Raw genomic sequence first — 142556 nt, 5'->3', positions numbered from 1 at the left:
TGCCCCACCATTGCACCTCATTCACTTCCTGCAGCATCTCCCATTAAATGCCAGTCCTAAGGAGCAGCTGCCCACTTCCTTGGTCCTGTTGGAGAGAAGTGTCTGCTAGCATTGTAGTTCTGCTCCTTCTATTTCAGCTATGTTGATTTACCAGCACCTTGTAGTCGATGCCATCGAAGGCTGGACAGAAGTTGAATACTCTGAGCATTTGACATATGGCCTTTGGCCAGCACCATGAGGAAGTCATCATTAAAGACTCCAGCTGTCTCCCTGCTGGGCCATGGTCCAAAGCCCAGTTGCAAAGCATCAGGGATACTGGCAGAACTCTTGCTGGCAGAGTATGGTTCTCAGTACTTCCTTCGTGATTTGACCTCATAATGTGGGTTGGAAACCAGTCAGTCAGTAGTAGGGGAGGTCTTCAGCACCGCTGGCTTTTTGAGGATGCCATTAACCATTTGCACTTTTCAATGGGGTTTGAAGCATCACTTCTTTGAAGGAGACATTAAACTCCATTAGTAGTGGGCGCAGTTGTTCTGCTTGGGCTTTCACCTATCAGGAGGGGCACATATCTATCTTGCAGGGGGTAACAAGTCTCTCTCAAGGCTTCTAGAGACCTTATTGTGCAAGATAGGACAGAACTCCATCAGGGTAGTGGAACGTCTAGTGCTCTCTGGCCTAGTGTCGAGTGTTCTGTCTCGGAGAGCTCACCACACATTCCGCTGATCTTATCTGTGAAGTGGGAGAGAGCTCTTCACAGCAGCTGGTGATTGGGTCTTGTGTTTGGATCACACAGCACTGACTGATTAGCCAGTTCACTGTGCAGAACCCTCCTGCAGGCCATGTTTCTGTGATGACAGAAGAGAAGTAGGTTTTCTTTGCCTCCCTTTATTAGAAGTGCATATTTCTGTAAGAAGTCTTTGTACTGTTGACAGATGGATTCAAAGAGTTTTTCACCACTTACATTCTATTCTTCTGTCCATGCCCTTTGTCTGATCCATGGGGATCTTGGGAACTGCAGGGAAAAGGGAGACAAGATCATGTTGCTGATGACTGTGGTCATCGGTGTGGCCCCATACTGCTTCGCTAGTTATTCAGCACATTGGCATTGTGATTGGTAGTTTGCTACTATACCATGTGTTTAAAAACTGGCCAGATTCAGTAGCCATTGTGGGCAAGCTCTCCAGTGAGAGCAGGGAGGAGACCAAGGTATTCACCTGGATAAGATCACACTCAGACCAAGATTGGCACCCCACATGCTCCTTCATTCACCAAGGTTGCCTCTGTCTTCTCAGGAGCTGCCTGCCCTGGCATGATGACCCTGAAATTTCAGACTTAGACCCACACTGTGATAGTGTGGGTCTATGTTCTCCTCTAGTGGCTGGTCCGCATAAGAAGTTAAGTCTGCTACAGCTACCGGCTAGGGGACATGCTCCGTTGGCTCATGAAGTAGAGCACCAAGCTTTTTACTGAAGAGTGCTGGGTTCAGTCCATCCTAACAGTGCCCGGTGGGTGGCTCATATGGGTGTTTGAACAGCTGTAGACCTGCCAATCCCACCCTGTGGTTACCTACTCTTTGCACTAGTGAGGATAAGGCAGATATTTGCAGCAGATTCAGGGCTGCCCAAGAAGAGAATCAATGGCTCATATCCCTCCCTAACACATGGTTTGGAGGGTGCAGAACTACCCCATCCATTCTGCACAGCCTCACATCTGCTTTTCAGCCTCTTCCCCGAGTCCTGAAGCCCCACTGGTTGGTCAGTAACCACACTGGGCTGGAACTGCTCTGGAGCCAAGAGAAAGCTGATGAGTGGACTCAAACAACAGAGCTGACACCATTTTAATCCTGGTCTGTCATTGATATCACGGCAGAGTCCTCCTGGCAAGCTAGGAGCTGCCGTAGCAGATCACACCTGTGCTCTGTCTAGCCAAGTTGCCTGTCTCTAACTGTACTCAGTATTAGATGAAGGTTTCAAACCTCCTAAAGGATGATTCTGCAATAACCTGCCGCTGGGGAAAGGTTTTGCTAACCTCAGGCAGTCAGTGGTATTCTTAATTGTTTGTATCAACTCCAAGAGGTATAAAGCCATCCTTCACTCCTGTAACCGACAGCGAGCTGCTGGGGGCCAGAGATCTGGAACATGTGCTGGCGCGTAGTGCAGACGCTGCGGCAGAGGATCTTCAATCCACAGCCTCTGATGCAGAGATAGGAGTTGTGCCTCCTGGACACCTTTCTTTTCCTTTCTCCTGCTGCAGAATCAGGGCATCTCTCAAACAAAGGGGGCAAACTGGTTCCCCAGTTCACAGCGTGTCTGTTTCAGTCTCCCTTTCCTCTCTGACAGGCTGAGAGTGAGACTAGAAGGAAGCAGTTCTAGTGGACCCACTCACAGCTTGCCCAATGTTCTTAAATCCTGACCTGAAGCCTCCCCATCTATTCTGGCCCTGGGATCCACACACAAGAACAGAATTCATGTGCAGCATGGAGCCCCCAACTGGATTTAGACAGGTCATGGCTTAATTCTGACATGCTAACCCCCTGCAGTTCCAGGGTCTCCATACAGGTCTGACAATGCATCTGATTTCTCACACGTAGCACTACTTATCTTCTGGCCTGCCCCTCCCCCCAAGCAGCACCTGACATTTATGCTGAATGCCATGGTGCTTTTCGTGTTCCGACAAACAGTCCAATGAAAATTTGGATGAGATTAGCCACCTCATCCAAATGTACCACTGGAGTGGGGCACGTGCCTACTGGGGATGCCTTCTCTTGTGCTCCCCAGCTCTCTCCATCACCAGTGCTCCTCCTCTAGCCTGACCTCTCTCTTTCTGGGCCCCCTCCAATAGCACATCTCCACTGCAACCCCATATCCCAGTTCCTCTGCGCAGCTCTCTCTCCACTCCACATGGCCTATCCCTCCTGCCAGCACTTTCCCCTCTTCCCATGCTAGCCCCACTCCACCACCATCCCAAATTCTTACTCCTCCACCCAACACTCCCCTCCCCACTCCACCAAACGTGCCCCTTCCTCCTGGCTGCCTTTCCAGTCCTCACATCCTCTCACCCTTGTTCCACCAGAACCTCGTTCCTCTCACACCACAGAAAAACAGTCCCCTCCAGTTGTTAGGAGCTGCTCCACACCTCCTCCTGTTCCATCCATCCCCTATCCACCTCCCTCATCACCATCAGCACCGAGATGGAAACTCAAAGGAGGTTAAATTCATCTTCACAAAGCATAAGCCCAAGCCTCCAGATGCCTTTTGGATATTGGGAAAAGATGTCCAGTATAGAATACCATCGCCACTAGCAGAGTCATCCGTTACAGCATGCTGGGGGATCCGGAGGTGGAGTATGACTAGATGATGGAGTGTGCCTCACCCTAAGGCCATGCTGAATGTTTGGAAGATGATGCATGTCCCAATTAGAAAGGACAGCACCCCAAGCATCTCTGTATTTTAACACCGCTCTCGGTGGAGGTACAGTAAATGCAGTTCAATATCCATGGCATGGCCGACAGCACCTCCAGCAGCTTTGCACTGTACTGAGCAGCAGAAAGGTGGCCCTCAGCCAGGTTACGTAACAATGTTTGCATTTAACTGACCCACAGTAACATTTAACAACAAAATGTTCGGTTTAAAGTTGCTTATTCAACCCAGCAGAGAAGAAATGAGAAACAACAGCTAATTAAAAATATTGATCCACAGCAATCAAAAGCTGTGCAGCTGGCCAGGAGTTAGATCCTCAGCAAACTTTGTTTTTCAAAGCTACCCAATCTCCATGCTTATTGAGTAAGGACAGAGCAGACTTCCTTGTAAATACCACGGCTGTGATTTGAGTGACAGTGCCAGACTCAGAAGTGCCCTGGTCCTCTGTGATTCCTTGCCAGTGTGTGTGTGTAGAGGGGAGGGGAGTATCCGTATTGTAAATATCCAGCCAGTATAGGGCAGTCACATGATTAATAAATGAACCACTGTATGGCACTTGCCTTACTGAAAAAAATAAACTCTGCAATTCTATGACATTTACTCTGTAAATATCCTGGCATACCATGGAACCTCGCCTATTTTTATATGTTGAACAGTCACCCGGGATGTCAAAAGTCCTGAAATAAGAGAAATAAATAAGAAATCCTGTCTTTCTAAACAAGATGCCCTATTTCAACCACAAGTTGCTAGGCTCGATACAGGATTTGCCAGGCAAAATTCCCTGGCCTGTGCAGGAGGTCAGACTAGACTGGAGGATCACAATGGCCCCTTCTGGCCTTTGAATCTGTGAAGAACTGAGCAACTCACAAAGGTAAGTCATCATCTGACTCCTACACAGACGGGCATGCACCAGTCAATTATTCAGCAAGAGCTCAACAGCTGTACAGGCTATTTTCTACAGAGGGTGAAATGAAACTGCCTATGTCTGGTCACAGCACCTGTGCTCTGCTTGGATAGAGGAGAAGCTGCTGACTCCTCATTTCTGGATGGGAACAAAAACATTCTGTCTTAATTAAGAGATAAACAAAGTGAAGAGCAGCTTGACAGCTCTGCGCCACTGACAGCGCTATGAATAGACTCAAACACCTGCCCATGAGGCAGGGAGCTGCTGCGCCCTTGTACCGTGTTACCCTGCACCTCTCGCCCTGTACAACCTACAAACTGCTATCCCATGAGCTGTGAAAGGAGCCAACAACTGAAACTAGAAACTCGGGTCAGTCCCTTTTGCTCCCAGCTCCACTGAAGTCTGCTGAAATCTTCCTTTGATCACGTGCACTGTGCAGCAGCCAGCAAAATTCATCAAGTTGGTGTAAGTGAGCTGTGAGTAGGCTCGTCCAGAGCAGTAGGATCAAGCAGAGACTAGGGTGACCAGATGTCCCAATTTTATAGGGACAGTCCCAATATTTGGGTCTTTGTCTTATATAGGTGCCTATTACCCCCCACTCCCTGTCCCGATTTTTCACACTTGCTATCTGATCACTCTAAGCAGGGACTCACAGGGGACACAGAATAACCATGGAGCGATGGCTGATGCTCCAGGCTGAAGATTGGGTTTGGACAAGCAACCCACTGTCTAGACCCCTCTATGAGCCATCTCCAAACTCAAGCCTCCAGCCCTGCGCTGGTAATCTTGTAGGCAGAGGCACACTCAGGAATGCTATCTGCTTGGGGTGCAAAGGCTCTGCCATGCTCTGTCTTTTACATGAGCTGAACTTCGTTTCAACATTCCCACGAGTTTCAGGCTGATTTTACACAGCCCAGATTGCTGCTCCCCATAACCACTCCCAAGCACAGCCAGGCAGCCTCCCTGAGCATCAGCTGATCTTTCTGAGCAAAGTGCTCTTGTGACTTCAGGGAGCTCAACCAGCCTTCGAGAATGATAACGGAAAGGCTGGTGACAGCACCGGGCCCTCTCACTTCTGCCCAGGCAGCCAGACATTGCAGATCCCTGGATTACCCATGTTGTAACTCAGGCATGTCTGTCTCTGAGTGCCACCCCAACCCCCTCTTGCAATCTCCCCCCTCCCCCCCCCAGTCACCAAGATCACAATATTACTGAGATCAAGGGTCCTACTAAAGATACAGATAATCCTTGGAGTGAAGCAGTCAGGCAAATTCAGTTCTCTTTGCAGACCTTATCTGGCTCCAGGAAGGATAAGCCTAAATCCTCCATTGTATCTCCCCCAATCCCCTTCACTCTCTCCAATCTCCAGCTCCAGGAGACAATCTGGTTTAGACTGAAATAAGATCAGTGGTTTGAGCACTGGCCTGCTAAATCCAGGGTTGAGAGTTCAATCCTTGAGAGGGCCATTAGGGATCTGGGGCAAAAATCTGTCTGGGGATTGGTCCTGCTTTGAGCAGGGGGTTGGACTAGATGACCTCTTGAGGTTCCTTCCAACCTTGATATTCTACGATTCTATGAACAACATTAGGGAAAGGCATGAGATAGGGACGGTGGTTGGGACAGGGAGGGGGAGGAGGGGAAGGGACAGAGTGGGGCCCCAGAGGGGAATGTGAGAGGGAAAGAGGCCTGTAAAATAAAAACATACATCTCAGGATGGAACTGGGAATATCCTTGCCCCACAACTCTGCTCCTACAATGCCAAACCTTCTGATGAAATGGCATCCACAGGCACTATCATGCTTGAATCTGGCCAAGTTCTAGGCCTTGAATTCTGAGTCCTCCCAGGAAATGCAGCACAATGAGGATCTCCTAACCAAGGGGAAGTTATAGGCACTCTGATCCCACCCGCTCCAGGCAGAATTTCATCCACCATGCTGCTCAACTACTCTGGCAGCAGCTCATACAGTCCAAGGTTCAGTCTAGCCCACAGGGACTTTCCATTTCTTCTCTTAGCTCCCACCACATCCAGCCTTGATGTGATTGACCAACTTCTGCTCCTTGGCATGCCCTGTGCTGAGACAGCTCAGCTCCCCCTCAAGCATGGAGCAGGCCCACAGCGGATGAGCAAATCCTGGTGGGTTGGGATTAACTAGATCGCATGCCTTTTCAAAGCCAGTGTTCAGAAGGGGTTAGCCATACCCCCATCGAACCCCTTTCCTTCAGCTATGAAAGGGCAGGTCGCCACCAATGCCAATCCCGTATGGGTTACAGGGGGCACTGCAGAGAGAGACCCTTCTCCCCTCCTCTGCCAGGAGTAAGGGAGAATTCGCACTCGGGATTCGGAATTGCAGCCTGGGACTCAGCTGCTGCTGAGCAGATAAGTGCCCTCTCCCTGTAAGAACGAGTTAAGTGAACAGCTGCCGGGGTGGTCTAGGTATGCATCCAGCCTGACGTGTCTACGATTCTCCATCCATAAGGATATTTGGAGGGTTGAGAACAATCGCAGGCCATATTTCCAGCCTCTGTAATCAAACAATTCTCTCTTTTCCCTCCCTCTCTCTCTCTCTCTCGGGAAGTGAGACATCTCCCCCCAAGTTCTAACAGAGGGCTGCTCTGGCTCATTTCATGTGCCATGCTCTTGTTGCCCATCACCATTGTCATGACAACTCGCTCTTTGATCTGGGCAAGGAACCAACCTGTGACTTGTGTTTATTTAAATGACTAGAAAGTGCCCCTGACATTTTGAATGTAAAAGAAGAGACTCCGAGAGAGAGAGAGAGAGAGATCCCTGGCTGGAACTCTGGAAGAACTGTCCTGTGAGCCCGATTTGCTCCTTCCTGGTGTAATTAAACAGGGCTACTTTCAAATGTTATTGTCCCGCGGAGCAGGTGGAGTCTCCCACGCCCTGGGAGTAAAGATTGCCTAGTGCCCTCAGAGCAGGTCATTGCCGTACGACTTGGAGAGGTCACCATGAGACCCGGTGAGGCTGCACCATCACATCTCATTGCCATGGCCGGACCCAAGAGCAAGACATCATGATGGGACAAAGGGCCTGAATGCCTGCAGCTCTCTGAAGTCACAGGTGCTCAGCACCTCTGAGGGTCAGGTCTAGATCTGCAAAGTTCTGGGAGGGATTCTGCCCTGGCGTGCCAGCAGCAAGAGAGGCAGTGTTGCCCAGTGGGTAGGGCACTGGAATGGGATTCAAGATACCCAGCTTCAATTTCTGGCTGCCTGCTGGGTGGCCTTGAGCAAGTAACTGCCCTTCCCCAGGACTCAGTTTCCCCACATATGAAGTGGAGATAACAATACTGCCCTCCATTGTACAGCGCTCTGAGATCTAAACACTGTTTAAAGCTATCTTTGTCACCCCTTTCCCAGGCTGTCTCTCTGGCAGCACAGCCCAGAATCTATTCTTCTGTGCCCCTCCTCCTGCCTGCATCTGAGTCAATCAACAGGATGCCAACTTCCCCTGGGCAAAGAGGAACTTCACAGAAGAAGGGTGACTACTGGTGCTGTAGGAAACTGCCCATTCCTGTACAGCAAGTGTTTGCTTCAGGAAAGCTTTGAGGGGGCTTGCAAATCCAGGCTAGCAGCAATGCGCCTTTCTTGCCATTTCTCCCAGCAAGCATAAAAACGTTGCAATAACATGTCAGCCCTGTGCAGGAAATTTCTCCTGGGTAAGTTGCTGATTTATATCGCAGGTAAATTTACCCTATTGATGTAACATCTCATCTCACCCACTCCAGGCTGTGGGTCTGAATGGCATTTCCCATGGCTGAACTCTACAGACTTTCTTCACATGGATGCTCTAATTCCCACTTACAAGCATGTCGTGAGAACCCTTAGCCACTGGTTTGGACCACAAAATACAGAATTAGCCAATGTGGGACAGTAGGCACATATGCCATCTTCATGTTATACATGCCTGCTGCAAAGGACACATGTGAAGACAGGCACAGCAACACACCCAGACTTGCATGCATGCATACACACACACACAGAGGAATAGGAGACACCCCTGACAGACAAGCCTATTGCATAAGCCTGCTGACACTAGTGTACACACACTACAATAATGACACATGCACTCTGACACTGGAACACTGGCACAAAGACACTGTGCCATACACACTGACATACGCAGAGGCATGGATGTGCACACACATGAATGCTGCCCTGCACTTTGCCCTAACCTTGGCCACACCCACCCCCGCAAATCAGTGAGCTGCCCTCAGACCGACTGACTGTACCTGGCACACACAGCAATGCTCTTCTCCAGGGCTTCATGTGGGGGGCTAGGAAGTGAACTGCTGGTGGGAATTAAGAGGGCAGCACTTGGCTTCAAGCTCATGGCTGGGAGGGAAGGGGCAGGGAGCTGGGCACTCTGTGCCAGGGTTGAGCTCCTATACGCACTGCAGGTTCAAGGGGGGGGAACAGCGAGCAGCTGCCAGGGCTATCTTAGGGCCCAGGCCTGCTCAGACTGACACCAATAGGCATTTTGCCATTGCCTCCAATGGGAGCAGGACTAGGCCTTTCCTGGCTCTATCTAGGTTCCTTCATAACCTATGAGGGAGTGGAGAAGGGTTCCCTCACTCCCTCCCCACACTGTACCTCAGCACATGTGCAGGGGCCCCTCTTCGGACTCACGGCCCCATCCAGCACCAGCACTGACAGCAGCATAAGGTCAGAGCCTTTATTTATTTTTTTAGAAAATCCAACACTGCTCCCTTAGGAGGAGAAGAAAACAACAGCTCAGGTTTACAGCTAATAAAGTCCAGCTCCTCTTTGGCCAAGCCTCCAAAGCCTCCCCTAGATGCAATTGCCTAGCAATCTGGTGCCCTCACAAACCACCAAGGGAGATCCTGCAAAAGCCACAAGGTAACTGATTGGAGCAAAAACTTCACTATCAGAGGACATAGTGCAAGTGGCAGCCAGATGCAAGGGAAAGGGATGGACAGGTGGACGGATACTTCTACAGATGCAGCCTTCAGCGCTTAGATGAGCCCATGCTGCAAAGTTTGGATCTCGATCTGAACTTTCCCACAGCTCAAGGGATTCAAATCTAGTTGGTCACATTGTGCAAGTAAGGGCCAGCTAGGAAGATGGATCGAGATTGGAGCCTGCCCATTGACTCAGGTCCATCTCTCCTCCTAAACTATCTGAGCAGGGGAGGAGAAGAGGATGTTAGCAATGACATGCAGTGAGGATGTACACTGCAGCGGTCAGAAGCTCTTCCAAACTGCCTGAATCTGTTGCATCTGCAAGAGCAGGCTGGCACTCACGCCAGAGGAGAGCGAGCCAGCACTCCCTACTTCCCAGCAAGCCAGAAACACCACCACCTTGCCCAATGTCATCCGCTGACCCCAGACAGTGTAGAGAATGACAACAATATGTAACAGGGGTTGGGGGGACAAGCCACATTCAGTGAAAGGTCTGGTTTCATGCTAGAGATGGACCAAAACCAGAACCTCCTCCAATCCCATAGACCAGTGATTCAAATTCATTAGAACCTACATCCAAATCAGCTCAGTTTGGAGCTTGGGTTTGCCAGATTGAGACCTTCCACCTTGCCCATTCTGGAGCTGGAACTAACCCAGAATCTTTTATATGCACCCAGGGCCGGCTCTAGAGTTTTTGCCGCCCCAAGCAGCGCACTGAATTGCCGCCCTGGGCTGGGGGGGCAGTCCGTGCGCCCTTAGGGCGGCAGGCGTGTCTAGAGGGCTCTGGGCTCCCCGCTGCGGGGAGCCCAGAGCCTTTTAAATCCCAGCCGCCGCCGAGAATCAGAAGGCTCCGGGCTGCCCGCCGCGGCAGGGAGCCCAGAGCCTTTTAACTCCCAGCCGCGGCTGGGAATCAGAAGGCTCCGGGCTGCCCGCCGCGGCGGGGAGCCCGGAGCCTTTTAACTCCCAGCCGCGGCTAGGATTTGCTCGGGCGGGGGCGGCGCTCTGGCGGTTGCGGGTCGGCGGCTCCGGTGGACCTCCCGCAGCCATGTCTGCGGGAGGTCCACCGGGGCCATCTGCCGCCCTCCCCAGGATGCCGCCCCAAGCGGGTGCTTGGCCCGCTGGTGCCTAGAGCCGGCCCTGTATGCACCCTACCTCTGAGATCACCAACTTTCCTGTCCACAAACCTAGGGGAGAACTAGGTTAACTGGAAACCAGTTCTAAGCCACACCTGGCTTGGGAGTCAGAAAATCAAAACCTCCTCCTCACCCCATCAGTCTTGGAGTTAAAGCACAGGAACCAGGTTCCATTCCCAGCTCTGCCACTGGGCTCCACTCACCACTAGAGCACCTCCTCCTGGCTGCTGTGGGGATTAGCTCCTTCCAGGTCCAATGCCCTCTTCTGCCACTCACACACACCACCTTCCTCTCTCTCTTTGTGGCCCAGGGTGATCTCTCTTCATGGCTCAGCCCTTCAGCCCAGTGACTATAGTCCTTTCCTTCCATGTCAGCAAAGCCCTATCGGACAACTGTCTCAGTCTTCTGCTCCATTGCCCAGTCTGTGCCACTTCCCCAGTGACTGGTAGGGAAACAGAGGCCTGCCCTCTACTCCACGTTCCAGCCCAGGGACTCTGTGTCTAGCAACTGTGCTCTGCTTGTTCCCAGACCCTATTCCTCTTTCCCTGGATTCCTTCCTACATCTTCTGGCTCTCTCCCCCGACTGTGTTTACCAACCCAAACTCCCCCCTCCCTTGTCCCAGGTAGCGGCTGCAGACTACTTCCTCTGCAGCCCCTTTCTGCTCCCAACTGCCTGGCTCTGTATCAGCCCTGCCTGTTCCTTCTCAGCTGGGCTTTAACTTCAATCAGCCTTTCTAACCCTGGCTCTCCCCCAGGTGCAGCATATCAGGGTAATTAACCTAATTTAACCTGCTCTGCCACCTCATCACCGTGGCTATCTGGGTGACTTTAGGCAAGTCACAACCTCTCTGTGGCTCAGTTTCCCACCTGTACAATAGAAATAATGGTCACGCCAGCCCAGATCTAGCCTGCACTGACATCAACAGCAAGACTCCCCTGGCTGTCTATAGGAGCAGGACAGGGCTACTCCTTGGGGGGGGAAGGGTGTGAGGCTAAATGAATTAATGTTGAGACGGTGTGTGGGAAGGCAACAGAGCCACACAAAGTATCATTAGCAGTGAGTTATTCTACCTGTGCTGCCTCACCCATCCCTAGAGAATATGAAGCTGTTCATTTACACTTAACCCCAAAGGAAATCCACATTCCCTGTCCATCTCTTTTCCTGAAGGCAAACTGGCAAAATATTTGCTGTCATCCTCTTCTTAACTCTCTCAGGAAGAATAACCCTGTTCTAGTATGTGCCCACACCAAGGGATTACATTGTGTAATGTCCTCTTGCCTGAAGGGTGGAGATGGGGCTTGTTAAATGATGCTGCGCTCCGTGTGCTAATGAAAAGGAATTTAATCAAAAATGACCTCCCACTGAAGAGGTGCAGAAGGAAGAGTATCAACAACACACCGATATTACAGCCTAAGACATGGCCTTTCACAGACAGGCTGTATCTGGGGCTAGGCGGGTGCTGAAACCTTAACAATAACCTTAATCACTGCTGGCTGGAGGTGCTTTGGTGAATGCCAGAGAGTAGATGGGGGTAGTTCACAGCTGCTCTAGTTCTAGTCTTCCCCAGCAGGAGCCACTGTAAAGGGTGGTTTAGGACCCTTGGCTATGGAGAACTCTCAGCCAATATTCCCATCCTCTCCCAGCAGGAGGCACTGTGGGGAGCCCTGAGCTATTCCAGTCCCAGCCTCTCCCAGCAGGAGGCACTGTAGAGAGCAGTGTTGAAAGCTCACAGCTCATCTATTCCTAGTCCCCATTAGTAACAACAATAAACCAAATGGGGACAAGGTACGTTTCAAACCAAGCTGCTAAATCCCCTTCCCCCGATTCCATGTCCCTGTTTTCCTAGGAAAGAGGGTGCCTGACGGTGCATCGGTGCCATTGTTCCTTTCCCTGTAAACCCACCTCCATCCTGCTCACGGGAGAACCCTAAAGCCGGTGTTTGTTTCATTAACATTCTCATCGAGCAGTTCATCACCCTGTGATTTCCTGGCGGGATCTGTTCAGAATTCTTAACATCATCCTCTGAGGTAATTTGTCTAAAGGCTTCAGACTTCCCCAGTGGATTCATATGTTGGATTAAAGTTTGCTTTTTCTAAAAGCCAAAATACACCGTTAGCTGCTATCAGCTGCCAGCGCTGGCCTGTCAGGGCTGCAGGGCTCGCGTCCCTGGAACTAACTGTAGCTGTAGCTGCTCCCTGCAGCCACTGTCCCAGTGCTGATATGTCAGTTAGCTGTGGGCTAGGCCCCTTGAAACCGAATCTCTCTGGTCCCCATCATTGGTCCCTCGGCATCTCTGCCAGCTCAGGACTGTAAATCTCTCTCTTCCCTGCCCCAGTCTCCAGGAAACCTCTGCCCTAGCGCTGGCCTGTCTGTGCAAATGCTCCTTCTTTAAGCTGCATCCCTTCATTTCTGCCACCCGCTCCCGCTCGGACCCTCAGATCTCCAATGAGAACATGGGACTGGCTCAGTGTATCTCTAGCCCCTCGGCTGGGACAGCTTCCTTGTCTGGTGGAGAAGGAATCAGATAATTTCCTGAGGGTGCTATTGGAGTGAGGTGGAGGGATCCAGAGCTCAGGGGTGAAACCATGACCCACATTCTACTTCTCTCTCGTTATTCCAGTCTGTCCCCATTTTAGCACTGCCCTGTCACGGAGCCAGCTCTGTGTGCAGTTCTGTGGTTCACAGCACCCTCTTGTGGCTCTTTCCATGCATCCACACGGTGACAGCATCCAAACTGGCCAGGGAATCGCTGTTTCTAGGGGAGGGGTGTGGTCTTAACGTTTGCCTGTGTTTGCAGTGACACGACATAGAGGTACACATGGCTGGGGAGGCCACATGGCATTTTATTTTGGGGGCTTATGGGCTCATTGTGGTTTGCCCTTAAGACAGGAGCACAAAGATGTGGGGGTACAAGGAGTTGTCCAACCCATCCTGTGCTCCCACCTAGTTCTGTTCCATCTCCTTGCCCAACTGCAGCAGCAATAAAAGAAAGTGAAGGCTTCATTTACACCATTCTTTCCTTAAGCCTAAAGCAGCAGCCGGGCAGGACCAGAGTTAATGGAAATACCAGGCCCTCTAGTTTCCAAGGGTGAGATCTCAGCTGGGGTGAGCCTGAGGGGGATGACAGGAGCCCAATCTGCATTCTCCCTATCTAGGCTCCTACAGTGTATCCATCACCATAACATCTGAGCACATCAGGAGGACCCTAGCAAAGCTGCTGTACAACAAAGGACCAAAAAGAAGCTGAGGCAGCTAGCACCAAGACAGAGGAAGGCAGGCCTGGTGGTTAAAGCACAGACCTGGAGCTCCGAAGATTTGGATTCAGCTGCTGACTGCCCCAGACACCCTGTGTGAACTGCTTTCTCTCTCGGTGCTTCAGTTCTCCATCCAGAAAACAGGCATGAGGATTCCTTTCTCCTCCCCACGCCAGCTGTCTTGTCTGGTTAGGTTAGATGTCATGCAGAGACTCTCATTCTGTGTTTGTAGAGCAGCTAGCACAATGGGGCCCCAGTTTCATTAGGAGCCTGTAGGTGCTAGAGTAATACACGTACTAAGTTCCCAGGGGGTGAAGGTGCAGGGACCGGGAATAAGGGAGTCTGATTTTATAGAGTGAAGACAAAGCTCCTGTCCAAGCTAACTAGGCACACCTGATCCCACTCTACCACCTGGGACAGGATTCGTAAGGCCTTTTGGCTCAGTCTGGGCCTGGATTCTAGGGAAAGAGACACAGTTCTCACCAGAGGCGGCTCTAGACATTTCGCCGCCCCAAGCACGGCGGCATGCCACGGGGGGCGCTCTGCTGGTCGCCGGTCCCGCGGCTCCGGTGGACCTCCCGCAGGCATGCCTGCGGAGGGTCCGCTGATCCCGCGGCTCCACTGAAACCGCAGGACCAGCGGACCCTCCGCAGGCACCCCTGCGGGAGGTCCACCGGAGCCGCGGGACCAGAGGACCCTCCGCAGGCATGCTGCTGAAGGCTGGCTGCCTGCCACCCTCCCGGGGACCAGCGGAGCACCCCCCGCGGCTTGCCGCCCCAAGCACGCACTTGGCGTGCTGGGCCCTGTAGCTGCCCCTGGTTCTCACTCCACCACAAGGGAATGACATGATGGGCATGGTTGTGCAGAGGTGTGAAAAGTGACCCATTTTCACCTTCCACGTGAAAACCGGTCGTGTCACAAGTGTTTGAAAATTGTCCACAGAGTGGATCCAGGGTGAAATGTGACCTTTCCTACCAGCAAATGCAGCTTTTCATAGAGAAATGCAACTGCAGGGAGGGGCCGGACTAGTCCTGAGTTTACATTAATTTGATGGAAATTGACAAGATATTAACCATTTGGGGTTGGAGACCTCTCCACTTGCCCTGAAAAATAAGGCTTCTGATCTGCAAGTGTGCAGTGGGGTCACCAGGAGGCATGTACACATCTCTACAACATCTCTGCTCACCACTTCTACTCTAATGGGTCTGTGCAGCCCCCCTGTGCTAAATGTCCACTATGGGAAGGGAGAGTGACCCTGACTAGCATGGCAACAATAAAAACAATAAACAAGTGAGATGAACTGCATCTTCTTATGTGAAGGAGCTGAAGTCGGGGTCATCGGGGCTGCAGCAGCAGGAAAGATGGCTCCGTCACCTCCAGGGGCCTGATATATTTTTCAAGTCCTATTAACCTCATTGTGTTATAGGCCAGATCCAACCCTGGCATAAAATTCCATTAGCTTCAATGGAGGGATTAATTTGGCTCACTGAGATACAACAGGAAGCAAAACTATGCAAGTCCTGTGAAAGAAGCACATCATCTGTGTCGCAGAGAAAGTGAATGGGCCATGTTAACAGATCATGTTTCCCCAGGGGGTTTTCTCAGAGATCGGTAACACAGGGGTACAGGTAAGTATCCTTTGCTGTGGCTTGGGGAAACTGTCAAGCTGCAGAGACACACACACTAACCATCTAACCTGCATACAATCTCCAGGATGCCCAGTTTCTGCAAGCAGGGGCATTACAGGCTTACTGTGACTACAGTGCTCGGGCATTAGCTAGTTCAGAGCAGTGGGATGGCAGTCCACACACCCCGTGTACCTTGGTTCTGCAAGCACAGTGATGTTACAGGATCCTTTGGGGGCTCCAGCTCCCAGAATGCTTAGTTTGTAAACATGCAGGGTGCAGATGGCCCATCCTGCATGGTAAGAGTCATTGGTATATAAGCAGTGGGAATGAAACTGCTATCACACCCACACCGGTCATTACAGGGAGGATATGGGCTAAAGCACTCACTGGTGGGCAGAGAAACCTTTCAGAGGTTCCTTTGTATCACAAAGCAGCTTCCCCTAGGCAGGGTTGGTGTCCAGGCTCACCTTTGAAGGCCATGTGGTCCCAGGTGAGGAGCTTGGATTAGGGGATTTCCCAGCTGAAGCTCAGGAGCTGAGGCAGAAGAGGGAATGGCATTTTAAGCAGCAAGCTTCTAAGAGAGGCAGAGGCCATGCAAAGCTGCTTCTTGTGGACAGAGCAGAGGTGAGGTTGCTGCAAGAGAGAGTTGCCTGGCTGCTGTTTATTTACTAGCTGTTTCCTTGGTCACAAACAGTTACACCAAGAATACCCGAGGGGTGAAATCCCAGCCCCAGTGAAGTCAACAGGTGTTTTGCCATAGACCTCAAGGGGGCCAACATTTCATCCCCTGACCCTAGGTCACCAATTCCTCCTCCAAACGGATCTGCAAAGCCCTGACACCTACTGCTGCTTGGAAAGGGGAACATCATGTAGAAAAATACATGAGCTCTGCTAACAGCATATGAGTTACCCACTGTAAACAAAAGGCAGATAGTTGGGTCTTGCCACAGCTTTGTGTCTTTAGAACATGCATCCCTGGTGCATCCAGTCATGATTAGAGAGCAGAGAGAGTTTCTTATTTTTGCACCTAAAGGAACAGGTGCTGTCAGACCCAAGCACACTGCTAATGTCACCAGAGGCTTTTCCAGCCCAAGTAAAATTCAAGCTGCCACTGTACCCAGTGGTTCGGGAACAGAATGCCTAGCAAAAGGCCATTCTCCAGGAAAGCATGATCTAGTAAAATGCATCCAGGAAAATTGCTCCTCAACCTCATGAGCCAAGTGCTAAAATACACACAAGGGTGATTCTGCCTATTAAGTAAGATGTTCATACAGGAAACAGCCTGTTCTTACAGCCTGGTAAGGTAGGGAATAGGTTTCTGCTATCCCCACCATCAGCTCCTGTTCAGGGCTATAGTGAGTCTGATCTACAGGGCTATGCTGAACCAGAAGACATTCCATTTGCAGACAGACAAGGCTTGGGCTGGATTCCCCCCTCCCCCATCAGGTTTGAGTCTCTTGAACATATGGACTCAACACTGGAAAAGTAGTATTTACATAACATAGTGTGTGTGTTATAAAAGCAGATACCAAAATACATTAATGAGCATCTGGTTTATGCTTCAGTTTCTCTCTTGCGGTTTAGAAGGACCAGCATTCCCATGAGATAAGGGGCATCCTCCTCACCAGCCCCATCAAAAAAAGGGAGAAGAAGTGAAGATCTCTGACTACATCAATGCTTATGCACCCCCACGTAGGCAATGCCAGGGCCCAAAAGTCCTCATTGACTCCCAGGTGCAAGGCACTGAGTTAATGGGGTCCCGATCTCTAAGGCCAGAAAGAGGCCAGCAGGCTCCCTGCAGGAGCTTGAAGGAAATGTTAGCACAAGCAGAGGTCAGTCTCGTGCTTTTACTGATCTGTGAGGTCTTGGATAAAGGCAGCAAGGAGAGAGAGAAACCTGAGTGAGAGCTACTGGAGTCACCTGACTGCTCTCTACTCAGTTCCCAGCCATCCAAGGCAGCAGCAGCACTTCTATGGGTTCGAGATAAGTCTCATATAAGGCAGTGGGAGCAATGCATTCCTGGAAATACCATCTCAACACCGTGCACAGAGCTAACATCTGTGGCCCTCACTCTTGCCCTTTGAATTTAGCTACTTCTTCCTCCTCCAGGGGGCTGTCTGAGCTGTCTGAGAAGAATTCCTCCTGGTTGTACTGCTTTACCCTGGACTCCAAGGCAGTGATGCGCTGTTTGAGCTTCAGCTGGGCAGCATTGTACTCAGTCAGGAGCCGGGCAAAACGGGTGTGCAGCGTGTTCAGGTGGGACTCCAGCCTCTCCAGCTTCTGCTCAGTGTCCTTCCCTTCCGAGCTCTCTGCAGCCGCAGACTCATCCAGAAGCCCTTCCTTGATCAGGATCTCCCGGCCACGCTCCTCCAGGACCCGCTTGGCATCAGGGTACTCGGTCACTGCTTCCATCAAGTCATCCTTCGACAGGCAGAAGAGATCGGAGTAGCCAAGGCTTCGGATGTTGGCCGTGCGCCGGTTGCCCATTTTGCTCCCTTTGATGTTGAGGATGCTGATCTCGCCAAAGCAGCTTCCTGACGTGAGTAAAGCGTACTGAGTCACGCCATCGTCTGCCACCACCGCCAGCTTTCCTTCCTTGATGATGTACATCTCCTTGCCAATGTCCCCCTTCCGGCAAATGTAATCTCCTGGGCTGAAAACCTGTGGTCGAAGCTTCAGCACTAGCTCCACCAGCAGACCAGCCTCACAGTCCTGGAAGATTCTCACTTTCTTCAAAGTCTCCAGGTGGACGTTGATGGCAATCTCCGCCCTCAGCTTGTCAGGGAGGTTCTTGAGGACCTCACGCTCATCCACAGCCTTCTTGTTGGTCCACAGGTAGTCGAACCACTTGATAACTTTGGCCTCCATGTGCTTGCTGACCTTGCGGAATTGCATGTAGTGCTTGATGGCATCTATCTTGGCCTGGAACTCTGCCCTGGTGGCATTCATGTTGGAGATCATGGAGCCCACATTCCCCACGATGGTGGCGAAGATCAGGACACCAATGAGGAAGTCGACAATGACAAAGAGGTACTCCTCATCGCGCTCCGGGGGCGGGGTCTCCCCAATGGTGGTCAGGGTCAGAGTGGACCAGTAGAGGCAGTAGACATATTCTCTGGCGAGATAGCCATACTCAGGGTCGGTGATATTGGGGTACACCCAGGTGTCTGTCCCAAACCCAATGGCCTTGGAGATGGCATAGTAAATACAGGCGTTCCAATGGATGATTATCAGGATGTAGAGAACCAGGTTGCTGATCCTGAAGATATTTGGGTAGCTGGTTCTGGTCTCGGTCCGGTCGAAGAACTCAAACATGCGGGAGAAGTGCAGCAGCCGGTTGAAGCGTAGTTCAGGCTGATGTAATCCCACTGCAAGGTAGGCCAGGTCTGTTGGCAAGATGGAGAGGACGTCCAGCTTGAATTGTAAGGTGGTGATGTAGTTATCCCGTAGCTTCTTCGGGTCCCTGACCAGCAGACCCTGTTCCAAAAAACCTACCAGAGAAACAAGGGGAAGAATTATCCTGGCTCAGGTATGTTTGTTCTCCTGGATTTGGGGTTGCATTCAACCAACATACACATATAGTAATTAAAATATTTCTAATTCCACCTGATCTGCTCAGTCTACAAGCCTTTGCCAGCCCTCGAGCGCTTCATCTGGAAAAAGCCACAAAAAGGTATTACTTAGGGATTTACTCTGATGACACAGAGATAGGAGGACATACTGATGTTTCTGCCCTGCATATAGTGAATTAGATCAGAGCTCTTCAGTGACAGAGAGAAATTGCAAAGCAGCCAGCTACGTTCTGGGAACATTAAATTCTACCATTTTTCCATTTAGATTACTCATTAACTTAACAGATACCAAACTAGAGACATAGACCTAAAGCTGTGCCCGAATACTAATGGCCATGTGGGTACTTTTGTACAATTATTCATAGGTGAAGTTAAAAGCTGTGGATGATGAATCTTTCATTTTGAAACTTAGTCTATTTTGCAGAGCTTTTAATGAGAGTCTTTCTCCAGAGGCCGTTTCCTGCCAGCTAACACCAAGGTATGGATTAAGCCAGTAGCTCTCAACCTTCCAGACTACTGTACCCCTTTCAGGAGTCAGATTTGCCTTGTGCATCCCCAACTTCATCTCACTTAAAAACAACTTGCTTACAAAAAAATCAGACATCAAAATACAAAAGCGTCACAGCACACTAGTACTGAACAATTGCTGACTGGTTTATTTTTACCATAGAATTATAAAATAAATCAATTGGAATATAAATATTGTACTTACATTTCAGTGTATAGAGCAGTATAAACAAGTCATTGTCTGTATGAAATTTTAGTTTGCACTGACTTTGCTAGTGCTTTGTATGTAGCTGGTTGTAAAACTAGGCAAATATCTAGATGAGTTGATGTACCCTTGGGGGTACGCAGAGGTCTTCCACGGGGTACATGTACCCCTTGTTGAGAACACTGGATTCAGCCACTCCTCCTAAAGGAGCCCCAGATCAGGCCAGCCCCTCACAGCTTATATCAAATCTCGGGTAATGACATTAAAACAAACCCTTCCCAGGCTAGGCTGCCTCTTCTGCTCACCTGTGCGCAGCCGAATGACAATATCGGCGACGTAGATACCGTCTGAGACATAGTCCAGCACCAGCCAGTGGATCCAGTAGTCCCTCTGGAGGTCACTGAAACAGGCTCTGAAGGAGAAGCACATGGCAGTAATTGGGGGGAGGGGTGTTATCAAGATACCGAAACCAACTCACCCCCATCACCTATACTGAACAAAGGTGGATACTGGGTTCCTACAGGCAGTGGTGTCCCAGTGGACGCCAGGGCTGATCTCCGACAGTTGCCAGCCGCTCCCTCGCTCCTCGGAAATTAAGTCCATCATGTCTGGGACATCTGCCCTCCACTAAGCTAAGCAGCAATGCTCTGGAAACTGCCTCCCACACGCAACAGCATAATGCTGCTCTACCCCCCCACACTCGGTTCTTACCAACCCAGCACATACAGCCAGCCTAGCTGGGAGTGGCTTTGCCTTTCCAGAGCCATGACAACAGAAAATGTGGGGTTTTGCCATTGATGCAACAAGATCAAGCACTTCCCCTCTGCCCCCTCATGGCCAGGGTTGGTCTGCCTAAGTTTCCCTCCTTGGACTCCTCAGATATATCCAAGACATTCACAAGTCCAACAGCTGCCTTTCTGGGGGTCTGGCTTGTTAGCATAAAGTTGAAAAATTAACCCAAGAAGACTTCCACCCCGGCCTTACTCCCAGCACAACCCCACCTCCCCACGGGACCGTCTCTTGCATCTCGTCCAGTGGCTCAGAGCAGTAAGGCCTGGCCTGCTTTCTTTGCCCACCTCCCCAAAAGGAAAGCAAAACTTCCAACCAGCACTTTCTACACAGCCACAACTCCCTCCCAGAGGGACCACTGCAGGAGACATTCTTCCTGCAACTTCACTCTGCAGTCACTGCCCCCCAGCTGTCTACTGGCCACTGCTTCCCCCCCACCACACCTCCAATTTAGACCCATGACCACCTCTCACATGATCTAATTCATCCTCTCTGCGCTAGGAGGCAAATCAGCTGCATCACAGGTGGGCCGAGCCCTCTCTCCCTTTGAATGGGCCAGCCACCCAGTGACAAGCAGCCTCAGAAACAAACAATGCAAGACATAAGCCAGTTTTCAGCTGGCCGATGCTGGTCTCAGAGATGGCATCTACGGTGGTGGAAGGGTTACAGAACAGAGTTGCCCTGGAATGCTCCCTACTCACCTTGCCACAAGTAAACACCAGTTGTAAAGGACGGGCACTGCAATGACAAGCAGCCAGTGGTAATACCAGTCTTCAGCAGGATCCACCACAAAGAGCTCCCATTTCTTCCTGAAAATAGAAACCAAGGCAACTAGGGCATCGGAGACTGAATGTGGTTAACAGCACAAGCAGCATCAATTACAGCTTGGTTTAATTATCATATCGAGCACTGAGCCCCTTTCATCTAAAAAGCACTAAGCACCTGCCAAGGTTGCTCAGTTAACCATCCCCCACCCAACACCCTTTTGCAGTAGGTAAAAAATGAGCTCAGTCAATTTACAGATGGGGAAACTGAGGCACAGAGCGGCTAACTGACTTGCCCAAAGTCATGCAGCAAGTCAGTGGCAGAATCAGGAATTTGATTTCCAAGCTGCTGTTGCCATCACTAGACAACATGCTCTCTCATATAGAATGTTGGGACAGTATGTGTCAGTATAATAGATGCAGCTCCGAGATAGTTTATAACTCTAGTATTGATTAGGGCAGAGTGAAATGCATGTCCATGCAGTTTAGGGGCATACAAGGCACCACACTAAGGAAGGAAGTGGGTTGCTGTGGCAGCTAGTACTATGGAATTGCCATTTCCGTTCTGCTGCATGCTGCCTGCAGTCTGCTCACTGAATCGCTTGGTCCAGCCTTTGAACTGTTCCCAAGCATTTGATCCTGCTTATCTAGGGACTGAGCAGTAAGATGTGTGTGCTGCAATTGCTAGATTTCACTGGAGGAGAGAGGGGACAGAAACTCTGCTTCCCAACTGATAGGCTTGTCTCTCTTTCACTCTGTGCCAAGAGGACAAAATTCCCTCCAGCCTTTGAGTTTACAAAAATCCCTCCCAGAAATAGAAAACAACTCATTTGCCAACAAATTTCACTGTTTTCCATGTGGCAATTGCCAGTTCTCTCACCCTCCAGTGCTGCTTCTGCCACCTTCAAAACCAGCATCTTCTGGCCTTTTGTTTATGCCTCTAGTTTTGCACAGCACAGGCATCATCAGCAGGAATGCACCGAGCTTTGGGAATAACGCATTTGGCAAAGCCTGGAGAGCAGGTTCTCACATGGTTTTGGTAGGGCCACAACAACGGTGATTGTTCAACATGGCTCTAAAAATGGTTCAAGTGTTTTCAGAGAAACAAACTGTCTTCTACTGTATCTGCACATCACATAGCTGATCTCACAGGCACCTAAGTCACCAGCTCCCAAACTGTGGGTCATGACCCCAAATGAGGTTGTGCCATCAGCAGGGTTGCACTGATCCCTAGTGTGGACATAGGTGCTGGAACTAGGGATGCTGCCACATCCCCTGGCTTGAAGTGGTTTCCATTATATACAGGGTTTACAGTTTGGTTCAATGGCTCTCAGCACCCCCACTGTACAAAATTGTTCCAGCACCCCTGAGTGTGGAGGATATCATTTTGCTTTGTACATCGCGTATGGCGCCTGCAGGGTCACGATGTATGGAGGATGCCATTTTGCTCTATGAACCCCTGGTAGTCATCATGGATCGGTCAGCCCCAACGGGAAATAATTGCTTGAGGATGCCAAAATGCTGTGTCACAACATCACATTAGTGACAATGTCATGACAGGTATTGGGTTGATCTCTGTCCCCAATCTCTGGCCAATGAGATATTTCTCCCTAGAAAATGATGGAAATGGGAAACCCTCACCCTTAGTCATCCCTGTGTGCACCAGGTGGCCAGGGAACCCATCCTGAATTTACAAATCCTCAAATGGAGTAATGGCCCCACATAACTACAGGCCGGCAAACATGTAACAACCACCATCTTTGCCATCCTGTCATATAACATTATGGTGACATTTTGTTGCACCACAACAAGCAGATGCAGACAGATTTTGCCTGCAAGCCAAACCTCAGCAAGGTGGCAGCCCCCTGTCCAGAGCTCATTCTGGTTGAAGAACCTCACTGTACCCCTTCAGAATATACTCCAATTCCATCTCTCTGTATTCGAGTTCTAAGCCTATTGCCTCTGATAATTAACAAGATACCCTTGACCTCGCAGGGCAGAACATTTTCTTCTCTGCCTATTAAAGTCTCAGATACAAGCCTCTGACATTTTTCTCCTGCAGAAAACAATCATTTCTCAGTGTTCTAATTACCATTTATAATGGAGGGGTCCAGACTAGTCAATGAGCTTTGCCCTTTAATTATAGAGAGGAAGAAAAGCCAGGTTACTGTTTTTCACCATGTGAGTGTGTGTAGAGCAGATGAAAGGACTGGATTTGAAAGAGCCTTTTAGAGAACTAGCCCTCAAAGTATGTTCTGGCAGAAGGCTTGGGCAAGGAACACACTTCCCTTCCTCTCCTGCAGATGATGAAACAAGACTTGCAAATACAGCATCAGCTGGGTGACTCACTCACTGTCAAAATCCCCCGGGGAGTTCCTCCTGGAAGGAGCTACTGCTGATGAGAGGTAGCTAGGCCTAATAGCTGCAGTTTGGGTTGGGGAGCTGGGAGACTAGAGATCATTTCAAACTTTGCCTCAGACTTCCAATTTGAGCTTAAACACTCAAAACCAGGGGCTCTCAGCCAGGGGATCATGAACAGCCACACTTCCTTCCCATATTGTGACATGGAAGAGTGGTCATGGCAAGATCGGAAGCGGGTCCTGGTGTAGAAAAGGGGGCCACCGTATGGAAAAGATAGCAGACCAGTGCTATAAGCCTTAGTTTTGCCTTCTATAAAATGGGGACACTACGACTTACAGACCCTTATAAAGTGCTTTGAGACCCTGTGATCAGGATGTGCCAGCTGTGAGCACTGTGGCAGATATAAGTGATTAGTGTAAGGGTCTAGTACAGAATCAGGGATGGCATGTGAGACTAGACAGCGAGTAAAGGGTGTGCACCAACTACAGGTGCAGGTGCCCACATCTGGGCAATGGATTGGGCACAACTTGCATATACTTCCCCTACCAGGGCCCAGTACCAGCTTCCAGACAGTAAACACACTGATACCAAACTGTTCAGAAACAGGGTTAACCGAGCTGGGTCTGGTCCTCTGACATAGCACAGCATGGTGACCCCAGTCACCTCTAGTTCATGCAACCGTCCCACTTGTATCAGGGCACACAATCAAATCACTTAGCCCCCTTCATCGTGGGAGAGAGGAGCCCAGAGGGTGGGGGGGGGGAAAAGAGGTCTACCACATACAAGAAACATTTCCCTTTCTGCCAAGACGTTTTAGAGAAAAAACTCTACTTTTTGCGTTTGCTGCCATCGTTTTCTTGGTCCCCTTGGGCATTGCCATCTCCTTCGGTCACCGTCTGGAGCTCCGGGCCATGGAACCTCTCGAGAAACGAGTCTGGCCTTTGCTCCTCCTCCCGCAAGCCTTTGTTAGCCCAGTCTCTGAGCACCACGACCAGCCGGACTATCCTGGCCAGGGAGAGAAGAAGTCAGAGTCAGGAGTCTGTGCCGTGACAGAAAATAACATTCCCAGCCAGCACATTGTTCAGCGGCGTCGCTGTGCAGTCCCAAGTGCAGCTGCATGGGTGCTGGTGGACTGTGCACACCTAAGCCAAATGCCCATTCTAAGCCATGGACATACAGCATGAGCACCCTCCAGCCCCCTGGGCTCACTTGCTCGGCATTCTAGCCCTCCACACAGCTGGACACGCTTATTGCATGCCAGGTGAACCTGTACAAAAAACAGCAAGTCTGAATCCAAGATCTTCAGCCCCTGTAAAGCCAATGGGATCCGGTGTGGTGCCAAACGTCCCCAACTCCCACTGAATGCAGCGAGACAGGAGGGCGCTCAGCTCAGCAAAGGATTAGGCCCTAAGCCAGGAAAATGTCACCTCTTCAGGGGGTGAATGAAAAGGCCACAGTTGTAACAGAGCCCACTTTGCCGAGTGCGGCTGGAAAAGGATTTGCCAGAGGTGACAGGTTAATACTTAACTTTGTAAGCACAGAGCAGCTGGGCCCAAACATGCTGGTCATCTGGAACCCCACACAGCCCCTGCAAAAGCAGTGGTGGTTGAACAGTACTCAGTGCTCAACCCTTCATCCTCCACCTGGCTACATCCCACAGGCACATGTACCTGGACAGAGCTCCTCTCCCTTGGAAGGTGGAGCGGTCTGGCTGATCTGCATTGTCCAACGCAGCCACCCTCTGCAGCTCTGAGGAGGTATCATCACCTGCAGACCGGGCTCTGCAGAAGAGAAAAGAGATCAGGATAACACTCTGCTTGCTCGGTGTCCACCACCAGTTACGTTAGATGAACTAGACCCCGAGGGAAGAAGAGAAGAGACCTGACATCATCAAGATCCTGCCCTCCTGCTTCCCAGCCCTCTGCTCCTTGACATGTGTGATTGCCTAGGGTCCCCAGTTAATTCAGACATGGACTTCCCCCTCACACACCTGTGCTAGAACTGTTATTTCAATCCTTGATTTCCTCCACTCAGCCTGGAGAGGTTGTTCATGGTAATATCATCTCCTCAGTGTTCCCCTCCAAGCACGTGAGCCCACTTGGCTTTCTGTGGAGAATAGGGTGGGTGTCCAGGAGGAGCTGGAGTAAAGTGACCAGGCTACTTGCACAGTGAGGTCTGGATTTCCCTTTGGATACTCACTGGTTTCGCCAGCCCCTGGGGTATGTGTTCAATGGTAAAGCCCTGATTCTGAGAGGGAGGATGGTCCAACCATTAGGGTGCTAGCCTGTGATTCAGGGGACAGGTGTTCAGTCCTTGCTCCCCCAGAGACGGCCGGTGTGATCCTGGGTAAGTCACTTAGCTTTCCGTGCCTCTGTCCCCATCTGTACAATAGGGATAACTGCACTGCCCTGCCTCGCAGATGTCTGCGAGGGTAAATACATTAATGATTATGAGATGCTCAGATACTAGCATATTATTGTTACTCTTCCTCCCTGGCTCTACGGAGCACAGAAGTCCTTGGCTCCTCTCACAGTTTGCCCCCACCTCTCTCTATCTTCCGCTAGGTCGGCCACCAGGCTGCACACCACAAAGACAGGCTCAGCCGGCCTGCCTTCCAGCATCCTAACCATGTGCCCTGCCCACTGAAATCACTGGGGCTTCTTCACTACATTTACTATTCTTGGTCCATAAACCTTGTGCGAGTCCCTGTTAGATCTTCTGCATGTGTCAGTCTCCCTCACTGGCCCCAAAATTCATCTCAACACTTCATTTTTAAAGGTAATTAGCATCTTTCTTCCTTCTTAGTCAGTGCCCGGGCTCACGTCCGTATAAAACTACCATCCTTGTGCATCTAAAGCTTGGGCTCTCTCAGTAGTAGTTTGGAGCTGAACATTCCCTGCTGAGCAAAGTAACAGGTATTCCCGCTCTGTAACTGGGCCTTACTTTCTTCTCTCACCGAACTCTTCTTGGGCATCCGTGTGCATAGGTATTGAATCTGTCTAACTTGTTACTATTTCAATGGGGGCATATAAGTATCTAAGACGGATAGCACCTTCAGTGTTATTGACTACAGTAGGAGAGGTTGGGACCTCTCAGCAGCATTCCCCAAAGCTCCAATACATTTTAAGTAGGTGGTGTCTGCACCTTTTTCTAACACAGGGCACATACTGTGGGCATTGCCTGACCCACACAGAGCCTTCCTGGGATCTGCCCAATGCCTCAGCCAGGACTGGAACTCCAAATCTAAGCCTCATCCCTCAGGCTCCTACCTGGATTCTTCCTGCAGGACCCACCACTCTCTGGCCTGAGAGAAAACGACTCGGCCTTTATCTTCGGGAGCAGCATTAACAAGACACTATCTGGTCTGCCTGCCAGGCTGAGCCAGCAGAATAGCTCTGATCCCCCTTCAAAACTGGGTGTCCAAGATACACCTTCACACACACACACACTTTTTCCATATTGACTAGAGGTTCCCTATACCACTCTGGTTGCTTTCAATTTAAGTTCCCCTAGAGCTGGGTTGTGCTGTCCAGATCCCTCTATTATGACATGCCTGAGAGGGCCAGATACCTCCCAAAGGAGTCTGAGGCCCATCTCTCCTTTCACCCCTACTAATAGACTCCCCTTCTCTAGCAGACCGTTCCTGTTCCAAACTGAAGAGCAGCCTGACCTGCTGGAGCCGAGCTCGGTCCGCTCCGGATCATCTTCAGTACTGGTTGTGACGGACAACCGGGGAGGGCGGCTGGCAGGCGAATTCTTCAGACCATTACTCTGTCCCTTCATCCTCCATGTGAGAAAGCCACCGGCATGAACCCTGCCCCAGGAAGCAAGAAAGAGCAGAAAATAAGATCTGAAACATATGGCATGGCACACACATAACACACCCCATGCAGGGCTGTCCCCAACCCCCTGTACACAGCACTCGTGAAGGCTTCTGCTATTGGAAGAGGATGCATCCAAGAACAAAGGCTTTGCTGACCCGGATCATACTAAAAGGGCATTCCTCATTGTGCCTCCAGCAGTAGCCTCTACTGGAGGAAGATTAAATTTACCCACAATGCATTTCATCTAGGGTTGCCAGGTGTCTGGTTTTCGACCGGAATGCCCAGTTGAAAAGGGACCCTGGCAGGCCGTTAGCAGTCCGGTTGGCAGTGCAGCGCTGGCCCGGAGCTAAGGCAGGCTCCCTGCCTGCCCTAGCTCCGCGCAGCTCCTGGAAGCAGCCACCAGGTCCTTGCGGCCCCTAGGAGCATGCCCAGCCAGGGAGGCTCCACGTGCTGCCTTCACCCCAGTACCGGCTCCACAGCTCCCATTGGCCAGGAACTGCGACCAGTAGGAGCTGCAGGGGTGGCGCCTGCAGACACAAGAGTTGCGCACAGAACCTCCCTGGCCACCAAGACGCCTAGGGGCTGCAGGGACCTGGTGGTTGCTTCCTGGGAGCCATGTTAAGTGCCACAGGGACCTCAAACTCCAAACCCTCTCCCACACCCCAAACCACTGCCCCAGCCCAGAGTCCCCCCCCATATCCAAACTCCTTTCTGGAGCCTGCGTCCCATACACACACCCCAACTCCAACCTCATGCCCCAGCTCTGAGCCACCTCCTGCACCCCAAACCCTTCATCGCCAACCAGGGTCCTTACCCCTGCACACACACCCCAACCCCCATCCTGGAGCCCCCTCCCACACCCTGAACCCCTCATTTCTGGCCCCACCCAGAGCCTGCACCCCCATCCCAGAGATCATACCCCCTGCACCCCAATACCCTGCCCCAGCTGGTGCCCTCTCCTGCACTCCAAACCCCTCATTCCCAGCCCCACCCCAGAGCCCACACCCCCAGTCAGAGCCCTCACCCCCACCCACACAAACTCCCCGTGCCAATCCGGGGAAAGTGAGTGAGGGTGGGGGAGAGTGAGCAATGGAGGGAGTGGGGATGAAGCGAGCGGGGGCAGGGCCTCAGAGGAGGGGCAGGGTGGGGGTGTTCAGTTTTGTGCCATTAGAAAGACGGCAACCCTAATTTCATCTTCACAGGCGGCTATCCCAAACCATGGTTTTGTGAATATATCTCATCATGTACTATCCACATGCAGGCTTGGGGTTAACCCACGGGGCTGGAAACAGGAAGTCTGGGTTCTAGACTCCCCAAGGGGCTGTCAGCAAAGTAGTTAATCTCTGTGCTTGGTAGTTTCCCCATCTGTAGTCTAGCAAGAACCACACTTACTAGCCTGTCTCATGGGACATGGCTGGGAGCGGTCTTTTGACCGTCTTTTAAAAGCACATGCATCTCCTGACAAGGGTACAGAGAGATCACATGAGGCAGAGGAAAAATTGTCTCCTCTCTGTCCTGATCTTTCCCTATTTCTCCCCATTTTCCTCTTCCTTAATCTCTGCCTCTCTCTCTCTTCCTCCCTGCCCCCTTCCTCTTTTGCTCCTCTCGGCTTCTTCCATGCCTCCCTCCCTTCCCCCATCCCCCTCCCTCATGGCCCTGTGCTGTGTGAGTGGAAAGATGCTCTCGCACTAGCTCTCATCTTTGCACCGTTACCAGGGTGATGGCGTCAACATCAAGCACTGCCCTAACAACAGGTGCCAGCTGCTCCAGGGGCTGCAACCTCAGCAAGGTAATGAGGCCCCCCAGAGGCAGCGTGCAGGGAGGAGCAGCTCCTTCAACCCCCCGCCCCCTTGTGAATACTCAATAGTTATGAAAGCAGAAGACTCCAGGCAGTGAAGAAAGTCAAAGCTACCCTGTCTTGCAGCCAGGGCTGGCAGCGCCTGGTACCTGTTTGCTTACAAAGAAACCTGACCTGCAAGGCAGCACAACAGCCCGGAAGTTCGCCCAGCAAGCCACGAGCCTCATCAGGCACAAGTTCTCTGCCGCGTTTGAAATTAAGGCTAGTCATTAAAATGGGCCTTTCTGAGCCTCTGACTAGCAGCTGTCACTGCCCTGCTCCAGATAGCAGCAGGGAAACCATAACAGATACATGAACAATGCTGCGGAGTTGTTAGAGCAGGGGGGTCTTCCGGTTTATCATGGTGTGCACCACATCTTAGTAGAGAGACTGCTGCCCTCCCGCCAGTCACGACTCCGGAATTTCCCTGTGGCAACAACGGCACCAGGATTCTTTTAATGCAATTTAGCAGTTGGAAACCAGGAAGAGACTCAGCCCAGCTCTCCCCAGCAAGTGCCCCATAGACCAGTTCTGTATTAGACAGTAACAGCTTGTTTTATTTCTAGGGGGAGGAGGGAAGATTTTATACCCCCCCCCAGAATAATCCCCAATTCACCTTTATAATGCACCCAGGGCTAAGCTTTGTCCCCTTGGTCACTCAAAGTTTTAGTGCAGTGTCTCACAGGCGGTCAGTTCATCCCCTTTGAACTGTTTAAATATCTAGGCAGAGACTCAGAGGGTGGGAAGTTTGTCCTTATACCTGATGAACTGTGCAGAGTGGAACCATCTGCCCATGATACAGAAGCAAAAACGGGTCTTAAGATGCACAGGGTGAACGAACCATTCCAGAGAACTCATATTCAAGTGGGTCCAAGCCCCCCGTCCCTTACATTATAATACCATTTGAACCAATGATGGCTCAAGGATTGTGTAGCTGGACAGAGCCCGCTGTGTTGTTTACTGGTCCTTAAATAAACCTCTGACTGGCACAGAATCTCAGATCCTCCAGAATAAAAACTCCATGTCCTCAAATGAATTGGGGAACAGCCCCAGGTGGAACCTGCCCTATCTCAGGTAGCATGGAGGCAGGAGATGCAGGAGCTAAGGGATCTGACCATGCCAGGCAGCTTTGCTCTCCTTCTGCTACCCAGAAAGTTATGACATCTGCCCCCAGACTCAGGAGATACAGCTCAGTTTAACTAGGGGTCCAGCTTCAAACAGGGCAGCTGCTCCAATTCAAGCAGATGCTTAGAAGTAGCATCTCAGCTGGCTCTGCCGTTTCATCTTTTCCAGGTCCTGCAGCACGCTGCTGAAGTCCTCGTACATCACGCCCCTCCCCAACACACCTGAATCCTGACTGGGGCAGTCACTGCAGCAGAGGAGAAGAAGGGTGTTTGGGTTCCAGGCCGCACTCTCTGCTGAGACTGCCTACAAATAAGCCAGGCAGTGCCAATTCTGGTTTCTTCGGTATGAACACCTGTCCCTTAGGAATGGAACCGAGAACACAAAACTCACATCGCAGAGGCCACCATACAGGAGCTTAGACATAAAAAAAAAAAAGAAAAAAAGAAAAAAAAAAAAAGAAAAAACTCCACACTCCCCTACAAAGTTCTGGAGCCCTCCAGTCTCTTAGCAGAGAGAGTAACGTTCTGGTGGGGCGGGGTGCAAACTGGTTTCCAAGTGCTAACCTCCTGCTCCCACTGCCAGTGTCTCTCTGCTGAGACTGCCTACAAATAAGCCAGGCAGTGCCAATTCTGGTTTCTTCGGTATGAACACCTGTCCCTTAGGAATGGAACCGAGAACACAAAACTCACATCGCAGAGGCCACCATACAGGAGCTTAGACATAAAAAAAAAAGAAAAAAAAAAAAAGAAAAAACTCCACACTCCCCAACAAAGTTCTGGAGCCCTCCAGTCTCTTAGCAGAGAGAGTAACGTTCTGGTGGGGCGGGGTGCAAACTGGTTTCCAAGTGCTAACCTCCTGCTCCCACTGCCAGTGTCTCCCAGCATTATTTCCCAGTCAATGTTACTGTGCCCATTTCACACTGACCCAGGAACTCTAGGATCCGTGCTCTCTTAGAATATCAGGGTTGGAAGGGACCTCAGGAGGTCATCTAGTCCAACACCCTGCTCCAAGCAGGGCCAGCACCAACTAAATCATCCCAGCCAGGGCTTTGTCAAGCTGGGCCTTAAAAACCTCTAAGAATGGAGATTCCACCACCTCCCTAGGTAACCCATTCCAGTGCTTCACCACCCTCCTAGTGAAATAGTGTTTCCTAATATCCAACCTAAGCCTCCCCCACTGCAACTTGAGAGCATTGCTACTTGTTCTGTCATCTGCCACCGCTGAGAACAGCCTAGATTCATCCTCTTTGGAAGCCCTCTTCAGGTATTGAAGGCTGCTATCAAATCCCCCCTCATTCTTCTCTTCTGCAGACTAAAATAATCACAGTTCCCTCAGCCTCTCCTCATAAGTCATGTGCCCCAGCCCCTTAATCATTTTCATTGCCCTCCGCTGGATTCTCTCCAATTTGTCCACATCCCTTCTGTAGTGGAGGGATCAAAACTGGACGTAATACTCACTAGTGTCAAATTGAGGGGAATAATCACTTCCCTCGATCTCCTGGCAATGCTCCTACTAATACAGCCCAATATGTCGTTGGCCTTCTTGGCAACAAGAGCACACTGCTGACTCATATCCAGCTTCTCGTCCACTGTAATCCCCAGGTCCTTTGCTGCAGAACTGCTGCTTAGCCAGTTGGTCCCCAGCCTGTAGCAGTGCATGGGATTCTTCCTTCCTAAGTGCAGGACTCTGCACTTGTCCTGTTGAACCTCATCAGATTTCTTTTGGACCAATCCTCCAATTTGTCTAGGTCACTCTGGACCCTATCCCTACACTCTAGTGTATCTACCTCTTCCCTCAGCTTAGTGTCATCTGCGAACTTGCTGAGGGTGCCAATAGAGACCCAGCTTTGGTGCTCAAGCACTTCCCTTCCAAGACAGCAAGCCTGGAGCAGTAAATCAGCAGAGTGAGTCAGTCCTGAGAATGAGGAAACTCCTCACCCCACTCCACAAAGGTCATCCTGGCTGAGTTAGGACCCTCCTAAGGGCTTAGCAGAGAGTCCCTCCCCAGCCAGCCCTCAAGAAGGAGAAGAATCTTGTTATAAATGTAGAGCTCATCTCTCCCTGTGAGCACAAAATGGGGAGGGGTTTAATTCTGGAGGATTGTGAATTCGTCGCTGCACTTCTCAAAACAGGGTCCTGGACTCAGTCACCTGCCATGCACTACAGAATCCACAGACCATTCTGCAGCTCAGCTGGGCACATGGGCATCTGTTGCCATTAGGACAGTCAGTTAAACTCAGTTAACCCACGCGATTAACTCAAAAAAATTAATCGTGATTAAAAAATGTAAGCATGATTAAATCGCACTTATAACAATAGAATGCCAATTGAAATTTAATAAATTTCTTGGATATTTTTCTACATTTTCAATATTAATTTCAATTACAACACAGAATACAAAGTGCACAGTGCTCACTTTATATTATTTTGATTACAAATATTTGCACTATAAAAAAAATTTTTTTCAATTCATCTCATACAAGTACTGAAGTGCAATCTCTTTTACACTTTCATGATACTTACAAATGCAGATTTATTTATTTTTTGGTTAGAGAACTGCACTCAAAAACAAAACAGTGTAAAACTTTAGAGCCTACAAGTCCACTCAGTCCTACTTCTTATTCTGCCAATTGCTAAGATAAACAAGTTTGTTTATATTGATGGGAGATACTGCTATCTCTTTCTTATTTACGTCACCTAAAAGTGAGAACAGGCATTTGCATGGCACTTTTGTAGCTGGCGTTGCAAGATATGTACATGCCAGGTACGAATGTTTAGTGTATGTCCCTTCATGCTTCAGCCACCATTCCAGAAGACATGCTTCCATGCTGATGATGCTCGTTAAAAAAATAATGCGTCGATTAAATTTGTGACTGTATTCCTTGGGGGGAGAATTGTATGTCTCCTGCTCTGTTTTACCCGCATTCTGCATATATTTCATTTTATAGCAGTCTCAGATAATGACCCAGCACATGTTTGTTTTAAGAACACTTTCACAGCAGATTTGACAAAACGCAAAGAAGGTACTGATGTGAGATTTCTAAAAATAGCTACAGCACTCAACCCAAGGTTTAAGAATCTGAAGTGCTGTCCAAAATCTGAGAGGGACGAGGTGTGGAGCAGACTTTCAGAAGTCTTAAAAGAGCAACACTCTGATGCAGAAACTACAGAACCCAAACCACCAAAAAAGAAAATCAACCTTCTGCTGGTGGCATCTGACTCAGATGATGAAAATGAACACGTGTCAGTCTGCACTGCTTTGGGTCATTATCAAGCAGAACCCATCATCAGCATGGAAGCATGTCCTCTGGAATGGTGGTTGAAACGTGGAGGGACATATGAATCTTTAGCACTTCTGGCACGTAAATATCTTTGCCATGCAAACACCTGTTCTCACTTTCAGGTGACATTGTAAACAATTATCTCTTGCAAATTGTAACCAGCCTTGTTTGTCTGAGTGACTGGCTGACCAAGAAGTAGGACTGAGTGGACTTGTAGGCTCTAAAGTTTTACATTGCATTCAAAAATAAAACGGGGTTCTTTTGAACATAATTCTACATTTGTAAGTTCAACTTTCACGATAAAGAGATTGCACTACAGTACTTGTATTAAGTGAATTGAAAAAAAAATTATTTATAGTGCAAATATTTGTAATCAAAATAATATAAAGTGAGCACTGTGTACTTTGTATTCTGTGTTGTAACTGAAATTAATATATTTGAAAATGTAGTAAACATCCAAAAATATTTAAAATAAATGGTATTTTATTAACAGCACTTTTAATCGCTTGACAGCCCTAGTTGCAATGCATGCTGTACAGATCCGTCTCAGCGCGAAGTGCAGGGGTCACTAGGGCTGGTCGAACAGGGGAGATGGCAAGCTGAATTTGGCTGCTTCCTTGCTCCTCGGGGACAAGTGCTGCCACTGCCCAAATTGTGCCACTTGCCCAGCAGGCTTCAACTTATGCCTACATGGAGATACCGCAGGTGTGACTGAAGATACTGTTGGGTGAAGACACCCCTGTTGCCAAAGGCCTTTGTGATGCTAAGAGCTGCATTTCAGCGAGGGCCGAGGCTCAGCAGACTGACTCAGGGAGAGGGTGCCAGGCACGTGGCCTACAGTGGAAGTCCCCTGGAGAGACGAATGGGAGGATGCAGAGGGAGCAACGATGAACTGCTTGAGGAAATAGCAAGGGAAGAGTAAAATCAAAGCAGACCAGCGGTAATCCATGGGGACCCTGCCAGCAGTGCGTGAGTGCACGGGTAATACAACATTTGGCTACGGCTGATTCCTCTCCTTGTCTTACCTACTTGCAGCAGTGGCACCTCTAACACCCCAGAGCTGTATACAGCCAGACACTGGGGCCATCAGGCAACTGCAAACACACATCACTGGAAACTCACACCACCTTCATCTCCAAACACAGGCCCCGGGTGAGATAAAGGATCAGTTCCAGCAGCACAGAGAGCATCTAGATACACACACACAGGCCTGGTACATCTCCTCCAGAAGACATTGGAGAGCAACGAACATCTCATCCAGCAGAGAGCTCAGCCCATTGCCTGTCATGACATTAAGTCATTAATCATAGAATCATAGGACTGGGCGGGACCTCGAGAAGTCATCCAGGCCAGACCCCTGCACTCATGGCAGAACTAAGTATTATCTAGCATCCTAAGGCAATTATTTCCCCTCGGGGCTCACCATAAACAATGACCAACAAGGGTTCATTGAGGACACATCTGGAATACTGCATGCATCATAGCGGAGACTTTCTACAAGGGGTGATGGTAGAACAGAGACCCACGGAGATGCCAGGGTCTGACTGGTTCAGAGGGGTTAGTGAAACCACACCTGCAAGAGCTGGAGTAAAGAAGATTAGGTTGGGGGAGGAGGGAAGAAGAGAGTGGATGCTTTGTAAGACTTCACACAGTCTGGAGGGGACAGAGCAGAGAGGAGTTGTAATGCTAAGTCAGAACAGGCAGGTGGGAGTTTAAAGGGATTTCATGGGAATTTCTTGGTACAGAATAAAGCTGATATATAGGACAGTCTGCTAAAGGCAGGAATGGGAGCAACAAGGATGGACTCTTGCACAGTTCAGGGAAGAAGAATTCATGCTGGGTGTATAACCGCTGCCTGAACAATTAGGTGTGGGGAAGAAAGGAGGGAGGAACAGGCCTAGTGTTTCCCTGGCCTTCCTTACTTATGAAGCCACCTACGCTCCAGCCAAGGAAATTATACCCAGCTGGCCACAAAGAGCACCAGTGTTATGAAGCCGACATCACAGGACTGTCAGAGTCTGATATGAATACGGTGAGTTGCTAAGCCTCCCATCACCAGAGTAATGGGGGATGGTGCAGGTCAGGGAACCGAGCTGCAGTAAGAGGTTTGAAGGGGTGCAGGGCTGGGACTGTGGCAGGTCAGGACTGAGGGGCTTCAGAGTGTGGGGGGGACCCTGCACTGGACAAAGGGCGGGGGCTGTGCTGCAGATTAGGAATCAGATCTGATGTCAGAGCTTACAACGCCTTACTGTTCTGGGCCTAGTCAAAGCCCGTGCTCTCAGTCCCGGATTTGCAGACACTGAGACTCACCCCAGCTTTAGGAACATGGCTGCAGAAGTCCTAGTCACTGGGGGCTCGAGTCAGAGCAGGGAGGGAGCTCACCCACTGATGAGATGAGATGAGATAATTGCTGCGTCAGCCACTGCTCCCCCAGACCAGTCACGCAGGGGACAGCTGCAGGGAATGAAACTCCCACAGGACAAGACATTTTATAAAGAACCCAGTCAAACTCTTTGTGGCAGCAGTGAGGCAGTTTGGTAATAATTAATGAGCACTGTCTCCTAACCTGGTTATTGGGATGTTTACTGGAAGACTATATCGGCTTTAAACTACCGGCATTGTTGGGAAACAAGCAGTAAAACAGAACAAAGGCTCAAGACAAAACACCTCTCAGCACACACTTGTGGGTTGTTACAGGACAATGGCAGAGTCATTGGCCATGAAGAGACTGACTCAACCTTCCAATGAGCCCACCAAACTGTTTTTGGACAGCAGGGCCCAAATGCCTGGGAACTGAAGAGACAAAGGAACTCCAGCAGAATAGCAGTGACTCTCTCACAGGATGGTAGGGCTGTAGGTAAGATAGAGAGGCATGTATGTTGACTATGTTGTTTTAAAATCCTTTTCTCTAAATGTTTTGTTCCTACTGTTCAGATTAAACAATACTTTGGTTTAAGCAGACCCTCTGGTCAGTCTAGTCACCAGAGATCAGAGACCCCGGCAGGGCAGAACTGCAAGTGTTGAGCCCAGTCGGACCTGGTGAGTAAGCACAGTCAATACACACAAAGTGCTGTAGCCCAGGGCCCGGTCTGAGAGTGGGAGATTCATGGGATTCCAGCCCAGGAGAAGAAGGCCCAAGTCCTGAGACCTGAGGAGATGAACTCAGAATCCACGAAGGGGACGAGGTGCAGCCAGCCCCATAACTGGGACACTTCACAGAGGTTTCTCATTCCCTATTAAATCCAGAACACATCTCAGCAGAGATGGGCCCTTGACCACATTGGTAGGAGGAATGGGCAGTTCCAGCCCTGATAACCTTCAGGGCTCTTGGCAGCTGGATGGGTCACCTGTCACTGCCCTTGTGACCAGACCGCTGCAGCTCAGGATGGCAGATCAGACCCTGCTTAAGGGGGCGATGTCAGAGCTGTTCTTACCAGAGAGGCTGAGCAACTGAAATCCTCACAATTGCTCAAGAGACCACAGATCCCTAATGCAGTCACAGGGCAGAAACCAAACTTGGGGCACCTAAAGGAAGTCTGTAGTCTCTTCCTGCCCAGCTCCCAGGGATGCTCAGCTTAGCTTTAAACTATATATATATATATATATATATATAGAGATATACCTGTCTCATAGAGCTGGAAGGGACCCCAAAGGGTCATTGAGTCCAGCCCCCTGCCTTCACTAGCAGGACCAAGTACTGATTTTGCCTCAGATCCCTAAGTGGCCCCCTCAAGGTTTGAACTCACAATCCTGGGTTTAGCAGGCCAATGCTCAAAACCACTGAGCTATCCCTCCACCGTACGTATGTACCCACAGTGGGCAAACACCTGGGTACCCCACTCCACTGCAAGTAATGTATACAGCATGCAGAGGTGCTAATAATAGATAAGTACAGAGTGGACACACCACAAACGATGCAGCAGCTTAAAAAGACACTCCATGGAGACACAAGCATGCACACTGAAATACACAAAGACCCATGGACAATAGCCACCAGTACACATGCACTAACAGGGATGTATTCCCTTAACACCACATATTCCTACATTAAAGACAGGCTGCATGGACATCATTATATACACACACACACACTTCTCATTTACATATGCACCATACACTAAATAATACGCATATAGATTATATACAGGAAACGCTTATGCAGCACGCAGAGGAGTTGAGCACATGCATACATACATGCATGCAGTGCGTTATAAACTGAAGTTGTCTACAAAGAAAACATACATACCAACATACAACAGAGGGGCAATGAGATCCACACACACTCAGTCATAGGCATACAGAGTGCAATGCATCTGGCATATGTACACATCCAGCTATGCATGATGAGTAGATTCATAGACTTTAAGGTCAGAAGGGATCATCATGATCATCTAGTCTGACCTCCTGCACATCGCAGGCCACAGAACCTCACCTACTCCTGTAATGGACCCCTAACCTCTGGCTGAGTTACTGAAGTCCTCAAACTGGGATTTAAAGACTTCAAGTTACACAGAATCCACCATTTACCCTAGTTTAAACCAGCAAATGACCCATGCCCAATGCCACAAAGGAAGACGAAACCCCGCCAGGATCTTTGCCAATCTGACCCAGGGGAAAATTCCTTCCCAATCCCAGGAACATGCACAGGTCGGTCCTACAGCCACTAGACACATGCACACTGTGAGATGGGGGAACAATCACATATGGGACACTCTGGGGGCAGAATAAGCCGTTGTACTTACTAATCAGATGTCCCGCGCAGCATCTAGTGACAAAACTCAGCCTCAGAGCAGCCCTTGCTAGCACAAGCGATTTGCTCCAATTGGCTCAGCCTCTCCGGTGCAGTGCCGTCTGACCCAGTCGCTCGCCTCCAAGTTCCTGTCTCAGTGCAGAAGGTGGATCCAGCAAACCACACACAAACTTCTGTTATCTCTAGGGGCAACCAGGAGCTGACCGGGGATTCATCACCCCAATAATTTTCAGCAGCTTCTAGGACTGAACTAATTTAGGATTTTAATTCCACATACTGTTTTGAAAAGAAACAGCTCTGTCCCTGTTCCAAGGTGCTGCCTTTCGCCTGGGCTCAGGAGCTCAGCCAGTAGCCCATGGGGCAAGGCTATAGCTTAGAGCCAAGAAATGAAGTAAACTTGAGATGAAAGGGGTTGGGGCAGGTGCCCCCGACAGTAGCGAAAGAGTCTCCGAGCTGGTCTCTCTCTCTCCCCCTGCTACAGTGTGTGCATCCCCTACACGGTCCCAAAGCACTAGGTGTACTTCACAGGCGTTAATCACAGATGGCTTTGTGTCTGGGGAATGAAAGGGGAGGAGAGACAAAAGCTCTTTCCCCCAACCCCCCTTCTGATACCACTGGGCTGGGACTGCTCTACTTCCCAGCAAATTCCCACTCGTCCTCCATCTGCGTCTGGCTGAGTCTCCACCTGCCTGGAAAGAATACAGGGGTATCCATTGTCTTCCTTTCCTCTGCCCTCCTATGATGAGAGGCGGGGAGGCAGGCATTTCACAAAGCATTCAAGGAATAGTGGGACTGAACAGAATAGCCATTCATCACACCTCCCTAGCAATTCTGGTACGAGGATCTCCAAGCACTTCACAAACCTTCATAAATTAACCCACCCAACCGCTCTGTGCCTCACAAGGATGTTAAGTGACTCACCCACTAGTTCCAAGACCTAAAGAAGAGCTCTATGTAAGCTCAAAAGCTTGTCTCTCTCTCCCCAACAGAAGTTGGTCCAATGAAATATGCCCTCCTTCTCCGTGTCACACTGAGCCAGAGGACTACAGAATAAACTGGGAGAGTCAGGACTAGAACCCAAATCCCACCTCTGCACAGCACCTCCTGCTGACTTTAATCAATACAGCATGGGATGCCATAGCACTAATATTTTTATTTCCATTGTGTCCCTGCTATGCTACAGCTGTCACTCAGCCTGAAAACCACAGGGAAGGGCCAATATTTTAGTACCATATGCCACCATCACCACTTTGGACACGCACTTACCCAGAAGGGAGCAGGAAGTGAAATCTGGCACACGAGATTACCATGGAAGCGAACAGGTCGGTGCGGAGATCATCAGGAGGACAGAATTATGTGGGAGACATTTCATGAGGCCATCTTTTCAGGAGGTATTAAAGCTTTTCAGAGGCCATTGTAATGAGAGACAGTGGGGGCGGGAGGGAATTCTCCATTTGCAACTCAGAGCATCTACAGCCCGCAGGCTTATACAAAATGGGTATTTTATCCAATCCCCAACTATGTTAAAACACTTGTAAGGTGCAGCAGCTAATTACTTGGCTACATCAGCTGGTTGCCACCTCCTACAGGAGTCTCATAATATTTGGTGTTTCTCTAAAAGTCCTAGGCTCTGGTGTTATGTGATTACATGAAAAGTCTCAGCTTACACTGAAAACAAAAAAAAGTCTCTAGCCCTTATGGTTGCAGAGCAAATCTTGAAAATGTGAATCCTAAAGGCTGAAAACCCAAAAGGCAAATGAAAAGAATCCAAAGTGTACTACAATGATTCGCAAATCTTATGATTTTGGGGGCCTAATTAATGGTTTCTGCATGTCTCAAGTTGGTGACAGTGCTAAATTTATGCCTTTGCCCATCATGCCTGCCTCAAGCTGGCCCAGGTTGGCAGTTCCATCAGAGATTACTTCAGTGCCAATCCCACTATCTCACAAAGCAGAGGTGGGCTGAGGGGTGTGAATGGCGCGAGCACCAGCTAACCATGCTTAACATCTAAATTTTGGTCTCATACCAAAGGCTCTTTACCCGGCACCAGGGGAAGAGCTTGAGCAGCTGAGACCTGCCCCTCCACCCAACTCATTTCATGGGTGAAGGAATGCGGTGCTGCAACAGTAATACGCTAGCAGCTAAGCCCCCATTCTTGCCACCCCTTGCTCTTAGATTGCCCTCGTTTTTAGCACCTTGTGGCAGCAGGAGTCTCGCATATGAACGGTGAAGATGCCCTTGGGACCACGAAGGATGAATCTGATGCTCCTCCTCTTTATGGCAGCACGGTGAAGGAGAGAGCCAAGGGAATCAGACACAGAGCCCACAGACACCTAGCGAAGCTCCATGGGAACTTCAGGGGCCTGTTTGTTTCCATTCCTGTGAGTCATGGCCAAGCAACTGCCCTGAGCACCTCTGTCACACAACCTGCTTCAAACTTCCCCTTCCCGCCAGCCTCCCCAGGGAAGCATCATTACAGACAGGGAAACTGAGGCACGGGGTTAAGTGACTCACCTGAGGCCACTGTGGAAATTGTGCCAGCAACTTCCCAAAAGCCAAGGACAGTCTCTTTCTGCTACAGAAAAGCTGCCTCCATTCAAGGGCTCAGAAGCTCATCATGGACAGTGGCAGCCTGCCAGATGCCCACAGTTCCCTGGCAAATCATTATGGAAAAGGGTCAGCAAGAGCAGCAGAACAGGACTTACCTTAGCAGAACCAACAGGGCTTAGCCAGTCTCGTCTCCCGTCTCTGATGGAAAGGATGCCCTGAGGAGGAGGAGGCTGCTCCTCACCTGGAAACGGCAGCAGCATTACCAAGCAGCCTCCAGCCATGAATTCCCCCATGGCCTTTGACTTGTGTCATTTTTTTATTTTACACCGGTTGGCCAATTTCACCAACATGCTCTTACACAGTCAGGATACTGAACATCTGTTAAATGTGTGGCTACAATACCCAGTGCAAGGTCCCAGCCCTGCAGCCACCAGGAAACTTCCTGATTGTTCCTACCCAGATTGATATGGTGAGTGCAGGAGTGCAAGTAGGGTGGTACCCTCCAGTACACAGTACCTGACAGAGATTTTTAGCAAGTACAGGGTACTGGAAAGACTTGGGGCTTCTCCCCCCACCCCAGGAGTTGGGGTGGGGCTGTGCTCTGCCCCGTTGAGGAGCAGAACCTGGCTAGGGAGGGCATTCATTCTTTAAATGGATTTAACAGCACACTACATATGCTAACAAACTTAAACAAAAGCCTTTGTTTAAGTTTGTTTGTTAGCATATGTAGTGTGCTGTTACCTTGGTCAGGAGTCCTCAAGATGGTAGGGGATGGTGGGGGGACAGATTCTGTTTCTCCCCCTTGGTCTGAATTATCCATGATATTCATACTGCATCACATCAATTCCAAATAATTAGAGGAATGCCTCTGCTTGCACTGACCAGAGGATGTTTGGATTCTGATGTCAGCCCAGTTCTGCAGCCTGACAGGAATCAGGTGGTGCCCCCAGCATACACAGAATTCTTCTTTGCAGCCAAACTAGTCTAACATGCATTTGGTTAACTGGAACTGGAGCACCAAAACAAAGAAAATAAATGCCTCATTTTCCAGCTTTGTGGGTGAGAAAACTATAAGTGAAGATTATAATACCGGACACGAATGGCCTTAAACCAGCTTCCTGAGGAATCTGCAAAGAACTTTGCTGAAAAATATGTTCCTCATCTTAGCAATGGAGCTAAGACTTATTGCACATCTGCCCACCTTTATTCAAATGAAGCTCCTTCTGATCTGACAGCTCAGGCATTGTTCTGGATGAAACTGACAATTTACAAATTTGGCACCTAATCCTGTAAACCAGGGGTCTCAAACTCAATTTACCTTAGGGCCAGTGCCAGTTCTCAAATCCTCCCCGTGGGCCAATGTCACTCATGCCACCAAACCCGCCCCCCCCAAAACTCCACACACCCCCACCTGCCTAAGGCTCTGGGATGGAGTTTGGGTGGGGGAGAAGGTCTGGGGTAGGGGATTGGGGTGCAGGCTCTGGGAGGGAGTTTGGATGCAGAAGGGGTGAGAGGTTGGGCTCTTTGAGGGAGTCTGGGGTGCAGGCTCTGGGATGGAGTTTGGGAGCTGGAGGGGGTATGTGGGGAGGGGGGAGGGGTGCAAGCTCTGGGAGGGGGGAGGGGTGCAGTGCTTACCTGGGGCTCCAAGGCGGGGCAGGCACCGACCCCACAGCATCCCATTGGCCGCAGGGGCACTCAGGGCGGGGGCAGTGTGCAGAGGCATAGGCCCCCCAGGCTGCAGGGCAGGGCCAGCAGCCACTGGAGCAAGCGGGCAGACACCGCTCAGTTCTGCTGCACTGCCAGGGCCCCTGAGGGGGGAGTGCCCAGGGGCGGCAGGTGGGGCCAAGGGAGAGATCCAGCCCCAAAATTGCTGGAGCCCTGTGGGCCACATTGGGAAGGCTTGCGGGTCACAGATGGCCTGCGGGCTTGAGACCCCTGCTGTAAACCCTTAATCATTTGATCGGTCCCATTGAAGACAATGTGACTATTCGCATGACTATGGACCACTTTTGTGGACTGGTAAGAGGTTCAGGAAGTTGTACCCAAACATTGCATTTCAATGGGGGATTCAATACCATAGAGCAGTTTAGGATACAGTTCTACTTAAAATTTGTCTTTTAATAAGTCATACATATGCTGAAATGGCTCCCACCTACCTCCCATATAAACAGACTGAATGCTACATATTTGGGGAGAAATGAATAGTTAAGCATGTTGATGTTTGTATATACAAGGGGGAGTGTCAGAGGGGATGAGGAGAGCGTGGGGGCCCTGGGCTGGGGGCAGAGCCGGGAGGAGGCACATGGAGGGTCATGTGGGGATGTCACATGCCCCCCATTGTCCCTCCCATGAGTGCAGTACCAGCAAGAAAGGATTTCTACTTACACCACTGGGTGAGTGGGTTCAGAGGCCACCTCTCAGGGTCAGGATGCAGGTGGTCAGGTCCAGTGGCTAGAGCAGGAGTCAAACCAAGAGTCAGAGCTAGAGCCCAGTGGCAAGGGTCAGAAACAGGGCAGGACCCAGGGAGTCAGACAGGCAGGCTCCAATGTAGCAGCCAGAGAGCCTAATTGTGCAGAGAGTGACCAGATAGCAAGTGTGAAAAATTGGGACTTTTTTTTTTTTGGCGGGGGGAGAAAGGAGAGGTGGGGGTGGCATAGTTGCATATATAAAAGACAAAGCCCCTAATAGCAGGATGTCTGGTCACTCTAGTTGTGCAGACACTTCCCCATACCTCTCTTTGAGTTTAAATAGGAAGCCCTGACCAACCAGCGGTCCCTGTGTTCCTCCAATCAGGGCCCTGGTGAGGCGTCCCTGATGTAGCTTCAGGTTTCATGGTCTCTCTTTGTAGCAAGCTACTTGGTGGGAGCAGAGAAGCACTAGTCATGTGGGAATCTTGCAGATCCAGGTTTCAGAGCTGTGGGGTCATACCACCCTTAGCCAAGGGGCTGCTAGGACATGCCAATGCCTTTGTTTAAAAATGCATTTTATTGATTGATATTTCCAGATTTATATACACATACGAACAGCAGGACATTTGCCTTATACAAAACAAATCCATATTTCACCCCTGGTGGCTGCTCACCAATTGCCCTCTGAGTAGGCACAACAAGCCTGATCCTGCAAGTTGCTGAGCGACCCCTGCTCCAAACAATTTCAAAGAGCGTGAGGGCACTGGATGCCCCACAGGATCAGTCTCTAGCCTGGATTGGAAAGCACAGCTTCCTACTGCAAACATCTCCTCTTCTCGGGGTAGGGACCACCACAAGAGCACACGCATTTCCAGCAAAATAGTAGCAGATTCTTTCTTGACATTACATGCGACTGGAGTGATACAGTGAGAAGAGCAGGCCCATGGAATGGGTGGTCCCCTTTGGGGGCCCCACCCAAAAAGAAATGAGAGAAGCTGGAGTGACAGCCCTACAGACTAAAAATCCAATCACCCCAGAATAACCCAGACAGAAGCACTAAAAGATCCCTGCCATGCTCCCTCACCTATGTTCCTTAACCTTGAGATGCAGGAAGCACCTGTAGGCAGACAGCCATCCCACCCCAGACACTCACCATCATTTTATGATGAGACAGCTGAACAATCAGCAGATCTCAGCTTCTGCTGTAATAAATCTTGATGTTCTCCTCAGCTCAGTCCCAAGGCACAGTTTGCACCCACAATTATTTATGGGTCGATTATTTAGGTGCCCGAGTATCTGATTTATAGGCCTGGCTAGTTGGTACAATGTAAGTCATTTAAACCTCTACATACCTGTGGCTGTAAATCAGGTACTTAGACATCTAAATGACCTAAACTGCATCCATGTTTATTTATAGATGGAATAAGAGAGGCCCGCTTACAACTGGGCTAAAATTCTGGCTCATAATATGGGTGTATGTAATGATATATACACATCAGAACTAACTGGAAGTATCCCCATTACAGCCATGAATTGCTGAGAGAGTATACGATATAAGCGCACACACTAAAATGCACCATTCAGTTGCATTGTTTCCTGCTACATACCATCTATCCCGTTTCTTGGATTTGTACCCTGTCTGTTTAGATTGCAAGCCCTCTGGGGCAGGGTTCTTGTCTTCCTACAGGTCTGTAAAGTGCTTATCATGTTGGCGCTATATCAATATTGCTGAACACAACCACCATTCGAAATGAGGGGTGAAGTTAGATGCCTCTGCAAAAAAAATTGGTGGGCTGCAAGTGAGCCAAGCAAGTGATTTGCATACGTGAGCCGAATGGTTACCGTTGTTCCAAAAAGAGAAGATTGCGGAGATCCAAGAAGGTAGATGGCAGCAGTTTCCAGACTCATCACCACGTGACAGTTTTTTAGCCAATAATGAGCCAAGAATTGTCCTTGTCAGCATCTTAGGGCCACTTCAGTTGCTCAATATGTCTTACTGACAACAGCTCCACATCAGTTACCACAGCACGGAGCCTGAACAATGCTTTTCTATCCCAGCCCAGCACCTGGAATGCATGGGGCTACAAGAGTTGATAAACCATTCTATTATCCAGCTGATATGCTCTAAGCAGGAGATCCCATTTATCCCCCTTTACACCCAAATAACAAAGTCATCGTCCAGGCTCCTAGACAACACCTGCACACTGACTACAAAAAAATGCAGCCTTCCCCGAGATGAGACATAGTAACCATTTAAAAGTCTACAGCCATCCAACATAAAATTTAGGCCAGGAGATGCAGAAGGGCCTAAATAAAACTACAGGGGACTCTTAAGGAGTCAAAGTCTAGTTGTTTGGCTGGAATTTGGCCAGGAGGCCTGGGCTGATCATGTCCAAAATGTAGTGGAATTTTGGATGGCCACAGGTGCCCAGAATGTCAGTTTTGTCTCTTCTCTGAAAGATGGAACCAATAGCAGCCCAGCATCCCCTAACAGCGGGCTGGGGTGCCAGTTCAGTGCAGATCCTGAGGAAATAGAGGACCATCTACTGAACGACCAAGGCTACTTCTTGAAGCGCCTGGGATATCCCTGGAGGCTTCCCATCCAGGTACTGACCCAACCCAGCTTACAACACCATAGTCAATATTTATAGAGCAGTGGCAATCTTATAGAGTCACAGCCCAAAGCAACATGGCTGCAGGACACAGATAATTCATTGTTTATAAGCAAGCTTTCTCCACCCCTCCCAGTCATCTCCTCATAGTCACTGGCAGCACAGGCAAGAGAAACCAGCCCTGCAGTTCTCACTCCTCCCCCCACCCCCATTTTCTCCAGCATTGCAGGTACATCCCCGTCTGTTCATCTTCATTCCAACAGGGGCCAAAGGTCTCAGATCCTCAGGGAATCTACACTAGGAGAAGTGGGCCAGTCACTTTAAGAAGCACACCGAGTTTACTGTTCATAAGTACTCTAGTGAGGATTCCCCCATCTCACACACACACTCTCTCTCCTGGGATGGGTAGGGCTCTTTATCTCCTTAGCCAAAGCCAGGTGTTGATGAGACATGCAGAGACTAGCACAGAGTAGACCAGAAGCTCCTTCTGACGCCAGCCAGTACATTGCTCCTCCAGAGTCCGCAGCCTCCCCGAGATCTTGTTCAACTGCAGAAAAAGCAGCCAGGTCAGTAACAAGTTATGCAGCAAATGAGGGTATAAAGGAAGCTGCCCCTAGCTTCTACTAGCAGGTGTCTCTGTAAGGTTGGTGCAACAGCACTGAGTGCAGGGGTGGGAGCTTCCAGTTACTCCAGGTCTACCTCTCCCAGCAGGAGAGACTGTCCTGGTGTGGAAAGGGTCGTCATCTGGACCACACAAATACAGCAGGAAGCAAAATGTTAGGGTCCAGCAGAGCATCAGGGGCCATTTAGTGTCAGTGACTGGAGTCTGCCAGGGTCAAGCACTTTCCCAGTTGCCTTAGGACAGTAAAATCCCTACTAGAGTGACCAGATTTTATAGAAACAATCAGGACAGTCCTAATTTTTGGGTCTTTTTCTTATATGGGCTCCTATTACCCCCACCCCACCCCCTGTCCTGATTTTTCACACTTGCTGTCTGGTCACCCTAATCCCTACAGCCAGCTCCGAGTACAGGAGCACTAGTCGCAAGAGGAGCCCACAGACACACTGCCCTTGAGGGTACCCCTGATAAGAGGAGAGGCTGGGATCAAAGAATGCTAGCTGTGGAGGAGCCCACTACTGGTACTGGTGGTACCTGCTCTCATTATCCCTTAGGCAGCTTTCACAGAGTCCAGTTGCAAAATGTCTCCTCTCTTTCTCACCTGTTTCCTCATGGCTATAATGTCAGTCACACCAATCTCCTCCAGGGAGCTTTCTGAGGCTGGCCCTGCCTCCTGGGAGCTAGGAAGAAGGAAAACAGAGAGATGCAAATGTGCAAACAGAGATCAAAAGAATGCAATCACATCAGCTCGTGTACACAGCCAGGAAGAGGTGAGGGAAGGGTTACCCATGCAAAAAGCACACCTGTTGGATGGGAAAAATCAAAAACAGAGGAAAAAAAAACACCAGATGTTATTGTGAAGATCTAGCATGTCTTTGTAACCACACCACAGCCACTTAAACCTATCCACATGCAGCTCTCAGTTACCATCATTGCAAAATATACAGCGCATGCTGCAATGGGCAGTGTTATACAGCCATGCCTACATTGTTAGAAGCCCGACATATGGAGCGTAGAGAATGTGATATTTACCAATTGGCAGTTTGCTATATATTCATAGAGTGATTAAAACAGCCCATGAAAACACAAATCAGGGCCAAGGCCTCAGCTGGCATAACTCCATTGAATTCTATGGATCTGTGCTGGTGTAAATCAGAAGATCTGGTCCGTAATGTATAAAGCTACTATTTTTTTAATGGAAAAAATCAAATGGTGACTATCTGCCCCAGTGCATGAGCCATGGATCTGTTAAAAGGAGGGTTCTCTAGTTACTTTGCATGATCCCCAGCAGGGTCACTTCACTAGGCAAAAGGACCTTATTGCCTTCAGGAGAAATTCTGTGTGAGACCTGGAAAAAAATAATCCGTCTGTGTTCTGTCTGCTTCTTACATCACCAGTAGCGAAGATTTAGTTGGGGATCACCAGTACTGGCAGATTTAGTTGGGGATTGGTCCTGCTTTGAGCAGGGGGTTGGACTAGATGACCTCCTGAGGTCCCTTCCAACCCTGATATTCTATGATCCTATGAATGAGAGACACAGAAAGAACTCCAGCTCGCTCTCCCATAGCTGTATTGATTCTGCAGGGCTACTGGGAGTAACAGCTTTGTCTCAGGAAAGTCAGCAGACAGGACTAGAGGGGACAGGCTGGGTAAAAGGGAGCTGCCATTTTCAGAGTCAACTTTTCTAACACAGTGCTCCAAATCATATATCATTGTAATTGTAAAACCAGATTCTCAGCTGGTATGAACAGATGTCATTCCATGGACTTCGGTGCTCCCATTTACACAGTCTGAGAGGCTCTGGCCCAAAATGTGGACTATGTTTAATATCCTGTCTGTTTTATATGTTGTTATCTCTGTGGATTTTAATTAGTTCGCAAAGTTTGCTCTGGGGAAAACACCACAATCCAAGACAGTTTGAAGAGGTTTAAGGAAATGGATGCTGATCAATATTATATCTTCATATAACTCTCTCTAATACGAAAAAAGTTTAAAAAAATTGTGATGCAGCAGTGTTGATGTCTCCAGCCGTAAAATATTAACAACTGAAACAACCCACAATTTTTCATTGAAAAAAAATCATGGCAGGTCTAGGTAGTGTCCATTATGGTATAGACTGAAAGTTACCATTAATTCTAACCCCCTTTTTCCAGTGACGCAGCTTTCAAGAATGTCATCTAGCAGTAGATTTGTTTCTGGTTATGAACATTGGAACAAAAATCAATTGTCATTTTTTACTATGTGTGAAAATAAACTTTTCATCTATCAGAAATGGTGCATTTGGATAAGAGAAAAAAAAAATAGCCAAAACTCAGTTTCAAACTAGGTTGGTTTTGTAGAGAAAACAGCCTTCCAAAAACAAGCCAGGTTTGAAGAACGTTGGTCAAGCAGCTTTAAATGTGTGAATGTCACTTTGCGTCTACACAATATAACTTCTGTTTCCCCTATTCCTTCCTCAAAAAGTCATTTGATTACGGAGATCCTAGCCTGCTCACAGAGATGATGTGCAAATTCCAGGGGCTGCATAGCTCAGCATAACAGAATCCTGAAAGAGAACTGAAGGATGACTGAGTTATAGCCACTGCTGTTGGGAGCCTAAAAAAAAAAACAAAAAAAAACACAAACTCTGCAGAGAAGAGAGCTGCTGGATCAGAAACCCATGTCAGAGGCTCAAGATCGTGGAATCTGCTGCCAAATAGCTCTGGATTTTGAGACCCTTTCCCGCCCCAAACCCATTTGATAAACTCAATTAGACAGTGTAAATGCAGAACCCTAGCACTCGTGTAACGTTAAGGTAACAGCTGGAGTCACGTGCATGTCACAGGAGGCCTTAGATAATTTGGGACTGTCAAGGGAATTATTGATGTTAGCAGAGGCAGGTGGCCAAAAGCCTGGCTCAGTTTCAGATAGTCCAGGCCAGAGGTTCTCAAACTGGGGGGCTCAGGACCCCTCAGGGGGTCACGAGGCTATTACATGGGGGTCGTTTGCTGTCAGCCTCCACCCCAATTTATAATTGTGTTCAATATATTGAAGAGTGTCTTTAATGTATAAGGAGGGGTTGCACTCAAAGGCTGGTCCAGGCTGACTGCACAGGTAGTTTCCCCTCACCCTGTCATCATAGGCTAGCAGTTGGGGATGTAAAGCAGCTAAAGAGCATGAAAGGCCCCAAGAGAATATGCTGAAGGTTCCTCTCCTGCTGTGCTGCCCCCTACGGGTTAAAAAGTGCACGCCCGCTTCATGCCATGTTATGTCTGAGGAAAGCAACAGCGTCTACACAGAGTTGTGCGGATACAGGCCTGAAGCAAGCCAGACAGAGTCACCTGGGCTGGGCTCGGTCTCGGGCAGACTTCTTAACACGGTGGAAGAGTAGGTGACCCAGGAAGTACACCATCTGGAAAATGTTCTGCGGGGAGTAGATCCTGGCATCCTGGGGGAATGGGGGGCTGGGGCTGGGTAGTGGGCTTATGCCTGGCCTGCAGGGCATATACAGAATCATTCTGGTTATTCCCTTCTGTGCTGCATTTCCCCTCCCCTTCCCTATGCACTGGTGCGCCAGGGGACCCAGGATTGGGTTGTTCTCAGTATCCTTATGATGGCACCAAGTCTTACTGTGGAATGTAGTTAGCAAGGGTACCGTCTCTCCCTTACGCCCAGGCATCATGGAATGGACACCTAAAAACTCTCAGAACCATTAGCAATTATCTTCAGGAACTCATGGAAGACAGGTGAGGTCCCAGAGGGCTGGAGAAGGGCAAACATAGTACCCGTCTGGTTTTTTTCTTTTAAACAGGGAACAAAGAGGACCCAGGAAATTATAGCCCAATCAGCCTAACTTCGATACTTGGAAAGATACTGAACCAAATTATTAAACAATCAGTTTGTAAGCACCTAGAAGACAATAGGGTAATAAGTAATGACCAACATGGATTTTTCAAGAACAAATGCCAAACCAACCTAATTTCCTTCTTTGATAGGGTTACTGCCCTAGTGGACTCGGGTAGGGGGGGCAGTAGATGTGATATATCTTGATTTTACAAAGGCTTTTGACAGTCCCACATGACTTTCTCATAAGCAAACTAGCAAAATGTGGTCTAGGTGAAACTACTATAAAGTGGATGCTCAACTGGTTGAAAGACCATACTCAAAGAGTAGTTATCAATGGTTTGCTGTCAAACTGGGAGAGTGTATCTAGTGGGGGTCCATCAGGGGTCTGTCTGTGGGTCTGGCACTATTTAATATTTCATTAATTACTTGGATAATGAAGTAAAGAATATGCTTATAAAATCTGCAGATAACACCATGCTGTGAGGGATTGCAAGCACTTTGGAGGACAGGATTAGAATTCAAAATGCCCTGGACAAATTGGACAATTGGTCTGAATTCAACAAGATGAAATTCAAGAGAGACAAGTGCAAAGTACTGCACTTGTGCATTTTATTTTTTCCTTCCCAACTACAAAAAAAAAAAATGGGGAATAACTTGCTAGGCAGTAGTACTGCTGAAAAGGATCTAGAGGCAGTATTCAAACAATCAGTGATTCGCTATGAGCCAAGAATGTGATGCAGCTGCAAAAAAGCCTAATACTATGCTGGGGGGTATTAACAGAAGTATCCTATGCGAGACCAGCAAAGTAATTATCCCATGCTACTCGGCCCTGAGGCCTCAGCTGGAGTATCAGGTCCAGTTTTAGGCACCATGTTTTCAGAAAGATATGGGCAAACTGGAGAGAGAGTCCAGAGGAGAGCAACCAAAAAAGGATCAAAGGTTTAGAAAACCTGCCCTATGAGGAAAGGTTAAAATAACTGGGCATGTTTAATTTTGAGACTAGACGGCTGAGGGGAGACCTGCTAACACTCTTCAAATAGGTTAAGGGCTGTTATAAAGAGGACAAAAAAAATAAAATAAAAAAAAAAGTCCTGTGGCACCTTGTAGACTAACAGACGTATTGGAGCATGAGCTTTCATGGGGGAATACCCACTTCGTCAGACGCATGTACACCCACGAAAGCTCATGCTCCAATACGTCTGTTAGTCTATAAGATGCCACATGACTCTGTCCCTTTTTACAGATCCAGACTAACACGGCTACCTCTCTCATACATAAAGAGGACAGTGATCAATTGTGCTCCATGGTTCACTGAAGACAGGACAAGAAGTAATTAGCAAGGGAGATTTAGATTAGCTATTAGGAAAAAGCTGTCCAAGTCTAAGGATAGTTGAGTATTGAAATAGGTAACCAAGGGAGGCTGTGGAACCCTCATCATTGGAGATTTGTAAGAACAGGTTAGACAAACACCTGTCAGAGATGGTCTAGGTCTAGGTCTACTTGGTCCGGTCTTGGAGAGGGGGATGGATTAAATTATCTTTCAAGCTCTTTGTTGCTATCATTGTATGATAGCAATACTCAACCAGGATCACCAGCTCAGAGTCTATAGATTGGTGACCCATCTGCTTATACCACACTCACCACAGTGGTATCTGACTATTAGCTCCTGTGACATCGTTCACAGAAAGTCAGCCTTCACAGCATTAGCAACAGGGGAAGGATGATTGTTTCCAGGGGTCAGCGGGCCGGAGTTCTAGCCTTGGCTCTAATACAGATGTACTAGTGTAACACTGCGGCAACCTCTCAGTAAAACAGAGATGACACCTAGCTCTGGAAGGTGTTCAGAGTCTTAACATATTGCTGGTGAAGGGTTCCAGCCTTCTCAGATGGACGGTGCGAGAGAAGGCCAGCGCGTTGTTAAAGATCAGTGAGGGAAGATCAGCATGGCTATGAGAAACATGGCCTGTCCAGCCCAAGCTGGTTAAGGCTGACCAGGCACCAGTCACACCTTTCAGCATGATATAGTCAGGCCAAGTGCTGACAAGACCTTGAGCCCTCAGTGAGCCAAGAGCACCTCGTACGGAGGATCACACATGAGAGGATGGATCATCTGATGCTGGGACATCATTTAATAAGAGCACTTCACTAGAACTTGCCAACATGGGCTTAGTCCCTTCCTTCCATGCCACTGCCTGTCAATACCCTTAGATTGATGGGGATCATGCCTCCCATAGTGTGGGAGTGCTGTCGGGCCGATGGGCCATCTAACACCGTAAGAGAGGCTGAATGCTCAGCGTGTGAATTAGCCCCTGGCAATTCTCACCGGTCAGGCTTCCGGCTCGTGCTACGCAAGGCGATCTGGGGGGTCTCTCTCATTCTCTCCTTTCGCAGTCTGCCATGGTGGGTCTGTTAGAACACATACACAAAACGAGAGTATTAGTACTGACACTCTGCGAGTCACTCCTCATTCATCCCTTCAATGATCCCACGGCATCCCCTATGCTCTGCCATCGTCAGCCAGGGGCAGGAGGCAGCACAGGGCAACAACCCCAGTAATTCAATAGAATTGCTACAGCTCTATTGCAGCCCCACCATAGCTACTGTGAAACTGCAGTGCCAAGTGAGTTTTAACATGGTAAATGAATATGCTTTCACAGCCACATGGGCCTGATCCCATGGTCTTTACTCCAGTAAAGACTCACTGGCATCAATGGGAGTTTTGCCTTGAGTAAGGACCATGGAAACAATTTCAAATTCATACTCTGCCACTGGGGTAGCATAATAACCACCTATTTATGCAACAGCCTCCCAGCCTACACAGTAGTTATCTTAGCCCGCTTCTTATCCAGTGCAACACATTATGTCATAATTATACAGTCATTCAGGCCATAAAGGTATTAATGTGACATATTGTGTTTAGATCCCAGAACAGCATATGCCAGAACACATCTCCACACCAGCCTTGCCCATGATCAGCCTTGCTCCACGAGAATACATAATAAGGACTCCGTCTCGATGCAAACATCATATTCAAATGAAACCCCTTATTGAAGCTGAAAGAATTTGTATACAACCTCGTCTGAAGTTTGTTTATTCTCTTGCATTTCATTTGGCTCAGACAGCAAGGCTAGAGTGACCTGTTTATGCCTTGGTTTGATCACAGACTAGCCTCTTGCCACAGCATCTGAGGAGGCTTAATATACCATTGTGGGGGGGGAGAAACAGATGGAGTTTTGCCAATCCATAGGAGAAGGAGACGGCCCAGTGATCCAACCTTTCTTGGAAATATTCCTGCTACCATCAGGTTGTATAGAACAACCTTGACCTTGGGCCTGAAGTGCATATGTGACCATCCCACACCGTGTCGTCCTTTCCCAGCAGCAGCATTCCCTTATCACCCACAGTAGAGCTGCATGAAATTTGGTAGTTTCCTTTCACAGCCAGTTGTGGAAGCATTTCCCTTGGTTTCAGTTCACAGCCAGGGCCTGACTGGAGCCAGAAAAGTTGGAGTTGGCATTTAGATCAATGAGTGATCTCTGAAGAGAAAGAAATTAAGCTTTACATATCCTAGCACTCCTGTAGCGCTCTAAGGTGCCTTCACCCACTGGAGAAGGCCTGGTTGGATGGTCTGGATGACTAAAGAGGCAAGTCTCTATCTGTAAGCGTTGGAGAACCAGAAACAGCTTCTTTCTTCTAGATTAGTTTCGCATTAGAGTAAGATTTGTCTCTGGATTATCAGATACTGGATTTTTGAATAATGTTTTGATCCCAAGTACTAACAAAACTAACTTCTTTTCCTGTTTGACACAGTAGGAGGGCTGAAAAGGGATCCCACAGCCCAGTTGGCCTATATTTGGGACACACCCGGTGCTTAATTTGTGCCAGGGCTGAGCCCTAGCACCACTAGGCTTGGCAGTTCGTAGCCCCGACACCTCTGGGCTTGGCAGTTCGTAGCCCGGGGGGGGGAAATAATAAGCATGGTGAAATAAATAGCTTATTTCCCCCCCCCCCCCACTACAGTTCCTCACATCTCCTTGTCAATTGCTGAAAATGGGCCATTTTCATTACCACTACAAACAGTTCTTTTTCTCTCCTGCTGCTAATAGCTCACCTTGACTGATCACTCTCCTTATAGTGTGTATGGTAACACCCATTGTTTCGTGTGTGTGTGTGTGTGTGTGTGTGTGTGTGTGTGTGCGCACGCAAGAGAGAACACATATATATCTTCCTACTGTATTTTCCACTACATGCATCCGATGAAGTGTGCTGTAGCCCACGAAAGCTTATGCTCAAATTTGTTAGTCTCTAAGGTGCCACAAGTACTCCTGTTCTTTTTATGGAACAAAGTGGCACCAGAATGCATTCTGCCCAGAGGAGATAACAGCGGTGGACATTAGTGGTGGGACAAAAATGAATTCAGAGAGAACCCCTCCAACGATCTCTTGCTCTGGACAGAGCCAGAGTTCATAGGAGTCAACTACAACATGAGTCATCCTATCAATCTATTCTGCAGAGGTGGGAACTCTCCTTTTACACATCTGTCTTGTCACTTAAATCAGGGCTTCATTACAGGTACGGGGCACTACCTATGGGGCTATGGGACGCAGGAGGAAGACAACACTGGGGACATTTCACTATCCCAGGAATTTTTCTCTGGGAGACTGCCTTGTTATGGGTGCCCACATCTGTTCTAGATACAGTACCGATCGCTTGCGTTTCTGGGAGCCTGATTGGGTAGTGGTGTCCATAAACAGGTGCTCCCCAAATCCTGCAGGCTGGGTGGAGGGGTCCTGAAGCATATGCACAACAATAGAGGGGTGCTGCCTTAGCTGGTCCAACAGGAAAGGCCTTCGACTATCATCCATCATCTCTACAGAGAGGAAAGAGAAGGCAGTTAGAAACATTTGCATATGTCCCAGAACATAACAGCATCGTGTTCAGACTGGGTGCGAGAGGGGGAAGTGATGTCCAAATCCCTGGGAGAAGCAACTCTGTTTCTATGGCTACCAATACAGTACCCCACGGGGGGGTGGAGGGGGAGGGGGGGCACACCACCCCCCCCTGAAGCTTTGACAGTCATTGTCTGCAGTCTTTATCCAGTGCCTGTTCCAGGTTTTCCCACTGAAATCCATTTCAGGATTTCCTCCCCACCTCCCTCCAGTATCACTGGAGCGCTCTCTGCTTAGCTGAAAGTGGGGCAGGCTTCATTAACAGGCACTATTCACCCACAGGCACATGGAAATCCCATGCCGGAATTCTTACACCCACATGGCTTGGAATCTGAATGGAGAGCAATGACAAAACTCCTCTGACTAAGACATTCACTGCTTCAGGCAGAGTCTAACCATGCCCTTCTCGGCTCTACTTGTTTTCATGGGCCTTAGAGGCTCTTGGGCACTGATGGCAGCAGTTTGAACACACTGACTCATAGCCAATCTCCCCAAAAGCCAGCCCCCAGAGATGTAATCAGAGTTTTAGCTCCAAATCTCTAAAACAAGCATTCCTCGGAAACACACCACCAGCTGTGCAGAGGATAAGCCAGCCTTCCTCTCAAGGAACAGAGAAGGAAAGTCACTTACTATACAGCTCCAAAGCTGCTAGTGCACTGCAGTTGGGGAGTTAGTGTTCAAAGAGTAGGGGCCCTGGGTCCTTCTTTACCTGGCATCCCAAGGAGGAGATTCTACCAAGGGGTGGAGAAGGGAAAAGATATGGATAATGCAGGTCATAGCTCCACCTCCCCCAAGCAGGGACTCAAGGATATTAGCCAGCTTGAGTGGCACCAAGAGGATCTTAGAACTTTCCCTCCATCACCCTATCCCTCTGAGTTCATGCACGCACATTAACCACCTCAAGCCCTCTGCCCCTGAGGCCGCACACTCAGAGCAATTCTGGATCCCAAACATTTTTTGCTCCCACATCTGCAAACCTGCCTGTCACCAGCTCCACAGACACTGCCAGAACCCAGCCTCACCCTGATCCTGCTTTAACCCTCATTCATATCTCCGGCACTTCCTCTAAGGAAGAGTCAGTCTCTCTTGGGTCCTTGCTGACTAGGGCCCAGGATGCGGCAGCAGGACTACTCTGCTGCCCCAGAAAGCTACATTAGTCCTGCCTCCATCACCATCTCTAGCTTCCTACCCATTTCCAGACCTAATCCACAATTTCCCCACATGGCCTCACGCTGCTCCAGCTAAACATCCATACTGCACAGCTACCTTCTCTTGCCTCTTCACTCTGCATCTTCTCTCCACACTTGGAAAGTGTAACCTCTCTCATCTCTCTGGAGCCCATTCCCTCCCTGCCATGGGCCCTTTGGCACCTTTACTAGTGTGTGATGAACATCACTTCCCACTCGCTTTCCCCATCATTCTAACACTCCTCCCCACACCTCCCTCATGCTACAGGAAGACACCGAGATCTTTTGCCTCTCACACAGCAGCAGCTGATGCAATTCTCAGAAACAAAAACACTCTGTCCCCACTCTCAGGGCAAAGCCCGTCAGGATCAGCCGATAGGGGATGCTACACAGAGTCCATTGCATTCTATGCTCTGTGCTAGCCCATGTCCAATCAAAGCCGGCCCATTCCATCACCTGCCAGCGACAGCCTATCAGGGATGTGCATCCGGAAGGAAGGGCGAAGCTCCTCAGCTTCTCTCTCCTCATCCAGTGGGTTGGACTCATCCGCCACCTTCAGCCTGTTGGGCACCTGCATGCGCTGATTGATGGCCTCCATGAAGCTCAGGTCACATGGGGCTCGGTTCACCTCCAGGCCCCGAAATGGCCACATTATCATTTCATTCCCAGCCTCACTTTGGCAGCCTGGAGGTCACACACAAAAAAAAGCCAGCACGGCACTGAAAGAAAGCTATTAACACCAAACACACTCTCACATCCTGCCATGGTGGACACAATTTAAGATGCAAATGTAAGAATAATCCCTAACTTTCATACAGTGAGTTTCATCAGCAGACCTCAATGCATTTTACAAGGGTGCCCATTTGTGAACTAGGGATGATACTGGGGAAACTGAGGCACCGAGCAATGCAGTGAGTTGCCCAAGGTCACCCATCAGGCTAATGGCAGAGGTAATCAATATAAAAAATGGACACTGTTTTAAAAGCCAAGCAACGGCACACCTTAAGAATTAGCTGGTGGGAGGAGACAAAAAGATTCTGATACTGATTAAAAATGGAAAATTCCTGTAGGAGGGGAAAAGCATGTTCTCTCATCTACATTCAGCAATAAAGAAATGAGCAAGAAAGTAGTAAAGTGTCCATAGGAAAGAGCACAGTATACATGGTACAGCCAGGCAAAAAAAATTTCCACCAGAACTGTTTGAGGGAAAACTGGGTTTTCAATTCAACTAAGAATTTTTCCATGAAAAGAGTGTTCTGTCCACTCACAATTTCAAGTTTTTGTCAAAAACCATTTTTTTTCTTTCAGGGAAAAAGCTGAAATTTTCCCCTGAGAAATTTCAACAAAAATTAATTCCCTGCTGCCATTTCGGAGCAATTTTCTGCAAGAATAGGGCTGCTCAGAAAACAAGCCTCTGTGTGCCTTTAAGAAGAAAACGGTCACAGTCTCTTAGAAACATAGATTAGGGTTGGAAGGGACCTCAGGAGGTCATCTAGTCCAACTCCTGCTCCAAGCAGAACCAACCCCAACTAAATCATCCCAGCCAGGGCTTTGTTATGCCAGGCCTTGAAAACCTCCAAGGATGGAGATTCCACCACCTCCCTAGGTAACCCATCCTAGTGCTTCACCACCCTCCTAATGAAATAGTGTTTCCCCAATATCCAGCCTAGACCTCCCACATTGCAATTTGAGACCATTGCTCCTTGGTCTGTCATCTGCCACCACTGAGAACAGCTGAGCTCCATCCTCTTTGGAACCTCCCTTCAGGTAGTTGAAGGCTGCTATCAAATCCCTCCCCCCCCCTTCTCTTCTGCAGACTAAATAAGCCAAGTTTCCTCAGCCTCTCCTCATAAATCAAGAGGAGGAGCTTTTCAAAACTTAAAGGTACAACTCTCAGCAAACATAGGTGTAGCAGTTTTACTGTTTAAAAAGCTACGAGAGATGAGCAAGACAGCGTTTCTCAAACTGTAGGTCAGGACCCTAAAGTGGATCATGGCCCTGTTTTAATGAGGTTGCCAGGGCTGGTGTTAGACTCCCTGGGGCCAAAGCCCAAGCCCCACCGCTGGGACCAAAGCCTGAGCTCAGGTTACAGGCCCCCTGCCTGGGATTGAAGCCCTTAGGCTTCAGCTTTGCCCCCCCTGCCCAGGGCAGCAGGGCTCAGGCTTCGGTCCCCCCTCCTGAGGTCGTGTAGTAATTTGTTGTCGGAAGGGGGTCGCGGTGCAATGAAGAAGTTTGAGAACCCCTGAGCTAGAGGGAAGGCTTTGGTGGGTGGGAGAGTAAATGCCATGTGTTCCAAGGCACCCAGACAAAAGCACAATCCCCTATGGTGATCGATGGCGTGCAACAGTGAACTTCCTAACAGGTGGGTTGTGTCTGAGCAGAGATGCTTGTTAGGACAAAATGTCAAGGAGAGGATCCCAAAAGTAGCCAGGGACTACACCCAGGGCTCTGAAAACCAGTAGGGCCACCAGTGTCAATCTCCCACTCAGTAGGCACCCAGTGTGCCTAGATAGCACAGGGGAGCAACTACTAGTCAACAGAACTCAAGCAATGTCTAGATCGGTGTTATGCCACATGGTTATCCTGTTAGGATAGTTCTGTCCCTTCACTAAGTGCCCATGGCAGGCTGGTCCACAGGCCTCTGCCACAATGTGTCAGGGACTGCGCACCACTTTGTGGCCAGCTGCTGGTTGAAGAGCAGCACCCAATGTGACAAAAGAATCTGGACTAGACGTGGGGAAGAGGCAAGTGCTGGGGTAAGTGGGGAAAACCCCAGGGATCCAGGAGGTGCATGCAGGGTCTGGCTCGGGTGGCTGGAACATTGTAAGTATACATGGAGCTTTACTAGCATGATGAACCTGGGTAGTCCGTAGGCATGTCTGTGACAAACATGCTTAATGAACAACAACAACCACCACCACCAACGAGGTGGGAGGGAGGAGAAAAAAAATTAAAATCTATGGGCCCTGCCCCAAGGGTAACCAAAAAAGATGAAAGGCAGGAGGGAACCAGTTCTGGTAATGGAGAGTATGGAGACCACCAACCCAGGAAGGATTCAAGGAGCATATTTCTCCAGCCAAGAGAGTTTTACTGTGGATTTATTTTAAACAGCACAATTCCTTTTCCCTAGAGAAAATTAATATCATCAGACGGGTACCAGGGCTCTAGCCACAGGCCCCCCAGCAGCTGCTCTTTTGAAGCTAGAAACCTTGCAGAACAAGCCACATTTCCTGCTGCGCCCAGACAGTCAGGTAGAGAGAGGTGCTCTCCATGGGGCTGCAAGACGGTGAGAATAAATGCTGGGGAGAAAAGCACCTGCATACCAGTCCCACCTCTGCTGCCAGGGCCGGCTCCAGGCACCAGCATTCCAAGCAGGTGCTTGGGGTGGGGGGCAGTCCGTGTGTTTTTGTGGCCCCAAGCAGCGCGCCGAATTGCGGCAGCGGATGGCAGGGGCAGTCCCTGTGCCATTAGGGCGGCACGTGCGTTTCCGCGGTGGCGGCAATTCGGCAGCAGCTTCTGTCTTCAGCTGCCCGCGGCAGCAATTCGGCGTGCTGCTTGGGGCGGCAAAAACAGTAGAGTTGGCCTTGTCTGCCGCTGACTCACTGAGTGACCTTGGATAAGTCACAGCCTCCCCACGTCTCCAGTCTGCACCAGGGAGAGAATGCCAAATTCATCCATGTTTGTGGTGCAATCAACTCTCTCTGGGGCAGGAGTGGAGGGGAAGCACAAAGATGATTTGGGCTCCCCAGCTCACACCGCCACAGGGGAGGCAGCATAGCTAAGTGGATAGAGCACTGGGTCAGGACTCAGGAGAACTGGGATCTATTCCCAGCTGTCTAAGTGGCCTTCAGCAAGTCACTGCCCCTCTCTGTGCCTCAGTTTCCCCTCTGTAATATGGGGATGATGACACTGCCCCCTCCTCCCCCTTTGTAAAGCTCTTTGGATGTAAAGCACTGTATAAGAAGGTGTTGATGGCCAAGGAGGATTTTAGCAGGGAAGAAAACATGCAGCACGGCTTGTCCCAAAAGCCTCCCCCAGTTTTTGTTCTCTTTATAGGTGCAGCAGCAGCAGGGAGAGGGAAAAAACTGAGAAGCAGGCCAGCACCGAAGCTATTTCCATAGAGGGGGAGGGAGGGGAAGAGGAGATGGAGAATCCAATCAGAGTCACATCTCAGACCGATCCCTATTCTCAGCCATCCCAGCTACCTCCCACCATGCACCCCCGCCACACATCCTGTCCCCTGCTAGATCAAGATTTCCATAACAAAGGCTGTGGTTCCTCAGGGAGCCCAGCAGGGGCGTCGTGCAGCTCAGAACCTCAGAGAGGAGAAGGACCACATGAAGGATGGCAAGAGGGGCCGAGGCATCAAAAGGGAGAGGAGGTCAGAGGAGAAAGCGTCGGGAACACAAGTGAGTGCACTGGAGCCCAATCTTGTTGATGGCAGTTACGCCCCCGGGTCTATTTTTAGTAGCACTACCTTGATTTTCTGCTCAGTCGCCCACCTGCTTGCCTTCTGAATCCACCACGGTGCCGAAGCATTTGGCTCTCTGTGCATCTCAGACCCTACAAACTCCTCCCTACCCTCTCCTGACACCCACAGAGGTGTCAGGGCAATGGATGGCACTGTGCCACCCTGCAGAGATGGCAACTTCTCCTTGTGAAATCTCTGCTTCCGACAGGCAGTCCCCTCCAATCCCTTCGCCCTCACAGGCTGGACAAACAGCCCCCAAAATTAACATGTAGGCAGCACAGTCAGAGAGGCCAGAGGCTTGGCTCAGCAGATGTTCCGGGGGTGTTGCTGGGCCCAAGGGGCTCTGCTGAGCCAAGCATGGGAGTTTCAAGTAGTTATCGTCCGGCTGCAGGGACTGGTCACTTTAAAAATGTGTCTAGTGGGTCATTAAATCTAACTGGAAAAATAGATCAGCCAGGCAGTTGCTCTCGACAGCCTGCTGCTGTGTAGGGTAGAAGGGCCAGATCCTGGCCCACACACCCATTGCCTTTGTGCCACTCGGATGATCCAAAGAGCACAGGGTTGTTGGGGATTGCCCCAATGTCGGGTGCTGTAAAGACCCGGTAGCCAGTTCTATGTGCCCCATTCCTTTGGGAACATAGGGGGCACCCTGGGTGGGCTGGGATAGCGTGGAGCCAGAGTACAATGCGCTGTAACCATCCTCAGCTGGCAGAGGAGACTAAATGGCTTCATGCAGAGCAGCCCTCATGCTGCTCGAAGTCATACCAGCGGCTGATTCATCCCCCAGGTGGGCTGAGGATCAACAGACCCAACAGGGACCTTAGAGCCACTCCCCACCCTGACCCTCACTCAAGGCTCTACACTGAGCACAGCTCGACCAGGCCCAAAGAATCTATTGCAGGAGACTTTCAAAGCCATCAGACGGCAAGTTTTTATTATTTGCACTATGGTTGCACCTGGAGGCCCCCCCCCCAATCAAGAATCAGGGCCCCTTTGTGCTAGGCACTGTACAAATAGTATAACAAGCAATCCCTGCCCCAGAGCTCACAACCAGGCACACGAGAAAGCACAGCAGGTAAAAGAAAGAGGAGTGGGTGAGGTGGAAGGACCAGGTGACTGTGAAGCGACCGGTTTCCATCATAATCAGCAGTCTCCCTTTACCACCTGCCTCAGTCAGTCTGTTCTCTCTTCATTAAATTAAGTCAAATCCTTACTTAAAAAAATAGAAACTTATCCGACATCAACTGTGACAATCTCCTGCTTTCAAGTATATGCTCAAGGGAGCTGCGTCCCCTCAGGTCTGTTCCACAGCATCAGAGCGGAGGCTTCTCCTGACAAGTATCAGTACAGTGGCATCCTCCACTGAGCTGTTCCTTGGAGCCCCATTATAAGAACAAGAGAACATAAGAATGGCCGTATGGGTCAGACCAATGATTCATCTAGCCCAGTATCCTGTCTTCCGACAGCAGCCAATGCCAGGTGCATCAGAGGGAATGGACAGAACAGGCAACTGAATGTCCATCCATCCCCTGTCATCCTGTCCCAGCTTCTGGTAGTCAGAGGCTAGGGACACCCAGAGCCTGGGATGAAGTCCCTGACCATCTTGGCTAATGGCCATTGATCGCCCTATCCTCCATGAACTGACCCAATTCTTTTTAAAACCCAGTTATACTTCTGGCCTTCACAGCATCCTCTGGTAACAAGTTCCACAGGTTGACTGTGTTGGGTGAAGAAATACTTCCTTATGTTTGTTTTAAACCTGCTGCCTATTAGTGTCATTGGGTGACCCCTGGTCCTTGTGTTAAGTGAAGGGGTAGATAACACTTCCTTATTTACTTTCTTCACCTGGTTCACTTTTATAGACTATCATACCCCACCCCACCCCCACTAGTCGTCTCTTTTCCAAACTGAGAAGTCTCAATCCTTTTAATCTCTCCCTGTGGAAGCTGTTCCTAATGTGCCTAATCATTTTTGTTGCCTTTCTCTGTACCTTTTCCAATTCTAGTATCTTTTTTGAGATGGGCCGACCAGACCTGCACACAGAGTGGGCATACCATGGATTTATGTAGTGGCATCAGGGCACTCCAGAAAAGCAATACAGCTGCTGCTTAACTTTATGCATATGATTAAGTCCATTCATAGATTGTTATGCAGGAGGTCAGAATAGATGATGATAAATGGTCCTTGTTGGCCTAACAAAGACCAAGAGAGAGTCACTGTACCAAAGACCTTACAATATAAAGATATTACGCAAGGTGTGTGGGGAGAAACTGAGGCATAGTGAGGGGAAGTGACATGCCCAGGATCATCCAGCAAACCAGTGGCAGAGACAGGAATAGAAGCCACATGTTCTGAGTCCCAATCCACTAGACCAGTTTTTATCTGCTGTGTTGAATCAGGGCCTGAATGCAGATGCTAAAGCAGTGACAGGCCCTTTTAAAAGCCTGTTACAAGCTATAACAGCACGTACCCCACACTGCTATCCCCTAACGGCCTGCGGAGCACATCCTTGAGCTAGCTCTGTCCTCTCATCTATCCCAGCCCCCAAAATCCTGAAAAAATAAGAGGTCTCTTGCAGTGAGCCTTGGAGATCAATAGATCTAGGCCCTGGTAGACCAAGAGACTAAGTAAATGCCAGAGTCACAGAGAGACCCTTTCTCTAGACCCCTAGCTCACTGTTCACAACTGTAGTGTATGCGATCTATGGTATTTTCCTTCAGGTTTTTGCTGTGTTATAAATCAATGTGGGTAGTTAGAAAACAGACATTAAAAGAAGCCATGCTGGATTCATGCACAGTGGAAGATCTGTTCATTTTCTAATCACCAATGGAAATATCACAGCTTCCAAAGAGCTCAGGGACCAGAGAGGAATGAGGACGCAGGCCCCAAGGAGAGTCAGACTATTAAGACTCAAAATTCAGCTGTCAAAATACATGAAAAATGAAGCACTCGAGCAGATAGTTTTTTAAGAAGGAAATCTTTCTTCAGGGCTTTTCTTGCAGCCACAGAGCAATCCCATCACATCAGCAGACCAGGAGTGGCTTTCAGGCTGATTCTCTACATTTTAAGCATCAAAAGTCAGAGAGACTCAGCCAACCTTTCCTGAGGGGGGCACTCAGGAGCCCCTTGTCTGGAGGGAACCACCTGCCCCTATTGCATGAAAAACGTCACCAGGTAACATGACCCCACAAGTGCTGGATGGGGGAGTTAAATGGGCTGTGCGTTAAGGACCCTGTGGAATATCTGACCTTCTCCTCTGAAGACATAAGGTCTAATCCTGTTCAAGTCACACATGGAAGTGACTTCGTTGGCGTCAACTTTGTCCTTAGCAGATGGGCATCAACCTTACTGTAAAGAGAGCTTAGAGAGGACCGGAACACAGCGGCAACACCCATTGCTGGAATGCAGGGTGCTGCAGGGCCAGGGTGAAGGGGCACTGGCAGAGCTGCGTGGAGAGCCCAGGGATGAATGAGAGGTGCTGGAGGTCTGGGACTGAGATGGATAGGCAGAGCGAGTGGGTGGGCAGGACTGGAATGGCAGGGAGGGCTGAGGTGCATGAATGGAGCTGAGAGTGCCTAGCAGGGGGACAGCAGGAGGCACTGACCTCAGATTTAGGCTAGAGGTGAATTGGCAGAGCTGGGGGACAGGAGACGCTGAGGGGTATTTCAGATTCCCTTCCCCCCCACACTCACACACAGACACGACACTAAGCTTTGACCCAAACACTAACCTTGCTAGGCACTGGCAAGGGGACCATGCATCGAATCCGTTCTTTGGATCAGATATTAAATCGAGCTCACTTTGGGCTCCCTGTACTGGGAAGATGTCATGTGCTTTACACAGAGAGTAAAGGATGACCAGGGTTTTGTGCTCAGTCTCATTAAACCCCCATGAACTGTGGCAGTTGGGTAGGAGCTATTATTGATTGCTTAGCAGGCCACATTCTGAGCCAGCTGGGGGCAGAAGTAACTCTCCTGACATCTGCCTACACCAGACTGGAATTTGATCCAGTGACTGCCATGTCTGCCTGCACAGTCACTGCATTCCCACAGGTAACCCGTCCCTGCAGAAAGCACTCCGGGACACCTCAAGTGCCAGAGATGCTATCGGAAACAAAGTGCATTGTCCTGCTTAAGGTATCAAGCTCTCCCCTTGGTGCCAAAGGCTTCTGGGAGCAGCCTGGCTTGCAGCATGGCATGGGGCCAAGGAAGGAAAGGCAGGTGGGCTCTGTGTGCAAGGAGGTGAGCAATAGCAAGGGAGGCAGAGTGGAGAATGAGCTCTGTTGACAGTCACAAGAGGGGACCTTGTAATATCACAAACAGCAAGAGCTGAGCTCCAACCGTGAAGAACAGGAGGGCTGGCTTTGCCCTGTTTGAAGAGTGTGATTTCATAAGGCAGCCTAATACAAATCAGAGAGGAAAGCCCCACTTCCAAAACCAGAACTTGTTGTTTTCTGTAGGGAAAATTAAACAATACAGCCCCAGCTGGAAGGGAAACAGCCCAACATAAACTGCACCAGACTTGTGCTGAAATCATGAGGCAGAGCTCCAGACAGGAGAGAGATTTGTTTTCAGCTCACTTTAGACGGCAGCCAATCGCCCCTGCTCCATGTCCCCCCCATCCTGATCCTGTCCCTGGAACATAGGGCAGCCCTGTAAACACACTTCTCCCTGCAAGTCACAGACATACATACCTGCCTGGGGTAAAGTCAAGCAAGCTAAGCCAGGAGCCTGATGTTTTTGTCAGGCCGCAGCTGGGAAGAGAGAGAAGCTGGAATCGTTCACATAGTTAGCCCAGGCAAGCCCAGAGTGAATTGCTCCACAAAGAAAACTGAAACTGTCCTACATTGTGCACCCTCTCTAAAGCCACAAACCCACCAGCCCCCTTTGCTCTAGCCAACTTTGTCCCCCTTTCAGCTCACTAGTTTCATGGTATTTTTGTGTTATTTCCAGTTTGTTAATGAAACTTACTAACCTGTAAACAACTTTTCTTCCGGCCCCTTGCAATCAGCTGGATGGTGATGTCAACCCCAGAATTTCTGATCCCTCCCATTTTGGCAGCTTAGGCTCCAGGAAAGCTGTGGGATTGGCTGAATGATAGAAGCTGTCCTTCATTCTTTTAAAGAGACAGAAGGACCGGTTAATGAGACATGGCAGGTGGCTAATTAGCACCTGTCTTCTTGTCTGTGGGAGTTAGAAATCCACTTACCTTGTTGCACACACAATATGTTCAGCATTTTTCCTCCAGCTTCCTGTCTGGAGAGTTTCCTACAGCACTAGTCCCTGACACGGCAAACAGCTAACTCTTCGTAGCCGTGTGACACTGCTTTTCTACATGACACTGCATCTGAGGATCTCTGAGCATTTTACAAACACTAATGACTTCACCCTGTCAGGGAGAGGTAAGTAGATACCATCTGGCAGACTTGGTGACGTGACTGGTCTAAGATCATTTCACCAAGGCAGAGCCAGGAATAGAAGTAAAATCCTGACGCTTTAACCACTAGGCTATTTTCCCTCCCATAAGGGCCCTAAGACAATGCTCTTCTGTCATTCCCAGGAGACCGCTTTCAATTCTTTGTAAGGGAGTTATTAGTTCTATTGCTATAGTGCTTAAAAGCTCCAGTCCTGGACTAGGACTCCATTGTGCTGGATACAGTACAAACAGAACAGAGAGCTTCCAATCTAAGGATTACTGTGAACAATTCCTCTGCTCCTACTGTGTTTTCCCCATCTGAAGTTACAATCCCATGTGACATTTTAAGGTGCTTTCCATCTACAACACCCTTACAACCAGGTGTTCCTGCTGACAGTCACTAGATTTGCACTCTGGGGGACTGGAAGTGGGACAACAGCAGTGGAGGGCTCTCAGCTCTGGAACTCAGTCCCCAGATAGATGGGGACCGTGCATTTGCTAGAGGGGCAGCGGTGTAAGAGAAACATGCTTTCTGGGGATGCGATGGGGCTGGTGTCTCAGCTCTGTACTGTATCACAGCCCTATTACTGGGGAGCCTGGCTGTTAATCTCCCCCCATCCTCCACTCCACAAACTATCTGCCATTCAATGGAAATCTTTCTCAGCAACCCTGTGGTTTTGTTATTAAAAACGTGACATGGTCAGGTTAAAATAGATATTTTAAAAAACGTGATTGGGCTTTCTGAGCTGCTGAGCACCTATGCTCAATGGCATGCTAGAGCGTGGAAACTGAAGAACGTTACCCTCTAATTTCCTTTGCCCCATTTATTGCTGTTGTTTACTTTTTGCATCTTTTACTCTGGACAATGTACGTTGGTTGGGTTCAGTGGCACATCTCTCGTCAGTTTTACTTTGAGAAGGTCCAGCAGGGGCATGTCCTTATGTGGGCTGCAGACATGGCAGGGAGAAGTTTAAATCCAAACAAAAGCCCACGTGTCAGGCCTGAGCTGGCCTGACGGAGTCCCTGGATCAATCTCTTACCTGTAAATGCCTTCAGAGAGCCTCAGCAATGGGTGCAGGTTTTATAAAGGTAAGAAAACAAAAAGAAGGACCCCCATCAGCACCACATCAACCTGTCGAGGGTTACTGCCTGCTAAGTGGTATGAGACGATGGAAAAGTACGGCCAGTTTTAAGGAGTTCTGAATCCCCTTCCTGGAGCTATGGGCTTGAGATTCAATTCCTGGCCATAGAGTCCAGTCACAAAAGGGCTTAAGATAAACCCCAAGCTGCCTCTGTCCTGCTGTTTATGGGGGAGATTCTCAAAGATGCCTGAGCAACTTGGGAGCATAAGTCCCACCAAAAGTCAATGGGACTTAATGCTCCTGAATGCTTTATATGTCCCTGTGGAAATCTCACCCCACATCACCACCGCATACATTTAATCAATCTTAGCCTGGGACGCTGCTTGAAAGCTCATGGCAGCTGTTCATGTCAGGGCTATAACTGCAGCCAATCAATATTACTCAAGAAACCCCTTGGGCCCTGCTTGTTAGCAATATTCTCTCCATAAATGTCAGCTCCGTGGGGCCAGGACTGCATTTCATTTCCTGTGCTGAACGCGCCATCAGCAAACAACACCTTTCCCTCTGGTTTTCGTTCCTGGTGCATTGGCACTGGGGAGGCTGTCAGGGACGGTCAGCCAGCCAGCCGATCACTGGGCAGGGACGCTGGTGGGCAGAAACCAGAACAGTGCATATTGCCTTCCAAACAAGGCTCTCAAGCTGTGCTATAAATATCACAGCATGGGCTAATCTTCACAATGGGCCTGTGAAGTAATCGTTATTCCCACCTTACAGAGTGACAGAGGTCCCAGTGCAAGTCAGCAGCCCGGTCCAGAACAGACTGTAGCCCAGTAAACCTTATTTACTTTACATACAACAATAGTTTAGTTATATATTATAGACTTATAGAAAGAGACCTTCTAAGAACGTTAAAATGTATGACTGGCACACGAAACCTTAAATTGGAGTGAATAAATGAAGCCTGGACACATCACTTCTGAAAGGTTGCCAACCCCTGGTCTAGCCAGTGCTGGGCTGTAACCTGGAGACAACACTCCCCGTGTTTCCAGCACAGCGTTCTATGAGCTGCAGGTACAGTTTCAAAGATGAATTTCATGCCATCCTTTCTCTCTCAATAAGCATAATGCCAGCTCTAGCCCTGCATGCAGCATTCTTTAGTCCTTCCTTTCAAACTAGGGTGACCAGATGTCCCAATTTTATAGGGACAGTCCTGATTTTTGGGTCTTTTTCTTATATAGGCTCCTATTACCCTCCACCGCCTGTCCCAATTTTTCACACTTGCTGTCTGGTCACCCTATTTCAAGCTGAGTTTACTGGTCACCTTCATCCAAGTTAGAAAGCTAGTCCATAAAAGGCACACAGGGCCCAGTTCATCCAGAACCCTTGTACCTTGTGTAGCTATTTACACTCGTACAATGAGGGTGAAAAATGGTACCCCTTGTGATTTCATAGTGCTTCGCTTTGCACTGATGTAAATGACTACACAAGGCGCAAGACTGAACTGGGCCCACAGAAAAATCCTCCATCCTAAATAGGAGCTGGCCTCCCAGAGTAACCTGGAGCCAACAAGTTAGTTCAGTTAAAAGAAAAGTCACATTAAACAATTTTGACAGTGTTTTTTTTTAATAAATAATATTTTGGCACAGAAATATACCAAGTTTTACAGAATACAAACCGCAGGGTTAATTACTGTGAATATTACAGAGAGAGAGAGGAAGAAATTCCCATCTATCTCCCTCTGTTCCTTTTCAGGCTCCGGTGGATCCTGATCTGGCTATAGACCATATATACCTCTCAGCCCGCTAAGGCCCACATGTGGAACACAGACCCAGAAGGAGAGAGACACAACAAACAGTAGTGCAGCCATCGGCAAACAATGCAAGCGCGGCGCCTGGAACAGAAATAACATTTTCCCTAACCCTCAGTTTCCTGAGTCCACCTTTCTGCTATCAGACATTTTCCAGAACAAAGGAGCGAGAACACAAGGTGTGCTTGGGCCAGAGACAAACCTTGGGCAGTTGAGAGGTATATGTAGTGATGGGAGTTTCCACCCAGCTGAAATATCTTTCAGGTGCTCGTGAGGGGAGATTTGTGCTCGGTAACATTACAGGGATGGCAGTGCTGGATGTTTCAATACTAGCAATGAGACCACCACACTGGGGGGCTGCCAACAAGGGGGGCGGGGAGGATGAGGGAGAGAGCAGGAGCCCCCCTTGCTAAGCAGGGATCCTTGCAATGAGGAACTCACCAGCAGGGTTGTAAAGGAGTCAGTTGTAGGTGCAACTCAGAAAAGCACCTGGATTGCTTTCCAAGATGGCATGCAACAGGAGTACGGGCAGTTTCATTCCCTCAGCAATTCCTTTCATGCTTATCCAGAGAGTGTGAGCTGTGGATCCTTGTACCAATCAGGGCATACGTGCACTGTGCAACTCAGGGGCACTACACAAACATCACCAATAATCCATTTCTCCTCAAGAAAGTAACAGAGCTGAACCATTGTTCGGATCCAGTAAGCAGTAATCAGCTACTTTTCCAAAGGGGACACCTTCAAGTTAAATATCAGACCCTGCAAGACAGAATTAGCCTTCCAGTGTTATTAGCAACACTTTGGATTCCTAAAAGCAAACAGAGTTCACTTTATGCCATTTGTGTACTGGGTGCACTTCATGGCCACGCTGCCCTGGGTAACTTTCTGATCGCTGTCAGTTTCACTGTCTGGCTCCTCTGCCTTAGCACAATGTTGCAGCTTTTAGATTCATAGGGCTGCAGAAGAGGTTTAAAGAGTTTGGGGCACACAGTTTTTGTTGAGTTCATTAAACCTTTTGCTGGGGTTTCGCTTTGATTTTACTGTCCTCACTGTGCTTCTGTTTTCTGAAGACGGGGGAAGAGAAGGAAAGAATTTGGAGTGAGGCAAAAGCCCACCGGGAAACAATAACAAAGGTGATGTTAGTCAGAAAGCCAAATTCACAGCTGGTGTATGACAATGGAGTTGTGCCCTCATAAGAGCAGGGATTTTGGTCCACTGTTTAATTAAGTTGCTCTCTGTAACTACTTATGAAGTTCGGTTCTCAATGCTCCGACCCCAATAAAAAGCCAGTGACTAAAACACAGATTTTGCAAAAAAGATATTTAGAAAACCAAACATGATCAGTGCATCTGACACTGGTTCTTTAAAAAAAAAACTGGCAAAATTCTGTGAGATCCAGGCCTTAGCCAAACCAGCCCACACCCTCAATTTCTGCACATTCCAGGCATTCTGAAATGGGCCTAAGAACAGATATGAGCAAGCAGCATGGGAGCGTGAGATCCACTATTGCTGATGAAAGCTGGGACAGGGAGTGTGCACTGCAACTCTAGAAGGTCTGACAGCGCGTTCTGGTTTTAAATTGGTAGCCCTAGAGCCTGAAGTTCAACACAGCCCCTAGGGAAACCCCACAGATAATCCAGTCCATGTCCACGCACCAAAGGACTCTTAAACCCATAAGGATAAGAGTCCTCTGCAGACAGAGGAAGCTCAAAAGAACCTGCAGAATCTTATAGGGAACTTTCCTAAGCTCCGCCCATTTATCCTGTGCCAGATCCTCTGTATCTTGATCCAAGGATCTCAAAGCACTTTACATGCGATGAATTTAGCCTCACAACACCCCGACAAGATACTGTCCCTCTGGAAACTGAAGCACAGACAGGGTAAGTGACTGTCCCAAGGTCACACAGTGCCTCAGTGACAGGGCCAGGAACAGAACCCAGACCTTCTAGCTCCCCATCCTATGCCTTAACCACAATCTGCCCCACAATATGCAGCATCCATATGTTTCTGATGTTTCATAGATCTCTTTACAGTTACAGGTGACCAGAAATCATAGGAAAGAGTAGAGATTTGACCTCCTGGTTGCATATAAAGCACAGTGCTGTGAACATGGGATCTTCAACAGAGAGTCACATTTGTGAAGCTTGGTAATGGCTTGTATCAAACACGCACCATGCAGAAAATGCCTCCTACCCATATGGCCAGCCCGTCTCTGGAAACATTGTGCGGGGGGAGAGGGTAAGAGTCCACCAGCCCCGACAATTCCCTGCACACCACTTCCTGCTGAACAGAAACATTGCAAAGTACCTGAGTTGATGGCAGCACGGTTCAGTTGGCTAATCAGAGCGGCTGAGCGTCTAGGGGCTTTCTCTGAGTTATTGGCTGGTCAAAACTGAGTTCCTCTTTCCCCCACTTTACTTCACAAGAGCATGTTCACCCACAATCCCCCTTTCCCCTTTCCCTCGTTCCTCTGCTCTCCCTCATCTGTGCCTCCTGCCTCCTCTAGCTCTGCCCTGCCAGCTGTGTGAGCCCCAGAAGATAGCAAGGGGCAGCACAAGACACTGAAGCAAGTCATGCTTGCCTGACCCTGGCAGGTGCACCAGGCCCTACGGTCCCAAGTCAGCTCACCCTGACCTCACAAAGCCCCAGGGATTCCCCTCTGCCTTGGCAGATTCTGTACAGTAGCCTCAGCCCAGATCACGCTGTGGGCCTTAGAGACCAGTCTCACATCCTCACCTTGCAGAGCTGATGGTCCCACAGAAGCAAAGCCGCAGGCAGGACAAATGGACATGGGGCAGCACATCTGGGGTGGAGGATGGCAGGGATGCTGCACTGCATCTGCCTCCAGCCTGGTGAGCATGTAGTTCAATGCATCCCTTTCTTCAGACTGCACTGGTAGAGGAAGCTGGAGCATGGTGGGATGGGGAATGGGATGGAAAGACATCCTCTTTAACTGCGTCCAATTTGTGGGAGAGGCCCTGGCAGAGGTCTGGGAGGGGGAACGGGGAAGGGTCAAGGAAAAAGAGGCGTCCCCAAACTTAACGGAAGGGAAGAACCTTAAAAAACTGCCAGGACCAATCTTTGATTTGGCGTCATGCAAGGCAAAAGAACAGACCACTGCCCGCCTGCTTCAGCCATACACAGAGACAGGAGGCACAAGAGGACAATCCTAGCTCAATGCCCTCGTCCCCAATGCTACAGAAGCACCGCTCCCTAGAACAGATGTTATGAAAAGCAGTGATCATCGAGACACAAACCCCAGTCCCCACTTCTAGAGACATTCTCTACACAGGCGTTAGCCCCTCGGATATTCCCCTTCGGAAATAAGATACAGGATCACAAAACGTCTCCCTGGTTGCAGCCGCATCCTGCAGAAGATCACAACGATGCAGAATGCAGTTGGGCAGAATGAGCAGAGAAGAGGGAGGAGGCCGATATAAACTGCATCTCTCACTGTTCCAGGTAACAGAGCTAGAGAGTGGATTTGTTTCACCCCTTGTGCAAAGCTGTGCAGGGATCTCAAGTATTTGACATTCACACACACACACACCCCTGGCAAGAAACCAAGGAAAAGTAAATCTTCCAAAGGCAAAATAAAATATTAGTGCTAAACAAGTGAGCAGTGAAATAGCCAGGACCATCCCCAGAACAAAGATCCCACAGTCCAGATGCAGGGAAAAACAGGATCTCATCCAGATGTATGAACAACAGGATTGTTGAGGCACAAACCATCATTGGCTCCACTGATGGATGTTGCAAGAAACATTGAAAAGGTCCTGTCTGTCCGACCGCTGGTCCCATGTCTACAGGCGTCTCAGCGTCACGGGTGCCAGGGATAGCGTGTGCATATACAGTGGGGCTGAGGTGGGTGCCGAGGCAGCAGTGTGGCTGTTTCAAACACAGGACGACACTACACCTATTTTTTTGATTGAACACACCAACGAGAACCCCCACAGGGCCAGCGACAATCTGCCACTCATCTCCTGCTGTTATGGCACTTATGGGAAAGGGATGGCAGGGCCGTTCTCCCTCCTCGCAGCCTGGCACTCCACAGAGCATCCCTCCCCACTTCTGTGAGTGCCACGTCACATGGGCAGAGCTGCCTGTTTGGGGTGGGCAGGAAGCACCTCTTGCCCCTCGGGAAGGTTTTGTTCATCCTGCTCCACTCTTCCCACTACAAAAAGAAATGGGGCTTTGCTGGGATACAGGGAGAGGAACTCCACTGCTGCGAGATCCCTTCACCCCAGTGATCATGGGCACCAAGGAACCTAACGTAACCTGCCAGGGTGCCTCTCAGGGGCTGGTCTCCCTCCATGCAGAGCCTGTGTGAGCTGGATTGTGGCTGCAGGAGAGAGGGGATTTCCAGGGCTTGTGCCTTCTTGCATCGGTGGCTGCTCTCCGCTGCACCCCAGCCTGGACTCTGGTGCCACTCCCTCCCCCCGGTTAGGGACGGTTATTTTTGGTGAGCGAAGAAGGTAAGGCTTTTCCGTGATGGCATCGTCTAGTAAAAGTGAGAGAGAGAATTACACCAAAAGGAGGATCCAGGCGCAGGGAGTTAGCACCGCTATTTAACCAAGGCAGGGACCACACCCACTATCTCTTCGTATTTGGGCGGTGGGTCGTTGTAGGAGACGCTGGTTTCCTCGCCACTGCTGCTCTCCGGGTGACCGGTCACCTCCTCGTAGGAAGGGGGAGGGGTGGCACTAGACAGTCTGGAGAGGACGGAGACGGAGTGCTCCGGCGGGTAAAGAGTGCCTCCTGCTCTGCCTTCGGCAGGCACCCTGCTGCCTGACTCACGCTGGGACTGGCCTTCCCCATGGCTGTGAGAGGTCTCTCGGTACACCATGACCCTGGGGAGGCTGCGGCCTGCTCGGCTGGCCAAGTAGCGGTTCTGGGCGTACGAGGGACGGTGGCGCGTGGCCTTCTGCAGCTGACACCTCCAGATGATGAACAGGGCAATGACTATAAGCAGAGCCACTCCCAGGAGAGGCACCACTACATACATGGCATCTGAGCGCTCCGTGCCCTGCCCGGGGTCCTTGACGGAATATATGGAGTTGGTGTATCCTTTCCAGAACTCCATCTGCAGAGAGGAACAAACCAGCACCAGTCATAGGCATCTGTGTTGGAGCAGCGCCCCTCAGCTTGGGGGCCAAAGGAAGAGGGCAGCCGCAAGGGGCTGCTCGCTTACATGCCCGACTTCCATGCTGTAGCTGAGGTAGAATTGTTCCCACTGGTTCCCCTCCAATGGAGCACAAACCAGGGAGCCAGTACCTGAGATATCATGGGAACCAGTGCACAAGTTTCTGGGCTCTCGCTCTGACAGCAGCAAGTGGCCCAATGAGAGGCCGAGGGTGCCTGTGCTAGCACCACCCCCTGTCCTGGTTAGAATGGAGGGCAGGGAGTATGCCACAAGCATATGGTGGCAGTGCCAGCAATGCCTTGCCAACACCATGGCTCGCAGTGCAAGGACACCTGGCAGGGAAATGGCCTTGCATGGGAGAGGTGGGTAACAGAAAACTGAGCTCAGGTTTCCTGCTGACACCCAGGGAACAAACCACCTCATGGGCAGGACAATCCACTCTCTCTCCCCTCCATCTCCTTCACCACCCCCTCAGGGCTTGAGTTATTCCATCTCCTCAGGCTTTAGTTCCCACAGCCCCGCCCCCCATGTACCGTTTTCTCCTTGTTCTCGAACACCTCCTTGACCTCCTCATAGCTGCAGATCTCCTCGATGCACTCCCGCTCGATGGTGCCCTGGCGGAACTCCTCCAGGAAGCTGTTGGCCCGGGGGAAGCGTTTGAGAACTGAGTGGGCATTCTTGGCCCCCAGGAACACTGAAACACACAACACAGAGAGGCGCTGAGGACTCCCGCACACCCAGCCCCACAATGATCCAACCAGTGGCCTCTCGCTACCACAGGGCACAGGCTTCTACACAGATGGCAGCTTCGGGTACCCAGCAGCACAGGCACCCATCAGCTATGCTACACAGCCCAGTGCTAGAGTCCACCCACCCAGTCCCACTAGCTAAGAAGGCACAACGTCCTACCAGAGAGAGGGTAGAGCAGGAGCTGAGCCGCCCTTACAGGCTCTCCTGCTGCCTAGGACCAAGCTGGCCAGTGCTAGTGTGATGGAGCCAGACGGGAACCGTGCGCTGGGCTGAGGGAGGACAATGGCAAGAGAGATTCACAAGGAGAGCTTTAATAGTCCCCACCCACCTACCAGCAGAACACAATGACCTCGGCAGTGCCACATCACAGCCCATCCCCCTCTCTCAACAGCCCTGAATGCTTCAAAGAGCGTGCAGGACTAGATTGAGGGGGAAACTGGGCTGGTTGTAACTTCAGGCCCTCGGTGCTATTGTCCATCCCGCCCCTCTGCCCAAGGGAAAGCCAGTGCTGTTAGGATTCAGGGGGGAGGAGATCAGAACCCAGCCCGCAACCAACCCACATAATGCAGCTCTGGGCCACCATCCACTAAAAGCATCAGCCAAGCTCCAGGGGGATTTTAGTCATGCCTGGGGTATATTGTTCATGTTAAAACCCTGCCCTTTGGTAGATTTCACAGTGCCGCTCCCTGAATGCGGCTGAGGGTGTCCTGTTGCAATATCACCCACCTGCAGTCTAACGGCACTGGAAACCTGCGCAACTCCCAATCTGGGCTGATGCAGCCATCCTGTATCACCTGCCCTGGTTCCTTATAATAACACGTGCACTCAATTCAATAGGCTGGGAACCACCAGCTGGATTACAGGCAAAGCGCCCACTGCAACAGGGGACCAGAGCACAACTGGTACCACTATGGCACTGCCCCATTTATGGCCACAACAGGAGGAGGCAGCCCCAGGGCACAGGGAAGAGAAATGGATGGAGGAACAGGAGCTCTGTAAGCAGAGGGTCTGAGTCCTCCACTGGCAGGCTGCATTGCCGGCAACACCACCTCTGCTCAGGAGAACCAAAGCACCATGTGTCTATCTGCTGCCAGAACCAATGACGAGCAGGGACTCTCGGTTAAGAGGCGCCACTGTCTGAAGGAAGGAGAGTGGGGCTTTTGCAGCCCTTCTCTACATCGTCACCTCAGCCCATGCTGCACGTTATAGGCCAGCAGATTAGGTGGCATCTGCACCAGCGCTGAATCGTGGTAGCTGCAGCAGGGGATGATGCCAGTCTAAGTACCAACAGGCCAATGCACCTATGCTAGCTGTGCTCCCCCCCCCCACCTTATGCTGCATTACCAATCCCACGTTCCCAGCACACCACTGCAGGGTGGGAGATTCTAAAAGGCCTTCTGTGACCCCAGAGGGATTGTCGGAGATGAGGCCAAACTCCCATAGTTCCCCAAGAGCTGGCATTATTTCCAACTCCCTTTCTCAAATGGGCCAGGACAAACGCTCAGCTCAGGAATGATTCCAGCTGGAGCTTTGGAGAAGCCGTCCTAAGGTGCATCTGACAGCTGCTACAAGGTACAGGAGAGCCCCGACAGCACCGGTGAAGAGGCAGAGACCAATACCAGCATTCACACAGCTTCAGCTGCAATGCTCATGCCCGCACCCCACCCATGGCTGGATCTGTGCAGTATGCAAGGATGACACTCCGCAGACGAAATCTCACTTTGGGTCCACACCATGTCATAGACTGGGGACACCAAGTGGTTCAGGACCTGTGAGGAGCAGCAAGCAGCTGCATAACTTCGTACTAAGGACACTTTTCAGTGCAGTGGGTGTGGGACTAGCCCCTACGCGGAAGCACCAGCCCACCAGGAGGAGACAGCCAATCACCCTGCAGAAGAGTGGCAAGTGCCCTGTGGAAGCTATCCACCCAGGACAGCTATTTATCCCTTGGGTCCCAGTTTGGGGATGGGGAGTCTCCTGCAGGTGCTGGTTTCAGACTCTCGCAATGGCATGGTATTCCATGCACTGACACGTGCTAGAGCAGCCAAGGTGGCAGAGAGAATTCATGGATTTAAATAATCAGGTTGGCTCCAATCAATGGAACCTACGCGCCTATTGTGTGCTCTGTCCCAGCAAGTCAGAATGTGCTCATAGGAGGGGGTCCTACTCACTGGGGATCACAGGACGATCATGCAAACATACCCAGGGTGCCCAGAGCACACAGGAGAATGGTCAAACACTCTGGACTCTTCCAGGCGAACCCTACTCTCACTGAATGGCACAGGCAGTGATGGGGTCTCCATCTCCACAACAATTCAGGTTCACCCTGCAGGCCAACCAGTGCCTCAATTTCTGAAACATTCTCAGATGGCACAAACCCAGAGACCTGTACCCAGGACAGTGCACATTTGGGAGACAAGACCAAGTGGGTTACCAGCCGCGACACTTCACTGACTGCTGTAGCAATTATATCTGCAAATCACATGCATTTTGCAAAATCCATGTGAAAGCAAAGGCAAGGTCTCCTGTGCACAGTGGAGTGAGAGGGCAGCAGGATTTGAAGCAACTTACACACAGCCAAACTGTTACACATAAAGCAGTTGTTCATTAGCACAGCCTGCGATTTGCCCAGATAACAAGTGCTCTGTGCACACACTTCTAACTAATGGCAGGACTTGGAAGAAGGATCATGCAAACAGTTAACGAAAAATGTTACCTTGTCTTTAAATAGGAGTCATTTGTTGCTATATTGGTGGCAGGTTTCTCCTTGTTTTCATGTGACCTTCATTTTTCCTACTCTCAACTGGTATGGTGAGTGGTTTTATGGAGTATGCTACTCCAGAGGCATTGATGTGTATTAGCAATTACTGCTATGACATGCCACCATCTTTTGGTCATGATGGGATACACTTGATGGGTAACTGCATCCCTGTGGTTTATTAATATTTGCTCTGATGAGGGAGTTTATGGAAGAGAGAGCTGCTGTTGTATGGATTGCGACACTGGCAGACCAGGTAGCAGCTCATGCTAAGGTCCCCATGTCTCAACTGAACACTGAAAAATACACAGCTGGAAGCAGTCTAGCTCACCTGTGTGTTATTAAAATAGGTATTAGAATTTAATAACGTTTAGACTTTACTGATTGCTTGTGAGTTGCTGCATGCATTAATCTCACCTTACAATATGGGATACAGACTCTATAAGTAATATTTAAGCATCTGTATTGTAAGCTTCTGTGACGCTGTAAATCACTAAACAGGATAACTAGTGTAAAGTGCTGGTCACCAACAGAAGGTGTTACGTCCTGACCAAGAGGAAGGCCCATCCACACCAGATGGACTACTGTAGAACATTAAAGAGAACACAAGACATTTGTTGCTCTGCTCTCCCCCCCACCCCACCACCACCACAACCACAAAGATGAGTCATGCAAGTGGATTCTTCCCATCAGCTGAGTTCACAACTCAGAGCACACAGAATCATAGGACTGGAAGGGACCTTGAGAGGTCATCTAGTCCAGTCCCCTGCATGGGGAGATAGGAATAAAAACACCTAACAAGAAAGAACTGGATCTCTATGCTGCTTGGACTCTGGGGGGCAAGATTTTCTATGCATAAGCAAAAGATCCCCAGAGCTTAGCCTGGGTTAGCCGTAAATGACATATAGAGTTTGCTTTTTATAGAAGCTTCTATTACCTCTTGAAACTTAAGATTGTAACATTTGTATATTTATTTTTACCTGCTTTAATCTTGTAAATAACTCATTTCCTTTTCTATTTAATAAATCTTTAGATAGTTTATTATAGGACTGGTTACAAGTGTTGTCTTCAGTGTGAGATCTAAAGTGCAACTGAGTTACGGTAAGTGACTGGTCCTTTGAACTGGGGTAACCTGAATATTGCTGTGATTCTTGGTGTAAGGGACCGTCACCTGGATGACAAGACAGATGGGAGTACCCCAGGAGTCTGTCTGTGACTCCATGTTAAGGCTGTTATAGTGCCTGAGGAGTTTACACTTAATAACTGATTGGCGAACTCTAAGTATAGAACTCACAGGCAATTTGGGGTTCGTGCCCTGGTTCTTAGCAGTCTGCCCTGAGGCTGGTACTCATGCTCCTGAGTGACTGCAGACAGCTCGACATGCATAATAAAGAACTGTGTGAAGGATGTGAATTACAGTGACTTTTCTCCAGAAACTACTTTATTATACAGAGATGCAGGCCAGCTGCAATACTAGACCAGAGCAACATATTTACAAAAACAATGGCAATGGAGAGACTATTTTACAGTCATCAAGTGCATCTTGCTGGGGCCCCAGCTCTCCTATTTCTTCAGTCTTTGTGAAGGAGTTTCATGGGGAATGGCTGTGAGGGAGCTGTCCCAAGAGGAGCACCGGCCAGCTTAGCAGGGTTGTACTGAGCAGATAATGCAGGGATCGGTTGCTGGGTCAGCTTTGGCTATCGTCGGCTCTTCAGCCTTCATGCGCTGGGTGGAGGTTTCACAATGGAGCGGTCTATCCTCAAGTCATTTCCTATCTTTCTGGAAATGGCCTGGCACCAGCTCCTTGGCCTCCTGCCTCGACCCATCCAGTCTTTCAGGAGCGCATCTCACTTCCTCCTCCTCGCACTGGACCATTCGCTCTGAACTCCTTTGAGTCTCCCAAAATAACAAGCCTGTTCCCCGCTTCTCCTGGACCTCAGGTTTGCCAGCCTTTCCACCGCTGTGCAAGCCGGCCCGTTCCCTGCTCTGGGACATCCACGGTGCTGTACTGGCTTCTATAATGAAAAGAAACAAATAAGAGCTTCAGTAAGTGAAGCAAAAGCTCGATCATTCCTTGGATCACCAAGGAACACAATGGAAGTGTCTGCTCTAGCCCAATTTCGAATGCCAGTGCCTCCAGAATTCACAGCTGTTACAAGAAGGGTGGAGGTGCTAAATCATTGGAATGAAGGATAAGGAAGGGATGGGGAGCTACTGACAGTCAGTATAACCACACTACCAAAGGCTACTTATCAGGCAAACAGGAGCCTTGGAGACGTCTGTGCTGATGGTCTCAGCAAGAATAAGCAAGGGATGTCAGAGCAAGGGGGGAGGCTGGCAGGTTGGCCCTGGAGTCACTCGAATGGACACTGGGGGACAGGCTCAGAGAAAGCAGGGGCTGCGTGAGCTTCTACAGCAGGGGTGGGCAAACTTTTTGGCCCAAGGGCCACATCTAGGTGGGGAAATTGTATTCAGGGCCATGAATGTAGGGCTGGGGCAGGCGGGGTTGAGGTGTGGGAGGGGGTGTAGTGTGCAGGAAGGGGCTTAGGGCAAGGGGTTGGGATGCAGGATGGGTGCGGGGTGCAGGAGGGGGCTCAGGGCAGGGGGTGCGGAGTATTGGAGGGGGCTCAAGGCACAGGGTTGGGGTACAGGAGAGGGTGTATAGTGCAGGAGGGGGTTGGAGTGTGGGCTCCGGCCCGGTGCCACTTATCTCAAGCGGTTACGGGGTGGCAGCGTCACACAGCAGGGCTAAGGCCCCGCGCCACTCCCAGAAGTGGCCAGCATGTCCGGCAGTGGCTCCTGGGGGTGGGGTGGGGCAGGCAGTTCCGCCACACACTGTCCTTGCCTGCGGGTACCACCCTCCCCAAAACTCCCATTGGCTACGGTTCCCTGTTCCCGGCCAATGGGAGCTGCGGGGGGCAGTGCCTGCAGGAGAGGGCAGCGCACGGGGCCCTCTACCCCCACCTCCCCCCCAGAGACCGCAGGGATGCAGCACAGGGCCAGGGCAGGCAGGGACCCTGCCTTAGCCCCTCTGTGCCACAGGGCTGGCAATCCTGATGGGCCAGATCCAGCCTGCAGGCCATAGTTTGCCCTCCCATGTTCTACAGGGTAAAGGGGAATAAGCACTGCCTCCAAACTGGATCGGGGCGGGGGGCGATTTTCAAAGGCACTAAGACCAGTGAGCCCCACTGACTGTCAACAGCAGGGTGTGCCCTTGAAGACCTCCCTCTGTACGCTGGAGCACAAGCGTCATGAAAGGTTTACAGACACACAGGAATAAGGATTGAGGTTAATTGGTATCCACAGTAGATTTCTTTCAATGCATTCAGTGCCTGACAGCAGGTAGGGTAAGCAGTAATTATCCTGGCAGCTCCCATGGCCTGTGTTAGCTCTACATCACTTTGCTATCAAAATATGCCAATGACTGTCTTTCATGCATTAATCAGACAGAACGGCATGTGATTGAGGCCAGGTAAGAGCAGCATGCTAATTGGATGCCATGGCCCAGGGGCCAACAGATGCAGTGCCACATAAATATTTAGCCACAGCAGCCAAGAGGTAGCTTCCTGCCACCCAGGTCTTATTTGTAGGCTTAAGCTCCAGTTTGTGTTATTTTTGTTTCCCCCCCTTACTTTGCCAGCTTCGAGTCCAGGCAGATGCCACTGCTCAGTGGCTGCTGGGTACGGTCACCCTAACAGTAAACACGGCTCATACGGCCAGAAGGGCATTGAGCAGGGTTACTGAGCAGGAAGCCAGAACTGGGGAATTACTGGGGAAGGCCTGGTAGCTGTGGAGCCAGGGGGAGAGGTGGGGCCTTCCACCCTTGTCTGAGGCGACAAGTGTCTTTTAAAAAACAGAAATGGCAGCATCCATAAGAAGCCACAAAACTCTTCCCCCTGCACCTGCACTCAGCCTCCTCACTGGCACAATACATATAACAAAGAGCTGCATACCTGGTACAGAGCAGCCCTCGTCCCCTGGGTCCTCCTGCTGGCTCAGCTCGACCGCTGTCTCCACTGTTGGGTCTGGATCCTGGCATGCCTCAAGCAGATCCCAAGATCCCAGCAAGATCCCTGGCCTCTCCCAGTCTGGCTTCAGAACCAGGGCTATCATCAGCTCTCAGCGGAGCACCGCACACAGCCTCTGTGCCATGCAGCAGCACATCAGGCTGCACACAAGAGCGAGCAGGGAGGATTCAGTGTAGCTCTTTAAAGATCAAACATGCTTTTCCCACCCTGCTATTATTGTCTCAGCTTTATCATAATGAACCATTGGGCCCTCTATATTGTCCCAGCACAGCTTGCTAGTCCGAGTAGCGGCCATTGCAGTGGGTTACTTGGCTGTTCACTTACATAGCGACTGCAGGGCCTGGGTCACCTCCCCTCCAGCTAGTCACCAATTGCCACAGCACTCTCAGATCTGCCCCAACCATGCTCCCAGGAAATCCTCCTCAGAGCCATGCTGGCGACTGGAGCAGAAAAAAGTCAAATTGCTGCTGAAGAAGTGGATTGTTGTGAACACAGTGCACAAATGAGCGCCACCGCCTGGACAGCACAGGTAACAGGCTCCAAGCCAAATGGCCCACTGTGCCACGCAGCATGGAAAGCAGACCAGGCAGGCTGTGACCAGTACATTGTGGGAAGGGCAGAGTAGGACTCCGTCCACGAGTGGGGCTATTAGGCCAGCAATCCATGCCCACTCTGGCTTGGTAAGGTAGTGAGAGCAAGGCAGAGCCAAATGGTGGCATAATTAAAAATGCACAGTTGGGTGGGGGTGGCTGGTGTGTTACAGGTGTGCGAGAGGGACCAGCAATTCACCCAGCTGCTCTACTGGACACCAGACTCCGACTCTGCAGCCAGGGAACACACAGCGAAGAGATGTGCAGGAAGAGATAAAGCCATGCCTCAAGCCTCTGATCCTAGAAGGAGCCATGACACTGCCCCACCTCTGAGACCCAAGACAACACAGACCATTCCCTACCATCTTCTCAAAGAGGAGGCTACGAGCCCCTTCCCCCACCACGTGCAGGAGACCCGTCCCCCCACACCTCTTCCTCCAGGAGGGGTGGAGAGACCACGCTTGCCCCTCCCTGCCCTTGAGCCCTCATTGGGAAATACTTACTTGCCATGCTGCCTTGCTCAGATACTCAGGGCTCTCACCTACCTGTTGGGAAGAAAATGGGAGAGTCATGGAGGGCTCAAAGTCGCAGGCCCTTGGTCACATGAGTAGCAGAGACTGATCCATGGGGAAAGACGGCTTTTTCTGGAGCCTGGGCAGCCTGCTGCAGGTCCCAGCTGAGCTCTATATACCCATCGTCTCTACAGGAAACTATGACCCACCCAATACTGCCTCCAGGCTCCTTAGGTACACACCACACGTCACAGAATGGCAGCTGGCCCTCACCAGCTCATCTAACCCACTTTCAGCCCTCCCACCCAGGGCCATCCAGAGGATTCAGGGGGCCTGGGGCAAAGCAATTTCGGGGGCCCCTTCCATTAAAAAAAAAGTTGCAATATTATAGAATACTGTATTCTCGTCGGGGCCCCTGCAGGGCCCGGGGCAAATTGCCCCTCTTGCCCCCCCCCAGGCGGCCCTGCTCCCACCCCACATATCCATTCGGCATCTGATCTGCCCCAAGATGCTCTGTCTTGAAGCCGGGGGATATCAGCCGCTCTGCATAACCCCAGAGTGCCCAAGAAGCAGGCCACAAGGCCTACAGGGATTCTCATCAGTCAGCTCAGGGCATCTTTGTCTCTCAGTGAACAGATATGCCCCACTTCAGCAGAAGAGGGTAAAAACACCCCCATGGCTTCTGCTCCATCACATCATGCAGGGGAGATGTAGCACACTCCGGTCCCCACACATTAACTGGCTGCCTCATATCATCTAGCCTCAGGCTGGCGGGCGAGAGGCATAGAGCATGCAGGCTTGCAAAGTGCTTTACAACCTCTCCCCACTGCAGCAGACTTCATAGTTCACTGCCAGGCTACGTCCAACATCCGCTGCCCTAACATTAACTACCCTTCACCCCAAGGCCAGTGCCTCTTACGTGGCCAGGAAAGCTCTGCCAGCCAGTCTAAACCCACAGTGTGCACTTTGGAGCCTTACTGGTCTGAGAGCTTACAGCCCAATCCTGCAACCTGCTGAGGCCAGGTCTACACCACAAAATTTTCCTGGAATAGTTATGTAGGGCAGGGGTGTGAAAAAATCCACACTGCTGACCAACACAGCTAGGCTGCCAAAAACCTCCATGTAGATGCTGCTATGCCAGCACGAGTCCTTTTACCAGTATAGCTTATGTAGTTTGGGCTGGTGGTTGAACCATACCGGCAAAAGATCTCTTTATGCCACATCTCCTCTAGGCGGCTCTACTGGCATAGCTACTGGTATAGACTCTCTAATATAGACTGCTTGGGGTGTTCTCAGCTCGCTAAGGCAGTCGGAATTGAGGATGCTCAACCACCTCACAGAATCAGGCCCTTGAAGAAGAGAGTTTGGACACCTGGGTGCATACAGAACCATGTCCATAAAGTGAAAGATGAGCCAGATGGCCAGGAGCCCAGAGCCGAGCCAGAGGACGAGAAACAAACAAGATTTCTTCACCCAGAGGTGCTAGATCAGGGGTCAGCAACCTTTCAGAAGTGATGTGCCGAGTCTTCATTTATTCACTCTAATTTAAGGTTTCGCGTGCCAGTAATACATTTTAACATTTTAAGAAGGTCTCTTTCTATAAGTCTATAATATATAACTAAACTATTGTTGTATGTAAAGTAAATAAGGTTTTAAAATGTTTAAGAAACTTAATTTAAAATTAAATTAAAATGCAAAGCTTTCAGACCAGTGGCCAGGACCCGGGCAGTGTGAGTGCCACTGAAAATCAGCTCGCGTGCGTCTTCAGCACACATGCCATAGGTTGCCTACCCCTGTGTTAGATCAAAGCCGATCTCCACAGCACACAGATACTGTACTACAGGCTTGAAAACTGCACCTGGCACCGGCTAGCTTTAGGCTGAATACACCAGCCACATGAAGGAAGAAACACCCCCTTTACCCCTGCCCACAGAATGTAAGCTGTTTGGGGCAGGGACCATCCAGTCTGAGGTTGTACAGCACCTGGCACATAGGAGCCCCAGTAATGGATCAGGGCCCAAGGCACCACTTCAACACAAGTTGAGTAACAGTAATATAGTAATAGTATCCCCAGCTGCTAGAAAGAGAGGGTGCTGGAATGCACTGCTTGGGGGATTGAGCAGCATGCTACTCTATCCTTCCCCCACCTCCCCGCTACTGCTATTCTACCCAAGCCCCTCAACAGCCTCCAATTTATTTATTTTTGAGCCCTTCTCCTCCATGAACAGTTCCAGTGGATGGTGCTGCTGTTCACAGCTTTCCCGCATACCTGCAGAATGACAACTGTTGACTGTTTCACTGCTGCTCAGCCTACTGCATAGCAGCAGTGCAAATGAGAAGAGTTCCATTAATGCTGCACGGCAAAACTAACGGCACAGTCGTGGTGCTACAGCTGTCAGCAAACTCAGGAAGGCAATACTACATTTGGAAGGTTAACTTGCCGTAAAAAATGAAATCACATTGTGTAGAAGTGTCTGGTGTCCCTCCACAAACAGGAGCCATTTCCTATCCACCAGTGACAAGTGGATCCTTTAGACTCTATTCTACCACCACCTCCCCATTGTGCTCTGCTAGCCAGCTCAAGCCCATGATGCATCATTACAGGAATTCCCTGCTTTTCTCCCCCCATCTCAGATCTGCACAGCAGAACCCATCCCCCTCATTCTGACCATGTAATACAGTGGCACAATTCCACCCAGGGGCTCTAGTGACACTGCAAACCAGAGAAGTAAAAAGATTCTCACTGGACTTTACTTTTATTATGGGGTGAGGAGAGAAGAGGAGAAACAACAAGAAATAAAAACTACACTAGTCTGAGGTCCAGGATTAACAATACTCAGATCTAGATCAATCCTTAAGTAGCTCAACGACAGTTTCTAAGCCCAATTACTTTACTCACCAGTGCCAGAAATAAATGTCACATCTCTTCAAAACCCAGGAATCTAAGGCTTCCAGTAGCACAGAGCAGTTGTTTCTCACCCCAATGGAGCAGGGAGTAGTGAACCTTGCACACAACCTCTTTTTGGTTATTACTAACATTTCTATCCACCAACACCACAACTATGTCTTACATGATTTTAGAAGCTGTTGTATCAAGAATGGTTAGACACAGAATATAAGTCTGAAGCCATATGGAATGCACATTTCAGTGGCCTAAAGCATTCATCTCTAGCAGTCTGCAAAATATTGACTGCAAAATACATGCTGGAATTAAAGTGAGGATGAAGGAAGAAAGCAAGATAACCTGATTTTACAGTCTGCTATCTCACATAGCACCAGGGGCTAGGAAGACAGACTGGACCAATATAGATGCTTTCAACACTGGAAATTTTTTCTAAGCTCTGGTTAGCCAAACAGAGAAAACTGTGGTCCCTAAAACATTGATGTGACACAGGTTGAGAACTTGTAACTATCCAATTGGATCTTCTATGGACTATAACGTGGTCAGTTGCATCGGCTATAATCAGAGGTTGCTTTGCTCTGGTTAATTTTTGCTTATGTTCAGTTTTCATTAAGAAATAAAAAAATGTGTGACAACAGGAGAGGGTTATACACAAACCCTCATCTTCATCAACAATACTTAGAAGGGACAAGGTGGTCTACAATCATTAATTTATCCTCACACAAGTCAGTGGCAAGAGCTGGGATTAGAAATCAGGAATCCTGGCTCATTAGGCCACATGGTGTCAAGTATCAGAGGGGTAGCCGTGTCTGTTGCTTTTTACAGATCCAGACTAAGAGTCCTGTGGCACCTTATAGACTAACAGATGTATTGGAGCATAGGCTTTCGTGGGTGAATACTCACTTCGTCAGACGGTGTGGGTATTCACCCACGAAATCTTATGCTCCAATACATGTTAGTCTGTAAGGTGCCACAGGACTCTTTGTCGCTAGGCCACGTGGTGTCTCTGATGAACAGCGGTGTACACCCCTCTTCAGAAAGGACACATTTCAGGGGGCAGGGGTATGAGTGTGTGGGGAGAGGAGGGGGATCATTTTAAGAAGAGCTGATATTTTAAGTTTAATTGTAAGCTTGAGGCCAGGCTGGTAATACTTGAACTATGCATGCAAGGGGCCAGCTGATGGGATGCAGGTCGTGTGAGGAAGGCAAATATATTCCTAGCACAAAGGAGTAGGGCTATTAATCCAATGGAAAAATAACCTGGCAGATATGAGCTTCAATATTCATGTGTATACTATACACATGATTGGAGTGCATGTATCATAGCAGCAAGTGACATAGATTATATATAAATACATTTATATTCAGGGCATGTATTTCAGCAAGTGACAGATCATATATAAATACATTTATATTCTAGGCATGTATTTCAGCAAGTGACATAGATTATATATAAATACATTTATATTCTGGGCATGTATTTCACATTTCTAAACACACCAGCATTATAGGCACCCATACAAAACATAAGGTCTGGAACACAAAATACTCCACCTCAAAGGACACTGAAGAGTTAATTTTTTCTGCCTAAGGATACCAAAAACCTAAGGAACCCAAACCCCGAGCCCAGCCTCAACACCCACCCGATCGGTTCCCCTCCCTCCTTCTCCGAACAGTGTTTTCCTCCTCTATAAATACACCATCAATAGGAGGTTGCCATGGCAATGGTGAGGAGGCGTGAGGTATACAGCAATAGCGATGCTGATGCAGTCACACATTCGTGTCTTCCAGATCTCGCAACCCCCGGGCTCCCCCCACCCAACGATGATGCTGAGGAAACCGTGCTGGTAGACTATGGTGTCCTCTGTCTCTAGCAATACAGGCAGACTTTGCGTGGGTATGCGGTCTGGGGGAAGGATGTACACAGACAGAGAGGTTAGCCAGAATCCCCGATCCTCTTGCCAGCGCAGGAGCGGGTTGTGGGATTCCGTAACACCACTGACGTGTGGTGGCACGTCGGGAGGCTGCCGGATTGCTGGGCGTCATACCACCAAGGATGCCAGCTGCTTCGCAAGTTCGAAGAACTATTTTTGTTTTCAAAGCCAAGATCAACACATCGGGGAAAGCTCCAATTCTCAGAGACCACAAAGCCCCATGGTGGCCAGGATGCCATCCCCACAAACCAATCCACAAACCCTCAATCGAACCAGAATTCATCCCCACAAACCAATCCTAAAACTCACCAGGTTTGGAGTGTATGCTCGCAAACAGCTGTGTAAACTGATACGTACCAGCCAGGCACCCTCCACCTCCTGGACCTGCCCCAAATCCTACTGTAGCCCCAGTGAACACACCTTCCCCCACATCCACAGCACCCACACACCCTAGCAGATACTTTCCCAGCTCCTCGGAGCTTAGCACTCAAGTACTGATTCGTTTCACTCTTCCCTCCATTGCCATCGTGCTTCTCCTCCCTCCCACCCTCCATCCCAATCCCTCTTTCCTTCCCCACCACTTCCCTGACATTCTTGCCTCCCTCCTGATTCCCAAAGGCAGACTCAACCCCCTTCCTCTCTACTCCAGTGCCCAAAGCCCCAATCCCACCCTCCCCTTCAATCCCCTCTTCTGGTACTGTCCCTCACCCCTCTTCTAGCACATCCCCTCAGCCTCCAACTCAGTCTCTACTGCACCCCCAATTCCCACAGCCCTGGCTTGTCTCCAGCTCCTAAAAATTCATACTACCCTGCCCCTCCTCCCCCCTTCCCTCCACTCCCCAGTGCCCCCACCCCAGACATCCATCTCATTCTTCCTCCAGCCCCCCTTCCCCATACCCATGCCTCTATCCACCCCCCATCTCCGCTCCTCTATCCACCCCCCATCCCTACAGGCCCCCTCCCATTGTCCTCTCCTCCCCCTTTCCTCTAGCCTCCTGGCCCTTCTCCTCCACCTCCCCCATTTCCCCACCCCCTCCAACCCAAACCTACACCCCCACCCCCTCCACTACCCTCCCCCAAACCCTTCTCCTCTCATCCCCTGCCCCTTGCTCTATTCCCCCACCCCATGACTCTATCCTATGGCCCTCCCCTCTGTCCCAGCCCTATGCACCCTAAACCCCACCCCTTCTCCCCTCTGCATGACCCCTGCCCACCTACCCCATACCTCTCCCCCCTTCTCCCATCCCCATCCAACCTATACCCCTCCCATCCAACCCTTCTCCCCTCCCCATCCAACCCATCCCCCTCACCCCTATCCAACCCCATACCCCTTCCCTCCACCACTTCTCCCCTCCCCATCCAACCCATACCCCTCCCATCCAACCCTTCTCCCATCCCCATCCACCCCATCCCTCTCACCCCTATCCAACCCCATACCCCTTCCCTCCACCACTTCTCCCCTCCCCATCCAACCCATACCCCTCCCATCCAACCCTTCTCCCCTCCCCATCCAACCCATCCCCCTCACCCCTATCCAACCCCATACCCCTTCCCTCCACCACTTCTCCCATCCCCATCCAACCCATACCCCTCCCGTCCACCACTTCTCCCATCCCCATCCACCCCATCCCTCTCACCCCTATCCAACCCCATACCCCTTCCCTCCACCACTTCTCCCCTCCCCATCCAACCCATACCCCTCCCATCCAACCCTTCTCCCATCCCCATCCACCCCATCCCTCTCACCCCTATCCAACCCCATACCCCTTCCCTCCACCACTTCTCCCCTCCCCATCCAACCCATACCCCTCCCATCCAACCCTTCTCCCATCCCCATCCACCCCATCCCTCTCACCCCTATCCAACCCCATACCCCTTCCCTCCACCACTTCTCCCCTCCCCATCCAACCCATACCCCTCCCATCCAACCCTTCTCCCATCCCCATCCACCCCATCCCTCTCACCCCTATCCAACCCCATACCCCTCCCCTCCACCACTTCTCCCCTCCCCATCCAACCCATACCCCTCCCATCCAACCCTTCTCCCATCCCCATCCACCCCATCCCTCTCACCCCTATCCAACCCCATACCCCTTCCCTCCACCACTTCTCCCCTCCCCATCCAACCCATACCCCTCCCATCCAACCCTTCTCCCATCCCCATCCACCCCATCCCTCTCACCCCTATCCAACCCCATACCCCTTCCCTCCACCAACCCATACCCCTCCCCTCCACCACTTCTCCCCTCCCCATACCCCTCCCCATTTTCCCCGCCCCATGCACCCCATACTCCTCACCATGACCCCCTCCTTGTACTTCCCATTACCCCCTCGCCTTGCCCTAGTCCCCACCCCCGGTACCTCATGCCCGCCGCAGCTCCGGGCTCCCCGCGCGCGCACACACAGAGCCGACGGCTCCGCGCCCGCCCGCCCGGCGCAGCCCAAGCCTGCAGCCACCAGTGTCCACCAGGGCAAGGGGCGGGGTGGGGCGGGGCCGAGCCGCCCTTCCTGTCCAATCACAGAGCGGGGGCGGAGCTGGCAGACGTCTATGGCCAATAATTCAGCCGTTAAGGCGTGAGCGCTTCATCTAGTCTGCCCAATCACAAAATGGGAGGGGAGGGACGCCTCTCCCACTGTGACCAATCACCGTGGCAGAGGCGGGCCTTGCCGCCTGCTGTGTCCACTCAGAGGGCAGCCTTTGAAGGAAGGGCCGTCCCACTTCTGGGTTTGAAGGCCTCTGCGCCGCAGGGTGCTCTGGGAGCTGTAGTCCTAATGGCTGGGTCATGCCAGGACGCTGCAGGGGCTTGGAGTGGGCACGAACCGGTGGGCGGCATCTCCGCCCGTTGCGGCTCTGATGCGCCCCTCACCGCAGTGTCTGGGCCCATGATCGCACCAAGCCAGGGCCTTGTGTGGCTTCACCATTCATGTTCAGCACCACTCTTCTCCACTTGCCCCAGACTTGGAAGGAAGTTGCTCCCGGTGGAGGCCTGCCTGGCCCGAGAGCTGCTGGAGTCATGGGGAAGGGTCCCTTTGCTATAGGCCGCAGCTGAGATCCCAACCCCGTTGTGCCTTGTGCTGTATCCACACAGTAAGGGACAGGCCCTGCCCAGAGAGCTCACAGTCCATGCCGACAGGGCAGTTAAAGACATGGGGTGAGATGGGCCAGGCTTCACCTTGCTGACAGGCAGTAGCGCATCCCACTGCCAGCTGAGCTCTGACCCCAGAAGCATTGGTGCTGTTGCTACCAACAACAGAAAAGGGCTCAAACCAAACACTTCCGAGCTGCAAAAGTTGGTCCCAGCAACCACATGTTGCAGCTTATAAATAACTAAAACGATGATGACTGATGATTCTCTGTACTTCTACAGTGTCTATCATCTAAGGCTCTTACAACAACACCAGGGAGGAAATGGGGATAAACTGGCCACAAATAAACTTAGGCTGGAAATCTACTTAGGCTGGAAATCTAACCATCACATGAGGGAGGTTCCAGAACAGCGTCCCAATAAGGACTAGTTTTAAAATGGAGCTTGGTATATTTATGAACAGGATAATATGAAAGAGCTGCAGAATCATCCCTTGTGTGAGGTAGCTATCCTGGGAAAATCTATAACGGGGTTCAGTACGCTTTGGCAGCTGTCTAGGTTTATGGGTTTAGCCTCAAGATCATCCCTGATGTCCTGTTTTTTTGCACCTCAGAGGAGCCAACCCTACCAGTCCTTTGTTCCTAACACTACAAACAGCCATTCACTCATGGCGTAGGAGTCACATAAGACCCAGCTTGATTCTCAGACTTTAGGTGGAGACTAGAGTGCAGGATTCTCTTTTTGACATATAAAATGAGGCCCTTACTATGGGAGTGCAGGGGACAGGGTCCACACAACTGTAGCTAAGGCCTGGTCTTCACTGGGGGGGGGGGTCGAACTAAGGTACGCAAGTTCAGCTACGCGAATAGCGTAGCTGAACTCGAACTACCTTAGTTCGAACTACTCACCCGTCCAGACGCGGGATCAAAGTCCGCAGCTCCCCCGTCGACTCCGCCACCGCCGTTCGCGGTGGTGGAGTTCCGGAGTCGACGGGAGCGCGTTCAGAGTTCGATATATTGCGTCTAGATGAGACGTGATATATCGAACTCAGAGAAGTCGAACGCTACCCACCGACCCGGGCGGGTAGTATAGACGTAGCCTAAGAAATATTGATTTAAAGGGGAACAGCAAAGTATTGTTTAAATTGAGGGTATCAGTGATTGATGCATAATATGGAGATCATAAGCTGCCTATTAGCTGGAAATCAACATTTTCCCTAGACGAATCAAACTGGGAGGGATCCATGCTCTTAAATGACAGAAGGAAAGGTCTGTGAACTCGAATGGGCTTTGCCAACTCAAGAAATAGCTCAAGAGGTTCACATAATCTCCAATCCTACAGTAAAATATTAACTAAAGTGCAACACGCCTAATGTCCACCAAGTGTCAGTAGCTGCTAATATTTTGAAAAGGCCTGACCACACCATAATTAGGATGGGTATCAATTAGAGGTCCTGGAGTTTTCATTACAGTTTACAAGTAGCATAGGTTTTTGTTTGGAGGCTGTGTTTTAGAACTGGGACCTTTATAACAATACTAATACCTATAAGAACATAAGAACGGTTATACTGGGCCAGATCTATGGTCCATCTAGCCCAGTAACCTGTCTTCCAACAGTGGCCGGTGCCAGATGCTTCAGAGGGAATGAACAGAACAGGGCAATTATTGAGTGATCCATCCCCTGTTATCCAGTCCCAGCTTCTGGCAGTCAGAGGCTTGGGGATCTGAGAGTCAAACTGGGTTCTTCCTGGCTCACGGATCCCCAGCAGGATTAAAGATTATGCAGCTGGAACGTAGCCGACAATAGTATGGATGATCCTTGAGCCAGAACAGATTCAGAGCTCGGATGGTTCTGCAGGGCTGCCCGTAAAAGCTCAGAGGCAGCAGCTATGACTTGGGAAGGGCTGACACCTGAACTTGTACCAAAACCACAACCCTGCTTTGGAGTCCCACCTCTTGTTATTTCAGTGTAGGTCTGTGAATGGACACCTGTTTCACCTGTTCTGATTCACTCCTGACTTAAGCACACTCAGAAGAAGGCACTTTGACTCTGGGATAAGAGTGCCCCTCCCCAGGGTTTGTCTACATCAATGGCTCTCAAACTTTTGTACTGGTGACCCCTTTCATATAGCAAGCCTCTGAGTGTGACCCCCCCTTATCAATTAAAAACACTTTTCTATATATTATAAATGCTGGATGTGAAGCAGGATTTGGGGTGGAGGCTGACAGCTTGCGACCCCCCAGTGTAATAATCTTACAGTCCCCTGAGGGGTCCTGACCCCCAGTTTGAGAACCCCTGGTCTACATGCACATTGCACCAGTCAAACTGTGGTGGGGTCCCATTGCAGCCACTTTAGTTAAGCTGCTGCAAATGTATGCGTGGGCCTAGCATTGGGCATCCTCAGCAGACATGACCCTCATCCCTTCTATGAGCCTGCTCACTCACCCTAAGAGCCAGCCTGAAAGAGGGGCAGGTGGGAGTAGGGAACAGGTCTGAGGAGATAGGGGCTTTGGATGTTCAAACAGCAAATATGTTTACCCCTCAGTCAATTCACCAGCAACTTCTAGCAGCGTGACTAGAACTCGGATCTCCGGATTCCTGATGTAGAGCTTTAACCACTAGCCAGGGGTTGGCAACCTTTCAGCAGTCATGTGCCAAGTCTTCATTTATTCACTCTAATTTAAGGTTTCACGTGCCTTTTTAACGTTTTAGAAGGTCTCTCTCTATAAGTCTATAATACAGAACTAAACTATTGTTGTATGTAAAGTAAATAAGGTTTTTAAAACGTTTAAGAAGCTTCTTTTAAAATTAAATTAAAATGCAGAGCCCCCCCGGACCGGTGGCCAGGACCCAGGCAGTGTGAGTGCCACTGAAAATCAGCTCACGTGCCGCCTTTGGCACGCGTGCCATAGGTTGCATACCCCCGGGCTAGACCTTGCAGTCACGCTATTAGTTCAGCGAGTCACATTTAGTTTTGTAGTGAAGAATGGGCAGGCCTGGTTCCCCTCTGTGGCTCTGGGCCGTGCCGCATTCGGCCACTAGATGGGGCTATTTAAGCAATTTCACATCTACTGAGAGTTTCCTGTCCCTGAATGCCACTGTGGATTCCGCTCTGAGCCCGGCCGCATGGCAAGGCTGGTGTAGTGGCGGGCATTGGCACCCCCTGCAGCCTCCTCTGGCCCCGTTAGCCTGCAGGGCTGCACTGTCCTTGCCTGAGGACACCTGCCCCCAAGTGCTAATGGAGAGGGTGCCCCAGGTCAGAGCACAGATTGGCACCTGGCCTGGCCAGCAACGTAGTCCTCACCCCACCCAGAGACTGGCTGTCAGCCACCTGCCCCCTGCAGACAGAGGTGCAGGTCGGAGACGCCATAATCTTGTGCCCGGCTCCAAGGACAGCAGTCAGACCTTGGAGCAAGGGGGTATCTGCTAATCTGGCACTTCCCTCTGCCTTGTGGGCCCCCCCGCGTCCCATCCTCCCCATCTTCTGTTGGACACACTGATGACCCTGCCCTGCTCCCACCAGGTCATTCCCCCACCCACATCCCTCCCTCCATCACACATATGCCCGCTTCCCCATGGCAGGCAGATTTCCTGGCCATGGACTCCAGAGCGCCATGAACCCTGATGTTAGAGCATCACACGCTTTATTTCACTCCTCAATGCCCTGCTATACAGTAACCCCCAGAACATAGAGCCTAAAACCCAGGGGCACAGCTGAGCTCCACCTGGGCACCAGCGCCCCCAGTGGGGGCATTACCCCCTTGGGGCTATGGGGAGCAGGCTGGAACACTCGCTCTGAGCCCAGCTCCCGCAGTGTTGTCTGGGCAGGCTTCTTTGAGGCCCCTCACCCGGCTCCCAAAGGGGCTGGTGCAGCAGGGCAAGCTGGCCTCTGCCCTCGGCTCAGCCCCGCTCCCCAGCACTAGGCAGGCATTGCTCAGGGGAGGTCATGGTTTGGAATGGGAGAGTCCTCTCCCTGGCAGACACTTAGCTCGGCCGCCCCGAGCTCTGACTGCTCACCTGGGACAGGCGCGGGGGCCTCTCGCCTCCAGCAGGACCATCTTGGAGTTTGAACTGTGCCCCCTAGTGGAGAGACCTGAAAATGCTTCCAAACAACCCTCTGGCCCCCATCACCGCACACACACACCCTGGTGTAGGGCGGCAAGGGCTGGGGTCCCAGCACCGTGGGGTGGAGTCTCTGGCAAGCTCCTTTACCGGCAGCACCGGGGAAGGTGGTGTGGCGTTTATCCCCACAGCTGAGTCTTGCCCAGGTGCGCTGGGCACTGTGGGGGTCACTTCAGACACAGCTTTATTGGCTGGCTGGCCCCAGCTGGCTCCTGATGGCAGCCTGCCTCCTGCTGTAACACAGACTCCTCCACCTGCTGCCCCCCCTCCTCCACCTGCCCTTCCTCCCCCCAGCCTTCCTCCTCTTCCTCCTCCTCGCTGTCGGAGTCCTCATAGAGGCTGATGGTGGCTTGCACGGGGAAGTTCTTCAGCAGCTTCTCCCCCTCACTGTACAGGTAATCAAAGGACTTGGAGCGGGGCCAGAAGAGTCTGTGGGAAAAACACACTTGAGAAATACAGGTTCCTTCGCTTCCTCTTTGGAAAGCCCAGGGGTGTGAAAGGGGCAGCACATCCTGCATGGGGCCCAGCACCGGGCTAGCAGGGGGCTGCAGGTCAGGAGTGAGAGGTGTCGGCACAGCTGTGTAGGGAGAGCCCAGTGGTAGAGTAGCAGGAGTGGGGCTGCAAGACAGGCTTGCAGGGCCTCAGCAGAGCTATGGGGCAAAGGTAGGGCGGGACTGGCCAAGCAGGGGGGCGCTGCAGGGATGGCCAGTGGGGTGTTGGCCGAGTCAGGTGCAAGAAGCTGACGCTCCATTCTAGCCAGCACCATGAGTGCTGGTTACCCCCCCAGAGCAGAGAAGCAAGCAGCCTGCGTGCTGGCACTGTAGGGTGCACGTACCTGACGGGGTGCCGGAACAGTGCTGATGCCTTGCCTGAGCCACCATCCACCAGCATCTCACTGCCGCGGGCCTTGGGAAACACAGAACAGGAATTCGGATCCATGCCTTCAGCACCTACGCTGCAGCCTCCCCCCAGCATGGGGGATGGGGGCGAGTTAGGATCCCTGTGGGGACTGATGGGATTCCAGGGGCAGGGATGGGGGATGTAGTAGGTACACCGGGAGAGTCCGAGGGTCTCTAGCTGGGAAGAATAGGATGTAACTAAGCAAAGGAAAAGTTAGTTTGACTAGCAGGAAAGATTGGCCTGCCAGTGGGATCTCTTGTGCCATGGGGTCATCTCTCAAGGGAAGCAGGGGCAGCTCCGGCACACAGGACCCACCAGCCTAGATCAAAGATTGGACATTGTTGTTTGCAGTGGTGTTGTAGCTGGGTTGGCCTCAGGAGTTCAGAGACAAAGTGGGTGAGGTCATGTCTTCTATTATCTTAATATCTCTCACCTACAGAAGTTGGGCCAATAAAAGATATGACCCCACCCACCTCATCAGACTAGATCAGAGGCTAGTTTCCACATGGCCTGTCTCTGGCAGGGGCTAGCAGTCAAAAAAGCGAACAGAATGTTGGGAATCATTAAGAAAGGCATAGATAGTAAGCCTCTATATAAATCCATGGTACGCCCACATCTTGACTACTGCGTGCAGATGTGGTCACCCAATCACAAAAAAGATATATTGGACTTGGAAAAAGTTCAGAAAAGGACAACAAAAATGATTAGGGGTATGGAATGGCTTCCGTATGAGGAGCGATTACTAAGACTGGGACTTTTCAGCTTGGAAAAGAGACAACTAAGGGGGGATATGATAGAGGTCTATAAAATCTTGACTAGTATGGAGAAAGTAAATAAGGAAGTGTTATTTACCCCTTCTCAAAACACAAGAACTAGAGGTCACCAAATGAAATTAATAGGCACCACATTTAAAACAAACAAAAGGAAATATTTCTTCACACAATGCACAGTCAACCTGTGGAACTCCCTGCCAGAGGATGTTTTGAAGGCCAAGACTGTAACAGGGTTCAGAAAAGAACTAGATAAATTCACGGAGGATAGGTCCATCAATGGCTATTAGCCAGGATGGGCAGGGATGGTGTCCCTAACCTCTGTTTGCCAGAAGCTGGGAATGAGTGACAGGGGATGGATCACTTGATGATTACCTGTTCTGTTTATCCCCTCTGGGGCACCTGGCATTGGCCACTGTCGGAAGACAGGATACTGGGCTAGATGGACCTTTGGTCTGACTCTTAATTTTTTATGTTCAGCACCAGCTGCTGCAGAGGGAGATCCTGCAAGCAGGGAGATAGGGACTAACCTCCCCACAGGGAGAGTGGCATCCTTACCCCCAGTAGTAAGAGTCCTGCATGGTGCCCTGAAGGAAAGTATTTCCTTGAACCAGTTCTGAACTTTCCTCCCACCAGCGTCCCCTTGTTCTTGTGTTAGACCCAGACCCAGCACTGATGCATGCGCTGCAGGGACCAGCTTGCATTGGCCGGGAGAGGACGTGGGTCCTTTCCCAGCTCTGGAGTGTCCTGTACTTTCTCTGTGGGATCGGGCAGGACAGGAGTAGAAGCAATGGCATGAGATGAAGAGAGGGGACGTTTAGGCTGAATAGCAGGGAAAGGTTCCTGCTCGAGAGATGGGGGAGGCTGTGGGACCTGCTCCCAGCAGAGGGTGGGGAGCCCTGTTGCTAGCCCGGCCAGGACAGCAGCCTTGGCATGAGGAGCCAGCTGCCCTTCTGGGGCTTTGTCGTCTCTCCTGGGCTCTGTGGTTCCTTTGCCTGCTGGTATTCTCCAACGGGGCAGGGCACATGAGCAGTGCAGGGAGTAGGGAGGCCATGCTGGCTGCTCCCCATCCCTGGGGGATCACACCCAGCAAAGCAGATTTCCTTTCCTTCCGGCTGGCTGCCACCCACGCTGAGAAGTGAGCCCACTGAGGGGATGTGGCTCGGCCTCCTCCGCCCACCCCAGCCTTGCTGAACACACTCCCTGGTGCCCACAGCAAAGAGGGCCAGGGAGGAAGCTGGCTCTACCCTCGGGAGGCCTTTATCCATTGTAATCTCCCACCCATGCCAAACCCCTGCCCAGCGCCACTAACCCCTGAGGAATCCCGGCCCTGGCCAGGGAAGAGGCGTCCCTTTACCACCACCCAGAGCCCTCTGAAATCTAATCCCCCACAGCAGCTACCCAGGGAGAGCCAGCCCTGCCAGCAGAGGAGCCAGCCTGGCACTGGCCTACACTACCCACTGCAGGGAGGGGGCTCACTTCACAGCCGCTTGCCTTCAAAAGGAGAGACTGTGCCAGCTGGGAGGGGTGAGGGAAGGTGCCCTGGCTTCCAGAGAGGTCTGCCTGCCAGCCTCCAGGGTGCCAGCATGGGGGGGGTTGCCTGCCAGCCTCCAAGGTGCACCAGCCCGGGGGGTCTGCCTACCAGCCTCCAGGGATGCCAGCATGGGGACTGGCTTCTTGCCATCCTCCAAGGGGTTCCAGCCGGGGGGCTCTGTCCACTAGCCTCCACCAGCCGGGGCGGGTGTCTGCCTGCCCCCTTCAGGGGGCACCAGCTGGGGAGGTCTGCCCCACCCGCCAGCCTCCAGGAGGTGCCAGCCAGGGGAGGTCGGTCCACTAGCCTCCAGTGGGATGTGAATGGAGACTACTCAAAGAATCCCATGCATCAGGATGCCAGGCCCTGCACTCAGAATAACATTGCTTGGCTCCCACCTCACACCCCCCTCAGTCCTTTTCTGCTCCTGTCCCTGTGTGCAGCCCAGCGAGCCCGTGGAGCTCAGAGGTTAGAGGTGGAAAAGGCCCAGCAGCTCAGCCTGTCCATCTCCTGGGGCCAGCACAGGATCCGGCCCTGTCAGGTGCTGTCCAGCCCCAGCTCCCCCAATCTCACAGCCAGGCAGCTTCCCACGAGCTCCATCCTAAATTCCCACTCTGCAGTGTGTCCCGTCAGGCGAGCTGAAGCCCTGGGCCTCATGGAAACAGAATCCAGAGCTGGAAGTCACCCAAGGCCAGCTCCCTGGAGCTCCGATCAGTCCCTGCTGGACAGCAACCAGCAGTGTGGGGCCCAGAGCTGAATGCAATAACCCCAGGGGTTGGGGATGGCAAAAGAACCCAGGGGAAATACCTCGGGAACGAGGCTGCTCACCCTAGGGATGCTGTGATGCAGAGGTGAAGGGCGAGCACCCAACCCTGCCTTCCGACCCACCTTGAGCCCCAGAGGGACCAGGTGAATTCTGGGGCTGGGCTGAGCTGGATACCCTCTGATCAGGGAGGGTGAAACTCACCGGGTCTGTCTGGTCCCTGTTCTGCCTGCACAGGTCCTTTGCAGTGGGAAGCCAGGGTCTCCAGAGAGGTGGGGATCTGCAAAGTGAGACAAGGAGTGGTCAGCAGGCCCAGGGCGCTATCGTGCTGAGAAGCCCCAGCTCGTCACAGCTGACAGAGCCGTGGCTTTGCACAAGCACCAAGGCAAATGCCGGCCCATAGCGCCCGCGTGCCCACACAGGGCGAGGGTGTTCTCAGCACTAAGATCCCTCATCCTGCATCCCGCCCCCATCCACAAACACAGCCCGTCCCCAGCCCTCTGCCTCCCCCGCTTTGGGGGATCTGTTGTTTGTGGACAGACCCTGCCCCTAGACTGCCAGCGGCTTCACTGCCAGGGGACTGGGGGGACTGCCTCAGAAGCCCTATGCTTTTCAGTGCCAAGGGATGGGGGGGGCAGGGGAAAGCACTGCACTGCAGCCCCCACCCTAACACTCCCCCAAAAGTAGAGCTCAGGGGTTAAGGGCTAGCGGTGACAGCAGGAGAGTCCCTGCATCCTGCTCCTCTGGCACGGTCTCAAGGTGTTCCCTCTGGGCCTCAGTTTCCCCATCTGGAAGGTGGGTTTGGACATGGGGGTTGAGGGGCCTGTTTCTGAGCCCCCAGGGCAGAATGGGAGAGAAGTACAAAGCCCTTATTAACAATCACAGACAGATGCACCCCATTCCGTATGAACCCCCCCCTCACCCCTTTGCCAACAGCAGCGACATGGAGCACCACGCTCCCCGCTCTGCCAGCCCCGTCTCCTCCGACTCAGCTGTGCCAGCCACAGAGCGGGCAATGGGCACTGTGGCCACAAGAGCCTCATTACCTTCCGCCTTGTTCTCGGCCCTGCACAGGGCGCCCGCAGCCCCAGGCACCCAGGGGGCCCTGGAGCCAGCCGGCCAGCCCGAGGGGAGCGTGGACAGAAGCTTCCATGAAGTGAGCTGGCGAAGGAGCGAGGTCTCTCTCTCTCGCCTGTCCCAGGAGCCCTTTATAGCCATCCCAGCCTGGTCGGGGCTGGGGAAGGGGGGAGAGCAGGAGGTCCCAGGGTGTCCAACATGCCCCAGTTGAGTAAACAGCAGCTCAGCGGGAGGCTGGGGGGGAACCGTCAGCTCCAGTGGAAAAACAAAACACAGAAGGGAAAAGTTAGACACCATTTGTGAGAAATGCCCCAGGGGGTCAGGGGGAGCGGGGAGGGGACAATTAATGAGGGTGATTAGGAGTTTTGTCCGCATTACCCTAAGGGAGGGGACGGGGGGCAGTAACATGGGGAGGAAATGGGTCTGTGCAGGATGGCACAGCTAATGGAGAGAGGGCCAGAAGGAAAGAGAGGGAGGGGGACAAGGAACAGAGGAGGGGAGGGGAGAGAGGCGAGAGAATTCAGGGCTGTAACAAAGCGGTAAATAGGGAAGCGGGCCTGGCTTGGTACCAATGGCGGGTTTCTCACTGCGGGCCCCATCCAGCTGCCAGGGACACACACAGGGCAGGGGCAGGCCTTGGGCTTAGAGTCCCTGCTCTGACTGCACTGAGGTCAGGCCACTGCTCTGCAGGCTGGACAGCACCAGGGCAGCCCAGAGATTCAGCCCCAGCAGCACCGTGCGGGGCTGGATGCACGTAGTCAAAAGGATTTGCTGTCTGGGATGTAGGAGCGCAAGGAGCAGCCCTGCTCCTCCTCTGGGGCTGAGCTGCATCACTGCATCACTGATTGCTGTTCTCAGTGGTGGCAGATGACAGAAAAAGGAGCAATGGTCTCAAGTTGCAATGTGGGAGGTTTAGGTTGGATATTAGGAAACACTATTTCACTAGGAGGGTGGTGAAGCACTGGAATGGGTTACCTAGGGAGGTGGTGGAATCTCCATCCTCAGAGGTTTTTAAGGCCCGGCTTGACAAAGCCCTGGCTGGGATGATTTCGTTGGGAATTGGTCCTGCTTTGAGCGGGGGTTGGACTAGGTGACCTCCTGAGGTCCCTTCCAACCCTGATATGCTATGATTGCGGGAGAAACAGGCAGCTGGCGCCTCTGGAGCATCACAAGGCAGCCAGGTCCCCCTAGGCCTGTGTGCTCTGGCAAGAGAAGGATGGATAATTCAGCAGGGGTGACCAATGGGGCAGCCCCACTGCAGCTGGGGATGACAGGCCCTGCTTTTGTCTAGCTCTGTGTATTGCAGGACCTTCAGGGAACCAGCTCCCGCCACCCAGCCCCGCGGCTCTGCAGGAGAGATTCTCTTTCCCAAGCACTCTGTCCTCCCAGCCTGGCATGAGGCTATGCCGCTGCTAGGGGCAGCCCTGTGCGTCTCCCTAAATGAGTTTGTTTTCAGCTGGGCATTGCCGGCAGGTGCTGGGCCATTAGCAGGGGCTCCCTGGGGAGCGGGACTCTGGAATTTCCTGGCAGACCAGCCGCGCAGAGCCCTCTCACCCGCCCAGGGTGGACAGTCCATGCACCCTCCACTAAGCCCCTGCCAGAGCTGCCTTCCCAGCACTGGTCCCCCTCCCCACCCCCATTGACAGTGCAAAGGGCGTGCAAAACCGGCCCAGGGCTGAACAGCACCATCTCACCCCTGCTCCGTACAGGGGATATGCTGCACAGGGCATGAGGCTGGGACCAACCAGGCCCCGTGTCTCACACACCCCCACGCCCCAATGCTTCCCAGTCTGCCTGTCACCCGACCCCTCCCATCTGGCCTTGAAGAGGCATTGCTCTAGTATCTGCAGCACCAGAGGGAGCCTCTGATAATTATAGCCCCAAAGGGGCCCTAATGAAGCTCTAATAGGATTTGTTACGGGCCTCCTCCGATTAACACTGACTCTGCAGTGACATCTCCACCTCCCGCCCTGCGCCGGGCCAGCTTCCCCTTCACCCAGCCCTGGGAAATCTCTACCGCCAGGCTGGGGCCACAGCCCCCACTCCCCCAGCCCCACCTTTGGGCCCGGAGGAAGGAGTTGGAGGGAATGTACCCTGCTGAGTCAGCACAGCCTGGACAAACATGCAGGGAGGGACTTTGCACACGGCGCACCTAAGAGCACCTGAATCGCTGGACGTTGCAAGCCCCGAGACAGCCTAATGCTGGGTTGGGGGCACGGTCTCCCCTTCGGAACTGTATCAAGTCAGGCGCATGCTGGGCCCTTCCACACTGTGGCAGCTGATTTTTCACTCACCTCCGAGGCTGCATGTCTGGAAGCCAGCACTCCGGTTCTTTCCTGTCCATGGTCACAGAGCAGGGATCCGACTTCAACAGGCCGCTCCAACCCTAGGGTTGGCCACTGCTCCTGGCAAAGCAATCATTGGCCCTGGAACAAGAAGCTGGGGAAAGGATCCTATGGACAATCCAACAACAGAAAATGCCTGTCGTGAGTATTTCTGAGCTGAGCACTGCAGGACTGAGCATGCTGCTTAGCTATAAAGTGTCTGTGCATCACACCCACTGATCGCACAAGAGTCTCAAGCTACGAAGCAGTCCCTGCTTTCAGTGCAGCAGCTCACTCGTGTCTGATTGTTAATACTCGGTACTCGACTTCTTGGGACAAGCTGCTCCTCAGCTCTGTAAAACGTCATTTAAAGTTTACCCCCCACCAGTATCTACCATTACCAGAGAACTCGCCAGCTGCAGCTCTCCGAGCCCTTTACAAAGGGGAGATCAATAAAACAAACCAAAGGGTAGCCCAAGCTGAGATGGGACGCTTCCGAAGGAGCCAGGCCAGAGATCCCAAGTCCCCTAGCAACCTCCCCATTTGCTGTCAATTTCATAGGGAAGGTGCCCACATACAAGGATGATGGGCAGCCCGGCAGTATAAAATCATTAGCTAGGCTGCATCGTCAGCCCCATTTTGCAGTGGAGGAAGCTCAGACATGGGGAGGGAAAGGCCCACATCCCCAAAGGTATTTAGGCACCTAGCTCCCATGTCAAGGGGATTTCAGTGGGAGTTAGGTGCCTAAACTCGTCTGAAGATCGGAGCATATGTGACTTGCTCAAGGTCACTCTGCAAGTCAGTGGGAGCTTTGATGGCCATGAGATGTCTCCTTTCTGGGCCCACATGGCCACTGGACTGATGCTGTCCTTGCACCTGTCCATTCACACAGCAGCCTGCCATGGAGGCGACCCAGCTCCCACTGCTTGTTCAACAGACATAATCAAGGGAAAGAACTTGGGGATTCAGTGCATGGATGGGACCCCAGCGCTGGCCAACCCCCTCCCGTCCCATCATGCTGGCTGCTCCAGTGCCTCCGACTGCCCTTTGATTCCAAACATGAGGGGCCTGCTCTCTGGTCTTTTTGTGGCACATTTAGGGGATCAGTGCTGCTCGGCCTCTGGGGAGTCACGGGGGTTATTCCCCCTCCCAACCGTGTTTGCTCAGGTGCTATAAGGCCCGAAATGTTACCTCCTCTGTGCTGGGCCTCTCCCCCATCCCCAACCCCTGGGGCTGGGGTGCCATGTGGCTATCCATACGGGAGCATGGGCTATGGGGCACTTCACATCACGCACCTGCCAGCTGAGACTAGGGGAAACTGACGCAGGCAGGCAGGGAAACAGCATGCGTCTGATTCCAAACAAGGCCCACTGTGCAGAGCTGCCGCTGGGTGTTGTACAGCAGGGAAAATAAACCTCTTTCCAGGGACGTTCCGTTTGAGGGTCTGATCTGGAGGGGACTCCATGCCAGTTGCTTCCCACCCCTCTTCCTCCATTCTCTGTCCTTATTCTAACCCCAGATTAACTGTCATTCATTTCGAAACAGAGTCAGCAACCATCCCCCTCAGCCTCAGCATAGCGTCACACCAAGAAGCACATGGGTCCTGGCTGATGTAGGGCGTGCAAAGAGATAAATAAAAGCAACCTAAACATGAGGTTGTAGGATGCCCCACTTTATCCCAGGAGACCCACTCCAAAGATCTGCCTCTTCCCCATTTGCTATTCTCATCATTGGGTGAGACTCGGATTAGAAACACACATAGGGTGGGGATGGGGGCAGGAGGCAAAGTGGGGTCACGGGTCAGCCCCCTCTCCTAAGATGCCTTCAATGTGGGAGAAGGAAAGAAAATAGCAAATGGTCCCGTCCAGCCTCTGCCTTCTGCGTCCAGCTGTCCCAAATGCTCCAGCTCTGGGAACGAGCACTCCAGGCTTTGCTGGGCCCTTCTGGAGAACACAATTTGTCACCCCTGGGGCTCCCCTCTGCCCCCCATTTGTGATGGTGGTTAGGCCTTTGCCTGCACGGCAGCCTGTGCAGGGCTTGTTACATTTCCCCATTTGTTTCTCATTTGGGCCAGGAGTCTTAGAATAACAAACCCTGGGGAGGGCAGAGAAGGCTGCTGCTGAGAGAGGTATTTCAGCCAGTCAGTCCAGATCCCCCGTCTTCCTCCCCTCCCCGCTACCCTGCTCCAGAGAGCCCTGCAGCCTCTGGGAACTAGCCTGAGTGCCCCATTGCCGTTGTTACACTGGGAGAGAGGGGGATCACATCGGGGTTATTTGTACGCACCAGACAGATGGACACCATGGCGCAGATTTTCAGGATCCCCTCTGCTCCAGTTTACAATGCTTTGGATCTGTGTTTAGGGGCACTCCAGCTTGCGTGTGCATTCACGCTCCTCCCTCCAGCCATCGGGGTCTGCCTAGCCAGGCTGCACATGCAAATGCCATTTGCACACACAAACCAGAGGGCTGGGGAGACATGGGGGTAACAGCCCTTCCCTGCCTCCCAGGAGCGTTAGGACGCTAAATATATTAAGGTTGTGAGGTGCACAGATGTGAGAGAGTGGTTAGGAAAACATGGGCCTGCCGTGGAGTAAAGAGAGCGAGCGCTGAGCCGACACACCCTGGGCATTGCTGAGCTCTGTGTGGAAGCACTTCAGCCTTAGCCATGGCATCCTCACCCAGGACTCCATCTTGCTCTCACTGCCGGCATGAGGTGCTCTGCCATCGAGTTCAGTGGGCGCAAACCCCGTTTTGTCCTCCCCATTGTTTCTGATACCGGATGGACAACTGTTGCCTTTCAGCTTGTTTTCCTCCATCCTGTTCAGGAGCCTGAGTTGTTATTGTAGGGTTGCTCAGGAGGAATGGACACCTCCCAGCTGGATGACTTGGCCCACTCCCAATGTTGTCTTGGGCCAACTCTTGGTGGTGTGGGACACATGCTCTTCTTAATACAGAGCCTTCCATCCCCCTGGAGTGCCCTGTGTACCAAACCCAAGCTCATTCCCAGCCAGCAGCTTCCACTCCGACACCTCAATAATCAGAGGGGCTAAGCGCCCATAATTCCACCTGGAGTCAGCAAGAGACACAGCTGCCCAGAATTATGGAGAATCAGGCCCTACAGGCTAGCCCTGGGCAGACAACCCACAACCTGAGCCAGGGCGCTGCCGAGCCACAGCAGGCCAGAAGGGGGCGCTTTAGAATGGCACACCTGCTCCACAGCACCCCCTTTCCGGCTTGGTGTGCCTCAGCAGCAGCCTGCCTCCGGTCTCTTCTTTGCACCCCTTATTAACTCCCCCCAGTAGCGCCCCTTCTCCTAGGGGCTAATTTAATGGCCTAAATCACACAGTGCTCAGTCCTGGGGCTTCTCTTTTCTCCCTGATCTGCTCTCTGCAGCACTTCCCTGCCTTGGCAAGCCACTCCCAGCCCTCCCTGGCTCCAGTCCTTTCGAGTCCTGCTCACCTGGCTCTCAGCCCTTACCTCTCTAGGCTGAGTGGGCTCCACGGATAGCAGCTCTCTGCAGCCTGCAGGAGCCTCACAGCGTCTGCAGCCCTCTGCCCCATTCCTCTTTACAAAGGCCCCAGTGCCTCCCTGTAAACGCCAAAGGCACAGCAGGTCAGCAGCCCCGGGTGCACTGGCCCCTGCTCCCTCTTCAAGGGCCCAGTCACCCTGTGACACCTGGAAACCTCCCTCCCCTGCCACTCCAGCCAAACCTCACATGCCTGGCTAGGCAGGGAAGTGCTGCCCTACCGACCCACCCCACAGCTTGGCCTCCCTGCCCACACCTGTCCGCCCCCCGCTCACATTATATTTTATACAACCACCACAGTACAAACAAGCCGTACGCACATGCCCCAGCTCAATCCCTTTGCCATCACCAGTGCAGCCCTTCTCCACCTCCCTTGGTCTAGACTTGGCTGTTGTCGTTTGCAAGCTCTTTGGTTCAGGGACATTGTCTCCTTACCTGGGCTCTAAAGCACCCTATAAACTAGTCATTAAATCAACTTGTGGTCACGTGAGGGGGGCCTGACAACTGCACACCATAGCAACCTGCCCTGTCATGGGATCCAGCCAGTGATGAGCTGCTAAAATCTTAACAACCGGTTCCCTATAAAAAGTTCTGATTTAAGGGATGTGCCACAGTATGTATTTTTTGTACCAATAGGGTTACCATACGTCCGTATTTTCCCGGGAGCAGCGATTTAAGAACCAAAAAGCGTGACATCTCTGGGAAAATACAGATGTATGTTAACCCTACCTAAAGTTCTTTTTTAAAAAGATGGGCCTGAACTAGAAATGAGCTCTGTTTCACATGTGGGTCACCGCCACTCCCTTGGGGTGTGCTAGGGTGACCAGATGTCCCAATTTTATAGGGACAGTCTTGATTTTTGGGTCTTTTTCTTATATAGGCTCCCATTACCTCACACCTCCTGTCCTGATTTTTCACACTTGCTGTCTGGTCACCCTAGGGTGTGCACATGTGTGGGTGCCAGCTGCTCCCTGCCCCCCTCATTGAAGCAGGTGTGCAGGGTTACTGCCCTGCGAACTGCAGGGCACCAGTGGACATGGGGCTCGCTGCAGACAGGGGCGTGGGACAGGGCTAGCTGGAGGCAGGGGGTGTGACACAGGCTGGCTGCAACAGGAGCTGGCTGTGGGCAGGGGGTGGGAAGAGCGGCTGGGAGCAGCCCAAGCAGCAGGACGCAGCCCAGGTCCAGCAGAGCAGCTGGGACCCCACCACGTAGCAGCAGGAGCCCCACGGCCAGAGGTCCAAGGAGCAGCAGCAACAGGGCCAGGAGACAGCCCACATGGCTCCCGCAGCGCAGCGCCCCCTGGTGGCCAGGAGGAGGAATTACAGGCTTCCCGACCGGAGCCCATCAAAGCTTCTCTCGCAGGGAAGCCAGTTTACAAGCGGTTCTAAAACCGCTTCTAAATTTAACAACCGGTTCGTGCGAACCGATGCAAACCAGCTCCAGCTCACCCCTGGTTCCAGCCCAATTCCTTCCAGCATCACCCCCATCTACCGCCTGGCTTCCTGTGAATGGAAACTGGCCATGGTGACCACTCCCCTGGCCCTACAGCTTCTCTTGACAAAGCAAAAACACTGACAGGAATTCTTTAAAACGCCAGCTCCCGACTTTCAGCGACTCCCACCAACAGCAGGTCCCATTGCTCACCAACGCTCTCCTCTGCAGCCTAACAGGGCTCTCTCTCTATCCCTCCTCCTCGCTACTCAGTGTCACTTTCACACGAAAGAGCCTGCGATTTGGATGCAGGTTTGAGGCCCTGGGAAAGCCCCAACCCTGAGGTTAGACAGGTCTGATGTATGGCCGTACCGGCTGCTTTGTCAGTGCAGCGATTCTTTGATCACACTTGCCAGGACCCCGTAGCAGCGTTAACCCATCTCATGTCTAGCACCAGCAAAGATAGGATCAGCGGAGTGGACAGGAGTCTGGAAAGTGTAGCCTAAATGGGAGACTTCACACCTCAGCCTCCCAAATGGTCTCTCTTGCCCTTTTCACAGGCGACAGCTTGGCCTGGGAAGGTGTTGGCACACTCTGCTTAGCTGTCACTTCTCCAGACCTTTGGACCCAGCACACTTCGGAGTTTGTAGCACAGAGTCAGACAAAGGTCACAGGGTCATACACCCCCTTTCTGCTTGCCTGATGGGTCTGGATTTCTCACACCCCATGGGGCTGAGAGTTTGCAGAGCCCTGGCCTATCTACAGCAGATCTGCCATTATACTGGTGACAGAAGTACCATGCCTGCAGCAGTATCCCTGTGATCTTTGATCTTGAGAATCTGAGTTTATAAGCTAAGTGGGGCTGCAGCTGGCCAGTGCCTTGATGGCAGCTCTCCAAGGAAAACCCGTGTGCTGACGGCTATGCCACCAGAGGATCTAATGGGGGCACAATGATGCATATGTGTGGATGGAGGTATGAGAGCAGTAGCCAAACGACACTTGCACTGACTCAAGAACTCTTACATTTTGCCACCACTGTGTCTAATTCACCTTCAGTTTCGAGACACTTCCCCATGCACTGGCTGAGATAATTCAAAGGGATGCTTATGGGATGCTGCTATCTAAAATCAGCTCTGTAGGTTTAGGGGCAATCCTGTACTCACCAGTAAGAGTCCCACCTTCTCTCCACCACCACGGGCAGCTCTCACCATCTGCGTCATGCCACGCCCAGTCAATTTCCTACTTTGGCACCGATTGGAGGCTGCACCAAATCAGCACCCCAAACTCTGCAGGGAATTGCACTTTTCAGCTTTGCCCCAAACCATCTTCTTGCTCTGTCCTCCCTGCCCCACCCCCCACGAAATCACATGGGCAATAAACCCCAAACCCCTTGCCAAATATTTACATTTTTAATTAATTGTGGGGGGCAGGACACAAACAAAAAGGTGTCCCCAACTCCTCGATGCTTTGCATCCTCTCAAGGGTTTAGTTCTGATCTGGAATAAGCCTCTGACCCCAGGCTAAGATTTGCAGATGGATTTTGCAAAGCTGCAGTTAACCACTAGAAATCCTTTATCCTCTGGGCCCTGGCCTGCTCTCTGCTCGCCCTGTCCCGAGGAGACATGGTCCTCCTGCACTTGGATACTCGTGCCCCCTGTGCAATCTCCACTGGGCTACTCCGTCGCTCCCTCCAGGTCCTGTATTTCCGGTAAGTATTTCAGAGCCACTGTGCATTTTTCTCTGGGTGCCAGTTTGTCTGTATGAGATTTCCCCTCGTTCCTTTCTTCACTTCCTGGCCTGGCCTGACCCAGTCCCAATGCACTCGTGGAGTGTCACTGAGCCATATGTACAGGCTGCTGCCGGCTTTCAACACTCTGTCCTCTTTCATGCTTAGTCCTGCCGTGAGTGCAGGGGACTGAACTAAATGACTTCTTGAGGTCCCTTCCAGTCCTACGATTCTATGATTCTTTTCCTGGCTGCATTTCAGGGAGGGGGATGCTGCTCTGCCTATGTCACTTGGCAGGGCCTAAGCCGTCCTTTGAACAAACACGTCTACTCCACTTTTGGAGTCCACAATGCAGTCATCTCTAGAGATCACATCAGAGCTGGGATCCGACCCAGACGGTTGGCACCAGTGAAATGCCCTGGGACTAACAGGGGCAGTGCCAAGATACTAGAGTGATGTGCTCAATAGAAATATCAAAGGTAGACAGCTGAGATACCATCAAACCACTGGGCTGGAGGGTGGGGGCACTGGGTGACTGGGAGGGAAACAAATGTTGGGAAAACTTGCAACAAAATGATGGAGAGGCAGTTCTGAGGGAAAGGGGACAGGCCAGAGGCAATTGTGGTTCGTTCTATTCTCTCTCAGCTTGTGGCTTTCAAATAGGGTTGCCAACCTTCCAGAATCATCCCAGAGTCTCCAGGAATTAAAGATTAATCTTTAATTAAAGATTATGTCACGTGATGAGACCTCCAGGAATATGTCCAACCAAAATTGGCAACCTTACTGTCGAAGCCTGCTGCTGACTTTCCCAGGGAAAGAGGCAGCTGGCCTGCAATGGTTATGTCTTTTAGGGGTGACAGGCCCCATTTCTGAATGCACCTGTGGGGATTTTTGGAACAGACGGGGAAATACATTGATTTGCTGTAAAACTCCAGAAGCATATGCACAATGCAGCATATGCACATATGCACTTGTCCACGTTGTCGTGTCATGCTGGGAGGGGCCTGGCGGAATCCAGGCACAATGGAGGGCCCGAGAGAGGGGCTGCAGCTGGAGAAATACTCCAGCAGAGCACCGAACAGCAGTGTGAGTACAGAACAAGAGCAGCCCTTAGGGACCGTTCACAGTCCCAGCCTGGGCTATTGCCATTGCCAAGCAGCGGGCGCCCGCACTGATGTTCAGTTTGTTTCCTCCTTGTGCCAGATGAGGGGCTGCTAACAAAAGGATCCCTCTCTCCACCTGAAGTCAGCAGCCGCAGCTCACCCTAGTGCCCTTGGACAGTTACAGAACCTCTCCTAGGCTGACATAATTATAAACACTTTGCACTTATAGAGTTGCTCATAGAATATCAGGATTGGAAGGGACCTCAGAAGGTTATCTAGTCCAACCCCCTGCTCAAAGCAGGACCAATCCCCAGACAGATTTTTGCCCCACATCCTTAAATGGCCCCCTCAAGGATTGACCTCACAACCCTAGGTTTTGCAGGCCTATGCGCAAACCACTGAGCCATCACTTGGGTGGTGCTTTTCCTCTGTAGATTATGAAGCACTTTCCTGAGCAGAGAGACCCCTGGGTTGGGATGGGAATATCGAGGCATAGCCAGGTGGCTACCAACATTTTCAAAATATCATTTCCACCAACTCAGGCATCTCCATTTTTAGGTGCCAGCTGGAGACACCGTTAGTGGCCAGGAGAGACGTGGGCATTAAGTGCCCTGGGAAATCAGGCCCTAGGCGTCTCAACTCACCCATTAATTCCAGCTGCCCACATCTGGCCTAAGTGACTTGCACACGGTCAACAGCAACTCACTAGCAGAGACAGGAAGAGAAACCAGATCTTCTGACTTCACATCCCAGGCCTTAGGCCTGGTCTACACTAGGACTTTAATTCGAATTTAGCAGCGTTAATTCGAACTAACCGCTCAACCGTCTACACTAGGAAGCCATTTAATTCGAACTAGAGGGCTCTTTAGTTCGAATTTGGTACTCCACCCCGACAGGTGGAGTAACGCTAAATTCGACATGGCTAGCTCGAATTAGGCTAGGTGTGGATGCAAATCGAACTTAGTAGCTCCGGGAGCTATCCCACACTGCACCACTCTGTTGACGCTCTGGACAGCAGTCCGAGCTTCGATGCTCTGAGCAGCCACACAGGAAACGACCCGGGAAAATTTGAATTCCTTTTCCTGTCTGGACAGTTAGAATCTCATTTCGTGGTTGGACATCGGGGCGAGCTCAGCAGCACCGGCAGCAATGCAGAGCTCTCCAGCAGAGGAGTTCATGTAATCTCTGAATAGAAAGAGGGACCCGGCATAGACTGACCGGGAACTCTTGGATCTGATCGGTGTGTGGGGCGAGGAGTCTGTGCTTTCGGAGCTGCGCTCCAACAAACGGAATGCAAAGACCTACGAGAAGGTCTCCAAAGCCATGATCCAGACAGAGGATACAGCCGTCATGCAACGCATCGCCGCGTGAAAACCAAGGACCCCAGACAAGGCTACCAAAAAATCAAAGTGGCAAACGGACGCTACGGAGCCTGCCACCACTGCCCCACCAGTGACCGTGGACTCTGACGATGGGACAGTGTCGACGGCCAGTTCCTCGGTGATGTTCGCGGACGGGGAAGATGAGGAAGGGTTTGTGGAGGACGAGGCAGGCGAGGGCGCTTACAACGCTGGTTTCCCCGACAGCCAGGATCTATTCATCACCGTCACGGAGATCCCCCAACAACCCTCCCCGGCCATTAACCCGGACCCTGAATCAGGGGAAGGAGCAGTCGGTAAGTGCTTTAACCATGTTAACTTTTATTCTTAATATAACAGGAATCTTAACTGTGTGAAAAGGAGGGCTCTCTATATATGGGGATAGAACAGAAATCATCCTTGGAGATCTCCACGAAGCTCTCCTTGCGTTAATCGAAAAGCATCAGCAGGAGGTTCCTGAGGAGAGCTGCCTTATTGGGTGCTCCGTGGTAGCACATTTTTCCGCACGAGGCTTTCATGAGGTACTCAGGGAGCACTGCCTCCCCGAGCACGGTTGCATCGGGCTCTGGTTCGTGCTAGCTTTCACGCAGCATGCGCTCTCTGTCTCCTTCAGTGACCCTCCTCAGGGTGATTTCGCTCGGAGAATCCTGCATCTAATTAGGTTAATTACTGTAATTTTACGCCTGGTCCAAAGTATTTTTAAGAAATCTACGGACAGACGGCATAGCACAGACTCAGCACGCAGCTGCGTGACGAGCGTAACGGAAAGCCAAAGAATATAATGGACGCTCATGGAGGGAGGGGGGAATGAGGACGCAAGGTATCCCACAGTTCCTGCTGTCTCCGAAAAGTATTTGCATTCTTGGATGAGCTCCAAATGCTTCTAGGGTCAAACACAGTGTCTGCGGTGGGTCAGGGCATAGTTCGGCAATTTGCGCACACACCCCACCCACCACCAGAAGTGAAAACAATCCTCTGTTGACTCTTTTACATGTCACCCTATCTTTACTGAATGCTGCAGATAGACGCGATGGTGCAGCACTCAACACCAACATCCTTGCTCCCCCCACGCTATGGATGGCTGATAGTACAAAATGATGGAAATCCATCCTCATCATCAGCCTATTGGCACATGGGGCAGTGCAAAAGGGCTGGTAACCATGCCGACTAGCATCAGTAAGGTCGATCAAGGGCGCCTGTCCCTAATTTTTGATGGCAGATGGTGCAATATGGCTGGTAACCGTCCTCATCATTGCAACAGGGGGCTGAGCTCCATCAGCCCCCACCCTTCATTGTAAATAAAAGATTCAATTGCCCCTGGACTAGCAGAGGGATGATGGGCTCCTTCATCCACACTCCTTAATGTCCTGCCTGGACTATCATTGCAGCTGGAGGCTTCCTTCCACTCATTTCTCACAAACAAGTCACTGTGTCTTATTCCTGCATTCTTTATTACTTCATCACACAAGTGTTGGGACAATGGTATGGTAGCCCAGGAAGGCTGGGGTAAGAACGGAATGAACAGGTGGTGTTGTTGCAGGAGCACCCCCTGTGAATAGCATACAGATCATAATTTCTGCAGGATCTGACACAGAGCAGCTGTGCTCTCTGGTTCTATGATACAGTGGTTATCTAGTACACTTGCCTATATTCTAGGCAGGACTGATTCTATTTTTAGATACCAAAAAGGAGAGATTGACTCAGGGAATCATTCCCAATTTTTGCTTTTGCGCCTCTGGCTGCTCGGCCAGGGGCACTTATGACAGCACCAAATGGGGCAGTGCAAAAGGACAGGTAACCATGCCCATCTTATTACCATCTTATTACCAATTTATGGTATGGTAGATGGTACAATATGGCTGGTAACCATCTCTGCTGTCATGCAAAAGCAAAAGCATGCTGCTGTGTAGCGCTGCTGGCCCGCCTCTGTCAGCGGCATCTAGTACACATACGGTGACATACACAAAAGGCAAAACAGTGTCCATGGTTGCCACACTATGGCGTATGCCAGGGCAATCTGGGAAAACGGGCTTGAAATGATTGTCTGCCGTTGCTTTCCCGGAGGAAGGAATGACTGGCGACATTTACCCAGAATCCACCGCGAAAATGATTTCTGCCCCAGCAGGCACAGGGGTCTCAACCCAGAATTCACAGAGACAGCCTAGACTCAGTTAATTGTTCGCAAAAATGTATCTTTGCAAGGAATTCACTCCCTGTTTCCCATCTCACAGCTTCCACTGTCTCCAGACCTGCCACAGCATCCCCCTCGCAGAGGCTGGCGAAGATTAGGCGGCGAAAGAAAAAGACAAGGGACAAGATGTTCGAGGAACGTATGGGCTGCTACCTAGCAGAGGCGGACCAGCAGAGCCAGTGGAGGGAGACCGTCTCTCTGTGCCAGCGCTCACACAGCGAACGGGAGGAGAGGTGGCGTGAGGAAGACAAGCAGGCGACTGAAACAATGCTTGGACTAGTGAGGGAGCAAATGGACACGCTCAGGTGCCTTGTGGATGTTCTGCAGGACCGCAGGAGGACAGAGCCCCCCTGCAGTGTATCTGCAACCGCCCTCCCCCGCCACAAAGTCCCATACCCCCCTCACCGAAAATAATCAGGAGGAGGGGCGGCCGGGGACGTGAATACTGTCACTGCACCACAGCACAGTGCTCAAGTACCCAAAAGCTCTCATACCCTACAGTTGCCGAAGTCCTTCACTTCCAGAATCACAGTAGTCCCAATCCCAGTCCCATCCCCTAACTGTCTACTTAATTAATAAAAATGCTTTGCTGTTAATTACTGTTTCCGTTATGTTTTTTCAAAGAAGACTGTGTTCGAATGGGGGGGCGTGGGGAAGGGGGTGGTTAATTGCATAGGACAGTCACCTTTCCCAGGGTACAGACACGGGGGCAGGATCAGCAGCGGGTCACACACACGGTGCAGTCAGTAGGCAACCTGGTCGGTTTTTGGAGGTGGTTTCCAGGATCTGTGTGGGCGGGGGAGATGTGACTTTGCAGCGGGGGAGGGCGGTTACAGATCTTATACAGCGGTCCTTGTCCTGGACCGCTGAGTCACGCAGCTGAGGAATCTGTATCCGTCCTCCTCCACCACAAGGTCACATATCCACCCGCACACAGAATTCCATAAAGAGGGATGGCAGGCTCCGTTGAAAGAAGCATTCCGGCACTGCGGACCGCTCTAGGAGCAGGAGCCTGTCATTCCTTGAGTTTAGAAGCGGTCTTTACATCACCGCACACCCTACCCAGCATAGCCTGCGTCCCAGTTTCAACCCTTTCACGAAAAGTCATGAATAAAGAAACCTTTGTTAAGTAATAATGGGACATGTATTTTATTTTTACACGTGTGCTGGAAGTGGGGGTAACGGGGTGAACGGGGTATGTAACCGAAGAGGAGAGTCAACAGTAACTGGGTAAAGAAACGGGCAGGTTCAGCTTCTCTGTAAAGAAACTGAACAGTCACAGGTCACGCTGCTCGCTGCTCGCTGGTATTTGAAGAGTTCCTTGTCGCTGTCCCAGGCGCCTGTATAGGGCTTCATGAGCAAGTGCATTAGCGGGCAGGCTGGGTCCCCGAGGATGACTATAGCCATCTGCACATCCACAACAGTTATTTCGTGGTCCGGGAAGAAACTACCTTCCTGCAGGCGTCTGAGCAGCCCACAGTTCCTGAAAACACACACATCATGAACCTTGCCCAGCCACCCGACGTTGATGTTTGTAAAACGTCCCCTATGGTCCCCCAGTGCTTGCAGCACCATTGAAAAGTAGCCCAATTTCTCAGCAGCTGACTGTGGAAGACGTGGACGATAAAGTGCGAGGAGGAGAAAACGGCGATGATCGCAGCGGGCTCCGTGCTTGCAGTGCTGTGGCGTCCGCGCTGTCACTGACCAGAAAAGTGCACGAACAGATTGCCCGCAGGCGCTTTCACGGAGGGAGGGAGGGAGGTTGTGATTGACGGTTCAATGACGACACTTACCCAAAACCACCCTCGACACATTTCTCCCCCCAGCAGGCATTGGGGGCTCTAACCAGCATTCCAATGGGCAGCGGGGACTGCGGGAACTGTGGGATAGCTTCCCACAGTGCACCGCTTCCAAAGTTGACGCTGGCCCCGTGAATGTGGACTCAGAAATTCGAATTAGTGTATTTAGTATGGATACACAAATTCGACTTCATAAGGTCGAATCCACAAATTCGAACTAAGTTGATTCGAAATAGTCTTGTAGTGTAGACAAGGCCTGAGTCACTTAACCGAGGTGTCTCTGTGGCCCAGGCTGTTAGCAGACAGGGTTTGCCTGAGACCCGGAAAGGCCAGCCTGAGAAGGGAGGGCACCTGGCCAGCACAACCAACAAGTTTAAGTTCTCCCCACTAATGTGACAATCCGGGTTGTCAGTAGGCAATAGAGCACCCCCTGCTGGAGGCCTGGGGCCCTGCTTGGTCACCAAACCAAAGACAAAAAGTGAAGCATGTCTCTGCAGCAGTTAATTCCCAGATGACGTCATTCCCTTTCAGGCCCCAGTCCTCTCTCACATGTCTCAGCTTCCCCTCCAAGGAAAGATTAGGAAGCGATCCTGAACACAGCCTGTTCTACTCCCCCGCAGTCTGAGGGTTTGGGGGGCTCAGCCACGAGGCGCTGGCGCACGCTATGGCTCAAGCTCAGAACTGCAGTGACCCCCAAATGTAGCCCCAAACCCACTGGGGAGCCAACTGATTGCAAAGAGATGGGCTTATTCAGAAGATGTTTTAAGAGGGAAAGGGGCTGAATTCGAAATAAAGATTTTCCCAAAGTGGGACAAGCAGGGTGATCAGATCCACTCCCAAGGGCCGTCCCGCCGCTCTCTGGCATTTCCCTGGGAGTGTCCCAACTGGATCGTGTAGGCTACTGGACTCTAAGCTAGTGCGACAGGAGGCAAGGTACCCCTCAGTGCTCAGCCAAAGCCACCTGGGGTGGCAGGACCTGAAAACACCACATGGAACAGGAGAAAATGCAGGAGAACGAGCCCTGCACAGAGGAGAATGTAACTGGAGAGCAGAAAGCATGGAGGTTGGGGGACTTTTCCTCACTCCATCCCAGCGCTCAGAGGCCTATGCGTTGCTGTGCTGTATGCACCAGGAGCGGCAGGAACCCTACAGCATTAAGAAGTGCTGAGTTAGCCAGCGAATGCCAGGCAGGGGCCGAGCAGCTGCGCGCCCCAGAGGAGACAGGTTTGTGGCTTAGGGTGGGGAGCAATCTGAGAGAGCCCAGGATGAGATGGACATGGAGACCTGAGCTGTCCCCTCACCTCCGAAGGGTCAGGTCTCTGCTGTCACCTGAGACGCCACAGCGGGGCTCACAGGGACAGCGTACTGGAGCTGCGCCTTCTCACTAGTGCTGTTCCCATCAGGCAGTCAGCGAGGGAGCCTAGGGGATCTTCTCCAGGAGGGAAATACACAGCCTCCTCCCTGGCCCAGTCACTGCTGAACCTAGGGACCGAAGTGGGCTCATCCCAGATGAGCAGAACCTCGGAGCAGGGACAGAGGGTCTCCGTTTTGAAGGGCTTTGCATCCTGATAGCACTACCCCTCAGGCTGCCTTTGCACTACTGCTCAAACTGGCCTGGCTGGGCAGGGAGCTGGCACTAGCCTGGCACTTACAGCGTGCTCCTTCCCTATGTGCATGACATTAGCGATGGCTGGCGGAGATGACTCCGGGGAGGTGGTGTTCTCAAATACCGGGGGCCGGAGGGGTCAGGATCTGTGGGCAGCCATGAGCGATTCCCCTGCCAGGCTGCGGGAGAGAGAGAGTGTCTAATCGCAGGGTGCCCCAGCTCAGGCAATGCAATGGCACATGCCACTAGCTGCTGATCCAGCAGCTGGGCTGGAAGAGAACATGGAGATGTGAAGCAAAGCTCTGATTCATCTCACATTCCTGCAGGTGGGCGTTTTGCCAGGCCCTGCCACCAAGGCACATTTAGACTCCTTTGGCAGAGTTTATGATTTGGGGGGCTATTTCTCTCGAAAGGTTGTTTGAAATGATAGCGGAGGTGAAAGGGCACTTGGCATCTCTCAGGAGTCTCTAGTAAATATTTAATCTGCTATGGATTCTTTTTTCCTTCCAGGGAGTTTCTCCTCCCCTCTCTCCCGCCCCCACATAGATAGCCCCACAGACCTAGCATACAAGGACCGGGGAGGAGATGAGCCCAGACCGCCGAGCTGCTCTCTAAGAGCTGGGACAATAGAAAGACAGGAACGGGGCTAGTGGTGAGGAGCCAGGCAGCTAGCAAGGAAAGGCAGGAGCAGGCAGCCACAGCCAGGTGAGGAGAGCAACTGAAGATGGTCTCAGTCGGGCTACAGCTCGTGGGCTTCATCCTGGCGGGGCTTGGGTTGCTGGGCACCGTGATCACCACACTCCTGCCCAATTGGAAGAACAGCTCCTACATCGGTGCCAGCATCGTGACGGCGGTGGGCTTCACCAAGGGCCTTTGGATGGAGTGTGCCATCTACAGCACCGGCATCACCCAGTGCGATATCTACAACTCCCTGCTGTCCCTGCCCTCCGACATCCAGGCTTCTCAGGCTTTGATGGTGACTTCCTGCGCCATCTCCTCGCTGGCCTGTATTGTCTCTGCGATGGGGATGAAGTGCACCATCTTCGCCCAGGGCTCCCCTGCCAAGGACAGGGTAGCAGTGACAGGGGGGGTGATCTTCATCCTGGGGGGGGTGCTGTGCTTCATCCCCATGGTGTGGAACACCCATGTGGTGCTGCGGGATTTCTACAACCCGCTCATCCCGGACAGTGCCAAGTATGAGATGGGGGAGGCAATGTACCTGGGCATTGTCTCAGCCTTGCTCACCCTCCTTGGCGGCTGCATACTCTCCGCGTCCTGCCCGCCCCGGGAGTCTGAGACAGCCTACCAGAGCGCCTATCAATCCAAAGCCCTGGCAACCCCCCGGCCGTCCATCAGCCATACTCAAAAACCTAAGAGCGAATTCAGTGCCTACAACCTGACGGGGTACGTGTAGGAGCCCTGAGGCCTGGCCAACTCCCCAGCAGCAAGGCAGTCGGTATCTAAACCCTGGACGGTACCTCGCCTGCCTTGGGGGCCACTCAGAAGGACTGGACTGGGGGAGGTAAGAGGAGAGTCCGAGCCAATCACTTGAGCTCGTCTCTCTCGTGCACTTGTCCTTGAATCCCAATTTCCACTGACTGACCAATGCTCCCACAAGGCGCTCAGCAGCTTGCATGGACTAGGCTGGTTCTGGCCTTGTGCCGTAGCCCCCTCAAGTGGCAGGCAGCAAAACACAAGCCCGGGGAGCACTCTCCATTGGGAACCCCCCTCTGCACCAAGAGGAAGAGCAGCATCCCAGATGGCCGTCCCCAAGAGACCAGTGAGTGCTCAGTCGGCACAGCAACAGATGGACTTGTGGAACTCGGCCCCAGCCCCTGGCTCTCGCAAGCGGTCACTGGCCTGCGTGCTCATGTGCACTGGACACAGAACAAGGGGCATGTTTGCCAATGCCGCCCGCCGGCAGGTGAAGGACAGGGAAGACGGGAAGGGTGCAGTCACACAGCGGGTGGGAGAGCTTTTGACAGGGTGGCAGGTCAGGGGTGAGCTTGCTGGGACTGGCCATGAAGCACTTACTGTACATAGGAGTGGTTGGGGGGGTTGGGGGAAGAGGCAGCGGCTCTCCGGGAGCAGCACGTTTGCTGAATGGCCCCATGGGTCAAGAATGATGAGGTGTTGCAATAAATCTGTGTTACAGTCACGCTGAAGCTGACTTAGCTTTCCTTCTGCGCCGAAGGGGCTCTGCCCTCACCCCCAGGAAACCCCACCCACGCTGGGCCAGGCCACCTTGTGCCCATTACAGCCACCCACTTGCTGTCCAGCCAGAGGGCAGAGGCTGGGAGGCATATTTCAAAGGGGACTGGGAGTCCCAAACCCAACCCCCCGTGCAATCCTGTGCTTGTTTCTGTGCTTGGCTTTGAAGAGCCGTGACCCTCGGGCATGGGAACGCCACGGCCCCTTGCAGATGGTCCGAGTAAACAAACAGATTTAAAAGAAGACAGGCTGCTGCTCAGGAAGGGTCCGATTCTGGTCTCACTCAACTCAGTGGGAAAATACCCACTGACCTTCGAGGAGCAGAACTGGGCCCTGAGATAAACAGACGACAGGACCTCAGTGTGGGGAGCAGATACATTAGCACAACCCCGTCACCTCTGGGAGCACAGCGCCAGTCCTGCCGGAGATTCGCAGGGAGCAGAAAGGCAGCATGGTCCAGTGGATGGAACAGGGCCCAGGGAGCCAGGCATGCCTGAGCTTAAGCCTAGTGACCTTGGGCAAGACTCCATTCCTCCATGTAAAACAGAGCTAACACCTCCCATGGTAAATGCCTGGAGACCCTCAACAGGCACACGGGATTGTTATTAAGGACTTTGGTGGGCCTACTAGAGACCATCCCAGCACATGCGGGGGGCAAACAGCTCTGTGTGATGCCCCATGCGTCGCTCCCTGCTGTTAATTCAGAGCCCCACAGGCAAAGCTAGTCTCAGAGCAGCCTGGAATTCCCCAGCTCAAGGCACTGGGATGCGGAGGGCAGAGGGCATTCCTTGCCCAGCAGCAACCCTCGCTGGATGACTGATGGGCCCTGAGGGCTTCCAGTGAAAGCTCCTTCCCATGTTCCTCAGCGGTGGAGGACGGCAGCTGCACACAGCGGTGTGTGTGATGGGGGGCAGGAGTGGGACTAGGGATTTAAGGGAATAGCCGCAGTGGCGGGGGTGATATCCTCCCTGTCCTGTGTGCGTGAAGGTTTGCACATTACAATGGAAACACACAGGGACTTCACGAACGCTCCCACACAAGCCCCGAGGGGGCGGGGGGCTGATCTGGGCATCCCGAAGGACTTGTGCTAGCAATGGCCATTTCAGCGCTCGCTGGCAGCAAATGCCTCCTTCCAGCTGCTGAGGTTGGAAGACACTGCCTGGTTTCCCCTGGGACACTGAGCCTTCTTCCCCAGCACCCTCCCTGCTTCAACCCTTCCTCTCTCTCTGCCTTGGCTAATCTTCAGGGCAAAAAGCATGTGCAGCCTTCTGCTGCACCAGCCCAGGGCCCCATGTGGCCCAAATCGGAACACACGTTGCCTCTTGCTCTGGCCACAGGCTCCAACAGCGAGCTGAGGGGGACAGGGGATGCATCCACAGGCATGCAGGGCCCCAAGCAATCACCCAAGTAGTACGGCCCTCCCCCCATCCCCATACACAGCAACACTAGCCAAGATACACAACAAGGCCTTCCAGGCCCACGTGTGAAACGATCCCTGCTCGGGGTCTGCAGGAAAGCTCCCCCAGTGAGAAGGGATCGCACAGGTGGGGAGCCTGGGGAACATCCCTGATGTGACTGGCATTGGCAGATCACATGGGCCACTGACTCCATTCCCCTGAGCAATCCTGTGCATCAGAACATCGCATTATCCCTCGCTAAATAAAGCCCAAAGCCAGAGGCACCCTTCCTTCCCAGGGCAAACACTCCAGTGCTCCCCAGACCTGGGATAGCAATTACCTCATCAGGCCCCACTCCAGGGGGCTCAGAGGTTCTGGTCTCCCTCTCCATGCTGAGGGCTGGTGCCTGTCTTCTCTAGTCCGGGGTCTGCCATCTGTCTGGCTGCACTGCCTCTGCACCGCTCTGTCACTCACAGCTTTGCTCTGTCTGCTCCTCCCATACATCAGTCACTTCTAGCAACTGAAGATGAGTCCAGGAGGTGAGTGGAAAAATAGAAGGTGCAGGTTTGTACCCTGTGGCAGCCCATCCCACCCCATCGTGATCAGAGACCATTTCCCAGCGTTAGGGAACCCAAGCGTTTTCATAACATGGACTGGGGTCAAAGGACGATGGAGCAGGGGAGTGCAGCTCCCTCTCCTCTCTCTGGCTTGGGTAAACACCACTTCTGCACAACTCCCCTCCTCTTTGGCTGGTGCAGTGAGAGATCTCACTCCGGTTTCAATGCACTTTCATCCTTGGTGAGGACCACTCCCTTGCGGAAAAAGTCAGTGTCCGGGGGTAAGGACCATCCTTACCACCTCCCAACACGGCACAAGGGGCCCTGATCTTGGCTGAGATCTGTAGGGGCTGTGGCAATACACAGCAATCATAAGCCGTCTCCCATCCCCGCCACGTGCACGGGCATAACATCCCTGCAGAACTGTGTACGCGGACAGTGAGAACCAGGGTGTTTCTCTCTCTCTCTCTCTCTAGTGATCAGGTTTTGGTGTTCTTAAAAATTAGTGCCACCATCCCCTGTTGCTCTTCAGTCCGTCACCCCATCTGTCCTCCGCCAGAACAAGGAGAGCCAGCACCACGTGACCAGGCAGGTCTCTGCAGACCAGTGCCACAGGTGGGAAAGCCTCTGGGCTAGCAGCCAGGCCAGGGAACTGGAGTCTGGGCTCTATACACAGTGCTACCAGTGATTTGCCATGGGGCCTTAGCCACTCACACCGTCGCTCGATGCCTCAGTTTCCCTATCTGTAAAATGGGGATAACAGCCACTTACCTCAGAGGGGGAACTGCCAGGCCTAAATGCACTGATATTTGCCAAGTGCTTTGAGACCCTCCACAGGAATGTGCCATAGGTGAGCAAAGGAATATCTTTCAAGCTGGTCGTGTGGGGTTCCATCTGGCTCAGAGGACTGGTACTGAGATAGTGCCTTTCACCTTCAGGACAAGGGGGAAAATCCACCCTGGGGCAGCAGTACCACAGTCATTGCCATATTAGCAGGCAGGTGTAATCACACAAGTACTGTAATCATAATTCACTCCCTTGGCACTTGGGAACAGGAAGGGAGAGGCCATGGGGAGAGATCCCCCCTCTCTGCAGCCCCCCTGTGGGTCTGGGCTGGGGGCAGCTTGCACTGCCCAGGCCGTACCTGTTTCACACATAAACAGAGCACTTCCCTGTGCAGGGCCAGCCATACACTTACCCCATGGAAGGAATATTAAATAAGCTCTCTAGGGAGTGAGAGACCCAGAAGCTGGAACGTTTAATCCTTGAGACGCTTAAAGAAAGAAAAAGATCAGAGAGGGCCAAGGGCACTGCCCGGTCTGGGAAAACCAGGCCAGGCCAGAAGGCAGCACAATGGCCTCTGCCTGTCACTTTAAAACACTGAGGCTAACGAGGATCTTTCCAAACATTGAAAAGCCCTGCCTTTGCTAGTAATTTCTGGCATTTCTGTAGCTCTCACAGACACCAATTCATCCTCCCTGTAAGGTGGGTGTGACGTTGCAGTCTATATGATTTTATAAAAATATGCTAATGGGTGAATATAATGTAACTGGAATATGCTTCATGCAAAAGGTCTCTTGTAAGGTATCATCACAAAGCTTATTGTCTACTGAGTGTGGTCATCCTGTTTGTATAAAGGTATCACTCTTGTATCTGAAACTAGAAATATGAAATATAACTCTGAGGGCCTATTGTAATTATGCAAAGTGTGGGCCATTAATGGTGGTTTGGAATCTTAATGGCTCTCATTAACCAGGACAGTTGACAGTAGATGGTTCTATTTGTGGCAGGCCTTCCTGTGAGTCAGGCTGGGAGGAATGAAAGCTTGGGGTCTTATAGTGACATGTGATCATGTCACCTGAACTGGAATCCATCTTTAACCTGGTGCTTTTCCAGTGGGGAGGGGGATGGAAACCCAGAGGCTCAAAGGATTCCTGCCTTATGCAAAAGATATATAAATGGGTGGAACAGAACAGAGGAGAGGAGCCATCATGAGAAATCCCCTAGCTACCATCTGAGCTGGAACAAGGGCTATACCAGGGGAAAGGACTATGCCCAGACTAGGAAGGTGTCCAGTCTAAGAAACTTATTGAAACATCTCTGAGGGTGAGATCTTATCTGTATCCAGTTTATTACTATATTAGGTTTAGATTTACATGTTTTGTTTTATTTTGCTTGGTAATTCACTTTGTTCTGTCTGTTACTACTTGGAACCACTTAAATCCTACTTTCTGTATTTAATAAAATCACTTTTTACTTATTAATTAACCCAGAGTATGTATTAATACTTGGGGAGCAAACAGCTGTGCATATCTCTCTATCAGTGTTATAGAGGGCGAACAATTTATGAGTTTACCCTGTATAAGCTTTATACAGGGTAAAACGGATTTATTTGGGTTTAGACCCCATTGGGAGTTGGGCATCTGAGTGTTAAAGGCAGGAACACTTCTGTGAGCTGCTTTCAGTCAAGTCTGCAGCTTTGGGGCAAGTAATTCAGACCCTGGGTCTGTGTTGGAACAGATGGGCGTGTCTGGGTCAGCAAGACAGGGTGCTGGGGTCCCAGGCTGGCAGGGAAAGCAGGGGCAGAAGTAGTCTTGGCACATCAGGTGGCAGCTCCCAGGGGGTTTCTGTGATCCAGCCCATCACAGTGCATTTTATTGGTCCCATTTTGCAGATAGCTAAACTGACAGTGTGCAGCGTAGCTTGCCCAAAATAGCAGAGCTAGCAGTGGTACAGCTAGTCTAAATATAGGAATTCCTGGCTTCCAGGCCTGTGCTCAGACCACGATGCTATGCTGCAGCAAACTGGTTCAGCAATCCCAGTGCAGGAACCCTCTCACTGAGCAAACTAGTTTCTCATAAATCCTCTAACCTGCTGGAGAATAACATGGCACATTCTGCACCACCATAGTCAGTTTCCCAACCTGTCCGGATGAGCCACGGGACGCTTTCATCCCACTGCCTTTGGGCTCAGGAGACAAGGGTGCCTTACAGAGTTGTGTATTTCCAGGGCACATTCAGCTGAACTCTGCCACCCACTCCGGGAGGTCAGAGATGAAGGATTTTGCTGACATGCTTATGCTGGCTCTGCTGCATTTTATTAGAGACATTGATCAAAAATGAGAAATAAACTAATTAAACATGGCAGCCTCAATATGGTCTGCACATGCTACACGCCCTTGGCTACATCGTTAGATGCTATATAATTAAAAAGCCCTGCACAAATGCAATAAACTAGAGGAAAGCACACCATGGCAACAGCATAGGATGCCAGGCCTGAAGCTGCAGTGATGAAACAAACGTGCGACAATGGACAAAGGTGATAAGGGACAGTCCAGTCAGACTGGAGCACTGGCAAAGTCTGCAGGGACCATCCATCTTGCTGAGGTCTGGGGTGGTACTGCCAAGCACTACATCGCAGAGCCTTGCAGAATTCTGTAGTCATGGCTGGCATGGCCAGTGCACTGCGAGGAGTAATCACACATACCTGGGCCCAGTATCAGTATGAACATCCTCCAGCTGCTCCTTATCTGATGCACAGTGAATGCCTCTTCGCTTGCCAAGATTCCTTTAATGAGCTTGGGGGCATCGGGTGCAGTTTTAAACGTTCACTGCATGCCATCCCAACATAAAGCAATTTAGATTAGCAAGGACAAGGGGGGCAGCAGGTTCATTGCTCAGACGTCACCACCGCCACCATTAACCTTGCACTAGGGAAATCATGTTTACCTGAAGCGCTAATACTCCTGATAATAGCATGACTCATGCTTTCTCCCATCCAGGTTTGTTGCAGCCGCAACCCCAGGGACCTGTCCCCAGTGATAATGGAGAAGCTGGGCCTTCACCTCTCTAGGCCCAGCTTCCTCTGGAGCAAAACAATGAGCCTGAAATCTCTTCCACAGAGGGCAGGAGGGATCAAAAGTCCCAAAAGGCTCTGAGATAGATGAGCAAATAGTTTGGTGGGACCAATCTGTTGGCCAACCCATGTATTAGCGGTAACCTGCCACTGGGGCAGGAGAGAGAATTTGGGTCCCAGTCCAGCACAAGCAGCACAGGACAAGGAGAAATCTCACTGCAGCAGATGGCAATAGCCCAGAGGGCTCTGCCAAGCACTAGCCACCTACTATGCAGCAAGTCCTTCTAAAAACTGTTCCTCACACAAAAAGATACCTTCATTTGAGTCGAGGAAAGGTGGTGAGTTCATCACTCAGGACATGTCTACACTACAAAATTATCTTGACCTAAGTTACGTTGGCATACAGCCACCACAGTAATTAAATTGCTGTTGCATGTCCACACTACACTTGTTGTGTCAGCGGTGCATGTGCTCATCAGGAGCGCTTGTACCAACCGTACGGTCAGTGGAGGGCAGTGTGGCACGGCTTCCAAAAGCCAGTAACAGTCAATGTAAGCAACACGGTGTAAGTGACCTAACTATGTTAACCTTGACTCTATGCCATTCCTGGAGGTGGAGTTATGAAGTCAGCGTAGCGTGACAGTTATGTCGGCGAGAGTGAAATTTTAGTGGTGACACTTCCATAGTTAGGTTGACACAGGCTGCCATGTGTTGGCCTAACTGTAGTGTAGACCAGGTGCCATTTACATTTACTTAAGCCATTCAATTGTAATTGCTTCCTTCTTTGCAGATGATATACAATGGTGACTTGAAATAATTTTTTTCCCCCTGCCCTAGAAATTCAGGTTCTGTCTATCCAGTGTTGTCTTGCCCCTGCTCAAAGACTCTATGGATGACAGGAGAACCAGTAGGTTTATGATATCATCGATATTCAGGGAGACCTGACTGAGCAAAAGGGGATACTTTATTCAGGCTATTAAAAATTCTGGGGTTTATTTTTAGCCACTCCGAATTAATGTAAATGTCCAAACAAACAGTCAGAAGTAAAGCTCTTTTGTTAAAAGATTCAACACCCCAGCAGCTACAATTAAGGGCTGAGAGCACTCCCAATTCACAGGACAGGCTGCGGGAAGAACAGAATATGTGGCTGATATAATCAAAATAACAGATGTAAGGATGTCTGAGAGTTGGGCAGGACTACGGGGGCAATATTAAGGTTGTTTAGGATAATGTAATAGACAAGAAGTACATGTAACCTTAAAATAGGGTTTCTCAGCACAACGTGTGGCTTTTGTAAATATAACGCTCTCTTAAATTACCAATAGGAGCTTAGAGTCCTGTGGCACCTTATAGACTAACAGACGTTTTGGAGCATGAGCTTTCGTGGGTGAATACCCACTTCGTCGGAATCACTGCCTTGGAATTTCCTTTTTCATTTCAAAAACAGTGTGTCAGGATTGATCCATGAGCACTTAGGGCTCCAAGTAGAACTCCAGAGTTAGCAGCAATTGTAAAGTGCACCGGAACCAATGTGGCAATTTACAAGACTCTGAAACCAGAGATCTAGGGGCCTGATCGCAACAGGGAAATTTGCATCAACATAACTATGCTGGAGCAGAGCCCTAATGTAGACAGCACCCTGGTACTATTGTGATTTACTCTGGTAACTTACTGTGGCCAGTCCATAGGCCTAGTGGCACTTTTAAGTTGAGTCAGCAGTGGGAAGGGCGCTAGATCTACATTCCAACCTTGGTTCTGCCACTGGGCTGCTGTGTGACCTTTGCTTTCCATGCCTCTATTTCTCCTCTCCTCATTTGTCTGTCTGGTCTATGTAGACTGTAAGCTCTCCAGGGCAGGCGCTGTCTCTCACTGCGTGTTTGTACAGTGCCCAGAACAATGGGTCCCTGAGCTCAGTTGGTACTGCTGTAATACAAATAGTAACTTACAGGGCCTGGCTCTGGCAGGCATGGGGAAAGCTTTCACAGCAGCCCCAGAATCCAAGGCTCAGGTGGCACGCCAACAGAGCACAAAAAGTCCCTCACACGTGATCAATCCTTTCCTCTAGATCCTGTAACGAACTTCAAAAGTAAGCGCCCCCTTCTCCAGCAGTCCTGTGTGCTATTCCCAGCCACTCTGGAACCAACTCTGAAGTGGCCAAGCCAAGCTGTGTTTGAGCTATGAAGCAACAAAAGAAAATTAGCAGAAGGATTTTCAAAATGCATTATAAGGCCTTCATCCAAATTTAACACACCTGGAAAATTGCAACAATCTCTGCTGGCTTCAGACGACCTAGGAAAGGTGAGCTGGAAAGAGCTGGTTTACTTTTAAACTAGGATTAAGGACAGGAAAAGGGGAAAAAAATTGGTCAGATCATGTAAACTGAGTCACAGTCTTCACTACACCCGATTGCAATATATGTTAGGGAAACATATCAATTAGGCTGGTTCTCCCAGTGCAGCCCAGCTCAACAACATGGTGTATGCACTGTGGTATTTGACAGCCAAGGGCCCACACTCTACAGCCTGAAAGAATGCCTGCGGATATTGCTACAGCTGAGTATTTTTCCAGACCATCGAGGTATCACGATTTGCATCACTGCTGTGCATGTCTCAAGCCGAAAGGATTTGTGAGCAGAATCATTTCCGGTTTGAACCAAAGCCAGTCAATAATCAGGCATGTGAACGAGTGTGAGGTGCTGGCAGAGCCGGCTCTAGGGTTTTTGCCGCCTCAAGCAAAAAAAATTTTGGCCACCCTTCCCCCCACCTTTTTTTTTTTGGCTTTTACATGTTTGCACTTTGCAATGTTGCTGTTCTGTTTTGTTTTACTGAGTGTGGTACTGATGCAGCATTGGGCAACGACTGCATCTGAATCTGCTTGAGCCAGGTGTATCTGCCTGAATTTCTTATTGAGACAGAGGAGCTGAAAAGCCCCTGGGGCCACTAGAGCGCCTGAGTAACTCGTGCCGCCTGTAATATGTGTGGAGGGGAAATACAGACTAGAGAGTGACATTTCAAGAGGCTTAAATCACTGCTGGCTTCGCTGCCTCGGTGTCATGTCTGGGTCTCTTGAAAGAAGGCTACGGGGTTGTGCAGCCGCGATCGGAGACAGCCCTTGGCTTTCCTGGGAACGTTCCATATTTCAGTCTTAATAGGAGCTGGGCTGCTGCTTCTGAGCGCTTTCTGCTACTTTCGCTAATTTAAAATGAGCCTGACGTTCCCCAAATCATTAACTGAAATGGGTAAGGAGCGTGCTGGAGAATTGCCTGCTGTCTGACGGGTGCTAATTCCGACACTGCCACTTGATCAAAGGGTTGGGTAATTATCTTTAAAAAGTTGTGCCTGAATTAAAGGATTTCTCCTGGCTCAGATTCGTTTCCAAGGGGGCCGGGGAGGGAGAGAAGAAGGGGGAAAGCCAGGCTAACCTTTAAAGGGGTATGTCATGGCACTCTCTCCCGGTGCGTCTCCCTGAGCCCCACCAGTGGTACTGCAGCGCAGGGTTACCTGGCTGGCGGCACTGACAGTGTTATTGGCTGCTCAGGGCTTCCTTCCCGGTCCTGGCAAGTTCTCAGCGGCTTTCTCGTTGTTCCTCGGGGGACTCGGGCTTTAGGAACATGAAGTAGCTCTTGGCAAACTCCGGTGTCAGGCAGACTTTGTCACAGCAGCCCGGAGGGCCACTGCCCCCCACATCCAGGCAGCTGGTGGGCACTTTGCTGCCCGAGGAGAGCTGGGGCTTGATGTTGGAATTTTTGAAGACGTCAGCCAGAATGCCGCCCCTGGAAACGTGCCGCCCCAAGCACATGCTTGCTTTGCTGGTGCCTAGAGCCAGTCCTGGGTGCTGGGGATGGAGACGCTGCACCCTGACAGGTGGCTGGAAGCTCATTCAGCACAATAATGTTGAAAACGTGGCACTGGTGGAAGTTCCCTGTTCTCCACGCTGCCTTTGTTTTCTTAATGTTAATGTGAATTTCATAATGTGCCTGACTGACGGGTTCTTTTAATATGCCGCCCAAAGAGTAGACCATCTTCCCCCTCTCCCTCTGCTAACTCGGCTCAGCTGTGCAGTTCAGGGCCCACTCTCTCAGGACCAGAGGCCCATTTTGTCTCCATGCCCACACAGCTGTCTGTGCTGGGCTGTTCCCAGCATGCCCTGTATCTTGATGGGCAAGTTGTCTGTCATCAGCCCTCAGAGCCTTCTTGGCACGGCTGGCCATGCTGCACTACACACCAAGGATGAATCACTCTGAAGAAAGGCCAAGGCAAGCAGGACAGTGAGTGCAATGGACTCGGTGAAACAGAAAGAACAAGGCACTGAGGGCACCAGAGTTAGTGGCCAGGGCAGGAGCAACCCCTCCCCCCAGGCTTTAGCAACCAGCGCAACCAGGTGCTATCGCTGCAGCAGCACTCTCACTGTACTTCCTTCCAAGGACAGGGATCACTTCCATTCCCAGAGCCCTTCAGCCACCCCCACACTGGAAAGAGTGGGACCAGGAGGGCCAGAGCCCAGCCTTCTCTGCTAAGCGGTGGCCCTGCTTTGATGACTCATATAAATATATCCACACCAGAAAAGCTAGTTTTGATTGCCTTGTTGCCCGACTGGTGTCTCAGATCAAGCAAGGGGCAATAAAATATTAACATGCTCTTATCTCCAAATGCGATACAGGCACCATAAAGAGATCTGGGTAGAAACCAGCAGCCACACCTGGATCTGGGGGCTGCAGAATTCAGCATTAGTGCTGCTGCAAAGAGCGTTTTACTGGCTTCCACCATGTCACCTCTCTCTTTGCATTCCTCCACTGGCTTCCCCTTCTCCACTGCACCCAAAAACCTGCTTTCACTTTGAAGGCCCTTCATGGCCTATCCTCACCCTACCCATCATATTTCTTTCTGTATCAAGACGTCAACGCCCCCCCATCTTCTCTTCGCAGTCTTGATTACCCATGATTATAAATTTTCAACAGGCAGCTTCATGCTATCTGCCATGCATGGGAGAAGCACCTCCAAATATCTGCAAAGCCACCCCCTGTCCTCCTTTGAACTCTCCTTCGGGATGATGCCTTCAAAACACCCGACAATGGTTAGGCAGGTGGTGTGCTGGGACTGCTGCTTTGCAGGCTGACCAGTGTCGTCTCCTCGCTTCCTGGTGCTCCCCTGCCTGCCTGCCTGCGCTTGTTGTCTATAGTTTTACACACAGATTATAAGCTCTTTGGGGCAGGGACAGTCTATCATACGTTTGTGCAGTGCCTACCACAATGAGAACCAGGCTTCTATCACAACTCAAACTCTAGTCATTACCCCTGCCCTGTGAGGGAACATTCCACTTTCTAACCTGCCAGAGTCACCTCTGACTCACATTGGGAAGGGGTCACAGGCCCACTGAGAGAAATTTGGGGCCTGGTACATCGTGTTCACTGGGGCCCAATCCCCTCCCATTTCAGTCCAGTTACAGATGTTTTGGGGGCTCCCCTGAGCTTGAGGCCCTGGTACAATTGCCCCCTCTTCTCCCCCTCTCATCAGCCCAACGTCAGTAACTCTCTTGCCCGGAACCTCCCATCCACACTAGGAAGAGCTACCTTGGCACTCACTCCACAGCTGGAGAAGGTGCAGTGCCCGTGCCTCTCAGCCAGGCCAAAGCAAATCCTTTCCCCTAGCAACCTGGGGCAAACACCTCACGTCTGGACAAGTGACGTTGAATTCCTAAGGGTCTGTCTATATGGGGAAGTTAGGGCTAAATAGCTAGAGTGCAATTTAAACCACACTAGCTATTTCACATTACCTTCTCCTATGGACACTCGTTTTCCACACTTCCAAAGCAGATTAACCTCATCTGCACAAAGGCGGCCAGTGTGGAATGGGGAGCTAGTGTGGCGGAGCTCTATTGAGCTTTTTACCCCATGTAGACAAGCCCTTAGTGCCAACAGACATCTGAGAATCCTGCCTGCTTGTGTGGACTGACTAGTGCATACAATAAGAGACGTAGAATAAAACCAGCCTCTTGCTGCAGTTTTCCTGTATTTCTGAAATATTTATCTTGAAGTAACCCTGAGGAACTGCTTGGGCATGAAGCCCCAAGGTGCTAGATGCCGTCCACACACATGGTCAGAGACAGCCCGACACAAGGCACTCGCAACTCAAGGTGATAGCGTGGGGGTGAAAAGTGCTCGTGGATGAAGAGCAGAAGCTAAAAATAATGACGACAAGTTTTCTCCTGAGATGAGCAAACTGCAGATCCAGGTTGTCCCTGATCTAGCCACCTTTACATTTCCCCCCAGCTTGCTTGCTCTCCCCCAGTCATGATTCTCAGCAGCCTCTCCTAACCCTACTGGGGAGCTCCAGGACCCCATCGAGGAATAAGGATTGGCTTTCTAGAACAGCCTAGAATTAAAAGGTTAACAAAGTAAAGATGCCAAGAAGATAGGAAGTTAAAGCCCAGACAAGTCTGTCACCTGCAACAGCCAAGTCCTAGCCCAGAGGGCTGTGAGCCATTTGGCATCCATCCACTCTGCTAGCAACCTCAGGGGCGGGAGCCATGCTTTCTGCCCCTGGTCTCTGCATGGGGTCTGTGCCAAGTTGCGCGACCATTCACAGATCCCAGTAGACTGAGGACTTTCTGTGCTTGCCGCTGCTCTCCCCCCTCCAGCACGTTTTGGAGGAAGAGGCAGTGGCCAATGGTGAGAGACCAGGGGATAACCAGAAGCCACCCTTTCTTATACGAGCTACATATTGAGACACCCATTAAATCGCTGCAGAAAATAAAATGGGATGGGCTGCAGCACTACATAAAATAACCCCAGCAAGGGGGGTGGGTGACATTACCTACGCTGCCCCCTCGCACACAGAACCCGGCCTTCCCCCAGGGTGCACCCTGAGTCACCACATTCCTGTTTTCAACCAGTGCTCATTTATCGGGATCAGAGAAGGGAGATCCCTTGGAAGTGCAGGGAGCATTTAGAACAGGGGTTCTCCAACTTTTGTACTGGTGACCCCCTTCACATAGCAAGCCTCTTAGTGTGACCCTCCTCCCCCTTTATCAATTAAAAACACTTTTTAATGTATTTAACACCATTATAAATGCTGGAGGCAAAGCAGGGCTTGGGGTGGAGGCTGACAGCTCGCCCACTCCCCATCCCTGTAATAGCCTCACAACCCCCTGAGGGGTTCCGACCCCCAGTTTGAGAACCCCTGGTTTATAAGAACCTGTCATTGCTGGGGGAGGGGGCGGAAATCCCAGCGGGGTGCTTCTCTCCTGGGTGGGGTGCTGATCTTACTGCCATGTTCCCTGGGCCAAAAAACCTGATGGAAATATCATGGGAGCAGCAGTGAAGGCTGCTTAATGATTGGCCAACAATTTACATTAACCCTTCGCTCCCCCAGCCTCTTTCCCTTTTCCATCCTTCCCGCACTGTCCCAGAAAATCCTGAGGATCATCTGCTGTTCCAATTCCAGTGCCTATATTATATTGAAATGACAAGGTAAGATGGGGAGATGTGGACTGCTCTGGAGTGCAGGAGGTGCCCCAGGTCAGGGTACAATGAGAAACTACTGTGTCTTTAAAAAACAGCTTCCGTGCCTCTCTGAACACTGCCTAGGAAAAAATCTAAAGGGCACTAGAGTCATATATTAAGAACCAGGAATGCTACAAAAGGGAATGAAAGGCACCCAAGTTCCTTCAGCACTTCTCTCTGCCAAGCTAGGAATCTTGTGCCAAGTGCATGTAAGAAAATAAGGAGACCAATACTGAAGAGCAGCAATGGTGAAGGGGGAGGAGAGGAGTTGAGATTCACAGAGCACTGAATGCCATAGGAAGGGATTGTTCCCATCACACCATCTTCACTTCAGCAAAAGTGAGAGCAAGCACCTGGATTCAAAACGGGGACGGTTTTAATTTAAACTAAAACTGGATACAGCATTAGGAAGTGGTAAGAGAACCTTTGACAGGACAGCTTCACACCAGCAACCACACGCTATTTGAAGGCAGCACTGTACAGAACACAGCAGTTTAAGAGTATGACATTTCAAGAAGGCAAGCTAGGGGGAATTATGAAATTTAGTGAGTAAGGGACAAAGGGTGGAAGGGTGAAAATCCACCTGCATGCAAGGCAATGCTGGGAATCCTAAGAGACACCATATCAAGGCACAGAGAACAATTCCTCTGCCAAAGCAAGCAAACAAGGGAGGAAGAAATGGCCAGTCCACCTTCATAAAAGAGACTGTTCAAGGCAGTTTAGAAAAGCTGCATGGGAAACAGAAGAGGTAAGATAAACAGGAACATAGCCAATTAAGACATTTAGGGTAAAAGATGGGAGGAGAAAAAGGGCATAAAAATCACAGCTACGTAGTAGAGTTAAGGGAAATAAGGACTTTCACATATTTACCGTGTGAGGCTGGGATACTGTTGAACACTGAAACAAATAGCTGGAATCAGTCAAGCTCACCTGTGTTAGTGTTGTTCAAATAGGTATTAGAATGATAAGAATGTGTTTAGACTTTATTGAATGTTTGCAAGCTGCTGCAAGCATTAATCTCACTTAAAACATCTGTATCCCATGGGGTAAGGAAATATTTGCGCATTCACATGATAAGCCTCTGTAACAGTGTAAATCATCAGACAGGAGAGTGTGAAGTGCTGGTCTCAGAAATAAGGTGTTATGTCCTACACAACACAGAAAACCCTTCAACACAGATGGAATAGAGTGGAAGAGGACAAAAGACTTTGTTGTTTACTCTCCCCCTGCCCATGAAGATGAGTCTTGTAAGTGGATTCCTCCCATCAGCTGAGTGTGCAACTCAAAGCAGAAGGGGGAAGGAAAAAAAACCCTAACAAGAAGGAACTGGATCTCTATGCTGCTTGGACTCTCGGGGCCAGGTTTCTAGATATAAGCGAGGGATCCCCAGCTGCTTAGCCTGGGTAAGCCCTAAAGGACATATAGAGCTTGCTTATTATAGAAGCTTCTATTACATGTTGAAACTTAAGATCATAACTCATTTGTGTATGTATGTTTACCTGCTTTAATTTTGTAAATAGCTCTCATTTTCTTTTCCTATTACTAAATCTGTACATAGTTTATTATAGAATTGGCAACAACCATTGTCTTTGGCAAGAAATTTAAGGTGCAATTGACCTGGGGTAAGTGACTGGTCCTCTGGGACTGGAAGTAACCTGGATATTGCTGTGATTTGTGGTGTAAGGGATCATCTATCACAGAGGCAGACTCCCTGGGATGGCAAGACAGACTGGAATACCCAGCGGGAGTCTGAGACTCCATGTTAAGGCTGTTAAGGCCCCTGAGGAGTTTACACTTGATAACTGGTTGGTGATATTTAAGTATCGAACTCTCAACCAATTTGAGGTTTGTGCCACGGTTCTTAACAGTCGGCCCTGAGATTGGTACTCACACTCTTGAGCCATTCAGGACATCTTGACAGAGGCATATTAGAAAGTAGATTCATTAATGGATGAACTTGATGTCTCAAGCACATCAGACACTTCCCTTTTACAAATATTTTTAACAATAAAAAAAGTTGGACAATTATGAAAACACTTAAAAGCAGCTATTGATTCAGAACAGATTTGGGAATGCCTGAAAAACAGTAACACACTGTATGCAAATCAGAAGGGCTGAAGGACTTGACCTCCAGACCATTGTGGGAAGTTGACTATCAAATGACGGATGCTTTTTTCTGATAATTAAGTTTACTCTAGAAAAGGTTGGCTGGTGTAGCTTTACCACCAACTCCTCTTAGCATAGAAGCAGCTTATAATGACAAATGTGCTTTTGCCAGTATAACTTATACCTGTTGCACATGAGAAATAAGCTATATCAGCAAAAAGACTTTTATGCCAGTATTACTGCATCCCGACTAGGGCTTCTGCTGGTATAAGTGTTGTATACACACACTTGACATTGCTATTCTGGCAAAAGTTTCTAGTGTAGATCTGGCCTCAGAGAATTGGGAAGGAACTGGAGGATTGGAGAAACATGCAGTTTCACCTTCACAACAAGTCTCACTTCAACCTCTAGTAAAATAATGGAGCAGTAAAAGAAAAATCTACATAGCTTCATACCTAAAAGATAAACAAACCCAGGAAGCAGAAGAATTTCTGGTTCTGAACCTGCAGCATGCAGCACTCCTGAGGAAGCTCATTTTTAATTTTTTTTCTTGAGAGACTTTTGATGGATTCTTCAGAACCAGTTAGACTGGACTAAAGCTTTAGGGGCTGGAGATTGCTACCAGGCACTCTAATTTCCCACTAAGCCTCCCTCCCACCCAAGTCAAGGAATCCTCAGAGCTTCTAGCAGTACAGATGACTGATCCAGTGGGGGGTTCTTAATATGATTGGGTACTTTGCTGTATCATTGCTGAAGAGGAGAGAGAGCAAACAGTCTCTGCTGGAGAAGCTTCATTAAACCAGCTCCCTTCTCTGGGGAGAAGGGATGAAAGTGAAGGGACTGTTTCTGGTGGATAGTAGGATAGCAGGAGAGCTGTGGGACAGCAGTGGCAGCTTTTCTCTCGGTCCAAGTCATCCCTTTCAGCTTGTGAGCTAAGTTTTCAAGTAACTTAACCCCAGAACCCGAAACTGAGATAAACACCGAGCTCCTTGCTAAATGTGCCTGGAATCTTGACGGAATTGTCATTGCTTATACGAAGAGTTCCAGGACTCCAGGTACATTTCACAGGGACTCCAGTAATTTCAGTTGGGATGGGGAAACTGTCATTAGCTGACCCAAGTTTGTAAGCTTTCCTGTTTTGGGAGGGTGATATATAAGGATCCCAGGTTTAGGGGAACTGGATTAATTACCCTAGTTCAGCCTCATAGAAGCCAGAGGATTTTGTGGATGGATGAAGAGATAAAACAGGAAAAGCCTTCAACTTTATTGGACCCATGTTTTCTCAAATGTGTCTCCAATATATTAATGCCCTTTAAGTCATTTTTCTGCAACTTTACTTAATCTCTTTACTGTAAAGATATTTCTGCTCTTAGCCTTTGGATTTTCCACTTTTTCTGGGTGCCTTAAGTTCATTGTGATGATGCAGAGTAGATACTGAATATGAAAGAGGTCAGGGGCTGGGGAGCAGAGATTAGATTCTGATAAGCCCTACCCTGCCCATTAACGATAGGTTTCCTGGTTGGCATGCTTCCCCTGCCCTCTATGAACTCACAAATTCATAGCTGGAGACCACACCAGTCCACTTTTGTTAGTTTTGCTCAAAATAGGTATTAGACTTATAAGAATGTATTTAGTGTTTAGACTCTACAGAATGTTTGTAATGTCTGTATTCCATACTATAAGGAAATATGTAAGTTGTTTATGAAGTTATAAAGCAAATTTGCTCTAAACCTGTGAATTCAGATGAGAAGAGTGTTTCCTCCCACTCGCCCAGAAAAACTATCAAAAAAATCATAGAATCATAGAACTTAAGATCAGAAGGGACCATTATGATCATCTAGTCTGACCTCCCGCAAGATGCAGGCCACAAAAGCTGACCCACCCACTCCTGAAATAATTCTCTCCCTTGACTCAGCTGTTGAAGTCCCCAAATCCTGATTTAAAGACTTCAAGTAGCAGATAATCCTCCAGCAAGCGACCCCTGCCCCATGCTGCGGAGGAAGGCGAAAAATCAGATGGGCCATCAAGGAACATTGCAATACAAAGCACTGGTGAATGGGCCCCATCACACCCTGGAAATGCTACACGCAAGGAAGCTCATCCTCTGGTCTTAGAGGCTGAATGAATGAAATAAAAACAAAGACAGGAAAATTTGTCATCTCTTTGCTATTTGAACTCTCACAGGACCAGAGACACTAAACTGAAGCCAGAGATACCCAGGAGTTACCCCAAGGCCCGCCCTGAAAGACATTTTGAATTGACAGATCTCTACAACCCTGTCACTCTTAGGACGTAGATCAGGGGTTCTCAAACTGGGGATCGGGACCCCTCAGGGGGTCACGAGGTTATTACATGAGGGGTTGCAAGCTGTCACCCTCCACCTCAAATCAAGCTTTGCTTCCAGCATTTATAATAGTGTTAAATATATATAAAAAAGTGTTTTAATATATAAGGGGGGGGGGTCATACTCAGAGACCTGCTGTGTGAAAGGGGTCACCAGTATAAAAGTTTGAGAGCCACTGACTTAGATAAAAACTCATTTGTGTGTAGATGTTTGCTTGCTTTAACCTGTAAATAACTAATTTTTTTCTAGTTAATAAACCTTTAGATAGTTTTTTACAGGATTGGCTTCAGGCACTGTTGTCTTTGGAGTAAGATCTAGGGCTGGGGTAAGTGACTGGTCTCTTGGGACTGGAAGGAACCTGAATATTTTGTGATTTTTGGTTTAAGTGACCATTTATCACTAAGTCCAGCTTGCCTGGGTGACAAGATAGCCTGGAGAGTCTAAGGGGACTGTCTGTGACTCCATGATAAGACTGTTACAGTGAGCCTGGAGTTCACATTTGTTACTGGCTGGATGAAATCTAATTATAGAACATACCCAAAACTGGTGGTATCTGCCTTGAAGCAGGCATTCCTGGTTGTGAGCCACTCCAGACAGCCTGGATCTGGATCACTGCAAATGTAAAAATAATTTCCCTCTTCCTTCTAAGATCCATGCAGGGAGGCCTCTCTTGCCTTGTTGGGGAAAGAACCTACAAACTCTGAATGAGTCATAGATAAACAAGTTGGAGAAGGAAAACAGTGCCAAATCTTCCATCCAATGGTAGGATCTGGGGATCTTATGGTGAGCATAGTTACACATTTCTCAGACAGATCCCCAGAGGGCTAGAAAGCTAATATCCCAGGCTTACAAATTGACAGTTACTTTGATTTTAATAATGTCCCATTGCCTAAAAATGACACAACCCATCTGCAGCATATTCTCCCTACCACCTCTTAAGCAGCCAGTACAACACATTCACCCCATCAGGTCTTTCTAGTTTATGGATCATCAACAATACAGTCTGCAATTGAAAGTAGATTAACAAGTCTTGTTGACATGTGAGCCAAAAAATTAATCCAGGGAATCCTCACAACTGTATTAGCTGTCCAGTGCAAATATGAATAAAAATGTAGTCAAGTGAACTGCTATGACCAAACACACACAGGGGGCAGCAAGTATGAAGGTGCCATTGTTATAAAACCTCTTCAGAGGAGAGTCACACTTTAGACATGGAGGTTGAGTCCACCTCTTCCAACAGATATCCCTGTAACTGCACAAGGAACATAGGATTTGATCCTGCACTCATTGAAATCAATGGTAAAAGTTCCATTGACTTTAACAGTGCAGGATCAGGGCCATAGGTAGTGACTCTTTCTCAAACAAAGCCAGGGGAGCCTCCATGCCCACAGTAAGCAAATACCCATAGTGCAGAAACTAGTCATCTAACAGGTGCTATGTTTAATTGGCAAGAGAACAGAGTTATTCTGGGGTTTTATTTATATTCTGAAGCAAGATCGTCTCTGACTGACACAACATGGTTTAACCGTCAGACAGAGGGTCCCAGGGCTAATACTTTGGGATTAAGTTACACCCATGCATTGAGAAAATCTGTAGCTTTAAAACTACTGGACACAGTTGAAAAGGATCTGGGCAGATGATGCAGTTTATTCCCAATTCATCTGGGGTAAAATTAGGCTCTGTTTAAGATACAAACCTACACTCCTGGTTTGATTATTTGCCCTCCCATCCAGGTTTCCTGTTAAGTGGTTAAGAGAATACAACAAGTTATTTGCACACGTCACACTTTGTAAGGAAGTTCAAGCATTCTAGTATTTCAGTGTAAATATTAAAATAAGGAAGAGAGAGCCTGTCTCCAAAATCTTGAATTTGCTTTTCATTACCATATATCTAATAGAATAGCCTCTCTAAACATAGCTCAGTACAGAAAGGGAAAAAGATGGAGAGTTTCTGGAAGGGAAGGTCGGTCAAAAGATGGTATCACAATATTCTTCTTGCCTGATCACCTGATATGGATAATTTTTGATAGGCAAGTTAAATATTAATTTTTGATGATCATTGAGGTACAAGAATATTTTGGTATCTGAGCTGGCAAATTAGCTTTGCAAGGTCGTAACAGGGAAGTGCGTAGTTTCAAAAATAGATAAGCCAGTGTCAAGATAGCCAAGAAGCTGAGAAAGAGAATAAAGGTCAGTGGATCTAATTTCCTCAGGGCTCATTCTATGGAAGTACTCACTGCACTATATCTGAAAAATAGTGTAATAGAAACAGTGGACTTTTTAAAAGGCAGCATAGCTTGTAGGTAAAAGTGGTCTTGTGTTCTGGGAAGATCAGGGAGAAATGTAAAATCCCTGGTTGTGATTTGCAGACTATTTCTAAATTAGAGCTAACATCTAGTTGTGGTTAACAGGTCTACAAATATTCACTGGAATAATGGCAAAGAATTTATTGCAGAAGGAAATAGTGAAGGGGAGTTTAACTTCTCTGATGTCTCAGTATACTTAGGAAAGAAATTAATTATCTGCAAAATAAAAAGAAACTGAAGAAAGAGACCTTGAAGTTTCCCCAGGGGCAGCAGAACTGGCTAGATATCTGGAAAGCTATTTTCAGTTTCCAAGGCATAAAATTAAGATGAGTCAGCTAAATTTGTTCATGGATTTTATTTAACCACCGTAACTTTTATTTAGCCATGGTAACCTTTATTATTTTTTCTACTGGTGAATGGCAAGTGTGCTGGAAGCATGGCTAAAGCCCAGGTAGATACAGAGTAAGAGGCCAGATCTCTGGAGGTAAATTAAAAAAAATAAAATAAATCAGAACTACTAGAAATGGATACAACCTTTGAACCCAGACCTAACTATCCTAGGAAGAGAAAATGAGAATGCAAGGAAATAGAAGACAGTGAATAGATCTAGGGATAAGAAACTTACTGACCTGTTCTGTAATCGTTCTTCAATATATGTTGCATACGTCCATTCCACTTCACATGTGCAAAGTGTTGTCAGAGATTTTTGGTACCTGTTGTGATGGTGCATATGCCCTCTTCTGTCTCGTTCTACTGTATGATGGTATAATGGGCAGTGCTATCCCAATCCCCACCTCAGCTCCTTCTGATAGGACAGACTCTGCTACAGAGGGAAAGGAAGGTGCGTCGTGGAATGGACATGTGCAATATCTCGAACAGTAGTTACGGAACAGGTTAGTAACAGTTTCTTCTTCAAGTGACAGCACATGTCCACTCCACTTCAGATGACTCACAAGCAGTTTGGTCTAGAGGTGGAACTAGAGTCTACCTGGATAACGAGTTAAAGGACTACCTATTCAAATCTAGCATCATCTCTAGATTGCTGAGAGATGGCATAATGTGAGGCCAAGGCACGCAGTGAAAACCAAGCTGCAGCTCTACAAATGTCCAGAATAGGCACCAGGGCTAAAAGGCCTGCAGAGGCTGCATGCAATCTGGTTTAATGAACCAGCACCATCTTTGGGGGAGTTACATTGGCTGTGTTGTAGCACAAATGTAAGAGATTTGAAGTCTTTTAATCCTGTCTGTAACTGCCACAAACAATTGGGTTAGTCCTGTCCAAGTAAAACACATCTCACATGTGGAGTCTCACCTCATTCCTTATGAACATGAAGGTTCAGGAAGAAAGTTGACAAATATATTGCCTGATGGATGTGGAAGTCAGAACCACTTTGGTGAGAAACTTCAGATAAGGGTACAGGTGTCCCTTGTCCTGTAGAAGACAGGACTCGGAGGTCGACACTAGAGCTCATAATTCATCCACTCTCCTGGCTGAGGTGACTGCCATCATGAAGGCTACCTTCATCCAGAGATGGAGTAATGAACAAGTGGCTAACGATTCAAAAGGAGCAGCAATTAGTTTTGTCAATACCAGGTTTAAGTCCCAAGGGGAAACAGGATACTCGGGGATATGACTGGTCCACACCCTTCAAAAACCTGATTTACATGGGAATGCAAAAAAAGAGCTATTACCAGTTGGAGGGTGGAAAGCTAAGATAGCTGCCAAGTGGACCCTGATAGAACTAATGACCAGACCTTGCTGTTTCAGGCATACCAAAGAGTCCAGCACATGTACTGGAGCCCAGACCAGGGAAACTCCTTTCTGTTGAGACCAGATGGACAATCTCTTCCATTCACCAAGTAAGTATACCTGATAAAAAGGTTTTTTACTATTCAAGAGCACATCTTGTGCCCCTTTGAATAGATCGCCTTTTGAGGTGTCAACCACAGAGTATACAGGCTGTCAGCTGAAAGGCCTCTAGGTTGGGATGGAGGAGGCAACCCTGGTCCTGTGAGATCCGGCCTGGATCCCATGGTAGCATCAAAGGAGCCTAGTCTGACAGGTTCAGCGGAGTGGAAAACTAGTATTGGGGATGCTACACTGGTGCTATGAGTATCACTTGGGCATGGTCCTGCTTGATTTTTAACAACTTTCTGGGTAGGAGTGGAATAGGATGGAGCTTATAGGAGCTCGTTCATCCAGAGCAACAGAAAAGCATCCAAGAGCTCCAAGACTATGACCTGCTCATGAACAAAACTGATAACATTTCTTGTTGATTTTGGTTGCAAACAGATCTATACGGGGAATCTCCACAGCTGAAAAATTAACCTGGCTACATCTGGGTGGAGACCCCACTCGTGGTGGCTGGTAAAAGACCTGCTCAACTGGTCTGCCAGACTGTTCTGGATGCCCCGAAGGCAGGAGGCTTTGAAATGGATTGAGTTGGTGGTCACGCAGCAGTACTGCCTAAAGGTATAGCAAAGTTGGCCAGGCTCCTCCTTGATATACATTTACATATACATTTGCTATAACCTATTAGGCCATTTGTTTCTTAAATCAGGACTAATCCTTCTACAAGACAGACATGATTCCAAGTTAAATCAAAGCAGCCTGGCCAATTGTGCAACACTTACATGTGGGGGGTTCCTTCCACTTTTAATCAGATGAGAAGGAGAGTTTGTTTCAAAGCAGGAAGATGAATGAAGAATTTTAAGAGTTTTAGACTCTTTGGAAACTCTAAGCCGAGTCTCTGGAGCCACTGGCCCCTCATTGGCAATCTATGTGTGATCTTATCCTGGTACTTCTATGGCCCTCATCATCATGGTTTCTGGTTTTGTTTGTTTTACTTATAAGAGGTGCTCAATGATCTCTTTAGTCCCTGCCCCCAAAAGGCAGGCTTTGATACTGGCTTTGTTTCTTATGGGTCTGAGAATGAGGGTATTCTTACAGGGAAGTTTGGGCAGAGAATTTTACACAAAGCACCCATCTGCTAAAAGATGCCAAAGAACCTCATCAATATCATTCTAGAGCTTTGCAATTACACTGACACCAGGATAGTGTCAGTGAGTCACCAACGAGTTCCCATAGCAACTTGAAATGTTAAAATTAGT

At 50.4% G+C, this 142556-nt stretch overlaps 5 protein-coding genes across 10 annotated transcripts; 1 reads left to right on the top strand and 4 right to left on the bottom strand.

Moving 5' to 3' along the window:
* Positions 1-16857: 16857 nt before the first annotated feature.
* Positions 16858-27266, bottom strand: CNGA2 (cyclic nucleotide gated channel subunit alpha 2). The gene is made up of 6 exons (XM_045029579.1): positions 27148-27266; positions 25148-25258; positions 24309-24482; positions 21054-21161; positions 19869-19975; positions 16858-18770 (listed from the first exon to the last, which is right to left on the bottom strand). The coding sequence occupies exons 1-6, from the start codon at positions 27258-27260 to the stop codon at positions 17347-17349; spliced, it is 2037 nt and encodes a 678-aa protein (XP_044885514.1). The 5' UTR covers positions 27261-27266; the 3' UTR covers positions 16858-17346.
* A 16534-nt stretch (positions 27267-43800) lies between these two features.
* LOC123377123 (mitochondrial fission factor homolog A-like) lies at positions 43801-65966 on the bottom strand. Its single transcript, XM_045029580.1, is given in 8 exon segments — positions 43801-46410; positions 47084-47162; positions 49803-49955; positions 52631-52713; positions 55011-55177; positions 56900-57127; positions 65889-65918; positions 65921-65966. Coding segments are annotated over 8 exon segments (918 nt in total). The 3' UTR covers positions 43801-46278.
* Positions 65967-70739: 4773 nt separating this feature from the next.
* Positions 70740-90312, bottom strand: PRRG3 (proline rich and Gla domain 3). Of its 6 annotated transcripts, none has more exons than XM_045029581.1 (4): positions 90197-90312; positions 82991-83032; positions 74895-75055; positions 70740-74301 (listed from the first exon to the last, which is right to left on the bottom strand). In XM_045029581.1, the coding sequence occupies exons 2-4, from the start codon at positions 82995-82997 to the stop codon at positions 73783-73785; spliced, it is 687 nt and encodes a 228-aa protein (XP_044885516.1). In that variant the 5' UTR covers positions 82998-83032; positions 90197-90312; the 3' UTR covers positions 70740-73782. The 6 variants fall into 6 exon arrangements, 3 of the variants coding, with proteins under 3 accessions (XP_044885516.1, XP_044885519.1, XP_044885517.1); XM_045029584.1 differs by lacking the exon at positions 90197-90312 and adding an exon at positions 88145-88345; XR_006582096.1 differs by lacking the exons at positions 70740-74301; positions 74895-75055; positions 90197-90312 and adding exons at positions 79321-79884; positions 81823-82037; positions 88145-88345.
* A 4231-nt stretch (positions 90313-94543) lies between these two features.
* Positions 94544-121397, bottom strand: RIPPLY1 (ripply transcriptional repressor 1). The gene is made up of 6 exons (XM_045031316.1): positions 121118-121397; positions 102379-102537; positions 100054-100336; positions 99212-99287; positions 95879-95949; positions 94544-95472 (listed from the first exon to the last, which is right to left on the bottom strand). The coding sequence occupies exons 3-6, from the start codon at positions 100158-100160 to the stop codon at positions 95211-95213; spliced, it is 516 nt and encodes a 171-aa protein (XP_044887251.1). The 5' UTR covers positions 100161-100336; positions 102379-102537; positions 121118-121397; the 3' UTR covers positions 94544-95210.
* On the top strand, positions 117724-119327 carry CLDN2 (claudin 2). Its single transcript, XM_045031315.1, has one exon. The coding sequence runs from the start codon at positions 117894-117896 to the stop codon at positions 118581-118583; it is 690 nt and encodes a 229-aa protein (XP_044887250.1). The 5' UTR covers positions 117724-117893; the 3' UTR covers positions 118584-119327.
* Positions 121398-142556: the final 21159 nt, after the last annotated feature.

This window comes from Mauremys mutica, chromosome 9 (genome assembly GCF_020497125.1).
Source record: "Mauremys mutica isolate MM-2020 ecotype Southern chromosome 9, ASM2049712v1, whole genome shotgun sequence".
In the NCBI taxonomy this organism is placed as follows: domain Eukaryota; kingdom Metazoa; phylum Chordata; order Testudines; family Geoemydidae; genus Mauremys; species Mauremys mutica.
The sequence above is the reverse complement of the archived record's forward strand: the minus strand, read 5'-3'. Positions and strand labels throughout refer to the sequence as shown.

What these genes read in the sequence shown, in the direction of transcription:
- PRRG3 (XM_045029581.1), bottom strand. An exon ending in TCGAGAACAAGGAGAAAACG is followed by an intron (nt 74,302 to 74,894) that starts GTACATGGGGGG and finishes TCCTCTCTGCAG; the next exon opens with ATGGAGTTCTGGAAAGGATA.
- CNGA2 (XM_045029579.1), bottom strand. Translation starts at nt 27,260, where the DNA reads ATGAAGGGACAGAGTAATGGTCTGAAGAATTCGCCTGCCAGCCGCCCT. An exon ending in ACCGAGCTCGGCTCCAGCAG is followed by an intron (nt 25,259 to 27,147) that starts GTCAGGCTGCTC and finishes TCTCTTCTGCAG; the next exon opens with AGCCCGGTCTGCAGGTGATG. An exon ending in GGGAGAGGAGCTCTGTCCAG is followed by an intron (nt 24,483 to 25,147) that starts GTACATGTGCCT and finishes CTCCCTGGCCAG; the next exon opens with GATAGTCCGGCTGGTCGTGG.
- CLDN2 (XM_045031315.1), top strand. Translation starts at nt 117,894, where the DNA reads ATGGTCTCAGTCGGGCTACAGCTCGTGGGCTTCATCCTGGCGGGGCTT.
- RIPPLY1 (XM_045031316.1), bottom strand. Translation starts at nt 100,160, where the DNA reads ATGGAAGCTTCTGTCCACGCTCCCCTCGGGCTGGCCGGCTGGCTCCAG. An exon ending in GGCCGAGAACAAGGCGGAAG is followed by an intron (nt 99,288 to 100,053) that starts GTAATGAGGCTC and finishes CTCACTTTGCAG; the next exon opens with ATCCCCACCTCTCTGGAGAC. An exon ending in CTGTTCCGGCACCCCGTCAG is followed by an intron (nt 95,473 to 95,878) that starts GTACGTGCACCC and finishes TTTTTCCCACAG; the next exon opens with ACTCTTCTGGCCCCGCTCCA.